This window comes from Chiloscyllium plagiosum, unplaced genomic scaffold (assembly GCF_037043375.1).
Source record: "Chiloscyllium plagiosum isolate Xiang-an unplaced genomic scaffold, Cpla_swu_hap1 HiC_scaffold_37, whole genome shotgun sequence".
Taxonomy (NCBI): Eukaryota; Metazoa; Chordata; class Chondrichthyes; order Orectolobiformes; family Hemiscylliidae; genus Chiloscyllium; species Chiloscyllium plagiosum.
Genome location: NW_028270175.1, coordinates 101708085 through 101852263, shown reverse-complemented (window position 1 = coordinate 101852263; position 144179 = coordinate 101708085).

The following is a 144179-nucleotide window of genomic DNA, read 5'->3' as shown; positions in this document are numbered from 1 at the left end:
CTTCAGGCACGTGGCAATAGAGCTAGTGATGGAGTTACAGAGTCGTTCAGCAGAGAACTAGCCCCTTCGGTGTAACCAGTCTAAGATTACTATAAGCTGAAAAATGTGTTACTGGAAAAACGCAGCAGGTCAGGCAGCATTCAAGGAGCAGGAGAACCGACGTTTCGGGCATAAGCCCTTCTTCAGGAATGAGGAGGCTATGTCAAGCAGGCAAAGATAAAAGGTAGGAGGTGGAACTTGGGTGAGGAGCGTTGGGAATGCGATAGGTGGAAGGAGGTTAAGGTGAGGGTGATAGGCCGGAGAAGGGGTGGGGGTGGAGAGGTCTTGAAGAAGATTGCAGGTCAAGAAGGCGATGCTGAGTCCGAGGGTAGGGACTGAGATAAGGTGGGGGGAGGGGAAATGAGAAAGCTGGAGAAATCTGCATTCATCCCTTGTGGTTGGAGAGTTCCGAGGCGGAAGATAAGGTGCTCTTCCTCCAAGTGTCGTGATGCCATGGTCTGGGGATGGACGAGGCCAAGGACCTGCATTCCCTTGGCGGAGTGGGAGGGGGAGTTAAAGTGTTCAGCCAAGGGGCAGTTGGGTTGGTTGGTGCGGGTGTCCCAGAGGTGTTCTCTGACACGTTCCGCAAGTAGGTAACCTGTCTCCCCAATGTAGAGGAGGCCACATCGGATGCAGCGGATGCAGTAAATGATGTGTGTGGAGGTGCAGGTAAATTTGTGACGGATATGGAAGGATCCCTTGGGGACTTGGAGGGAAGTGAGGGGGAGGTGTGGGCGCAAGTTTTGCATTTCTCGGGAAGATTACATTTTCTTCCTCTCTGAGTTCAAACACACAATAATGTCATCGGCTCCCAAACTGGACCATGTGACATCTCCTTGTACACTGTCCGAAATATGACTCCGTCACATTCCTTAGCTTAAAATGGCCGCACTCGATTTGAAGATGTGTTTATTTGTGCCTGCGTGAATTAAAAATAAGATGTTTAGTATATTCAGAATACCGGAATTAAAATGACGCATTTCTTTTAGCAAAAACGGAAATTGCTGGAAAAGGTCAACAACTCTGACAGTATCCAGATGTCTTTTAAATGCAGTAATTTTACCAGCCTCCATCATTTCCGCTGATAGCTCATTCCATTCACACACCACCCTCTGAATGAAAAAGTTGCCCCGTGAAGCCTCTGCCATATCTTTTTGGTCTTACTTTCAACCAATGCCCTCTTGCTTTGGACGTCCCTATCCTAGGAAAGAAAAACTATGACTTACCCTTTCCATGAACTTTCTAAATTTATGAACTTCCACTGCTGCGAAATGTGACTCCAATCAATACGAATGACTTTGCTTTCAGTCACGCTGGGCCTCAAATCTGAAATTCAATACTGACAACATTTACTTTTCCATCAGTTTTTTTATGACATAGCAAACAACATCGGTGGAATGTGAAATGAGTACTTTGTGCCCGAAGATAGGGACACTGCCACTACTCGGCAATAGCCCCTAAAGATGCAATATTATTCTCTTGTGTGTTTATTCATCAGCCTGTTCTGACATGCTGTGACACACCTCTACAACAGGCAGCACCAGACCGTCTGGCCTGGAGCTAGTCAGAATACCACACATTTTCAGTAATTCATACTAAATCCAGAGTTCTGGCTCAGAGGCAAGGACACCTACCCACTATTCAAGATTTTATCCATGCAGAGAAATTGATCACCATTTACGTGCCAACTTTCAGCTCGGTGTGGATTTATTAAACTCTGTTTAACATTACTGAACTAACCGATTTTTTTTTTAATTGTTAAAGAAAGGTAAGGTATTTCTCTCAAAGACCGGATTTTGAGTGCATGTGCTGTGCCACCGAGATAAACCACGATCATCTTTAATTTCTTGGCTATGATTTCCATCGTAAATCGCTATTATCTGTAATTTAAATATTAAAGGAAAATCCTGCAGACACTCTCTGCACAATCAAGGGTCTTGACTCGATATTTTTACTGATCACCAGGCACGAAGAAAGACAATAATCTCTGACACCAAATCACGGATTCACTATTTCCAGCCACTGGCATGTGACTTCACTCTTCCCAAAACCATGAACTCTTACAAGGCAGCTGATTACTGTCCAGCTTCTCATCCTGACTGACTGTGCCTGCAATCTGACCCTCCTCACCCAACCACGCAAGGCAAACCAGGCTGAGAGTCTTTGTGAAAATCAAGGCTGAAGTGAGCAGGCCTCCTGAAGAGGGTGGGTATTTTTTAATATTGAAGGGGGAGAGTGAGGAGGCGGCAGATGGAATTTCTTTTGGATTAATGCAAGGTATTGGATTTATCAAATCAAACAAGAACATGACTTGTACAATTGAAATTAGTGCATTTGGTAGTGTTGTACAGCAGAGACTTCGGCCGTCAGGTATAAGGCTTTAAACTTTGCACCACATATAGATAGCGTAGTTAAGAAGGCGTTTAGTACACTTCTCTTAATTGGTCAGCATTACAGTATCGGAATTGGGATGTCATGTTTAGGTTGTACAGGACATTGGTGAGGTTCTCTTCTGGAATACTGTCAAGTTCCGGTCGCCCTGCCAGCACATTCCACATACAAACCACCCTCTGGTGCAAAATTTCCCCGTTATTTCACATCGTAATTTTTGTCTTCTCGCCTTAAACTTATGCCCTCTAGTTTTGGACTTCCCTACTCTTAGAAAAGACCTTGACCATTCAAGTCTATATTAATGAAGAGAATTCAGAAGAGATTAACCTGGATGTTACTGGGAATGGAGGTATTGAGCTATAAGGATAGGCTGGATAGGCTAAAACATGTTTTCCCTGGAGAGGATGAGATTCAGGGATGAAATTACAGAGCCTGGTAAAATCATAAGGATACAGGAGAGTTGAAGAGCAGTAGTCTTTTCTCTTGAGTGGTAGATTAAAGCCGGGGTATACGTTAAGATGATAGGGGAAAGCTTTAGAAAGGTCCTGAGAGGCAATTATTTTCAACTGAGGATTGCTTGTGGAATGAACTTCCAAAGGGAGTGTAGGAAGTAGGTACAGTTCCAACGATTAAAAGTAGTTTAGATCAGTGCATGGATAGGAAATAAGTCTGGATGGTGCTGTGAGCATCTGGTCTCACCATCTCCCTCTGGAAATGAATTCGTGTTTTTTTGTAACCTCTGCGAATGCCTGCCCAGTGGCGTGGGAAGTCCAGCAGTGAGTGTCATTGCATTAGATAAAACACTGCAGAGACTGTCAGACCTGCTCCACACAGAGACACACATTTTCACACAAAGGAACTGTTAGGACACGGCGTTCAGCCCTTCTGTCAATGGAACATAAATGCAGAGAAAAGCTCAAGTCGCTTCATAATCTAGTAAAATATGAGCACAGATTATTGAAGTCGTCAAGACAAGTGCAGAGAACAGTGAATATCACAGATTAGTTTCAGTATCTGAGCTGTTTCCAAGAGGAGGTGTAGAATGGTGTGTCCATGCTCCCTTCTGCAGAGGTGGCAGAAACAATGTATTTTGAGCCCACCCTCCTGCCCACCCTCGTAGGATTCACTTTCTCCCAGCTCGATGCAGAAGGGAGATTATATCAGGGCAACGGTTTCTATGTTTTACTGTGGAGAAACAGCACTGACAGAGTGTTTAAAGTGAGAATTGTGCTTCACTGAACATTGATCCTTATTCGGTTGGTGGGAAGTGAATGTTTCAGAATCTCCACACGAGACATACTGATCCTCTTTGGCTCGTACCAGGGTCCTCCCGACATTTGTGGGCGGCACGGTGGCACAGTGGTTAGCACTGCTGCCTCACAGCGACAGAGACCCGGGTTCAATTCCCGCCTCAGGCGACTGACTGTGTGGAGTTTGCACGTTCTCCCCGTGTCTGCGTGGGTTTCCTCCGGGTGCTCCGGTTTCCTCCCAAAGTCCAAAGATGTGCAGGTCAGGTGAATTGGCCATGCTAAATTGCCCATAGTGTTAGGTAAGGGGTAAATGTAGGGGTATGGGTGGGTTACGCTCCGGCGGGTCGGTGTGGACTTGTTGGGCCGAAGAGCGTGTTTCCACACTGTAATGTATCAAATTACAGCGGGAGGTCCTGATTCGGAGAACGGGCAGTCCACCATCTGGCTTCACCCTGCCTGTCCTTTTCCAGGAATTTTCTCCTGAAATGGGAGAAAGAGAGGGAGGGAGTGAGGGTGGAAGTGGGTGGCCATGCTGTTCGTGCTGGTGGGGGAGATACGGTGACGGGCCAGGCGGGTGTCAGTCCATAATGTTGTATCCGTGCAGTGTTATCGGTGTGGGGTATAGTATGGGGAGGGGGAGAGAGAGAGAGAATAAGGTGTTGCGTGCAGCAGTGAGAGTGGTGCAGCATGATCCTTGTTCGGGGATCGGTGCTGTAACAGATATACAGGGAGTGTGAGGAAGCAGAGAGCATACGGTGACTCTTATCCTGGCAGAGCTGGGAAAGTTTGAATGCTTGTCCTGTATTGCTGGACATTTCTTCAAGCCACAGTACTACACTGAGCTGAATGGTGAATTCAGAACACGCTTGGTGAGTCTGGTGTTGTGGACTCTTCCACGAAAAGAATGGTTCCCCTCTGAACGAGCCCATGCACCAGAATCTACGTGCCTCTGATCACAAATCCGTGCTGTAATTGCCCATTATGTGCCATGGTCGGGGTAAACTTTGCAGCGCAGCTCCGCACTGAAAAAGCTCAACCATATGCCATCGGCCATTTAAAGATGGCGCCAGTGCCAGTGATCTGAGAATATACAGGGGCATCCAGGCGATGGTGATTACCTCCAGCCACAATTGTTTGGAGATTCTAAACAGGCCTTGTGGGCCGGGAGGGAGAGAGATGAATGAGAGGGGGCTGGAGCTGGAGCACTTGGTATAATGTGGGGGGAAGGAAATTGAGAAAACTTGTGAAATCCACATTGACAACTTGTAGTTGCAACGTTCCATGGTGGAAGATGATGCGGTATTCCTCCACGCGGCGGATGATTCGGGTTTGGTGATGGTGTAGTCCCAGGACATGCATGTCGTTGGCGGCGTGTGGGGGTGAGGTAAATTGTACAACCACTTGGCGGTGGGATTGTTTCGTGCGGGTATCTCAGACATCTTCACTGAAACGATCCGCAACTTGATTTCCGGTGTCTCTGAAGTAGAGATCACATCGAGTGCAACAGATAGACTGGGTGATGTGTGTGGAGGTACCGGTAAATTTCTATCGGGTGTGGAAGGTCCCTTTGGGTCCTTGGACGGAGGTGAGGCGAAAGGAGTGGTCACAGGTTTTAGAATTCCTGCGGTGGCAAGGGACGGTGCAGGTAGTGTAGGGGATGCTGATGGGATGGCGTGGCGGAAGTCATGGAGGGAACGGTCTCTCTGGAACACTGATAGGGGAGGGGAGTGAAATCCCTTTTCGTGGATTCTAATTGTTGGTGATGGAAGTGGCAGACGAAGGTGCAACAGGTTGGTGGGGAGCAAGGTGTGGACCAGGGGTGGGGATCGAGGGCAAAGGTGCGGGAAGTGCAGGAGACGTGCTCGAGGCCCTCGCGGGCCAAGTGGGAAAAAGCATTACAGTGTTAGAAGAAGGAGGACATCTGGGACTTTCTGAGGTGGAATTGGTCATCCTGGGAACAGATGCAGCAGAGGTGTGGGAAGTGGGTATAAAGGACGGCGCTTCTGTAGGAAGCAAGGTAGGAAGAAGTAGCTGTGGGAGTCGGTGTGTTTGGAATGGTTTCCGTGTTCAGTTGGTCGCCGGAAATGGAGACGGGGAAGAACAGGAACGGGAAGGATGTTTCCGAAATGGTTAAAGGAGAGGAAGGTATCAGGGATGCTCCAGGAAGAGGAGGGAGATGTCAGGCATGTTCCTGGAAGGGAAGGGAGGCGTCACAGATAGTCCAGGAAGGCGAGGATGGTGACTGAGATTGTCCAGGAAGAGAATGCAGGAGTACAAAATGATCCTGAAAGGGAAGGGAGGTGTCTGAGATTGTCCGGGAAAGTGCAGAAGGTGTGCGAGATGGTCTGGGAAGCCGGGGGGCGGGGGGTAATATAACTAATATGGACCTGGACGGGGAGGGGTGTATTGAAGATGCTTTAGGAAGGTGAAGGAGGTGTCTGGATTGGTCGGGAAAGGGTATGGAGGAGTCTAACATTATCCAGGAAGGGGAGGCTAGGTGTCTGCGATAATACTGGAGGTGAACGAGGTGTCCCAGATGGACTAGGAAGGGGATGTAGGCATCTGAAATGTTCCAGAAAGGGGTATATGTTTCTGAGGTAGCCTGGGAAGTGGAGGGATGTGCCTAACGTGGTCCTGGAAGTGAAGGGAGGTGTCAGAGATGCCCCAGGAATGGGTCGGAGGTGTCTGAGTTTGTCCAGGAAATGGAGGAAGCTGTCCGATGTGCACCAGGAAGAGAACGGAGCTGTCAGAGATGGTCAGAGAAGGGGAGGGAGGAGTCTGAGATTGTATGATAGGGGAGGAGAGGTGTAATCAATGGTCCAGGAAGTGAAGGAGATGCCTGAGATAGTTTGTGAATGGGAGGAAGGCAACTGCAATTGTTCAGAAAGCGGGGGGAAGTTCCTGAGATGGCCTGGGAAGGGGAAGGAAGTATCCAATATGGTCCAGTAAGGGGAGAGATGTGTCCGAGATGGTCCAGGGGACGGTGTGAGCTGTTGGAGATGACCCAGGAAGGGGAGGGAGGTGTTCGAGATAGTCTGGGAAGGGGAGGCAAGTGTCTGAGATGGTCCGAGAAGGTGAGGGAGGTTTCCACGATGGTCCAAGAAGAGGAGGGAGCTTCTGAGATGATCCGGAAAGGCGAGGGATGGGACTAAGATTATCCGGGAAGGGGTTGGAGATGTCAGCAATGGTCCCGAAAGTGGGGGAAATGTCCAAGATTGCCCAGGAAGGGGAGAGAGGTGCCCAAGATGGTTTAGGATGGGAAGGTAAATGGCTGAGATGTTCTGGGTAGGGAAGGTAGTTGGTTGAGATGGTATGAGAAGGCGAGGGGGTATCTGAGGTGGTCCAGGAAGGAAAGGGATGTGTCCAAGATGTTCCGGTATGGGAGGAGATTTCCAAGATAGTTCAGGCCGGGGAAGTAAGCATCTGAGATAATCTGGGAAAGGAGGGAGGTATCTGCCATGGTCTGAAAAGGGGAGGAGATGTCAGCGTCAGTCCCGGAAAGGGAGGGAGGTGTCCTATATTGGCCTGGAAGAGGAGAGTGTTATCTGAGATGGTCAAGCAAGGGGAGGGAAGTATATGAGATGGTCCAGGAAGTGGAGGGAAATGTCCGAGATGTTCCAAGCGAGCCTGAGGGCGGTGTGGAATGTGTTGGTGACGTTGATGATCTGTTCAACCGCCTCAAGTGAGCACAGCGTGGCGCCGATACAGACGTCGATGTGGTGGAGGAAAAGGTAATGAGTGGTGCCATTTGAACTGTAGAAGATTTCTCGGAATATTCTGCTCCCAACAGTCTGTAAGCGATATTCTCGGGAAGGTTTTGTACCTGACATTCTATAACTGACATTCCCTCGTACATTATGTTCCAATATTTTATAACAGATATTTCCTGGAACATTCTGCATATGACACCCCATAGCTGACATTCACTGGAATATTCTGCATCCAGCATTCTGCAACTGACATGCCTCGGTGATTTCTGTACCAGAGATTCGATAACTGACATTCCCTGGAATAGCCTATCCCTGAAATTATTTGCGAACGTGGGACGTCAGTGAATTGAATAAAAGATGAGAACCCGAGGGAAGTGATCTCGTTCCAGGGGCAAGGAGATACTGTTTCAAACTCCCATCAGGCAGTTAAACGTTTTTCCTGCGTTTCCAATTCTTCATGACACTGGATTAGCCACAATTTAGTCTAAAAGACAGTAATTTCCAACCTCGGGGTTGTCTTCAAGGAACTGGGAGAGAATTCTTTAGGACAGCAACATTTTCACCCTCCGTATTAGGAACTGGGAAGAAGTGACCAGTGTCTGCTTTTGAGCGATAAATTGTGTGGGAATGCTCTAGAATCCATCTGTTCTTATGGGTGTGTATCTGTGTGCTTGGGGAGGAAGAGTGTCTGGTGTTTTATGGCACATTTTTGTCAGTAACTCAGACCTTCCCATTTGCTATTCCATTTCCAATTATTTTAATAAATCTCTAAATGCAGTGACACATTTGAAAATCTCACTCTGTCCACAATCAAGCTGGTCATTTTCCCTCCAGGCTGATGTATAATATGTTTGTTTTACTTCCTCACAGTTAACGTAGCGACGATCTACGTCCTGATTTATAATGATTGTGGATTGTCTTTGTGTGCCAGACGTTACCTGTGGGTCATGGCTGTAGCAGATCTATTGGTAGTTATCCTCGATCTGACAGTCAGACAAATTCTAATTTTTTTTTGGAACAGTGTTATTTCCCGATGGACATCCCCATGTGTTATATCCATGCCATCCTGCTTTATGCAGCCACTGGCTATTCTGTCTGGCTCACTGTTGCTTTCACCTTTGATCGATTTATGGCCGTTTGTTGTCAGAAGCTGAAAAGCATATACTGCAGTGTGAAAATGGCGGCTGTTTTTTTCTGGAAGCAGTGACTGTGCTGAGCTGTTTAAACAACATTTTTTGGTATTTTTGCTCACAGCTTGGTATCGGCTGGGAAACGCCCCCTGGTTTTGTTATGGAACAGGAGGTCTTGATTTCTTCGGTGTCTGGGTCATAATCGAGATCCTCCAAAACATTCTAACCCCGGCTCTCCCATTTCTCCTGATTCTGCTGCTCAATGTTTCCACCGTCAGACACATTTTAGTGACCAGCAGAGCCCGCAGGAGTCTCCCGGCTCACAGCAATTGGGACGCTCAGTCTTACACAGAAATGAAAAAACCCAAAACAAGCCATCGTTTTACTGTTTGTGATCTCAGCCAATTATATCCTGTTATGTTCAACATCAATGGTGTATTCTATATCTTAATGGATGTGGTGGAGTTTGGACACCCCTATGCTTCTCCATAACTTTGTGCAGGAATTGGGCTTCATGCTGCAGCTCCTCAGTTGCTGCACAAACACTGCAATTTATGCCGTGACTCAGACTAGATTCAGACAGAAAATGAAGAATGTGCTGAAATAGCCCTTTGCCAAATTCATCAATCAATCAGTTAATACATCCAGTATTGACTTGTTTGAAATCAATGTTTCAGCGATGGAGCCAGCTGTCGATATGGTAACAGAACCGAGTGTAGCGCTTTTTTGTCCAACCTCAATTCGCAGCTGGTTACAGGACCACATTTCAATATTTATCTCAACTTAGGTTCCAGTGAGAAAAAGCAGGTTCACACTGACGGTAATCGTCACTTCAATTTGGAAACAACAAAGAGTTCATTAAAATGTGCAGCACAGCAGCTTGAATGGCATTGTTGTCTGTTTTTTGTAGAAGGCGTCGAGCTGGAGACAGACATACTCAGCCCCAACTCCTGGTACTCAGGGAAGGGGACGACACTGGGTCCTGAACTCAGAGTTGGGTTGACGTGCCTATGTCCTCGAGTGTGATGGTGGAGGAGTGTGCAGCAGAATGAGCATGACGGTGGTGGTGGGTGCGACGGAGTGTGCATGACGGTTGGTAAGTGCGCCCCGAGTAAGTGTAACGGTTGTGGATTGTGATGGAAATATATGTGATGCTGGCGGGGTGTGTTGGGGAGTAAGTGTGACGGAGGGGGATTGTAATGGGAATGTGTTTGATGGTGGTGGAGTGTGCCCGGAAGTAAGTGTGTTGATGGGGGACTGTGCGGGACGGTGAGAGTGACGGGGGAACAGTGTGGGACCGTGAATGAGACTGTGTGATGATGGGAGAGTGCACGGGGTAGTGTGCATTACGGTGGGGCATTGTGCAGGGGAGTAAGTGTGACGGTTGAGGAGTGGGTGGGATAGTGAGTGTGCTGGTGGGGGAGTGTGCTTTAGAGTCAGTGTGACGGTGGCAGATTGCGAGGGCTGTGAGTGTGACGGTGCGTGATGCTGGGGTAGTGAATGTGAAGGTGGGGCAGTGTGCGGGTCACTGAGCATGAGGGTAGGGGAGAATGCAGAGGAGCATATGTGACTGTGCGGGTGTGTGTAGGGAGGTGAGTATGACAATCGTGGAGCGTGTGGGGAAGTGAACGAGATGGTGGTGAGGTGTGTGGGAGATTGAGTGTAACACTGCACGCATGTGTGGGGCAATGAACATGATGGTGGAGGAGTGCTCAATGGGAGGAGTGTAAAAGTGGAGGATTGTGCAGGGCAGAGAGAATGACCATGGGGGAGAGTGCAGGGGAGTTTGCATGACAGTGGCCAAATGTGATGGGTAATGAGCGTAACGGAAGGGAGTGTGCAGAGGTGCGAGCATGACTCTGGGAAAATATGTGGCAGCATGTGCATGAGGGTGGGGAGTGTGGGGTATGAGTGTGATGGTTGTCAAGTGTGTGAGGGAGTGAGTGTTAGGGTGGGCAAATGTGCCGGGGAGTGAGAGTGATTATAGGGACACGTCGGTATATTGAGAGTGACAGCAGTGCATTGTGTAGAGGGATGACCATGCTATGGTGGAGGATATGGGTGAGCGAGAGTGATGGGGTGGAGAGTATGCAGGAGAGTTCGTGTTACAGTGGATGGGTGTGCGACAGAGTGAACTTTAAGGGGGGAAGAGTGTGGGGGAATGAGTGTAATGCTGGGGAAATGTCGGGGGCATTGGGAGTGACTGTAGTGGATTTTGCGTTGGAGCGAGAGTGACGTGCGCGTCTGTGCAGCGGAGTGAGAGTGACGGTTGGGGAGCTCTGTGGGAGAGTGAACACGACAGTGGGGGTGTGAGCGTAGAAGGGATGATGAAGTTGTGCGAGTGTCCAGGGTGTGGTGTTATGGCGGGCAAGTGTGTGGGAGAGCAAACATCATGGTAGAGGAGTGTACAGTGGTGTCAGCAAGGGGCTTTCTGCAGCACATTGAGTGTGACAATGGGAGAGTGTGTAAGGCTGCGAGTGTGGCAATTCTATGGTGCGTGGGGGAAGTAAGCATAGCGGTGTGAAAGTGTGCGGGAGAGTGAGCGTGACAATGGGAAATGTGTGGTGGAATGAGCATGATGGTGGAATGGCGTGTGGTGGTGTGAGCATGACAGTTGGTGTGTGTGCAGGACAGTGAGTGCAACACTGGGGTATTGTGCGTGGAGTGAGCGTGATGGTGGGAGTTGTACAAGAGTGTTTTTGTGACAGTGAGCGAGAGTGCAGGGAGTGAGTGTGGGAGTTAGGTGTGTGTGGGTAAGTTGGTGTGACAGTGAGGGAGTACGTGGGAGAGTGAGTGCAACAGGTGAGGAGTGCGTGGGTGACTGAGTGTGACAGTGGAGTCTTGTAGCGGAGTAGCATGATGCTCGGAGAGTATGTAGCAGAGTGCACATGATAGTGGGAAATCGTGCAGCACAGTGAGTGTTACGGTGGAAGTGCGTGTGGGGAAGTGAGTGTGATAGTGGTCGTGTGTGAGAGGGAGTGAGTAATAGGTTGGGTGAGTATGCGGGGAGTGAGAGTGATGGTGGGGACAAGTTGGGGGAATTAAGATTGACTGTATTGGATTGTGTGGAGGAATGACCGTGACGTGGGGGAGTCTATGGGGAGGAGTCGGGGAGTGTGGGGGAGTGTGCAGGCGAATGAGTGTGATGGTGGGGGAGTGTGTGAGGCAGTGTGTGTGATTGTGCAGTTCATGTGCAGTGGATTGAGCATGACTCTGGAAGATTGTGGGGGCAAAGTGAGTGTGAAAGTGGGTTGGAGTTCAGGGGAGTGAACATGGTGGTGGTTTTATTGTGCAGGTGGGGAAGTGTGCAGTGGTCTGATCGAATCTGTTGAATTTTGTGTAGGTGACTGAGTGTGACAGTGGGTAAGTATGTGGGGGAGAGTTCATTACGGTGAGTTGGTTTGCGGGGACTGAGCTAAACAGTGGGGGATTATGCACATAAGTGCGCATCAGAGTAGAGGAGAGTGTGGGGGAGTGAAAGTGACATTGTGCGAGAAAAAGAGCGTGACAGTGGGTGCGTGTGCAGTGGAATGCGTTCGATGGGGTGGGAGTGTGTGGGGGAGACTGCGTGATCGTTACAGAGTCTGTGCGAGCGTGAGTACGAGAGGGACTTTTGCAGGGGAGTGACTGTGCCAGTGGGGAAACCCGTGGGTGAGTGAGATTGAAGGTCCAGGATGTGCAGGTGAGTGAACACGACGGTGGGTGGGTGCAGTTTGGTAAACGTAGTAGGTTTTGAGTCTGCAGAGAGTAGGTGTCAAAGTGGGGAAGTGTGCGAGCAGTGAGCTGAATAGTGGGAGATTGTGCACGGTTGTGAGAGTGACGGTAGGGGAGATTGCGGGGGAGTCAGTGCGATGGTGGAGCTGTTTCTGGTGGAGTGAGTGTGACCGTGGGTGAGGGTGTGGAGTGATTGTGAGTTTGGGGAGTGTGAGGGGGAGTCAGTGTGACAGTGACAGTGGGGATGCGTGTGTGGAATTGAGCATGATGGTAGTGGAGTTTGTGGTGCAATGAAAATGATGGTGCGAGAGAATCTGTGCAAGTGAGTGTTGGAGTGGGGCAGTGTGCAGGGGAGTGAGTGTGACATTGAACGATTGTGCGGAGGATGACTTCAATGGTGGGGGTGTGTGAGGGGGAGTGAGCATTTCGGTGTTGTGTGTGTGAATGAGTGGGCATGACACTGGCGATGTCTGTGGGTGCGTGAGCATGAGAGTGGGAGAGTTTTGCAGGGGAGCAGGTGTGATGGTGGGGAAGTGTGTGCGGGAGGGGCAATGACGCTGGCGTGAGTGCAGGAGAGTGAGAACGACGGTGGGGGTGTGTGCATGGCAGTGTGCATGACGGTGGGTGAGAGTGTTGGGGAATGAGTGTGACAGTGGGAGTGTTTGTGGGGAGTGAGCTGGATGGTGAGGGAGTGCGTGGTGGAGTGAGACTAATGTCAGAGTGTGAGGGATGGAGTTAGCATGACCGTGGAAGAGTATGCAGAGGGGGAACCATGATGGTGAGGGAGTGAACAGGTAGTCAGTGCGACGGGGGAAGGTGTGTCCGGAGGAGTGAGTGTGATGGGGTGGTGTGTGCGAGGGAATGAATGTGAAAGTGGGCTGTTGGGTGGAGGAGTGGTCATGACAGTGGAGGAGTGTGCGGTGTAGTGAGTGTAGCGCTGGTAAGCGTGTGTGGGAGTAAGCATGATGGTGTGGAAATGTGTGCGGCAGTGGGTGAAACAGTTTAATAGGTGTAGCGAAGTGATTGTGATGGTGGGGTGAGTGTGGGAGAGTGACTGTGACGGTGCGGTAGTTTTGTCGGGATGTGAGAATGACGGTGGCGTGAGTGCAGGGAGTGTGACACTGGTGGAGTGTGATTGTACGATTGAGGCGTATGTTGTGCAGGGACCACGATGGTGGGGCAGTGGGTGGCGGAGTGTGTGGGGGTGGGGTTTGGGGGAGTGAGCATGATGATGATGCAGTGTTTAGGGCAGTGAGGGTGACGACGGAGGTGCGTGCGGGCGAGTCCGTGTGAGAGTAGGGTTGTATGTTGGTGAGTGAGCGTGACAATTAATCAGTGTTGCTGGAGAGGAAGCATCACGATGGGGGAGTGGGCACATCAAAGCAGTGACATTGGTGAGTCTTCAAAAGTGAGAGTGAGAGAGGGGAAGCATACAGGGTAGTGAACATGACAGTGGCCTAGTGTGATGGGCAGTGAGGATGAGAATAGGGAATGTAAGAGAGAGTGATCGTGGTGGTGAGGGATTGTGCAGGGGAGTGAGTGTGATGATGGGGCGTGTATTCATGATAGTAAGAGTGATAGTGGGCGAGTGTCTGGCGGAGTGAGCGTGATTGTAGGGCAGTGTGTGGGGCTGTGAGTGTATCTTTGGATAGTTGTGCAGGGGAGTGCGCGTGATGATGGGGGAGTGTGCGGGAAAGTGAGCGTGGTCATGGGGGAATGTGTGATGAGTGAGCGTGAGGGAACGTTAGTGTGCGGGAAATTGAGCACGATGGTGGACGAGTGTCTGGGAGAGTGATCCTGACAGTAGGGCAGTGTGCAGGGGTGTGATCATGACAGCGGAGGAGTGTGCAGGAGCATGTGTGTAATGTTAGTCTTGTGTGTGGGCGTGTGTGTGACAGTGGGGGAGTGTGCGGCAGAGTGAGCATAGTGGTGGGGGACTGTGCAGAGAACTGAGCGTGATGATGTCAGAGAAGTTAGTGTGTATTCGGAGGGAGTGTCACTTTGGGGGAGTGTGCAGCAGAATGGGCATGACAGCGGGGGAGTGAGTGGCTGCATGCGCATAAAGGTATGGGAGCGTGCAGCGGAGTGAGCAAGGTGGTGCGGTAGTGTGTGGCGGGGTGAGTGATGGTGTGTGAGTGTGCGGGAGAGTGAGAGCGATTATGTGGGAGTGTGCGGGAGAGTGATAATGACGGTTTGGGAGTGGTGGGAGAGTGAGAGTGACAGTGCGGGATTGTGTGGGGAAGTGAGAGTGATGGCGGAGGTGTTTGTGGTCAAGTGATCGTGAGGGTGGGGGAGTGTGCAGGGAAATGCGCATGACGGTGGTGGTTATTCGGTGAAGTGAGCAGGAATTTGAAGTCTGTGCAGAAAAGTGAGTATGACATCAGTGTGATGTGCGGGGTAGTGAGCACGATGGGGGCAGAGTGCATGGGAGTGAGTATGAAAGTGGGTAGTGTGCGGGGAATGAGTGTGAAAGTAGGAAATTGTGTGGGGGAGTGGATGTGACGGTGGGGGAGTGTTTGTAGTAGTGAGTGTGAGATTGGGTGACAGGGAGTGTGTGGGGATGTGAGCTTTATGGTCAGGAGTGCGTGGGGTAGTGGGCATGATGGTGGGCACGTCTGTAACTGTGACACTGGGGTAGTGTGCAGGTGAGTGCGAGTGACGGTGGTGTGGTCTGCAGGGGAGTGAGTGTGATGATTGGAGTGTGGGCGGTGAAGTTAGTGTGATGATGGGAGAGTCTGGTTGAGTGAGCCTTAGGGTGTGTTAGTGTGCAGGAGATTGAGCATCATGGTGGAGGAGTGATTAGGTGACTGAGAGTGAAAGTGGTGTAGTGTCTGAAGGAGCGAGCGTGATTGTGTGGATTTGACCGTGAGAGTGAGTGTGATGGTAGGGGATTGAGTGAGATAGTGAGGAAGATGGTGTGGTAGTGTACGAAGGAGTCAGAGTTTGGTGGGGGACTTTGTGGGCAGTGTGCAGTGTTGTGAGTTTGATGGTATGTGTGTGTGTGTGTGTGTGTGAGGAATTGAAAATGACAGTTAGGGAAGAGTGAGCTTTATGATCAAGGTGTGTGCGGTTGAGTGAATCTTACGGTGATGAAATGAGCATGAAAGTGGGCGAGTTGCGGCGGAGTGAGTGTGATGGTGTAGGAGTGAACTTGCAGCGTGGGTTGGTACCTGGGATTTCGATGTTGTGGCTATTACGGAGACATGGGTAGAACAGGGACAGGATTGGCTGTTCCAGAGTTCCAGAGATTGAATGTTTTACTAGGGTCAGAGGTGGGGATAAAAGAGGGGGAGGTGTGGCATTGCTTGTCAAAGATAGTATTTCAGCGGTGGAAAGGACGATCCGAGGTAGTTTGGGCTGAGGTTAGGAAGAGGAAAGATGAGGTCACCCTGTTAGGAGTTTTCTACAGGCCTCCGAATAGTCCTAGAGACGTAGAAGAAAGGATTACGAGGATGATTCAGGAAAAGTGTGAAAGTCATAGGATGGGGACTGTTCTGGGGGACTTTAACTTTCCTGATATTGACTGGGAAAGCTATAACTCGAGTTCGTTAGATGGGTCGGTGTTTGTCCAGTGTGTGCAGGAGGGTTACCTGACACAATATGTAGACAGGCCAACAAGAGGTGAGGCCTTACTGGATTTGTTTCTGGGTAACGAACCAGGCCAGGTGTTAGAATTGGAGGTAGGTGACCACTTTGGGGACAGTGACCACGATTCGGTGACTTTTACTCTAGTGATGGAGAGGGATAAGTGTGCACTGCAGGGCAAGAGTTATAGCTGGGGACAGGGAAATTATGATGCGATGAGGCACGACTTAGGATGCGTGGCTTCGTAAAGTAGGCTTCAAGGCCATGACGCAATTGATACGTGGAGTTTGTTCAAGGAGCAACTAGTGAGTGTCCTTGATAAGTACGTACCTGTCAGGCAGGGAGGAAAGGGTTGTGTGAGGGAGCCGTGGTTTAGTAATTAATTAGAATCCCTTGGTAAAGGGAAGAGGGCGGCCTATGTAAAGATGAGGCGTGAATTGGGGCGATTGAGAGTTATAAGGTAGCCAGGAAGGATCTGAAGAGAGAGCTAAGTGGAGCAAGGAGGGGACATGAAAAGTCCTCAGTTGGTAGGATTAGGGAAAACCCAAAGGCTTTCTACAGGTATGTAAGGAATAAAAGAATGACTAGGGTAGGAATAGGTCCAGTCAAGGATAGTAGTGGGAAGGTGCGTGTGGAGGCTGAAGAGATTGGGGAGAAACTGAATGAATACTTTTCGTCAGTATTCATTCAGAAACAGGACATTGTTGCCGATGTGAATACTGAGTCACAATTAATTAGAATGGACGGCTTTGAGGTATGTAGGGAAGAGGTCTTGGAAATTCTGGAAAGGGTGAAAATAGATAAGTCCCCTGGGCCTGATGGCATTTATCCGAGGAATCTCTGGGAAGCAAGGGAGGAGATTGCAGAGCCATTGGCCTTGATTTTTATGTCCTCGTTGTCTACAGGAATAGTGCCAGAAGACTGGAGGATAGCAAATGTGGTTCTCTTGTTCAAGAAGGGGAGTAGGGGTAACCCTAGTAACAATAGGCCGGTGAGTCTCGATTCTGTTGTGGGCAAAGTCTTAGAGAGAATAGTAAGGGATAGGATTTATGAACATCTGGATAGGAATAATGTGATCAAGGATAGTCAGCATGGTTTTGTGAAGGGCAGGTCGTGCCTCACAAACCTTATTGAATTCTTTGAGAAGGTGACTAAGGAGCTGGACGAGGGGAAAGCGGTAGTTGTGGTGGAAATGTATTTTAGTAAGGCGGTTGATAAGGTTCCCCATGGTAGGTTACTGCAAAAAATACGGAGGTATGGGATTGAGGGTGAGTTGGAGGTTTGGATTAGGAGTTGATTTCCTGGAAGATGACAGAGAGTAGTAGTTGATGGAGTGCAGTTACTAGCGGTGTTCCGCAAGGATCTGTTTTGGGACCATTGCTGTTTGTCATTTTTATAAATGACCTGGAGGAGGGGCTGGAAGGTTGTGTTAGCAAGTTTGCGGATGATCCGAAAGTCGGTAGAGTTGTTGACAGTGAAGAAGGATGTGTAAGGTTACAGCGGAATATAGATAAGCTGCAGAGCTGGGCAGAAAGGTGGCAAATGGAGCTCAATGTGGGCAAATGTGAGGTGATTCACTTTGGTAAGAGTAACAAAAAGATGGGGTACTGGGCGAATGGTCGGATATTTGGTAGTGTGGATGAGCAGAGAGATCTTGGTGTCCATGTACACAGATCTCTGAAAGTTGCCACCCAGGTAAATAGTGCGGTGAAGAAAGCATATGGTGTACTGGCTTTTATTGGTAGAGAAATTGAGTTCCGGAGTCCTGAGGTCATGTTGCAGTTGTATAAGTCTCTGGTGCGGCCACATCTGGAGTAATGTGTGCAGTTTTGGTCGCCATACTATAGGAAGGATGTGGAGGCACTGGAATAGGTGCAGAGGCGGTTTACCAGGATGTTGCCTGGTATGGTAGGAAGATCGTTTGAGGAAAGTCTGGGGCACTTGGGGCTGTTTTCATTGGAGAAAAGAAAGTTTAGGGGTGACTTGATAGAGGTGTACAAGATGATTAGAGGTTTAGATAGGGTTGACCATGAGAACCTTTTGCCACGTATGGAGTCAGCTATTACGAGGGGGCATAGCTTTAAATTAAGGGGTGGTAGGTGTAGGACAGATGTTAGGGGTAGATTCTTTACTCAATGAGTCGTGAGTTCATGGAATGCCCTGCCAGTAGCAGTGGTGGACTCTCCCTCTTTATGGGCATTTAAACGGGCATTGGATAGGCATATGGAGGATCGTAAGCTAGTGTAGGTTAGGTGGGCTTGGATCGGTGCAACATCGAGGGCCAAAGGGCCAGTACTGCGCTGTATTCTTTCTATATTCTATGTTCTCTGAGTGTGCGGCAGAGTTCATTATGGTAGAATTGTTGGTGGCGTGGGAGTTTGATGATCAGCAAGGGTGTGAGCGAGTGTGCAAGGTGTGAGAGTAATGCGAGTGTGCAAGGCGTGAGTGTAATGCGGGGGAATATCAGAGAAATTGAGAGTGACTGTATTGGAATGTTTCGTGGTGCGAGCATGACATGGATGAGTGAGTGGGGAGTGAGTCTGACGGTGGGGGACTGTATAGAGGAGGGGAAGTTAGGTGGAAGACATTGTGGGGAAGTGAGCAAGACATTGCAGGTTGTGCGGAGGAGTGACCATGACGGTGGGAGTGGACAAGGAGAAAGCTTGATGATGAGGTGTGCACGGGGGAGGCAGCGTAATGGTGGAGGAGTGGGCAACGTAGTGAGTGTGACAGTGGGGGTGATTACGAGGGAGAAAGCAGGGCAGTGGGCGTGTGTACCGGGGAGCGAGCGTAATGGTGGGTGAGAGTGCGGGGAGTGAGGGTGAAGGTGGAGTGAGCGTGAAGGTGGAGTGGGGTTGGTGGACAGAGCGTGATGGTGCCAAAGTGTGTGTGGCAGGTATCGTGATGGTGGGGGAGTGAGTGTGGGAGTAAGGGTGACGGTGGGGAATGGTTTGAGGGGAGCGTGACAGTGTAGGTGTGTGCGGGTGGTGAGCATGAAGGTGGGAGACTGTGTGCGTGTGTGAATTTGACGGTGGGCAATTGTGCAGGGGAGTGAGTATATTGGCAGGGAAACCTTTGGAAAGTAAGTGAAACAGTGGCGAAATAAGTAGGGCAAGTTCACGGTGGGGTAATATGCAGAGGAGTGAACTTGACTGTGGGGGAGTGAGCATGATGGTGGGAACGTTTGCGCAGCAGTGAGTGTGAGAGTGGCGGTGTTTGTGGGGCTGTTAATATGATGATGGGGAGTGTGCGTGAATTTGAGAATGACGGTGGGTCATTGTGCAGAGGCGTGAGACTGAGGTTGGGGTTAGCATGTTGGGCGAGAGAGGGTGACAGTGGAGGAGAGTGTGTTGGTGTGAGTGATGAAGGTGTTGTTGTGTGCGGGAGTGAAGGTGATCTTGGAGGAATGTGCTGTGATTGAGAGTGATGGTGTGGGAATGTGCGGGAAAAGTGAGTGTGTTGCAGGGTGCAGTAAGGGTGAGTGAGTGCGATCGTGGTGGATTATGTGGGGAGGAAGAGAAGTGGTGGGGGAGTTTGTGGGGAAGTGAGCGTGATGCTGGAGTAGTGTGTGGAGGTGTGAGCATGCCATGGGGGAGTGTGAGGGGGACTGAGTGTCCTGGTGGGTGAGTGGGCCAGGAGGGGACGTTGGTGGAGGAGTGTGCGGGGGAGTGAACTTGATGTTGTGGTGTATGCGAAGGAGTGAGTATGATGCTGGGAGAAAGTGCGAGGAGTGAGAGTGATAGTGGTTGCGTGTGGGGGAGAAGTGATTGCATGGCGGGGAGCGTGTGAGGGAGTGATCATAATGATGGGGGAGTGTGGGTGACTCACGGTGATGGTGAAGTAATTACTTCCGGCAGTGAGATCGACGGTCGGGGAGTTTGCGGGCTGGTGAGCATGATGTTGGGAGAGTGTGTGGGGGTCTGAGTACGCCACTGGTAGAATCTAGGGGAAGTGAGCCGTGATGCTGGGGGAGAGAGAAGAGTATTGAGAGTTGGTGTGGTTTGCGTGGCCGAATGAGCATGACATTGGAGAAGTGTGCATGAGATTAAGAGTTGGAGGGACAGTGTGCAGGGGAGTGAGCTTGATGGTGTAGTTGTGCGAAGGCGTGAGTTTGATGGTGGGCGACAGTGCAAGGAGTGAGTGTGACGGTGAGTTTGGTGACTTGTTAGTAAATGTCACGGTTGGAAAGTGTCTGGGGAGTGAAATTGATGATAGGGTCGGTGTGTGGTGAATGAGTGAGATAGTGGTGGGGTGTGTACGGAGTGAGAGTGACAGTGGTTCAGTGTGTGGGGCAAGAGATTGTGACGGTTGGAGAGTGTGTGGGGGAGTGAGAGTTGGTGGGGGTGTGCATGTGGGAGTGAGCTTGATGGTGTGGTGTAAGTGATGGAGTGTATGTTATGTTGGGGAGTGTTTGTGGAGTGAGCATACTGGTGGGGTTGGCGAGTGTGGGAGTGAACGCGACGGTATGTAAGAGACTGGGGGAGTAAAAATGTCATAAGTGTTATTGTGTAGGGAGTGAGTCTGAAGTTGCTGAGTTTGCAGGGAATGAGAATGACATTGGTTGAGTGTGCATGGCAAGTAATCGTGTCGCAGGAAGTGTGTGGAGGAGTGAGCATTACAGTATGCGAGATTGTGGGGACTGAGGGTGAGGGTCATGGAGTGTGTGGAGGGAGTGAGAGTGACGTTGGGATAGTGTGCGGGGGAGTGAGCATGATGGTGGGGGAGTGTGTGGATGAGTGACCACGATGGTGGGTGAGTGTATGGGGGAGTGAGAGTGACATTGGAGAAGTTTGTGAGGGAGTTAGCATGAGAGTGGGGGAATGTGTGGGGAAGTGAGAGTTGTTGTTGGTGTGCGCAGGGAAGTTACCTTGATGGTGTGGTGTGTGCGAGGGAGTGAGTGTGGTGATGGGGAGTGTGCAAAGAATGAGCATGACGGTGTGGTTGGTGAGTAGGGGAGTGAATATGATGTTTGGGGAGTGTATGCAGGAGTAAAAGTAATGATAGTGTTGCTGCGTAGGGAAGTGAGTGTGTTGGTGGGACAGTGTGCTGTGAATTGGAGTGACAGTGGTTGAGTGAGCAGGGCTAGTGACTGTGTCACGGGGGAACGTCTGTCCGAGCGAGCGTGTCTGTCGGCGGCAGATTGGGTGACTGAGGCTGATGGTGTGGAGTGTGCGGGGAAGTGATCTGGACAGTGCAGGAGTATGTTGAAGAGTGAGCGTGGCGCTGGTCAGTGCGTGGGGGAGTGAGAATGGTGGTGGGGAGTTGCAGTGAAGGGAGCGTGGTGATGGGGCAGTGTGCGGCTGAGTTATTGTGATGTTGGGTTAGTGTGCACGGGGTGTGAGAGTGATGGTGGTTGTGTGTGCAGGGCAAGTGGTTGTGGCGCGTGGGAGTGTTTGCCGAGTGGGCGTGATGGTGGAAAAGTGTGTACGAGAGTGAGCGTGACAGTGGGTGAGCATGTGGGAGAGTGGGCAGGATGGTGTGTGAGTGTGCGGGGAAGAGAGAGTGTGAAGGTGGGAGAGTTTGGGAGGGAATGAGTGTGACACTGGGGAATGTGTGGGGAGTGAATGTTAGTGGGGGAGTAATCGGGGAATTGATGTGATGTGTGGTGTGTGTGAGGGAGTGAGTGCGATAGTGGGGGTGTATTAGGGGAGTGAGAGTGACGGTGGTTAAGTGTGAAGGGCGTGTGATTGTGTGGCAGGAGGAGTGTGTGGCTGAGTGAGCATGACGGTGGGGACAGTGTCGGTGACTGATAGTGACGGTGGGGGTTGACGTGGGAATGTGGGAGTGACGGTGGAGGAGTTTGCTCGGGACTGAGTTTGCAACTGGGAGACTGTGTATGGATGTTCAAGCATGTCAGTGGGGGAGGCTGTAGGAGCGTGAGCATGGCATTGGGGAGTGGGCAGGGGAGTGAAATCTGGTAGGGGAGTGTGTGGGACATTGAGCAAAAGGGTGTGGGAGTGTGCAGGTGAGTGAGAGTGATGGTGGGCGTGTGCTGCATTCAGTGACCATGATGTTGGCAGAGTGTGTGCGCGAGTGTGCGTGACAGTGGTGGAGTGTGCGAAGGAGTGACGTTGACAGTGGTGGCCTTTGTGGGGGCGTGAGGAAGATGTAAGCCGAGTGTTAGAAAGAATGATGGCTGAATAGGAATAGTTTATTCATTATGACATTGTCTGCGCTTTTTATATCGAAACTTGTCTCCTCAGTCTCTGAACATTTTCACTACATTTCTCTGAATAGTTTCAGCAAAGATGGTTGCATGCAGCCCACCATCTTTGGACCAGCTCGGTTTGAGCTGTATCCTCATTGTTACTCTGCTGTAACTCACAGTAACCCAACATATTTTATTATCTGTGTCTGTTTTTATTTCTGAATATCCCGTTCAGATATAAACAATCTTAACAACCTGTATAACCTGTGATTCAACAGTCTGTATATATGATATAATTCTGCACATCAGATTTAAAATTGTCTGTTCTATTCACGTTGTTGTTCAGCATTCCATGTAACAAAGGTAATCTGTGATCTTGCTCTGTGTTGCATTTCATTCCGTTTGTCAGAAAGAATGATGGCTGAATACTCGTGACTGGGAGATATTAATATACTCCCCTTAGGTCTCCTCAGTCACTGGCCGCAGCCCTTTCTGTCCCATAGCCATTATCACCTTCATTCTGTCACTGACTCATTAATTCATGACTGTTAATTATCAAGGTTATTGTACGTTGTTATGGAACGTGCCCGACCCCTCAAAACATTCTTAACCACGTTTCCATGACCCATAATGTTGCCATTTGTTGACGTTAAATGTATAGTGCATATTCCCAGAGTGAGTTCGCTGGTCCGACTGCCGACTTTTAAATAAACGGAATATATTTACAAAAATAAGGAATGAAACAGAACGAGCTGAAAATACTATACCTGAATGATTTATCCTATCCAAAACTGACAGGCAATCTCCAATTAATAATGTTGATCCAAATTACTTACACCAATCCCAATAAACAACCCCCTGAGCACAAAGAGTAAAACTTACACAAAAAAGCTTACAGGTTACGAAGTCAGAGGACTGAAGGAGGGAGAGTGCGTCACGTTTCAACAGTGAACCTGACTCAACTAACACTCGAACTGAACTGACCTGTGCAGCTGGAGAGCTGGCCACATCTCCTTGATTACACCAACTTTTTTTAAAGGCTTGAAAGCCTTCTTTCCGAAGCGTTATCCTTTAGGTAAAAAAGGACCCCAATGAAGCATTCAAAACTGAACACATGTTGGAACATTGGATTGATTAGAGCCTATCTGGAAAAAAATCAAGGACAACATAACCTGGTAAAGAGACCACATGTGTGACAACTCCCCCAAAATAAAACTGAAGCTTCAATATCCAAAGATGGCTTCAGTTTTCAAATCCTCCAAAAATAGTAGTTCGTACTCTACAATGCGCATGGACATTCGTTTACTATAAACATGCAAACATGCACAACTACATCCAGATTCAGTGTGTGGTCCTTCCATCACTGAGTGCCTCCATTTGTCACTCAAGTCTCAACAAAGCATTGGCAATCATGTTTTCAAGACCTGCCACGTGCACAATTTTCAAATTGAATGGCTGGAACAAGAGGCTCCAGCTAAACCGTCTCGCATCTTTGTCCTAAAATTTCTCAAAAAGTCTTCATTGAGTTATGGTCGGTGTGAATGCTTGTCTCCATTACGTTGCTGGCAAAATAAACACTGAAATCTTGTCGTACCAACACAAAGCTCACAGTCTCTTTCTGAACTGCTGAATATTTCTACTAATGAACATTCAACTTCTTGGAGAAATACCCTGTCTTCCTGTCATCTTCCTTTCATCTTCCTGCAAGAGCCCAGCACCGATATCCACATCATTCGCATTTAAATACATTTTGAATGGTTTTGCATAATCAGTTGTGTGTCATCGTGGGTAGTGGTTAACACATATTTCAAATTCTGTCAAATGCCTTCTGACAGTCCTCTGTCCACTGACACTTCTTGCCTTCCTTTAACAATTCAGTGTGTGGAGCAGTCACACCGCGAAAATGAGGCACAAACACTCGATAAAATCCACTTAATCCCAGGAACTGCTCCCAAGGTAAATTCCCCAATTACCTTCACTTTTAAATCTCATGGTACCGTTTATCTACGTCCAATAGCATGGCCAAGAAAGGTGACTTTTGCTTTGGCAAATTAACTTTTCGCTAGGTGTACAACCAAGCCTGCCTTCTGAATTCGATCGAACACGTCTGATAGATGCTGTAGTGTTCCTTCCATGAGTCACTAAAAATCACAATGTCATCAATGTCCACCACAGGTTGGATAATCCAGCAACTTATTGGTTAGTCCCTGAAATGTGGCTGCACATTTTTCATAACAAATGTAAGTTGCTTGTCCCACATTTTCAACGCAGTCTTCCAATCATGGAACTGGGTATACACCAATGTTTTAACTGTATTGACGTTACAATAGTCCACACATAATCGTTGGGTACCATTTGGTTTTGGCACCATGACTATGGGTGAGTTCCAGTCACTGTAACGCACGTTGATTATGTCAGCTTAGAGCATGCATTCAATCTCATTCTGAACCTGTGCCAACTTGAGAGGATCATGCCTATAAGGATGTTGTTTAATCGTAACGACGTCTCCTATAGATACATCATGCACAATTAGTTGAGGTCCACAAACCTTGCTTTAAAAGGTTCACCTATAACTGGAAGTAACAGTAATACCTTATCCCCGATCGCAAAATTGTAATGTTTTGATTTCCTGTCCGCTTCCTGTTTTATTGCATGCTGCACTACTTTTAAATGCTGGCTGAACAACTCCCCAGCACTATTAATCGTTCCCTAAAAGTTGAGACCTAGTCCAAATGTGTGGCCTTTGAATTCTGATTTACTATTTTTTCCTTAATCAATATTAATGATCCTCTCAATAATGCCCCAAAAATAATTCAAATGGATTGAGTTTGCGCTGTTATTTTGGTGCATTCCTGATCACAAAAAGGGCAAATGGAATTCCCTTACCCTTATCATCTGGATAATCCTGATCATAAGCCCTCAACATGGTCTTTAATGTTCTAGCACTCCCTGCAGGTTTGGATGATACGCAGTCGATTTGAATTGCTTTATTCCGAAGACATCATAGTGAATAAATTAGATGTGAATTTTGAACTTTGACCTCACTCTATCTCTATTGGTAGTCCGTGTCTATTGTTTTTTAAAAAGAGCAATTCCTTTACAATTCTTTTAGTTGTGATACTGCATCTTGGGTGGCCTCTGGAAGTCTCGTCGAAGCATCCAGTATTGTTAACAAATACTGGTGCCCACCTTTTTGTTTGAGTTCGGGGACCGAGCCAATCAATTAAGACTCTTGTAAAAGGTTCTTCAAATGCAGGAATAGTTAAGAAAGGCGCAGGTGTTATTATCACTTGTGTTTTTCCCAAGTACCTGACATGTATGATTCGTGTTGCAAACTTCAACTAAATCATGTTGCAGTCCAGGCCAGTAAAAATGTCTCTGTGTTTCAGCCTGTGTTTTCCTCACTCCTAAATGACTTCTAGATAGTAGCTCATGCACATTCACATCACGTCTTTTCGGTATCCCATTGGTAATACGATGTGATGAGCGTCTGCACAATTATCATCTTCTTGAGTATGTCATAGTCTCCATTTCCTCATTTAGACATCATTTTTAGGGTAATAACACTCAGAGATACATTCAAAATTCCAAACGTATATGCTTTTTGATAAAACTGCTTTATTCTTTTTTCTTTCTGCTGTAACTCAATTAGTTTAAATGAGCTAAAATATTTGCATGATGCCATGTTTGGTAAATAGTTTTTTCACAACTATCTGATAGAACAAAATCTCTGTAAATGGCACTCCCACTTCCTTATCTTTACATTTTTGATATCTCCTGTTTTAAGTGGTGACATTGGGGCTTCGTTGCCCACACTCAGGAAACTTCCAGGATAACACTTCTGCATTGCGTCCCCACTGGCTCTTCAACCAGATTGGCAGCACTCGTACTGGTGATTCAGCTATATTCTTTCAAGGATAGATTGTATTCCTGGAGCTGAGAGTTTATCCAATACTCGTACCACAATTTCTCCACACCTTTCTGGATACTCTATCCTCACTTCACATCATTATGCGATTTTTGTCTCAAGGTGAATTCACTTTAGCAGTAGCATTTCTGGAAGTAGTCCTTCTGGAGTGTATATCTCCTGATCTTTCAGCATCACGGACTAAGGGGATCCTGTGTCCCTTAATATTGCATCCTCTTTACATGCCCTATGTCAATAAACTTTTCATTTGCAGGTATATTTTCTAAGCAGATCTGCCACTTCCTCCTTAACAAACCTCTGGTCAGCTTATACACTCCGAAGCAGCTTTCTAGCTTTCACTGTGCTTTCTGTCATCACTCCAGCAAAACTTCCAAGGTTATCCTGTTTTCCTGCATTTCTATTTTTTTCCCTGAACCCACAAACACAGTGCTTTCGTGTGACATAATTTATTGTAATGAAAGCACCGGAGCTTTTAAGCTTCATTGTTTCCTTCAAGTGTTTCCTTTTTAGCCTGTGCTAAGTTATCCTCATGATCTTCATTGAGATCTACCTTTCCCTCCTACATAAGGATTTCTCTTTGCCCCAGTTTCTATCCCTCATGGACTGAAATTGATTCTAGAAGCCAAACCATGTTTTATGGACCAATTCATAATCATCAGCCACTTCAGCTGCCAGTCTTGCCATTTTAACTCTCTGTTCTTCCAAATGTGTTTGTACTGTGTCAGGCAGTGAATCTTTGAACTCCTCCAAAGTAATTGTATCTCTCAGAGCATCGTAGGTTTACTGTATTTTTAAAGCTCTTTCCAGCTATCAAAATTACTATCTTTGATCCTTTCGAACTCAATATAGAGTTTGACCAGGATCCGTCCTTATATTCCAGAAACGTTGTCTGTCGGATTCTGGCACAAGCTCATATTCACTTTCTTTACCTCCTCATACACCACAGATCCCTCATCTGATAGTGTGGTGTTGTGAATACTTGCCAAACTCAACCTACAAGTTTTGTTTGGATCAACAAAACCCACATGGTCACTGGCCATTGCAATTGTTCAGCCACTTTTTCAAAAGAAATGGAAAAGATTTCCATATCCTACTGATCAAATTTAGGCAAGGACTGAATATAATTTAAAAAGTTTCTCACCAGGTTTTTGCTTACCATGGGTTTGCTCATCCTCACTCTGTTCCTCACTAAGCTCACCTTCAGTCTTCGTCTCCATCCTTTTAAGTTGACTTTCCATTCTAAGTGTCTATCTCTGAAGCACAAACCCTATCTATTTTTCTTTCTCTCCTGCTGAGGACATTCATTGTTTTTTCTTTCCTCTGCCAAACCTACTCATTCTCTTTCTTTCTCTACTGATTTTAGCTGTAACTCAAACTGCTTCATTTCCGCTTTTAACTCCAGCTGCGTTTTTGAAGTTTGCTGATCTCTATAGGTCTAGATGGAGCTTCCAGCAAATTAGAATGCTGAGTTACAGCTGCAATCATCTCATTTTTCCTCACGTTAGGAGGTAGCTTCACCGCGAGCTTGTCCGCTAATTCCCGCAGCATGGACTTAAGTGCATTCTGTAAAAAAAAACCCAAATTCACTTCTTCCACCTCCAAAACATCCTTGGTTCCTGCAAAAGTTATTGTTATCTAAAGCTCTGTGTCCCCACCAAATCAACACACGAATTAGGAGATACTAATACTTGCCACTCGCTGCCTAATTCCCTCAAATAGCCCCCATTCTGTTATGGAACAGGTCCGGCACCACAGAACATTTTAAGCAGCTAGCCCAGACCATAACGTTGTTATTTCTTAAATGGTAGAGTAGAGTGGATCTTCCCAGAGTGAATTAGCTGGTCAGACTGCTGACTTTTAAACAAATAGCATTTATTTACCAAATTACCGAATAAAACACGAGAAACTGAAAATAGAATACCTGAATAACTAATCCTATATAAACCCGACAGTGTATCCAGACTTAAGGATCCTGTTCCAAAATACTTGCAACAATCCCAAGAAGCAAACCCCTTAGCACATTGACACAAAGGCTTACAGGTTATAAGGTCAGAAGGACAGAAGGAGGAGGAGAGAGTCCAGTTCCAACAGTGACCCTGACTTAACTAACCCCATAACTGATCAGACCTGTCCAGCTAGAGAGTTGGCCAGGTCCTCTTGAATATCCAAGTTTCGTATTAAAAACAAGAAAGCCTTCTGGCTGAGGCATTACCTGTTAGTTATAAACAAAACGATCCCAATGAAACTTTCAAAGTTCAGACATATTGGAATCTTAGTTCATTTCGACTTTCTGTAAAAATATTATGGACAATATAACCTTGTAAAAGGACCGGTTTTGTCACAACATGCCACATATGGCTTTAGGCTGAATACAGTAAAGGTAAGTCTTACTGCTTTGAAGCCAATAAAGTGTATTCAACTGTTTGTGAGTTTACATGAATCAAAGCTGAATCGCATTGTGTGTTGAAGGGTTCAACATTGTTTTATTAGAGCAACGAGAGGAATATCCAGACAGCTCCACACTCCCTGTGTATGGTCAGGGAAAATAGGCCCACTGAGAATCTATTGGCATGCGTCTGGTGTAGTTGAGGAGAGATCAGCACTTTAAATACATATAGATCACGTATTTTGTGGGTGGCTGTGTTGGGGGCGAGGTGTGTTCAGATGTTTACAGCGTTGCAAACGTCTACACAGCAGAATCATCGAGCTTGTGATAAGGAAACATCCATCATTCTCCCTCACAACTAATTTCACAAGAGCAATTGGTGATCGGAGATGTGACCAATAGTCAGCGATGTCAACATTCAATCAAGTCCAGTTGTTATTTGTGATCTGAAGGTACCATACTGAATGGGGTAAACTAGATCTGTTTATTCAGTGACTTTGATTGACGTCAGTCTCCATGGATCCTGATGATGTCGCTGGATGGTTTCCCTCTTCTATTAGTAAGGGGCTTCTTGCAATGATTTATCCCATTGCAGCAGCAGATGCATCACCTGCAACACTAACAGGAATCAGCAGTTGCAGAGGCGGGGACAGGAGAGGTCAGAATCTGTGAGTAGACTGTAATAATGGATCAGAATCTGAGAACGGTAGACTGGAATGTTCCAACAATGGTTCAGAATCTGAGAACAGTAGACTCGAATGTTGCACCAATGGTTCAGAATCTGAGAACCCTAGGATGGAATGCTGCAACAATGGACAGGAGTTTATCCTGGGGTCTTTCCTATGTTTCGTGGTATTGGAACATATTACCACTTCGGATATACGGTGTACTGCTGATTATTCAGGCTGGTTACTATCCCATGCTTGCTATTGTTGGCGTTTCTGGTAAGTCTCCCCATCTCTATCTATTTATTAATCCCATAAACCATGGTGAAATTCAGTGCTATTTCTGTTAAATATTTTTCTCAAAGTTGGAAACTGCTGTCTTCAGTTTCCAATGCAAATCCATTCATTACCACAAATTTCAAACTGCCCACAACCCCGCTCTGACACATATATGAGAACAAGACTGTTTACAATCCGGAAGTGCTTATTTGCCCTGAGTTGATTTATGTCTTCACATTCTCTCCATAACCAAACAGACCCACTACCAGCTCCATGGTAACCCCATTCCACAGCTTGACGTTTGTGCAGTTGCTAAATACACCATTATACATGCCTTGGAAAATTTCAGACTTCATGGTTCCAGCTCTCTTCTAATCACTCTTTTCATTACAATGTTTCCATCATGACCTTGTTCTTGTCTCTAAAGTAAATGCATGTCAGGGACACTATGTCAGAATAGTAATGTCGCTGGCCACGTCATTCAGTTGTCCAGGTTACTACACTAAAGACACTGTTTCAAATCCTATCTCAGACGATGAGAGAACTTCAACTCAAATGACAGGAACTGGAAAGAAAAACGAATGCTACTAATACAACCCCACTAGCATTTTGTCAATACAGTTTGTGAGAAGATGTGTAGCTCGGGTGCTCGTTGTTGTGGTTCTGTTCGCCGAGCTGGGAATTTGTGCTGCAGACATTTCGTCCCCTGTCCAGGTAAAATTCTCAGTGCTTGCGAGCCTCCTGTGAAGCCCTTCTGAAGCCACACTAGCATACATCAAGAGCATTTCCGAACTGACAGCCAGACTACTGCGACCACTCGGACTCATAACAGCATACAAACCAACAGCCACTCTCAGATAACAACTCACCAGAACGAAGGACCCGATGCCCAGCATGAACAAAACCAACATTATGTACAAAATCCCATGCAAGGTCTGCACAAAACACTACATAGGACAAACAGGAAGAGAGCTAACGATCCGTATCCATGAACAACAACTAGCCACGAAAAGACACGACCAGATTTCCTTAGTAGCCACATACACAGATGACAAGCAACATGAGTTCGGCTGGGACAACACTACCATTATAGGACAAGCCAAACAGAGAACAGCCACGGAAGTCCTAGAGGCATGACAATCATCCACAGATTCAACAATAAGCACATCGACCTGGACCCAATATACTGACCACTGCAACGGACAGCTGGAACTGACAACCGGAAGCGGCAGAGGCAAACCACTATAAATGCCGGAGGAGACATCACAGAAGTGCTTCACAGGAGGCTCCCAAGACTGAGGATGTCACCTAGTCAGGGAACGAAACGTCTGTAACACAAATTCCCAGCTCGGTGAACAGAACCACAACATATTGTCAATAAGTTTATCTATTTCACTGATGTTCTTTGGTAAAGTCATCTCACATGATCACCTGGTCTGGATAAGGACGACGTCAGGTCCACAGCAAGGTGTTTTGCTCTATACTGCCTTAAGGAATGGCCTCACAGTAAAGGGCATTTAGTGAGGTCAACAAACGGTGCCCTTAACAGCGATGCAGACATCTTATCTAATAACAACACATAAAGTTTCGGAAAAAAAGGAATGATGCGAGATATCAGAAGAATGATGAAGTGTCAGAGTAGCTGAGCAGAATTGGCAGCCTCGGATCGGGATAAAAATAGAATTGGCATTTCGAATCCAATGACCATTTATCAGAATTGCACACAACTGGGAAATAGTGTGATTGATGTTGGTGACGGGGACGTCTGTTGTGATGGGGAGAAGGACGGAGTTGAACAGTTATGGAAAGAGAAAGAACGAGATAAAGAAGCAAGTTGATGGATTGCTGATGACCAGCTGGAATGGAAATAATAAACAAGATTAATCTTATTTATTTTTCTGCTGCTGCCATATTCACGAAAATCCTTTTCATGTAATGTATACATCTAAGTCACGGTTTGAAGTGAGTTATGTCCCTTTGTCTCCCTTTCCTAAGAGTAATCTTTTTTTAAATTAATTAATGGGACGTTGTAACAGCATATAATTCCCTTTTCATGTTGTCCTTGAGAAGCTGTTGGTGAGCTGCAGTCCTGACCACTGCAGTCAGTGGGCTGTAAGCACTCAATGCTTAGCTCCATCTGGTTTACTTTCAATGAGACTTCATCGTGAGTGATATAACTGAGTGGTTCGGCTTGGACATTTCAAACGGCAGCCGAGAGGTAACAACATTGCTATGGGTCTAGAGTCACATGTAAGCTTGATCAGGTGAAGATGATAGATCTCATTCCTTGAAGGGCATCAGTGTGTCAGGTAGGTGTTTCTGACAATCTTTTCATTCCTTCTTAATTCGTGATATTTTATTGAACTCAAATTCCAATATTTGCCGTTTTGGGATTCGAATCTGTGCTCTGGGTCATTACCTGGGTCGCTGCATTAATAATCCGAAGATAATAGAGCTATGCCATCACCTCCTCAGCATCTTCAAACATCTCCAATGGCAACAGTGGTGTTTCTGTTGGCGTGACTGTGCTGGAAGTAAAGCGCTTCGCAAGGCAAACAAATGATTTGGCAAAACATACCATCCTTCTCATTTTGTATTTATGAGAAGGTGACATGATGTGCAGTGCTCTTAGTGAAAAGGAGCTGAATGCTCTTGGTCATGAGTCACTGACTGAATTCATACAGCAAGTAATCAGCGCAGTATATTGCATACTGTCCTTCATTGAAGAATGATTCAAATATAGATGTGAAGACACCTCCCTGCAGTTGTAGAGAGATATTGAGACAGCACGTGGGGCACTGTGAACAGATTTTCTCTCCATTATTAGAATGATCTCCTTGCTACAGTGAGATAGTGTAAAGGAGTTTGACCAGACTAATCTCTGCAGTGATGGTACCATGAGGAGAGTGTGAAGGAAATGAGTGTTTAATCTGTAATGCTGCAAAAGATTAAAAAGTGATTGCAATAAAACTTGAGTGTTTTGAACCAGGACTCATTATGCCCAAAACAAAACAATAGCGTGAAATATGACATGCGTTTTCCTGCAGTACATGTTTTCAAATGTGTACAGATACATTGATAGGAAATGTTTAGCAGGACATGGGCCAAGTGCAGGGAAATGGGGTTAGCATGAACGGATATTTTGTCAGCATAGACCAATTTAGGCTAACGGCCCCGTCTCCCTGCTGTTAAACTCTATGACTCTCTGATAGTTTACACTCTCTGTGGAGACCCTATGTTGGTTGCGAGAGAGCTGTAGATTCTGAATGAGCTCTCCCCATCTCAACGTACAGTTGGAGGGAGACTCTGCACTGAGCAACATGTTGTTCACAAATGTGTCAGCAGCTACACTCTGATAGAGCTGGCCATTCCCAAAACTTTCTGATCTCCATGCAGAATACGAGCCTGTCTCCTCGGAGATGGCAGATGCCACCTTGCGACTTGGGACAAGCCATCCGCTGTGCTCCTCTCCATCAGCAAACCACAGAAATGTAACACATGTGTAGCATTAGCAATGGTGCCAGGAGGAACAACTTGGGGCAGTCTGTCTGTGCAGTCTCTGCTTCATTGGTTTGTCGTGTTGCAGCATCAATGACATGCTCCTATTTCAGTGCAACAGTTTGGAGGGGCTGAATGGTTCCTTCTTTTCGTGTGTCAGCGTCTTGAGGGGTTGCATGTCCTCCTACTTATCCCAGGGAAGAGGTTCACTATTGGGTGACTCGTGGTAGCTGCTAACCATCGTGTTGTGCTGACTAGACTCCTTATCGTCCTGTGTAATAAAAGACAAACAGGAGGCTGGAAGAACACCACAAGCCAGAGAGCAGCAGGAGGTGGAGAACGCAATATTTCCGGTACAACCATTCTTCAGGATTGGGGGTAGGGGTAGGGGGAGCTGCAGATAAAGAGGGAAGGAAATGGTCGGGTTGGGGGGAGAGCAGGGGAAGGGGAATTGAAATAAGTCGTGACTGGGAGCTCACATCTGGCCCTTTGGGCCCGGCTGTGATAAATGGTAAAATGTGCTCTTTGTTTATATTTGGTCTCCCCAATGTAGAAAAGACCACATCGGAAGCACCTGATGCAGTACACAGGTTGGAAGTGATGCAGGTGAATCTCTGTTTCACCTGGAAGGACTGTTTGGGGCGCTGGATGGAGGGAGATTGTGTGCCAGCAGGTGATTCATCTTTTACGTTTTCAGGGGCAGTTGTCAGTCGGGATTGGAGGGTTTGGTGGGGAGTGTGGCACGAACCAAAGATTAGCGAAGGGAATGGTCCTTGTGGAAGATGTGCCAGGTGTTGGGATCCAACCTAGTTTGCTGAATCTGGTGCTTCCGATGTGGTCTTCACTACATCATTGATCACAAATGTAAACTAAGGGGATGTTTTACTAAGCATCTCAGCTGAGCCCACAAGGGTTGAGCTGACCTCCCAGTCACTGCCGATTTTAATTACTCCTCCCACGCCCTTTCCAATGTGGCCATCTTCGACTTCCTCCATTGCCACAATGAAACAAACCGCAAATTGGAGGAACAACACTTCATCTTCTGCCTGGGAAGCCTACAGCCGGGGGACTCAACATTGAGTTCTCCAATTTCAAACAACCGCCTCTCCAATCCCCCAACAACATTCCCAGCTCCTCCTCCTCCCTTCCATTCCTCTGATCAGCCCTCCTTCCATCTCCCAACTGGGTTCATTCCTCCCATCGACCAACCCGGACATAATCACTACTTTGTTCACCTATCCTCACATCACCATCCTGTCTCCTCCTCCCCCCCCCCCCGGCCTCTTTAAATGTAGACATCCTTAACACCTCCGACACTACCAGTCCTGAAGAAGGCTTTTACTCAAGTCGTTGACTTCTCACCTCCTGATGAGGAGTCTCTTTTGTTGTGTTGTTCCGGCGTCCTGATTGTCTGCTTTGAATTCCAAAATTTGCAGTTTTTAAAAATAAATCTCTTCTTGTTTAATAAACAACAGAGAGTGAATGGGCTGTGTCTCTTCTTATCAAATAGTTTGGATCGGCTGAATCGCTTTCAATGAAGCCAGCTTGAGATGCTGAATGAGCTCATCTTTCTTTACTGTGGAAATGGCCAGGGTCCAGCAGTGCTGATACACGAATGTTACCTCCACGTTAACAGCATGAGCTTGAATATTGTCCAGGTTTTGAAGCTTTATGTGATCTTCACTGAAGATCTTCACTTCTGATCGAATGACGGAATGAAAAGCATTGATGAAGCAGCTGAAGATATTTGTGCTGAGGAAGCTACCCTGGGGATCACCCACAGAGATATCTAGGGAATGAGAGGATTGATGTCCACCAGCCACATTGTGTTTTGAATAGCCCAACCAGTGGGGAGCTTCCAACTGATTCATATTAAATTTAATCTCGTTCCGACCCTTTGAAGGATTGCTCATTCAAATATTGATGTAATGTCAGGGCCAGTCACTCTGACGCTGTGTTCATGAATTTTGTTCATGAGTGGGGTTCGTTCCTTCTCTCAGACGATAGAGATTGTTGGGTCCTCTCTATCCCAGACAGTTGCATTCCTGAAATGATTGGAAGGGGATTTTGAGAGAGTCGAGGGCTACAAAGATTTGGGCATGAAAGATAAATTGCTGCCAAGAGCAGAACAGCCCTGACCTTACTGAAGGGAAGGGCAGATTTGAGGTGCTAAATAGCCTCGTGTTATTCCAACATTCCCCAGAGTTCAGTCAGTTTGTGGACTCTTCCATTTCCTGTGTTACTGACCTGAATTAGCTGAATAGACTGATCCTGTCGCTGCATATCAGTAAACTGGTGCTGCACGATCTATTTTCGGTTCAATTGTATAGGTTCGATGGGCTGGTTGGCTTCCTCTTGTAACTGTATATCAGGCTCCCGGGGTTGAAAAGCCTTATCTTGTCCTGGTCTAACTGAAATCCATATTGACTAAATCTACCACCCTAGCAGAAACTGAGCACTGCAGATGCTGGAGATCAGAGTCCACAAGTGTGGAACTGGAAAATCATGGCAGGTCAGGCAACATCCGAGAAACAGGATAATCGATGTTTTGGACATTTTTGATGAAAGGCTTATGCCCGAAATATCGATTCTCTTTTTCCTGCTTGACATGCTGTGCTTTTTCCAGCGCCACACTTTTTGACGTCTACTGTCCCGACCTAGTCAAACTTCCTGGTCACGTTTTCAAATAACTGTAAGATCTTTTTCAAGCATGATCTCCCACACACAAAGCCATTCTCAATATTTCTAATCAAACCCTGTCATTCCAAATTAGTGTACATCTTATCCTTCAAAATTTTCTCAAGTAACGTACCTATCACACACACACACTCTCTCTCACACACACACACACACACACACACACACACTCACACACACACACTCTCTCACACACACACACACACTGGTAGGTACGTTAAGGCTTTGTTTTCAGTCATTCTTAAGTAAGGGCACAATATTTGATATCCTCCAGCCTTCCAGGATCTTTGGGCGGCACGGTGGCACAGTGGTTAGCACTGCTGCCTCACAGTGCTAGAGACCCGGGTTCATTTCCAGCCTCAGGCGACTGACTGTGTGGAGTTTGCACGTTCTCCCCGTGTCTGCGTGGGTTTCCTCTGGATGCTCCGGTTTCCTACCACAGTCCAAAGATGTGCAGGTCAGGTGAATTGGCCATGCTAAATTGCCCGTAGTGTTAGGTAAGGGGTAAACGTAGGGGTATGGGTGGGTTGCGCTTCGGCGGGGCAGTGTGGACTTGTTGGGCCGAAGGGCCTGTTTCCACGCTGTAAGTAATCTAATCTAATCAATTCTGGTTAATGATGATCAAAATCATCAGCCAAGTCCCCCGCAAATGCTTTTCTAGCCCCTTACAGTGTTCTTGGATACATCTGGTGAGGGACGTGAGATTTATCCAAACTCAAGCATTCTAGTACTTCCAGTACCTTCTATACGATGATATGGACTGTGCCTAAGAAATCACCATGAACTTCGCCAAGTTCATAAGTATTCATGTTTTTCTACATGTTAAACACAGAGGAGAAATATTCGTTGATGTTCTCGCCCATCTCTTATGGTTCCACACATACATGTCACTCTGGTGTTTGAGGGGTCCTATTTTCTTACTAGTTATTGTTTTTCCTTTAATATACTGAAAGTACCATTTTGGATTCATCTTAATCTTCTCAGCCAAGGCTTTTTCATGTCCCCTTTTCGCCCTACTGATTTCCTTCTTCAGTAAATTCCTATATCCATTATATACATCCAGGGATTCACTTGATCCCAGCTGCCTGTAACGTAGCTGCTTTTTTCTGGTCAAAGCCTAAATTTTTCTTTTTATCCAGAGTTCCCCATTCCAGCCAACCTTCCTTTCACCCCCATAGTAACAAATAGACAGTGAACTCCAGTATCTCACGATCGAAGCACTCCCGCCTGCTAGAGGTCCCTTTGCCGACACCAAACTATTCCAACAAACCCCTGCAAACTCCTATGTAATTCCATCTAAATTCGTCTTGCCCCAATTTAGAACTTGAAACTGTGGACCAGTTTTGTCTCTCTCCATCAATATGTGAAAATTAATAGAACTATGGCCATTGGTTCCAAAGTGCTCCCACACTGTCACCTCCGTCACTTGTTCTGTCTTATTTCCTAAGAGTATGTCGAATTTTGCCCCTTAACGAGTAGGCCCAACTACATACTGATTGAGGGAATTTTCCTGGCGCAATTAATGGATTCCACCCCACCAAATCCCTTAACGCGCTGGCAGTGCCAGTCAATGTTATAAAAATTAAAATCCCAAATATGACAATCCAATGTCTGCAAGTATATTAGTTACTCTAATTCCTGGTGACTATTTCGGGGCCTATAGTGCAACCCCTATAACATCAACATACCCCTTCCTATTTATTAGCTCCATCCACAAATCCTCGCTGTTCGATCCTTCAATTATTTCATCTCTGATTACTGCTGTGATACAGCCATTGATCAGAAATGCAACACCCCCTTACCTCTTTCCACCATTCACTGTTCTGTCTAAAGCTATACCCTGGCATATTAAGCTGCCAGTCCTGTCCCTCCCTCAGCTATGTTTCTGTAATGCCTGAAATATCCCACATAGCCTTACCTGGCAGTCCTCTTGCATTGAAATGAATGCAATTTAATAAAAACAGGCATTCTTGCTGCCTGTTCTTTTCAAGCCTGACCTGTCTTTTCACTTTACTGTTTCTGATTGCTGTATCTCCTTCCAGCCTCACACTTGCCTCCCTGCTCTTGATGATCTCATCTCCTGCCAATCTCATTTAAACCCTCCGTTGGAGCACGAGCAAACCTGCCCGCCAAGATATTGGATCCCCCCTACAGTGCATATGCCACCTGTCCCTCTTGAACAGGTCAGCTCTGTCACAGAAAAGACCCCAATCATCTAAAAATCTGAGTGTCTCCCCCCCGCACCAATTCTTCAGTTATGTATGGATCTGCCATATCCTTCTATTCTTACTTTCATGAGCTCATGAAACAGAAAGTAATCAGAAGATTATCACTTCGAGGTCTTGGTTTTTAACTTTTCTCCTAGCTCTCTGTAATCACTCTGGAGGACCTCATTCCTATATCTACGTGTATCATTTGTGATGCCAACGTGCACAATGACTTCGGGCTGCTCCCCCCCCCCCCCTCCTCGCAGCCGCTCGGGGGCTTCCTGCAACCTGGCACCTTGGACGTAGCACAAGTTGCTGGATTCTCGTTTGAGGCCCCAGAATCTCCAATGTGTCCCTCCAACAATCGACTCTCCTATATCTAAGACTCTGTTTAAATTTACCCTTTCCTGCTGTGCTCTAAAACCAGTGGTAGTGCCACAAACTTGGCTACTGCAGCTTTCCATTGAACGGTCATTCCCTCCAACAGTATCTGAAGTGGTATACTTGTTTTCGAGGGGAATGGCCACAGAGGCTGCACTCTCTGCTTACTCCCTTTGCTATTCCAAACCTACTCTCTGCCTGGAACACGATAGGGAGCAAGGACTGACTGTTGGATTAAATTGTGTTGATTGAAATGCAACAGGGCAGACAGGTAAGACTGATGAACACAGAGCATGGATGTTTATGTGGGACTGTGCCATTATAGTCATTACAGAAACATGGCCAGGGGTAGGTCTTGGGCGTGACCAACACACAAAAGCAGTTATATATGAAGTTTGCAGCATCTCCGATAATCCTGAGTGCATCCAGTTCCAGCTTCCAAACCTGCTGTCCCAGAAGCTGCAACTGGGTGCAAATTCAACACGTGTAGTTAACAGGGACGGTGGAAATCTCTCTGAGCTCCCACAGGAGGAACGTGCAGCTGGTCTAACTGCTATCTTGACTGCTGTAATAATAAATTAAAACGACTTTATTTGAGCTTGCCTGTACTTTTTTTTCTTAGCTGCTGCTGTCTGAAGCCTCTCATACCAATGACTTGCGACTTACTCTGCTACCAACAGCATTTTCTCGACTCCTCCACATTTACTTTTGTTTAGGGAAGAAGGGAGACACTACAGTAATGCAATGTTCGTGCCTTAAATATTCCTTGATACCAAGCCCGTGGCGACCTGCACTCCAGCGCACGTCATTACTTGTACTTGGAGGTGGTCTTGCTGAATCTTCTTCCTGCTGGTGGTGACTGAGCTGAGGCAAATATTCACCCCAACAGTCAATCCGCGTTGTCGCAGTCCACTGGTCCTTCCTGTCTATTAATACTGCATTTATGAAATCCTTGAATCAGTCGATTGCATTCCAAACTGTGTCTCACTCCAAAGGGAGAGAAGTTTTGTTCCAGTGAATACAGGGATGTAGGAAGAAGAATTGCATTAGACATTGGAGCAACATTCTGGCTATCTGCGCACTGAGTCTGCTTTTCTGTTCAATTCCGTTATATTTATGCTGATAATGCCACATTCTACTTTACTGCATTTTCCCTATAACCAACCCTAGTTTAAAAATCAGCCTGTCTCAGCCTTCAAGATGTTTAATGACCTAGCCTCAAAAGCCCTCAGAATTTTCTACAATTGTATCCCTCTTACTGTTGGGAGACTTGATGGTCTTTAATCTCATGCCTTATTTCTAGCACTCTATGAGCCAACATTAGATGTTATCGTATCCCATCATACCTTCGCTTTGGCCAGAGGCAATAGAAAAATAAAAACGTCAGAGCCTGTGCTCTTCTCCCTCATCTTCCACATCAGCCAGTTCACCCGGATATGGGGATTTGCCCATTCTTTAACCTGCATCAATTTCAAATTCTTCCTTTGCTTCTGTATCAAATCGTTCAAGGGGCACACTGTCACTCTCTCTGAATCCAGGAACTGCTTCTCCCAACTGAAGACCAATATGAAGCCAATGTTTAACATATCATGTGGCTCCCCTTTGTCTCCAATACTCCCCCTTCTTTCTGCTGTTACCTTCTTCCTCTTAATGAACTGATACAATGTCTTTGGATTCTTGTTAATCTTAGCCACTAATATTTTATCACGATCCCCCTTCTGCTCTTCTACTGACTTTTCAAGATTAGCCCGACAGTTTCTATATTCATTTAATGCATCCATTGACCTGCTCATTTTGTACCTGTTTTAAGCTACTCTTGTTTTTAATTCTGTTCTGATTTTTTGTTGACACCCGAGGTTCTCTGGGCTTGTTTTCCAAATTTTCATCTTTCGTGTAACACATTGGGCGGATACTCTCATTAATTCCATTTTGATCAAGTGATTCCCAACCCCCCGCCACGCGGTGTTCTGCTACAGATTCACCCAGAAGCTACTGCACTCTGACCAGATTCCGTCATGTTTATTTCATAAAATCGGTCTCCCCAATCCAAAAAACTTTTATTTACCAGATAGTGCGTTTTTTAAAATCTTTTCCTTACCAAACATAAAATGTGTGATATAATGGTCACTGGCCGTTTACTGCTCTCCCAATCCTATCCTGACTTCATTCCCCTCAATGAGGCACATCACTGCCCCACCGATTGTTGTATCTGCTCCATGATGATACAACAAGCTTTCTGGAATAAATTTCAAGGCATCTGTCCCCTCTTAAAATATTATCACTGCCCTAATTAATGCCACGAAATGAAATGCCTGTGTATAATAAACCTATTATTGTTTTTACACACCTCAGTAAATTAGTTTTATATCTGCTCCTATACTTTCTTTTATCTGGGGGTCTATAATACGTCCCCAGCAGTGCCTCTGCCATGGTTTTGATCCTGAGCTCGAACAATCAAGCCTCATTAGAAGATCTTTCCAAGATATCGCTCCTCCTTACTGTAGTAACTGGCTCCATGACTAATAATGCAACACACCTCCTCTTTTACCCCTCTCCTGTCCTGCCTATAGTTCTTGTACCACAGGATATTGACTTGTCAGCACTGACCTCCCTCAAATGCATCTCTGAAATGACAACAATGCCACATTTCCACATGTCACCTTGTTCCCTTATCACGTCTGTCCGTCCGATAATATTCCCAGCATTAAGGTAAAAAACATTCTGGAATATAACACCTGGAATACTCTGTACCTCGGAGTTCTTCCGTCATTCCCTGTTCCTTATCAACCTGCCCAATTCATGAACCAAAACTAACTCTGGGACTGAATTAGTATTTGTTGAAATGCAATTTCGTTTTTAATGAATGTGTTAACCAAATGCAATTTTCCAGAACTGAACAGTCTGCTGCACATACAATGAGTTTCTGCTGATTAATTCCCTGCTCAGTGTGCAGACGGGAGAGCCGTCAGTTATAGAGAAAATGAGGACGGCAGATGCTGGAGATCAGAGTGGAAACGTGCGGCACTGAAAACGAACAGGCAGTCAGGCAACATCTGAGGAGTAAGAGAGTCAAAGATTTGGGCATCACCCTTTCATCAGCAGCGCATTCATGTCTTCCTATATTTTTCATTCATGGTTCACAGGATATTTGGAACCATACATGCTAAGTGAAGCAGCACGGTATATAGCCCTGAAATAGAAAGTAGTCAATCAGTTGGTTGGACAGGGAGTGGACAATTTCAGGTGAAGTACAGACTAATTGAAGTACAAACATAAGAATAGAAAAAAGTCCTGGGGCAGAGGGGAAACACCCTAGGTTGCTACAAGAAGAGAGGGAAGAGATTTCTGTGCCTTTGGCGATGATTTTTACGTGCGTCTTTACTGTCCATTGGAGTAGTGCCAGATGATTGAGGTTGGCAAATGTTATTCCCTTGTTCGGGAAAGGGAATTAGGACAATCCTGAGAATTACAATCCAGTCAGTCTTACATTAGTATTGGGCAAAGTAGTGGAGCCGATTCTGAGAGACAGACTTTATGATTACTTGAAAAATCATAGCAAGATTATAAATAGTTAGCATGGCTTTGTGAGGGGCAAGTCATGCCTCCCAAACTTTATGGAACTCTTTGAGGATGGGATCAAACACACTGAAGAAGGTAGAGCTGTGGATGCGTAGTGCATGGATTTTGACAAGGCTTTTGACCACGTTCCCCATGGTAGATTCATTCAGAAAGTAAGGAGGCTTGGGATACAGAGAAACTTGTCTGTCTGGATACAAAATTGACTGGCCCATGGAGACACAAAGTGGTAGTAAATGGTAAGTATTCAGCCTGCAGCTCGGTGAAAAGTGGTGTTCTGTCGGATTCGGTTCTGGGAACTCTGCTGTTTGTGGTTGTTGTAAATGATTTGTATGAGGAAGTGGTCGATGGAACAAAGGTCGGTAGAATTGTGGATAGTGTGGAGGGCTGTTGGGGTTTGCACTGGGACATGGGCAGGATGAAGAACTGGGCTGATAAGTGGCAGGTGGATTTCAACCTGGAAAAGTGTGAAGCGACTCATTCTGGACAATCAAATGAGAATGCAGAATACAGGATAAGATAAGTACTGCTCATCAGGTGCCCAACAATTCACCCTCCTGTCTAGGCACTTTCCCCTGCCACCATAGGAATAGTAGAGATGTGCCCACCCACCCCCCGGCCCTAAATATCCTTCCATATCCATCAAGGTTTCAATTGCAGTTCCACACATGTCAGCTACTGTATCCGTTGCTCCCAATATGGTATTCTATACGTTAGTGAGATAGGACCTCTACTCGCAGAGCACTTCAGAGAACATCTCTGGGACACCCGCACCAACCAACCACTCTGCCCCGTGGCCGAACGCTTCAACACCCCCTCCCACTCTGCTGAGGTCATGCAGGTCCAGGGCATCATCCATCGCCACTCCCTTACCACCTCATCTTCGACCTCGGGACACTCCAACCCCATGGCATCAATGTGGATTTCACCAGTTTCCACATTTCCCCTCCTCGCACCTTATCACAGTTCCAAACTTCCAGCTTAACACCGACCTCATGACCTGTCCCATCTTTTTAGATTTCCTAGGAGTGTTAGGAGGCTCTTTGGCCCAACAAGTCCATACCAAACCGCCGAAGAGTAACCCATTTCACTTTGACTAAGGCATCTATTACTATGGGCAACGTAACATGGCCAATTCACCTGTGGGAGAAAACCGGAACACCCGGAGGAAAGTCATGGAGACACACGGGAGAATGTGCACACTCCACACGGAGAGTCGCCTGAGGCCGGAATCGAAACTGGTCCCTGGCACTGTGAGGCAGCAGTACTAACCACTGAGCAATCATGCTCATATGTCCATCTTCCTTCCCACCTATCCGCTCCACCCTCTCCTCCGATATATCACCATTACCCACACTTCCACCCAACTATCGCACTCTCAGTTACCTTTCCCCACCCCCAACCCCTCCCATTTATCACTCCACCCTCATGGATCCCATTCTTATTGCTGACTAAGGGCTTTTGCACGAAACGTTGATTTTCCTGCTCCTTGGATGTTACCTGAGCTGCCGTGCTTTTCAAGCTGCAGCCTCATGACTCGAACTTCCAGCATCTGCTGTCTTCGCTTTCGCCTTGTTGACATCTCCACTCAGTGTCTGTCCGGGTTACAGATGTATGGAGTCTGGGAGGTAGGCCAGATGTCATCACTGTAAGTAATTTGTGTGGTGTGCTTCTGACACTCCATGTCCTCACATCTGCTCTCTGGGACAGGGTCTGACTGAAAATGAATTTGTAAAGCATGGTTACTAGCCAGTCAATGATGTCTAATTTGGACAGCATTTGTACTTACATGGAGACCAATGGTAGCCTGGTGGCTAGTTTCCCACCGGCCCAAGTTAGATTCCAAATGTTTTGTTGTGAAATAATGCTTGAATGACTTCCCTGAATCATATGGTCGTGCTCTGGATACATTTAGGTGCAGGCCAGTATCTCACTAAGTGCCACAGGCAGCTATGAGGTTCAGTAACACTCTGCCTGAATTCAGATCCTATTTTCAAAGAAGCTTATGATTGCAAGGAGATCAGTTTAGTGATCCGAAAAGTAATCAGATATTTGCTATGTTTCATGAATTGTGCAAAAATAAGATGCGAAGTATGATTATTCAACCAAACAATAATTGCATCATCTCTGAAAACAATTATGTTGATGGTATATTTATGGAACAAAAATACAAACTCCTGTCAACATTTAATTATTCAAAAATAAAGAATGTAAATTTTGTTTTATTTCGAACAAAGAATATGGTATCTGACTATAGACGTGATTACAATTACATACTCACTGTCGGTATTCAAATAAAAGCATTGTCACACTAACATTTGGAAAGTGCTTGGCATCTGACCGATTATATATTAAGATTGAGAAAATAATTGAACAATCATATGGAAAAAGCGTTCTTATACATTTAAATAATAATCGGTTTAATTTCTCACTTAAATGTACGAGCTTCAGCTATTTACCAACAATTGAGAAATTACAATAATTCAACATTCACTGTGAATGTTAACTTAAATAAATGATTTGTGATATTACAATGCAGTGAACAATAATTTGAAATCTTGCATTTTTTTAAAAGAATGAATGGCATTTAATGCAAAATTTGGTTAGTGTTAAAAAACGATGAACATATTTCCGTATGAGAGAAAAGTCAAACTTTTACAAAGTGTTTTGTGGGAAAGCAAAGAAATACTTGTTTTAGTAATTGGGATTCAAGATTTAAAATATTTATGTGCTGACTAATAATTAGACTTCATCATCAAGCTAACATTGCAATACTTGCATTTTAAATGGTTATGCTGCAGCAGCTATGATCAAATATTTGTCAGCATTTAAAAACAGGAAATAATCAGATACTGACGTTGACTTGCATCTGTACATGATAGAGTACAGAACTTTAATGGACAGAAGGACGTTATTGGGTCACTGTGTATGCATCAGCTCCGGAAAGTCTCCCAAACTCCTCCCATTTGCCACCCGGTCTCTGTCGCCCTTTACATTCGTAACTTACAAATATATATCCAGTTCCCTTTTGAATCTTCATTCACAACGCTCCCAGGCAGAGCATTCTAAATTCTAATAAATCTCTCAATAAAGAAATTTTTCCTTATCTCACTTCTAGCTCTTGTGCTGCCAATCTTGAAACTTGGACTCAGAGATGCTGTAATGCCAACGAAAATAATTTTGAGCACTGCAATAAGTTCACAGCTTTGTCCATTCTGCTTAATGAAGAGTAACCCTAATTGTTCGCATCCTACCTTTAACTAATTCGTTAATTCCAGTTGTCATTCTGATTATTTATAAGGTTACTGGTATTCTTCTACAAAGTCATGTGGTGTGTGTTTGTCTGTGTACCTCTGTGTGTGTGTGTGCTCATGTGTGTCTGTGTGTGCTTTTGTGTGTATAAGTCTGCCTGTGTGTGCACGTGTGCATGAGCATGTGTGTGTATGAGAGAGAGAGACACAGAGAGAGAGATCAATCCGCTGGAATGTCTGAATTACTCCAGTCGACACGTGGAAAAGAGGTAATGATAAGGAAGATGGCATATTTTAAAATGTGATTAAAAAACTAGCACAGAGGTGAGGGTTTCAATTTTTGGATCATTAGGTTCTCTTCGAGGGCAAGTGAGAGCTTTCAAAAATGGGCAGGTTGCATCTTAACTGGAGGAGAACCAACATCTTTATGGGGAGGTTTGCTCGAAGAAATTTGGTGGATTTAAACTAATAAGCCAGGAGGCTGAGAACCAAAGCAGCAGGTCAGAAACTGAGCAGAAGGTAGAGGTGAATAGGACAGCAGGCATTGACCAGTCTCATGACCATGATGAAGGATGTCAATTCAAAATGTGAGTTGGAGATTGGAATAAATGATAGGAATGAGGAGCATAATTATAAGGGATAAACAAATAAGTTTGTACAGTGTGGGGGATGTGAGGAAGTGAAGTCAGAAAGCTAGTGTACAAAAAGTATTAGAAGGGAGAGACAAACCAATAAAACCTATTTAAAGTCTTTGTACCTAAAAGCACAAAATATTTTGAACAATATTGAGGAGCTGACAATAGGTACAGAGACAAATGTGTATGACCTGGTGCGGATTGCTGAAACATGGTTACACGGAGATCAGGACTGGGCAATGACATGTCCAAGGGCACTCACAATTCCGGAAGGTGAGAAAAGGAGGAGCAAGATGTGGAATTGACGTATTGGTTAAGTATGATATCAAGGCTGTATTAGGAAATGATATTGGCACGAGGGAAAGACATGTAAATCAGTCCAGATATAAACACTGTTCACCCAAAGCCTTTCTGAGTTTGGAAATAATGACGGTTGGTGACAAGGGCACAACAGTGGGACGAACATGCATATTGACTCAATTAATCAACATGGCAAAGGTAGCCTCGAAGAACAATTCGTAGACTGTACGAAGGAATGTTTTTGAGAGCAACATGTCATGGATTCAACAAGAGAACGTGTTACTTCAGATTTGATATTATGTGACAAGGAAGGATTGATAAATGATTTGCAGTTAAGGATCCTCCTGGAACCAGTGACCGCAACATGCTAGAGTTTCAAACTCAGATTGAATGCAAAAGAACAGAGTCACATATGACGGTTTTAGAGTTGAGCAATGATGATTATATTGGGCTAACGAAGGAGTTGGCTTGGGTGGACTGGCCAGGAATAAAACAAAACTATCAAGGGCAGGACAGATAAAAAAAGGTAAAGACACAAGGAGGTACGAAGTAACTTCTCAATTAAAGTATATTGTTGAGATGAAGAGGAATTGCGTAATGGAAGAAGTTCCATGATTTGACACGGGAATCAATAATAGCTTGATGAAAAGTCTCGGTCAAATCATATTACACAAGTTCGTCACACTCTGGAGGACTGGGCAAGGCAGTTGTTTGGTGGTGTCATCGCTGAACTGTTAAGCGAGAGATCCAGCTAATGTTCTGATGATCTGGATTTGAAATCTGCGATGGGAGATGGTGGAGCTTGAATTCAAATGTGGAATTAAGAGACTGATGGTGATCATGAATCGATTGTAAGGGAAATCTTGTCTGGTTCACTAATGTCCTTTAAGGAAGGAAACTTCCATCCTTACCATAGATTCATCCCCCTTTGGTTGAAGACGTTTCTCCTTATCTCCGATATAAAAGGTCTTCCCTTAACAATGATATTATGCCTTTGCCTCCAAACAATTGAAACATCTTTCTGACATATACTCTGGCCAGGCATTTAGTATTTTGTATGATTCAATTCTATCCCCTCATTCTTCTCAACGTCCACGAGTTTAATTCCAGGGACCTCATATGTTAGGCTTTTCATTCCTGAGGTCATTCCTGTGAACTGCCTCTGAACATGTCCAAGGGCAGTATATCTTTCCTGAGATATCGGGCCCAAACCATCACACAATAATCCAAATGTTGTCTGATTAGAGCCTTAATAGAATCTCAGAAGTACATCCATGCTTTTATATTCAAGTCCTCTCAAAATAAATGTCATCATTGTATTTGCCTTTGAGACCAGTCTTGCCACCTGAAATAATGAATTTATGATGGACAATAACAAATTACCATGGAGTTACAAAAAATAACAATGATTAAGGCATCATGGGAAATTGATCCCGGCATTGAGTAAACTGTCTGTGCTAATCCACATGCTGCAGAATCCAGACAGGCTGCAGCTACCCACAGATGGTTTGTAAACAGACTTGACAGCTACAGACCCTGCAATACAAACGTGGAGTTGAATTTGAATGTGACAACGGAATGCCACCCTTGTTCCATCAATGTGCCAACCCTTGGTTGGGTCTGAATGATCAGAGTTATCCAACATGGTCATTCTGTTGACAGATCCTCCATATCGTCCTAAATTTAGGTGAAGATCCTGAAGAATGAGAATCACCGCCAAACCCCACTTAGCGCAGCACATTGAGAATAACCACCAAAGCAGAAGATACCTCCAAGTCCATCGTAAGAAGGAGAAATCAGTACGTGGAGCCAGGCAACGTTCTGTTGGGGTGGTATACAATCATACAAAGTTAAGTTAAAGCATAAGGTAGTTTGTAGTGTGTTTCGTTACATTATAGTACAATTTATTGTTCTAATATTAATTGTGTTCAATAACAGATGTTGTTGTTTATGAGTCGACCCACAGTTCTTTTGGTGAATATAAGATTTTAAAATACACTGTGTCGTGATATAAAAGTTTCCTAATAATTGGTTCGCCTGCAAGTTTATCTTGAGACAATCTTGGTCGAGAATTCCCAAGTCTCTTTGCACTTCAGACTGAAGAATTTTCCCGCATTTAGAAAATAGTCCATGCCTGTGTTCTTCTTACCAAAGTGCATGACCTCACACTTACTCCCATTGTACTCCATCGGACCTCTTTGCCCACCCTCCTAACGTGCAGCCTCTCCACTTCCGCAATGCTACCTGTCTCTCCACCTATCTTTATATCATCAGAAATGTTAACCAGAATGCCCTTAGAACATTTATCTAGATCATTAATTTACAAAGTAAAAAGTCGTGGTCCCAACACTGAGCCTTGTGGAATATCACATGTCACTGGCTACCATACTGACTTGATCATTTTTATCCTCACTCGCTGTTTTCTGCCTTTTTAATCTGTGCTGTTTCTCAATTCCACCCACACAGATTCTACACCATCTGTCCATATTTCAGTGATGAGAACCGAGTGATGGGACTGCAAAACACTTTAGCATTGTCGCTAATAAATAGCTTGGACATGGACTAAAATATTACATTGTCGATTCCACTGAATTGTGGTGACAACCTATGCCTTTGACGAAATATTCTGTTTGCATTATGGAAGAATATAAACATGTGAACCTGCTTGAGAGGACACACAGAATTTCAAATGTTTGTATTCTTCCATAATACAGACAGAATATTTGGTCAAAGACATCGGCTGTCGCCACATTCCAATGGAATTGACAATGCAATATTTTTACTTTTTTTGTTTTTATTTGTATGTGAAGAAGACACTAGTTAATAAAGAAATATTCTTTGGTCAAATGAACAACAAATATTGGTGTATGGAGCATAGAATGGAAAATGTGTCTGTGTTCAGATATGTTGGAAGTTTAATGGAAACGCACGAATTATTTAAATGGAGAGATTGGATTGAGGCACAGAGGAATCAGGCACCTGGATCACACAAAAAATGTCGTGTACATCAAGATTTTAGAGAGGTCAGACAAATGTTGAAACTTTTTTGAAACAGAATTCATTCAGAAGTAGGTCAAATTTTCTACAGTTTTACAGGGTACTGGTGAGAACACATCGAAAGAGATATGGCCATAATGACATGCAAAGCAGTGCAGAGAAGATTCACTCAACTGTCTCCTGTGAAGAATTCTGTTTCAGGAGGAAATATTGACCAGACTGACCCTGGATCTCCAGGAGTTTAGCTGGACAACATGTGATCTTGTTTAACCTCAGAATATCCCGAATAGTGTTTTTAGTATTAATTCTGAAATGATATTTCAGTTTGTATGAGAGATTACAAGAAGTGGATGGAAAGGAAAACTGAAGAATATCTCATTTCATAAGATGTGGGTCGTTTAAACCCGCTCAAAGTGTTGTGTATTTGGAAAACTCTCTTCCCAGAGAGCGATGAATGCTAGGACATTGAATATTTCTAAGGCAGAGGCAGGCGGATTCTTGACTAAGCATGACACACTAATGTTGTAAGGGCAAAGAAGGAACACTCACGCTTGATGCTAGTTTCTACTTTTTTGTTGTCTTCAGCTACCGAAAAAATAGGAGACCATTCTCATGAACATGAAGATTTTCCTTTCAGATTGATGGGCACAACTTTCCAAATGTGTTTTTTAAACAAGTGAAAAACTCCTTTGAATCTGCTTTAGAATTGACAAAATGTCGAATAAATGTCTTAATAGTGCAGCTTCCTTTCAGTTGTTGTGAGGTGAGTTTCGTTAGCACAGCCACCGAACTGTTGCCGACGTCCAATTTCCACTCATAGTGTGTCAGTGAATCCCAGTGGTCCTCGTGGTGCAGGAACACTAACATTTTTATTTCAGAGACCGTTACAGGATTCTGAACATGTGACAGTGAAGGGACAATGTTGGGATGCAATGTGACCTTGCAGATTATAATCTTCACCAATCGATGCTCACAAGCTATGGAAATGGTGAGACTATTTTCTGTTTTCAAGAATTAAAGTGATAGAGTCTTATGGAACACAAACAGGACATTCAGCGCAACATGTCTACACCAGCTAGAAAACACCAAACTACATTAATGAATGTTACCTAAAGGAGCATGGCCGATTCTGCTCTGGCATATTGTGCTCATTCAGCTGCTGATTAAATGCTGCATTAACATGTGTTATTCGTGACCTGGGCTGTCAGTTGGCATTTTATTTCAATGTATTCACGAAATGATTTCTGCAAATGCATCACACTACTTCAAAGTCCGTAACAAGTTCATCAGATCAATAAACATGGTTACATTGTTCAATTATTATTTGGAAATTGAATTATTCAAAAATTCATTTGGTATTTTAATTGAGCTAGTCCAACATTAATTGCCGTTGAGAAGGTCCAGGCCAGTTGGTGTTGGCCCATCAAGTGGCTGTTGGGAGGGAGTGCCAGCTGTGCATCTCATGTGCCAGTTTAGCTGGGAGTAAGTATTACTGGTGGTGGACGTAGAGTTAAACAAGCCACTGTATTGTGATGAACAGCTGGCAGAAAAACACAGGAAAACTGACTCTTTGTCAAAGCGAATATGTGGCAAGGAATTTATTATTCTGCAGAGAAATAACAACCTTACAATTAGAAGTCCATATAACAATGAGGGAAAGTTTGTTTCTATGTTATTGGTGTCCTTAAAATAATGGTGTCATACAGCTGGAATAATATTGGTGGGCTTAGTGAACGAAACTTACATTGAGCATGAGAATTATCTTGAATATTTTCAGAGATGGCTGGGCTTTCATTGAATTAGTAAGTGCTGATGCTTCATGGGATGATGCTGATTTGTAATCTCCCCACTTACTGAGCACAGTTCGATGGAACAAACCAACAATTACCATTGCTTCACAATATATCATGGAATCGTATAATAAAGAAAATGCCTATCAAATGTGTCACCATCAAGTGCTGATACAAGTGCTTTGCCAAGTTTGTACGGTTTTCTTCATCAACCATCCTCACAGGCAATACATTCCAGAAGCATATCACCCTCTGGGTTCAAACAGATTCCACAAATCCTCACTCAATCTCTTGTTTTTCCCTTTAAACGTGTACACCCTTGTATTTAACCGTTTGACTGTGGGCTACAGTTGCTGTCTGTTCCCTCTGTCTATACCTCTTGTGCTGTTACACACCTCTGTCAGATTCACCCCATAACCTTCTGTGCTCCAAAGTAAAGAAAAAACAAATCTAGCTTATCTTCTTGGTTTGAGTACTCTCTTGTTATGCTACTTTTTCAAAGTGCAGCATCTCACATATATTGCAGTGTTAAGTTTTTCAGTCATTGATCTGGCCATTTGAACAACCCCGTTGTACCCTCCTGTAACCTTACACTTTCGTCCTCACTGTGAACCACGGAAACAATCATTGTGTCATCCACAACATTGTTTATCGTGCTCGAACCCCCACACCCCATCTCCCACATTCGTATCATCAACATTGATGAATATCAGAACCAAAACTTGATTTTCAACCTGTTCTAAATACGTTGTTGCAGAGGAAGAATTGATAATCCCAGTCTCTAGTTTTTCCTCTTTTGGTGAATTTGCAGCATGATGCAGGGGAGGGTTTTTCTTAGGGAGCCACAAAGGCTATTTTGGACACAGAACTGAATTCTATTTTTATACTCCTGCCCTCTGCATGTATTATTCATAAGGCTTGGACATCATTCATCTTGGACTAGATTTTGGCACTGTGCACTGCAACATTTCCATTTTATGTGGTCCTGCAGCACATTCTTTATAAAATTCGAGGGATCTTTTTTAATCTGTAGGATGGCGGCAGGCTCATTCATTAAGTTTGTTTGAAAGAACTAGGCTGATGAGGAAAAACATTAAATTAAATTCTGCATTACAAGCAAACAGTAGAAGATCAAATCACATTCTCATTTCTACCTTGAATTGGAAGCAATATCATAGAATAACACCCACCGTTCTTAATATTGTTTCTTGACATAAAGTGACATAATGGTGAGATAGTGAATTTGGGAGAACCGAAAATGTCTGCGTTTGATGGAGAAACAGACATGCAGAGTGGATGTACAAGACTCCTGTGCATAAAGAAGTACGCCAAACCTTTTCCTAATTTTTAAAGGATACCAGATCCCAATTTCCTTTAACAGTGATTTGATTTCCATCAATCTCAGCTTTCCAACTGCATGCTTTTCCCTGCCACTGATGCTCATTGTGACACACCTCCTCCACTCCCTTCCTACTCTTTCCTTACCCACCTACTTCCCTTGCATTGCCCCTTCTGCTGCGACATACCCTTCCACTGACCATCTCCCTTCACACTTCTCGCACTGTGTATCACACCACTTTCCTGTCATTCCCACTTTCCCTGACTCTCCCTTTAGCTTTTTGTTCTCACACTAAATGCTGGAAATTGCTGACTTCTGTGCTACTACATGTCATCAGTGAATGGTGAGTTTGGAATGATCACTGTCCAACAGCAACAGAAAACAGTATGTTTGCCATTGTCTGATGCACCGTGAACAAAATAGCTTTGTTTACTATTGGTACAGAGTGGAGTTTCTTCCTTTCCCTCTATCACAAAACTTAACCAAACAGCCTCATCGCCAACAGGACACACATCTTGGGACCGAATTGGAAGTCCATGTATCAATTATCTTTTGCATATTGTGAGGATGTTGTTCAAACAAATAGTATATTTGTCTTTTGCTCCTTATTCCTTCAACTGATGTTCCTATACAATTTGAATTGAGATCAGAAAGACTTTCCCTTCAATCGAAGCAGGACTTGACTGAGGGTGGAATCAAGGACCCTGAGCAAAACTGTGATTAATGGGTATTAGAGAACATTCTGCACTGGTAATGGGAAAAATGGGAAAACAATCTCTACAAGTTATCTTCCAAGTTACATGTCATCCTGGCTAGGGACTAATTTGCTGTTCCTTCCTTACCAGTTGTTAAAACATCTTGGAATGTGCCTACAAACAGCTCTGTGTGCATGTGCATCACTTGGACAGAAGAGATTCAAGTAGACTGCTCTCTGTCGCCTTCTCCGGAGTGATTGTGTTTGACAAGTAAAATCTGCCCATGCTAGTTCCTTCCAAAACCCGTGGATGACTCCGTCCTGTACCAATGTACCCTATGTTTCTACATTTCATCTAAAATTTCATAAATGTAACACCTTGCTGAATGGGTATGACCCCAGTGAAACCAGGAACATGATATGACATTGAGGTAATGACTGGGATCCTTAATTCAATTGGTTACTTATAGAGGATTGATCATGGGATTCATGGCCACTGAGTTCAGCATTTTCATGGAGATTTATGACATGGAAAATGTGATTGATATTTATGGCACTGTCGAACAAAAAGATTTTAATTTTCATTCAATGACTATAAGAGTCGACTGAAATGGCAGCTCCACTGTTCCCTTTGTGATCAGATAAATATCCACACTCCAAACGAAAAAGGAAGTTGTAAGTGCTGGAAAACTGCAACAAGTCAGTAGCATCTGAGCAGAAAGGGAATTGAGGTTTTGAGTCCAATATGACATTTTCAGAACAGAGTCATGTTCGTCTCAATATGTTAACTGTTCCAATCTCTAGATTATGACTCATCGGCTGTGTTTCACCAATAGTTTCCATTTGTATTTGAGATTTCCATGTTCGCTCGTATACGCTAGCATAGTGACATATTTGGGAGAGATGCACGGTGGCTCAGCGGTTAGCACGGCTGTCTCGAAGCACCTAAGAACCTGTGCAAAATTCCACCCTTGGGCCACTGTCGGCAGGTGTTTCGTCCAGGTGTTTTTGATTCCTCCCAATTGACCATGAAAAATTTCTCATCTGAAACTACTTGCTTTAACTCTGGGAGATAGAGGGATCGTGTCGGAGGTGGGTCTGGGTGCAATGTTCTTCAGCGGATCAATGTCAGCTCGATGGGCTGAATAGTTTATTTTAACACTTTAGAATCCTATATCATTATTATAACAATGGCGGTGGTTACTGGGGCCAACCTCTCTGCATCAGCTCGTAATGAGCTATGTTTTTACTGGTGTTCCGTATTCTTCCCATGCCCCTGCACATTATGTTATCCATGTCGCTGTTTTTAATTCAGAGTAGTCTGTGCATCGAAGAGCCAGGAGGGGACATGAGAAGTCGTTGGTGGATTGGGTCAGGGAAAATCCGAAGGCTTTCGATAGTTATATCAGGAATAAAATAATACCTACAGTAAGATTAGTGCCGATCAAATATAGTCGTGAGAAGTTGTGCTTCGAGTCAGAGGAGATAGGGAAAGCGCTAATTGAATACTTTTCATCAGTATTCACACTAGAAAAAATCCAATGTTGTTGAGGAGAATCCTGAGATACAGGTCAGTAGATTAGATAGGATAAAGATTCACAAGAAAGAGGTTTTAATAATGCTGGAAAGTGCAAAAATAGATAACTCCCCTGTGCTATTGGGATCTATCCTAGGATTCTCTGGAAGGCTAGAGAGGAGATTGCAGAGCCTTTGATTTTGATTTTTATGTTGTTATTGTCGACAGGAATAGTAACAGAAGGCTGGAGGATAGCAAGTGTTGTTACCTTTTTCAAGAAGGGATGTAGAGTCTAATTATAGACCAGTGAGCGTTACTTTGGTTGTGGATAAAGTATTGAAATCATTAAAGAGATAGGGTTTGTACTCATCTAGAAAGGAATAATTTGATTAGGGATAGTCAACACGGTTTGTTGAAGGGTAGGTCGTGCCTCACAAACAATATAGATTTTTTTGAGAAGGTGGCTAATCAGGTGGATGCGGGTAAAGCGTTTGGTAAAGTTCCCCACAGTAGGCTATTGCAAAAAAAAAAAAAATAGAGGCATTGATTTGAGGGTAATTTATCGGTTTGGATCAGGAATTGGCTAGCTGAAAGAAAACAGAGGGTGGTAGCTGATGGAATATGTTCATCCTGGAGTTCAGTTACTGGTGGTGTAATGCAAGGATCTGTTTTGGGCCCACTGTTGTTTGTCATTTTTATAAACGATCTGGATGATGGCGTAGAAGGCTGGGTTCGTAAGTTTGCAGTTGACACTAAGGTCATTGGAGTTGTGGATACTGCCAAAGGATGTTGTGGGTTACAGCAGGACACAGATAATTTGCAGGCTGGGCTGTGAGATGGCAAATGGAATGCAATGCAGAAAAATATCAGGTGATTTACTTTGAATGGAGCAACAGGAATGTAGAGTATTGGGCTCTTGGTAAGATTCTTGGTAATGTCGATGAGTAGAGATTCCTCAGTGGCCATGTACATAGATCCCTGAAAGTTGTTATCCAGATTGATAGTGTTGTTCAGAAGGCATATGGTGTGTCTGCTTTTATTAGTAGAGGGGAAAGTGAGGACTGCAGATGCTGGAGATCAGAGCTGAAAATGTGTTGCTGGAAAAGCGCAGCAGGTTAGGCAGCATCCAAGGAACAGGAGAATCGACGTTTCGGGCATAAGCCCTTCTTCAGGAATCCCTTTATTAGTAGAGGGATTGTGTTTCGGAGCCCTCAGGTCATGCTGCAGCTGTACAAAACCCTGGTGCAGCCGCATTTGGACTATTGAATACAGTTCTGGTCACCTCATTCATAGAAGCATGTCGAATCATTGGAAAGGGTTTAGAGGAGCTTTACTGGGTTGTTGCCTGGTATGGAGATAAGGTCTTACCAGGAAAGGCTAAGGGACTTGAAGCTGTTTTCGTTTGAGAGAATGTTGAGAGGTGACTTAATTCAGGCATGGCCGGATTGCGAGAGCCTTTTTACTTGGATTGTAATGGCTAGCACGAGGATACGTAGCTTTAAATTGAGGTTTAATGGATATAAGACAGAGGTCGGAGGTCGTTTCTTTACTCAGAGAGTAGCAGGGGTGTGGAAAGCACTGCCTGCAACAAGAGTAGACTCGCCAACGTTAAGGCCATTTAAGGGATGGAGTAGTGTAGGTTAGATGGGCTTCAGATTGCTTTCATAGGTCGGCACAACATCTAGGGCAGAAGGGTCTGTACTGCACTGTAATGTTCTATGTTCTATATGTGCACAACCCTCTCACACAGTGTATCCAGTGATTAAAATACTTATGTAGCATACTATTATTTCCATTTGAAGTTGCCCTGTTTATATCCATCGAATGTATGTAGTGTGGAAACAGGTTCTTAGAAGAGTAAACTGACCAAACCCATTCGTCTACCCCCGATGTTGACCCCTCACTATTGTGCCTAACCTACACATCGGTGAACACAATGAGAAGATTAGCTTGGCCATTTCACCTAATCTGAATATCTTTGAACTATGAGATGAAATACATGCAGATCTGGGGAAAATATGCAAACTCCACACAGAGATTCGCCTGAGGTTGGAATCGAACCAGGCCCTAGCACTGTAAAAGCGCAGCGCTAATCACTGACCCACAGAGCCACATCAGCAAAGAGCGCTTTTTCCACCCAAATGTAATTAGTTTCGTTGCTCTGCGTTGCATTTCATTCTGTCTGCCAGAAAGTGTGATGATGACTGGCATATTATCCCCTCAAATCTCCACAACCACTCCACAAATCTCCCATTCCTTTCTGTCTCCTAACTAATGTTATTTTCATTCTGTCCCTGACTCATTAATCCAGGGATATTAATGAATAAGGACTTTGTACATTCCATTTTTTTTTCTTTGGACTGAAGTCAAAAAAATGTAAATCTCACTGTTTTAAAACAAATAAAACAGCAATAAGATGCTTGTCGATTTAAATAAAAAAAACCTTAAGCGGATTGTGCGTTGACATTACAGCGTTGCCTTCAGACAGCAGTCAGTGTCATGTCCAGACGAATCCAAGCTTCTTCTGTAAGTCAACAGCGACTATGCCCAGTGACAATCTTTTGGTTTGCAGTTGTTCTAGCGGAGGAGAGAACAGAACAATAACAACAACTTGATTGTGTGATTTTTGGGGCTGCAAACCATTAAACGTTGTACATGAACAGCACAGCAGAATAATCTAACCTGCGAAAAGAAAACATCCATCACTCCCACTCCTCCCTCACCTCGCCAATGACTTTATTAGTGCAATTTGTGTTTGGAGATGTGGTCAATAGCTAGAGATGTCGACATCCAAACCAGTCCAGTTGTTAATGTGAGCTGAAAGTGCTGTCGTGAAAGTGTTAACTGGAACTGTTTGTTCAGTAACTGTGATTGATGTCAGTCTCCATCAATTCAACTGTGCCAATAGAGGCTTTCACTCTCCTATCAGTAAGGGACTTCTTTCGGTGCCTTTTCCCATGTGAGCAGTAGATACACCATCTCCGACACTAACGGAGTCAGCAGCTACAGAGACAGGGAGAGGAGAGATTTGAATCTGCGAACAACAGACTGGAAATTTCCAGTAATGGATCATAACCTGAGAATATTAGACTGGAATGTTACAACAATGGATCAGAATCTATGAACGGTAGACTGGGATGCTCCAATAAACGACAAGAATCTGAGAACAATAGACTGGAATATTCCAACAATGTACAGGGGTTTATCCAATGGGCTTTTCTGGTTTTCTTGGTCTGGGTCAACATTATCATTGCAAATATTGGGTGTACTGATGATTATTCAAGCAGGTTATTATCCCATCTTCGCTATTGTTGGTGTTCCTGGGAAGTTTTTCCATCTCTATCTATTTATTAATTGCATAAACCATGTTGAACTTCATTGTTTTTTTGTTATCTATATCTGGTAAAGACAGAAACTACTGTATTTAGTTTCATGATAAATTCCACTCATTATCCAAAAATGTCAGGCATCTCCCTCACAGATACCTGAAACAAAACTGTGAGGACCCTTTTTGCGTTGAACTGATGTATGTCTTGATATTGTCTCCATCACCAAACCTGCCCACTACTAGCTTCATAATACCCAGAGTCTCCACCACTGTGTCAGTGCTGTTGCTGAATAAACCATTATCTATGCCTTGGTAAAGGTCAGACTTTACAGTTGCAGTTCTCTTCTAGCCACTGCTCCAGTTACAAATAGATCGATCACAAACTTGTAATGTCTCTAAAGTAAGTTCATGATTGGGACACTGTCAGAGTAGTAATGTCGCTGGATGGGTAATTTAGAGGCACAGGGCAGAATACTAAAGATACTGTTTCGAATCCTACCACAGCTGACCGCAGAACTTAAATTCAAATTATAAGAATCTAAGTAAAAAGCAAATGCACAAAATGGAACCAGAAAGCGAGGAGCATTTTGTCTAACAATCTACCTGTTTGATTGATATCCTTTGCTAAAGAAATCTAACATCGCTACCAGGTCTGGACTGAGAGTGATTTCAGACCCACAACAATGTGTTTGGGTCTGCACTGCCTTGCGCAGTGGTAACAATTAAGGGCAATTAGTGATAGTTATCAAACGCTGCCCTTGGCAGTGATGCTGACATCCCATGAAATACGAAAATAAACATTAAATCAAACAAAGAAGGCTACTGAAGATCTGAATCAAAAAGACACAAAGTGCTGGGGAAACGGAACAGGTTTGGCAGATTCTGTTGAGAGAAAAACAGAGTTAACATTTTGAGTCCACTCACCATGCATCAGATCTGAAAGCAGCTGGGAAATAGTGTAATATGTGTTGGTGGAATGAGGTGAATATATGGAGAAAGAGAGAGATAGAGAAAAAGAATCAAACAAAGGAATTGTTGATAATCAGCTGGAATGGAAATAAGATGCGATATTAATCTCGTCGATTTTTATTATCTTTTCCCATATTCCGGAGTATCATGCCTATGTAGATATATATCCAAGTCCCTGCTTAAAACGAGGTATGTCCGCTCTGTCTCTCTTCCATGAGTGTGGTCATCTTCTTTTATTCAATAATGGGACATGGGTGTCACTGGCTGGACCAGTATATATTTCACTTTCCGGGTTGCTCATGAGAAGGTGTTAGTGAGCTGCCTGCTTGAACCAATGCAGTCCACATACTGTAGGCAGGCTCACTGCCTTTATTCCTGATGATGGGCTTTTGTCCGAAACGTCGATTTCGAAGCTCCTTGGATGCTGCCTGAACTGCTGTGCTCTTCCAGCACCACTAATCCAGAAAGTGCTTAGATCTGTCTGCTTTCATTTCTTTGAGATCTTGTCGTGATATAACTGAATGGCTGGCTCGACCATTTTATAGGGCAATTGAGAGTCAATCACATTGCTTTGGATCTGGTGTCACATGTAGGCCTGACCACCTGAAGATAACAGATTTCCTTCCACGAAGGAGACAAGTGGGCCAGGTGTTTGTTTTTATTTGACAATTGACAATCTTTTATTAGGTTGTTAACCCAAATATTCCATTGAATTCGAATTCCACCATGTGATGTGGCGGGATTCAAGTCTAGGTCTGAATCATTAGCTGGGTCCCTGGATTAATAGTCTGGAGATAATAGCACTGGACCATCGGATCCCCAGCATCTACACTGGTAATGGTAGTGTTGCTGTTATTGTGACTGAGGTACAGAAACCTTTTCAGTTACTTTGTCAACTCCTTCCATGGAGAACAGAACCGGTAATATTTCAGTTCACAGCGACTGTGCAGAGCTGCAATGGTTGTTCAGACAGGATTAGAAATTGAGGAGAGAAATCCATTTCTTAACTCTGAGTGGGTGTGGCATGTATACAGAGAATTGACTTATACCCGTCACTGGAAAGTGAGAGGAGCTTCTCTGCATTGTTTTCTTGGGTTTGTGTTATCAGCTACTACAATGATTTAGGGAAACCTGAGTGGCTGGTGTTCCCACGCTGGACAAGGTTTGGGCATTGCATTTCGGAGAGAGTCTGGGTCTGCAGAGACTGCATAGGAAGAAGCAGGACACTACACTATCCTTTCTGAGATTTCCACAATATTTCCAAATGTTAAACCTTTTCCATGTGCAAAGTGTGAAGCCAGTTAATTTCAACAATGAGGTCACAGAGCTGTGAAACCTGTTCCAGCATAACCTGTAATCTCACACTAGGAAGAAGACAGTACTCAAAATGCCCATCAACTGTTTTGATTCTGGAACTTTCCAGGCAGGAGTGGGTGAAGCATCCATTTTGCCAGAGTGCGATCCTCTTATGTGCTCACAAGGTGACAGAGGCCATCTCCATCCGGTTCTGTTTCCACAGAGGTAGGAATGGAAAATCTTCCCGAAATGTTAGGGAACATGGTGACTGGCGAAAATGTGGAAATGCAAGAAGTTAGAATTATTAAAGAGGAAGTACTGGGAAAAAAGAAAGCTCATTTTATTGAATGTTGGTAAGTTGCTGGGCAAAATGAGTTATGAATTGAGACGGCTACAGAGTCAGTGCTGCAGAGTTGTCCTTGCTGGGTAGCTCTTTCGGGGGCAGGTACAGAATGGTCTGATTCTGTACAGTCAATTCCTGAAATCTTTGAAGGAGGGCAAAGTTTGTCAAAGCATTCTATGTTATGGAAACGATACTGCAGACTTGGAAGTAGCTCCTGCGACCACCAATATTTAAAACAGGAGAGAGAGGGAAAGCAGAATACCAACTGATGAATAAATCGATCTCAGATGTGAGGGCAAATATTAGAATTTTTTTAGTAATTCATTATAACTAGATCTTTGGAGGAGAATGATATGATTTGCAGAGTTAGCCTAGATTTTAGAAAGGGAAATCGTTTTTGATAAACTACTTTGAGTTTGTGGAGGATGTTGATTGTGACATCGACGAATGAGAACCAATGGAACAGTGTGTTTGAATTTTCAGGAAGCTTTTAACAGGTAAGTGACGAACGTTAGAGTCCTTGTGTAAAGAGTGACTATACTACATGGATTGAGAATTGGATAATGGGGAGAATACAGCGTGTAAGATTCTGCTCTGGACTAAAGGTCATTGCCGATCAGGTATCCCATGTATCAGTGCTTGGAACACAGCTGCTCACAAGGCAAAAAAAAAAATCATTTGAACGTGAGTAAAAATACAGTCCTTTTCATTTTGAATTTATTAAAAGATGAGAGATTTGGAACTGCAGATATCACATACATAATTCACATGAGCCAGCAAGTAATCAGGACAGTAAATGGTATGTTGTCCTTCATTATAAAATAATTCAAGTATTGAAGTAAATTCATCTTCCTGCAATTGTAGAGTGTTGCTTGGACAGTATTTAGGCCAGTCAGTTCAGATTCTTCCTCCTTTATACGGAATAATTTTTTGCGACTGAGAGAGTGCAAAATAGTTTCACCAGACTTATTCCTGCGATGATGGTAACGTGAGGTAAGTGTGAGGAAAATGAGGATTGAATACGTGGCGCTGAGAGCGAATAACAGGCCTTTATATTTAATCTTGAAGATTAGGCACTAACACTCATATTGTCAAGAAAAAGACAGTGATCATGTGAAACATTACATTTCTCCATGATGTTTGATTCCCAATAGTTCACATACCTGCCCGGAGTCCCATGTTGGTTGAGAGGCAGCTTCAGGCTCTGAATGAACTCTCACTGCTTAAATATGCAGTTGGTGTTCGAACCTGCACTGTTCACGAATCTGCCAGCAGCCATAAAACCTTACTCGTGAAAGAGTTAGCCATTCCGACCAGTTTCTAATCTCCATCGAATCACCAGTCTGTCTTCTCGGAGACAGAAGCTATTTCGTTGAGACTTGGCACGAACCATGCACTTTCCCTTCTCACCTTCTGTAATCCAAGTTAAAGAAACGCATGTACCACGAGCAATGGATCCAGGTGGAACAACATAGAGCAGTTTATCTGTGCATTCTCTGCTTCACTGTTTGTCATGTTGGGGCATCAATGACATCTTACTATTTATGTATAATTGACAGGCTGAGTGACTTCTTCCTGTTCACATAGAAGAGACTCAAAGACCTGACTTGGCAACTCTTGACTCCTGTTTAACACCTCGATGTGTTGTCTACACTCCTTCCCTCCTTGCGTAATAGGCAGGAGCTACTGAATCTCTGTTCTTGTCCAACACTTTCAGTGGGTTGAATACATTGCGTTGCAACCAGCTTGAGGTGCTGAATGAGCTCCTCTTATTTAACTGTGGAACACTAGAAAGAGACATTTATAGTATTTATGTTACCTTCATTTTAACAACAAAGTTGGGATGCTATTCCAGGTCTTGCTGCACATGGACACGGGCTGCTTCAGCAGTGGACAGGTGACAAATTATTCTTAACATTGTGTGATCTTCAGTGAATATTTCCCACTTCTGACTGTGTGATGTGGGAAAGACGTTGAAGCAACTGAACAAAGCTACCTTGAGGATGCGCCCTGAGATGTCCTGTGACAGAGATGATTGATCCTCATCAACCACAAATATCTTCCCTTGTCCTCTGAATGCATCTATCCAGTGGGGAGTTTACAATTCATTCCTATTGCATTCAATTCTGTTCGGGATCCTTGATACCATCCACAGTTAAATCCTGCCTTGATAACAGGGCCAGTCACTCTTACCGCGTAGTCATATCTTTTATTCATGTGAATAGGTCACGTTGGGTTTGTGAGGAGCGTTTCCTTCTCACACAGTGTAGTGACTGTCGGGACTTATGTATTCCAGAGAGGTACGGGCGTTAGATCACTAAGATGTTTGGAAGGGGGCAGAATGAATATATGAGGCATCAAAATATTGAGGGCTGCAGGAATTGAGCATAAAAGAATAGTTGAGGCTTTTGCAGATTAGCTGTGATCATAGTGAAGGGAAAGACCGGCCAGAAGGGGTGAATGACGTATTCGTGTATCTGACGTTCTCTCATTCTGTTATTGGGAAGTTAATTTCCTGGAAATTATGTTATTGGATGTTGCAGTCAGGGAGACCAGAGGATTTTGTGGGCATTCGCTGGGTGAGGTATGCTGGCTGTATTTTAAATGAATCTGGATCGGCAACATGACCAACAAATGAAGTCAATTCTGTGAAGACAGAGGAGTAAGATGTTTCACACCGTCACCTGCCCTTTCTTTTCCTAAGAATATTTTGCAACGCCTTGTCAAAATGTGTGTGACAGTCTTCATCCACTGAATGGTTTCCATTGTTTCTGTGCACCAGGTTATTTAGGTAAATGGCCTCCGAATGTTCGTGCCAAGCAGGTTTGAGAGGTTTAATGGAACTTAGGAACATGGGACTGAAGAGAAGGGTTGGTCATTAGACACTTTGAGCCTTCTCCACCAGGTACTAAGATTGTGGCTCATCAGATTGTGGCTTCAGCCTCACTTGCTTGTCTGTAGTTCATTGTCCTTTACCATCCAATATCTTAGTAGCATGGCTTTGAATAAATGCAAACACGCAAGCACCACAAACTTCTGGGGAAGACCACTGTGAATTTCTCCTCAGCCCTGTTCAGACTGGGGCTGGAGAGGTCTCTGTTTCATTTTCTAGTCCCTCTCCTCCTTTGGTCATGACACATTTGAAATGTAACGAGGTTGGTGATATGACCAATAATGTAGTTCTCACACTAGGTCAGGTTCTTTATTAGGGAAAGTCAGGTAGATAGCTTAAATTTGGAAAAGTAATTTACCAAAGTAAACTTACTTAACCTATGATGGAATATGTACATTAATATTTATCTTTCATATGTACAATATGTACATTAATATTTATCTTTCAATGTGTACTTAGACGCAGTTTGTATACACAGAAACATACATATACACTGGCACATAGACTGAGACACTCACAGTGTCACATACACAGGTGCACACAGACACACACATACCCATGCACGAAGACAAACAGAAAGAAACTCTGCTGAATACCAGCTTGAAAGAGCTTTTCGTAGCAAAAGTTAAATTCAAAACAAAAGGAAATATTAAATTGTATTCTGCTTCTGAGATCATTCTGTACACACAAGCTGCTGTCAATCGGATTCGTTCCTGAAACATTTGGATTTGGCTGAATTCCCTTTGATTCAGGCAGTGTGGGGATTCCAGTGAATCCTGAACAGGATTCCTTCACGAGTGCTTAAGATGCCTGACGAGTTTTCACCTCTCATACTTTGCTGTGAGAAGGAACAAGGAAATAGAGGAAGCAATGAGCCGTGACTTCTCTAGCAGGTTGCATCTTCTCCAACTTTTAAATGAAACATATAATAATGTTGTCTGACCACCTAATTGGAGCAAGTGAAGCCTCCTTGAACATGCTTGGGATTGTATGACTCCGTCCCTGTTCCCTGATCCATGTAGGAGCAATTTATAAGCTATAATTTGAAGATGCGTTTGTATGTGTCCTCACAATTTTGTCCAATAAATTCATGTCTTTCTACTACCTGTGTTAAAATGAATACATTGTTCTCTTAAATTTGAATCCTTTGTTCTACTTTCCCATACCAGAGTAAATGTCCATCAGCCAAGCACCTGATACGCTCTCCTCAAGATCTTATATGGTTCAGCATGAAAATTTCTCATTATCAAATTTGAAGTACGCTGGCCTTTCAGAGGTTTGAAAAATCATGAAGAGCATGGAAATGGTGAATAACCAAGGACATTTTCTGAGGTTGAGGGAGTCCAAATCTAGACCACATCGTTTGAAGTTGAGGGGGAAATATTTAAAAGAGATAAAACTGGTAACCTTTTCTCGGAGTGTATGGAATGAACTGCCAAAGGAAGTGTTGGAGGCTGGGGAAATTACAGCACTTAAATGCCATTTAGATGGGTACTTGAATGAGAAGGGTTATGGGCCAAGTGCTGGCAAATGAGACGAGATTAATTGAGGACATCAAGTTGTCATGGACAAGGTGAACCGAAAGGTGTGTTTCTGTGCTGTATGACTGAACAAGGCCTTCTTTCCAGGAACAAGTACATTGAAACATCTTTACAATGCTTCAGAATCAATTGTGTATATTTATTTTTCAGTTTAGGGAATCATCACTGCACGCAAGACATCAGATGTGGCCTCAGAAAGCCCCTGTACAGATGCAGTAAAATATCCATATGACCTTTGCATGGAGTAGAATCATTCCATATACGTTTCTAACCACTTACCGCATCTGCATCATAACTTTGTGTGATGCATGTACCAGGATGCACAAATCCCTTTGTCCTTCTGAGTTTCGTGATCTCTCTCCTTTTAAGTATTTTACTATTATTTTACCCTTTTGTCACAGCATAAATTTCATTCGCGCAGGTTATACTTTTTTCTGCTGCAGATTTACACACTAACCTCCCCTGTCTCTACCCCATTACAGACTCTCTACCTCCTCTCGACATCTTATTCAATGAACATCTTGGTGGCTGAGCTAATTGAGATCCAATCCAATCAGTCCCCACATCCAAAGCATTGACAGGTTCGAAATCGTTGTTAATCTTGCACTGATCTCTAAGGCAGCCCACATTTTAAAGGTTTCCAAACTGAAAACAAACATCAATCCCTACTGTCTATTTCCTGATAGTTACGCAGGCATCCCTGTTCCTGTGAAGCAGCCTAGAAAGGTTGGATGGCATCCTCATGTGCTGTGTAATGTACTCAAATGTCTGAATGACTTTATCATCTTCCTTAGTAAATCCTTAGAGGGCTAAAAGGTCTCCTCGTGACTTACTGCTGACGAGCTGAATTGTACCTTCCTCTCCCTCTGAAACAGAATCGAGGGTTTGAGTGAGAGAACAAGACATGGGTTAGGTGCAGCAAGTGGTCATTCAGCCCTTCGTACCTGCTGCTCCATTCAGAATGTGCATTGTTGATGTGATTGTAACTAAATATCCTTTTCCTGTCTGTTCGCAATAAACATGGATTCTTTTGTTCATCAACGATCTATGGAAACCAATTTTGAATGTTTTCAGTAACTCAGTCTTCACTGCTGCTTGGGCGTGGGAACACTACAGATCACACAGCCCTAAAGAGAAAGGAACATCCCTGTCTCAGTCAGAAATGAGAATGCCCTTTTTCTTAAAATGTGTCCCCCTCAAGCCAATCACCATTCTTTTGACACAGGGACACATCAATTAGAAAGAGATATAGGCCATTCAATCCTTCAAACCTGTCCCCATTTCCTTTAACAATCGACAATCAAATACTTACCAAATTTAGCCTCAACTGAGGTTTGCTTAATTCCAGATACCATAAGCTCACAAGAGTGTAGGAAATTGGAACATAGAATAGTGCAGCACAGCACAGCCCTGCAGCCTTCGATGTTGTGCCAATCTTTTATCCTCGTCTAAGGCTAAATTAAACTTCATACCCTTCATTTTATTATCATCCATGCGTCTGTCCAAAATTTGCTTGAATGTCCCGAATGTACCTGATTCTACTACCACCGCTGGGAGGGCATTCCACGCACTACCACTATCTGTAGAAAAAAAAACCTGCCTCTTACATCTCCCCTCAGCCTTCCACCAGTCACTTTAAAAAATCCCTGCGTGATAGCCATTTCCACCCTGGCAAAAAGTCTCCAATTGTCCACTCTATGTATGGCTCATCATCTTGCACACCTATATTACGTTTGCTCTCATCCTTCTTCACTCCAATGAGAAAAGTCTAGCTCCTTTATGAATTCTTCATAAGACATGCCCTCCAGCATAAACAACATCCTGGTAAATCCTGTCTGCACCCTCTGAAAAGCTTCCAATTTCTTTCCGTAATGGGGCGACCAGAACTCAGCACAATACTTCATGCGTGGTCTAACCAGGGCTTTATAGTGCTGTAGCATAATCTCGCGGTTCTTAAACTCAATCTCCCTGTTAAAGAAAACCAACTCACCATACTCCTCTTCACACTCCTATCAACTTGAATGGCAACCTGGAGGTACCTACGAACGTGGAGCCTAAGATCCGTCTGTTCCTCCACACGGCCAAGAATACTACCTTTGACCCTGTAATATGCATTTGAATTCGATCTTCCAAAATGAAACACTTCAGAAAATAGGAAATTTGAGCAGAACTAAGCCATTTAGCAAATCGGATCTGCTGTGCCGTTTGATCACGGGTGGAATGTTTCTCAGACGCATTCTTCTGCCTTCGCCAACTGATCAAATGATTCTCTTATTAATGAAAAACGTACTTATCTCTATCTTAAATCAACTACATTTTCTGTGTGTAGGAGTGTGCATGGGTTCGTGTGTAAGTGCTCAGATCTGGATCTATATGTGTTTGTGTTTAATGTGTCTATGTATGTTTGTTTGTATCTCTGTCTGCATCTCTGTTAAACGTGGTCTTTGTCGCTTTTGGGGTAAATCCACTGACATTGTCATCAACATCCTCCCCCTTCCTCCATCTCTACTGTCTGTCAATGTTAATTGTAGAGCCATACAATGCTACCCTCTGCTGGCCTCCCCTGCACAAATGTCAGATTACTTTTCTCTCTCAGAGAACATCAAATTCTGTGACTCTCTCAGATTGCACGGCTGCTTGGGTTTTCAAATAACGCCTTTTTAAGCACAGAGCCGTTTCGTCTGATACCTAGTGATATTGTTCCTGAGATATTGCCAACATTACTAGGTCAGTTTCAGGCTTTTCAATCATTTCTCACTTATAATTTGTAAGAGTGCATTACAAAAGATTTCAAAGGAAAGAAAGAAAATAAATGCATTTCATCACTTTACAAATGTATCAGTCGACCTTCGTTGGATGCAGTTGCAGTGGAAATACTCTTTCTTGTGCACACTCCGTGTCACTAATAATCTTCAGAGACAAATCACTTCCACGTCGTAGAAGGAGCGCAGACATTACTCTACATGAGCATTCTTCACTCCTAGGGTCCTCAGTACAATTATGATACTCCCTTTACCTGCCTATATGAGTGTGTGCGTGTGTGTGTGGTGATGGTGCTGTCAGTTTGGATGGTGCTGTGAGCTGGCTCCCTCCCAGACTGAAAATCTGATGTGAGAAAGTTAGGTCTGCAGATGCTGGAGATCAGAGTGCTGGAAAAGCACAGCAGGTCACGCAGCTTCCGAGGAGCAGGATAATTAACGTTTTGGGCCTGGAATGCCCTCGACGTAGTAGAGTGTGAAGGCCAACCGAGGGGGCATTGCTTCACTTTGAACACCACAGAGGCTGATATATCCGCTATGCAGATGGATGCACACAGATACACGCAGGTACACACAGAGACGAATACTGACACGCAAAGACACATATTATTGATTATAGATATATACACAAACACACACAGAATCTGACGCAGCAACGGAGATACTAATACAGACACACAGAGACACATACCAATACACTGATGCACTGGCACACACAGATACACAGTCATCAATACAGTCATACTATACACACACTGACACACTGATGTTTATACAGACATGGAGAATCTGCCAGTATTTACTTTTTCGCATGGTGACATTCTCAATATTTCACTTGCTCTGTGTGGTGTGTGTCAATATTTCGGTTGCACTGCAGGAAATCCTCTGCATCATCTCTGTAGCTTCCACATTTTTCTATGACAAGGCGACCAGAACTGAACACAATGTTCGACGATGAACCGTTCCGTTAATGAAACCAAACAGCGAGAAAAGCTCAACTCGCCACGTAAGCTGTTAAAGTACGAGTGCCAAATCTCAAAATTCACTCTTTAAGTATAAATAATATCAATTTATTCCTGAACTCTAAAAGTGAACATTGAACAACAACTATTCACAACTCTAAGCCCCTCTTTCTCTTAACTGATTGGTATTTGCCTCCAACTTTATAAGAACATAATGTTCCGATAAGAAAAGCCCATATTAAAATTGCATCAACTTAATTTCAAAACCACATAGCATCTGTCATCTCCAGTGTCCTCCTTCCTTCAGCTAAAGATCTGGGTTGTCTTCTAAATTTTAGTGCAAGGATATTTCATACAACACGGTATCTTTGTCAGAGAGAGTTTTGCATGGTAGTCTCTCCGTAGATGACAATTACTCTCAGCCTAACTCGCGAACTACCTGCCTCTTTTATGCCACTCAATATTTGATCATCTCATTGGTTAGATGTTGGCAACACAATAAATTGAAAATCGATTGACTTTTGTATCCTAGGGCATAATTTAAACTGAATTGTTAAATTCGAATTGTTGTCAAACAGCAACCAAAACTCAAGGTATCTGTTTCACAGCCAAACGTTGCATGCTTTATATTTTCCAGTATACTCTGGGATCTGCTAGCTATTGATACGACAGGTGCTTGCAAGCTCTCAGTGCAGAACTACATTCACTCTCTCTTTAAAAGGTACTATCCACACCTTCAACTTCATAACAGTGGTTTAATCCGGGCATTAAAGAGTTGTAGCATAATCTCACAACTCTGAAAGTCAGTTCCCTAGCTTGTGAAAGCCAACGCATTATATATTTTCTTAACAATCACATCAACCTGGGTGAAGATTAGGGTGGTGTTGGAGAAGCACAGCAGGTCAGGCAGCATCCGAGGAGCGGGAAAATTGATGTTTCGGGCAGGAGCCCTTCATCAGATGATGAAGAGCTCCTTTTTGAAACGTAGATTTTCCAGCACCACTCTAATCTTGTCTCTGATCTCCAGCATCTGCAGTCCTCGCTTTTGCCGATTTGCCATCAACCTGGGTGGCAACTGTGAGATTTCTCTGCACACGTACTCCAAGATCCCTCTGTTCCTCCGCAATGCCAAAAATACTGCCTTTAGCCAAATATTCTAAATTCAAATTCGACATTCAAAAGTGAATGACTTCACACTTTTCCAGGTTTAAGTTGATCTGCTTCCCAGCAGGTCAGTTCTGAATCCTGTCAATGTTTCATTGCAACCTACAACATATCTCAACATTATCCAGATCTCCACCAACCTTTGTTTTTTCGGCAAACGTACTAACCCACACTTCCAATTCCTCATGCAAGCCATTAATAAAATTCACAAAGTGCAGAGGTCCTAAAGCTAATCCTGTGGTACACCATTGATCACAGAGTTCCAGACTGAATGCTTTCCATCTACTATCACCCTCTGCCTTCTATGTGCCAGGACCTGTGTATCCACAAAGCCAGATTTCCCTGCATCCCATGCTTCCTTACTTACTGAATGAGTCTAGTGTGGGTGACTTTATCAAACGTCTTGCTAAAATCTATATACACCACATCCATTGATCTACCTTCATAAATGTATTTTGTCACATCCTCAAATGATTCAAAAAGATTCGTGAGGCATGACCTGACCCTCACAAAGGCATACTGACTATCTCTATCAAACGATGTTTTTTCCACGCAATCATAAATCATGTCTCTCAGAATCCTCTCCAATACTTATCCACCACTGTCGAAAGACTGATTGGTCGAAAATTCCCAAGATTATCCCTATTCCATTGCTTGAACAAGGGAATAACATTTGCCAATTTATTTTCATCTGGCCTGACTGCAGTGGACAGTGAGGATGCAAAGATCATTGCCAAACGCAAGAAATCTCTTCTGTTGTTTACTATAGCATACTGCTTATATTCTATTTGGCCAAGGAGAATTATCTATCTTTGTGCTTCTCAAACTTTCGTCACACTTTCCTGTTCTAGCATATCAGCCTGTTTCATGCTCTCCCCATAAACTTCAATGCCCCTCGCAGTAGTGAATACTGAAACAAAGCATTCATTAAGGACCTCTCCTACCTCTTCCAACTCATGAAGCAAATTCCCTCCACAATCTGTGATGAGCCCTACCTTCACTCTGGCCGTCCTCTTGTTCCTGACATATGTGTAGAACGTCTTCGCTTTTACCTTAATCCTACCCATCAAGAATTTTTCATGTCTTCTTCTTGCTCTCCTGAGTTCATTCTTCAGTTCCTTCCTGGCTAACGTATAAACCTCTAGAGGCCTGTCTGATCCTTGCCTCCTCAACCTTCAGTAAACTTCCTCCTTCCTTTTGACTAGATGTTTTACATCCCTTGGCACAATGGAGTTATGAAGCTGTAAATGGAGGGGAGCTGCATATCTAATCACTTCCAGCATGGGCTGTAAGTTTCCCCACACTGGGCAGTGATCTAACACAATGTTACTGAACAATGTACTACGGTGGTGAACACAGCTCTACATGCTGGGATGGTAACTGCTCCTGGTTTATAGATCAATGCACTGGGGTGGTGTACACAGTCCTACATGCTGGGAGGGTAACTGCTCCTGGTTTACAATTCAATGCACTGGGATGGTGTATACAGCTCTACATGCTGGGAGGGTAACTGCTCCAAGTTTACAAATCAATGCACAGGGGTGGTATACACAGTCCTACATTCTGGGAGGGTAACTGCTCCTGGGTTACAGATCAATGCCCGAGGGTGGTATACACAGTCCTACATGCTTGGAGGGTAACTGCTCCTGGGTTACAGATCAATGCACTGGGGTGGTGTACACAGCTCTACATGCTGGGAAGGTAACTGCTCCAGGTTTACAGATCAATGCACGAGGGTGGTGTACACAGTTCTATATGCTGGGAGGGTTACTGCTCCTGGTTTACTGATCAATACACTGGGATGGTGTACACAGTCCTACATGCTTGGAGGGTAACTGCTCCAGGTTTGCAGCTCAATGCACTGGGTTGGCGTACACAGCTCGACCTGCTGGGAGGATAACTGCTCCAGCTTTACAGAGCAATTCACTGTGAAACACAGCAGAGCTCCCCACGGACTGGTGTGGTCTGTAGTGTCTGTACAGAGTACTGGGTTGAATTGAACAGTACACTAGCCTGGTCTGAACTGTGCTCCATACTAAACAGATATCTCATCTGGATTATGGTGTCTGATTCTGTGTGGCGGTTTGAGCATCTGATATAACTGACCATGTGAGCTTATTTCTCAGCATATTAATTTTTTGTTGTTATTCTTGTTATTGGACCCTGCCTCCAACATCTGATATCTCCAGCCTGTCATATTTCTTTGAGAAGAGCCAATTTTATTCAATTTGTCAGTCAAGTAATCATCCAATTACAACATGTCCTTCTGTACCTTAACCAAGCAGTTGGTGTTCGTATCCCTGGATTCCCAGGGACATCATTATCAAGCTCAGAAACAATTTGCAAGATGTATGGCTTGAGCTCTCCTGTATGTTCCGGCTGTGGGCCCCAATTGGCTCTTTAGTTTATCAAGAGCTGGCATTGTGAATCCGTGTTTGTTCAGAATTCTTCCTCCCATGGGGCATCTGGGACACCAGACACAATGCTTATGGTTACACAAAGGCCCTGACCAAAATAGCCAATAAGTCCGCGCCTACATGGTTCAAAAAGGGCCGCCACGTCCGATCAAAAAGTTCTATTTTCTGGTGCATGTTAATTTTAAGGAGGTCCAGGGGGATGTGCTCCATAACCAACCTACACCACCCCTAGAATCCTGGGGGATATTCCGACACCCACCTCATCAGAATGTTCTTTCTCGCACAAAATGAAAGAATACTAAACAATCTCTTCCCAAAGATAGGTGATTTGGCAAACTCAAGAGGCGGGACATCAGATCTACTTTGACCTTGGGTCCCAAGACCCCTGCCAAAACACTCGCTATCGGGCCCCAATACCTACGAAGTTTGTGGCATGACCATAAGCAATGAGTAAGCATACCAACATCTGTTTTACATTTAGGCACATTGGGGACGCTTCTTTATTAAATTTGTAAAGCCACTCCGATGTCAAATAAACCCTGTGGAGTACCTTCACTTGCATAGCTTGCGTCCTAATGCAAATCGAAATCTTCCAGACATTCTTCCAAATATCTGCCCACTCCTCTGGTGAAGATACCCCCCCCCCCCCCAATTGCTGAACCAAAATTCCACACAGCTGCTCGATGTCCTTTGAGACAAACCTCCTATTAAATGCTAGAGAGTGCTGACCAAGATAGTGCACGTGGACTGAAGCACTCTCACCTCCATAGTCAACCTATGGAGGCTAACCATTAATGTGGTCCTTTTCTGTATAAAATCCCTAATCTCCTAGATAGTTCATATTTCTGGCTCAGCTGCACGAAAGACATTATGCCCTCCCCGTCAAATAAGTCTCCCAAACAGGAAACTCCTCTGGATTCCCAGAGCCAAAAGCCAGAATCCATCGGTCCTACAATGGGAGTAAAAGGGGAAGTTTTTTTTTGTAAATTGCCCTCACTTTGTTGCATCATTCTCCATGCTTTTACTGTTTAAATGACACATGGATTTCTGCAATGGTCCATAACAGTCCTCATCTTGTCCATGAACAACAGATTAATGAGGGGACATTTTGCCTGGGAGGCATCGATGTCCAACCACATTGGCCGCGGTCCTTGGCAAGCTCAATTGGCCACATAGGCTAGGGGGGGAACTCAATTGGTATTTCTTAAAGTATGTAAACTCCACATCCCTCAGCCCGCGCAGAAGCTGCAATTGGGTGAGCTCCATAAGAGGCCGCCCGTGATGCTAAATGAAAGATCCAAGCCAACTGTAAAGCTGCTTAGAGGCTGCCTGAGCAGCATCAAAAGGTGCATTTGCATGGGATATAATAAACGAGGAAGTACATTCACTTTGACCGGAGCTATTATACCCAACCATGGTATCGGAAAATCCTCCCAGCGCTGAAGGTCCTGCCTAAGTTCTCGAGCAACTGCAGGAAGTTAGCTTTATCTAATCGATTGAAGGTCGGTGCGATAAAAGTACCTAATTACAGGAAACCTCCCTCTGACCATCTGAAAGGAATCAGATTTCACCTCCAAGATCGGGTACCCTAATAAGACCCGAGACAGGCATGGCCTCTGATTTCATAAAATTGATTTTATACTCCGAGAAAGATTCAAATAAATTAATCACTTGTATTAAACACGGCTTAGATATCATTTAGCTAGTTAGAAAGAGAAGAACGTCACCTGTGTAAAGGGTGATCTTATGCCATTCTAATCCTGCCTCCAGGGCAGTTACATTGTGGTCCCTCCGGATGGCCTCTGCCAACGGCACAATCACCCATGTAAATAGTAATGGTTAAAGGAGACACACTTGTCGGCTGCCTCAGCCATTGCTAAAATTGTCAGTCCTTCAACAATGATTGAGATCCGCTGCTTTAGGGTCACTATATAACACTGCCACCCACCTGACAAAGGCCTCTCCAAAGCCAAACCATTCCACGACATAAAAGAGCTCTGGCCATTCCGCCCAGTCAAATGCTTTCTCTGCATCCATGAACAAGCTTGGAATCGACCCTTGCTGGCACATCTGAACCATATTAGCACTCTCCTAATATTATTAGACGACCTGTGACCCCTAATGAAACCTGTCTAATCCTATTTCGTAATGAAGGGCAAGACCTTCTCCAGCTTCAACGCCAACATTTTCACCAAAATATTAAAGTCCACGTTTAATAAGGATATAGGCCTAAATGAAGTGGCAGTCCTCTGGGGAATAAGATAAATATTTCTTTCTCTCAGAGAGGATGGACGTCAGTCTTGGCTGTACCAATAATTGTACATATCCAACATTGGCCCAGCCAGCATGTCAATGAACTCCTTTTAAATCTAACTCTAAAATCTATCTGGGCCCGGCGCTTTACCACTATGGAACTGCCTCACCGCCTTCTGTATCTCCTGGATTGTCAGAGGGGCATTCAAAAGAGATGCCTGCTCTGAAGTAACACCTGGGTGGTCCAGGGTCCAAACAAAAGGCACCATCATCGCCAATCTGTCCTCACAGCCCTCTGACTGGAACAACCCTGAAAAGAACTTCCTGAATGCTGCCTTAATCTTTCTGGGATCGCAGATGATAGTAACAGCACACTCGCTAATGCATGTGATAGACTGGGGGGCACTCTTGTTTCTGGCCAAGTGTGCCAGATATCTACCCGTATTATCACTATAATCAAATAACCTCTGTTTCGCAAATGAAATCGCCCTCTTTGCTGGCTGGATGAGGGCAGCGTTCACAGCAGCCCGGAGCATTGTAATCTGCTGCAAGTTAGTTACAGACGGTCTGTCAAAATACGCTCTTTCAGCTGCTGCTCTCACTTCGACCGCTTCTCAGTCGTCGAGTAAGAAATAATCAAATCCCTTACATAGGCCTTGGCAGTCTCCCAGAGCACCGTCGGATTTCTGGCCGTCCAAATTAATGAACATGTTTTAAAAATTCCATGAAAAATATTAATAAACTCGCTGTCCTTCAGGAGGAAAGTATCCATGCACCAGGGCTGCGAACCTGTCCCATCGCCACCATCCTTAACCTCCAATTACACTGCCACATGATCAGAAATGGCTATGTTCCCAATTCTACAAAACAGGACTGAATTCAAAAAGGCCAATGGGGCAAAAACATGTCAATCTTGGTTGGCACTTATGTGGGTTAGGAAAAAAGGTGAAGTACCTACCCTTATGGTGAATCATCCCCAAACATCCACCAAGCCCAGCTCCCTGTTTAGATCCACCAGCTGCCTGGATTGCAGGGAAATATCTGCACGAACCCGAAACATGCTATCCACCTTGGGATCCATATGTCGGTTAAAGTCTCCCCCTATAATTGTATGAGGTGATTTAGCGAATTCCAGGAGCAGCAATTACTCTTGTATATGCTGTTGCATTGTTTTGGAACTTTGGAAAAATAAAGTCAAAACAACAGCAGTTTTAAAAGGGAGAAGAGCAGACAAAGGACGCACATTGTGAGGACAGTGAGGGGAGAGAGAGAGAGAGAGGACCTGCAAAGTTACTGCCATTTTTGTTTTTGAATTCATGTATCGCTGGACATCGGAGTGTGTCGAGGAAAATTAACAAACTGTGAATTTCCCGACTAATCTTGGAGAAACCTGTTTGGGCGAAGTTCACAACATAGAATCAGATAAGTTAATCGTTGTTTTAAGTCTGTCCAGTAGAAAACCTGCAGTAGTAAGTAGTGGGCTCTTTCTTTATTATATGTTTCTGGAGATAAAAAAGTCTCTTGATTAAACTTAAAATATAAGCCATAACTATTAATGTAACCAGGTGCAGTGTTTTTTAGAGGAATAAGACGGTGTAATTTTCTGGGTCTACAGATTGTGAAGGAGCAAAAATGGCTTTTGCAATGATATGTACTTCTTGTCAGATGTGGGAGTGTAAAGAGAGTTTAAGGGTGAATACGGATTATATCTGCCATAAATGCTGTTCGATGCGAATCTTATCAGATCGAGTGGATCGGTTGGAGAGACCGATAGAAGAGATGAGGAATTTGCAACAGCAACAGTATGTGATGGATGGCAGTTATAGGAAGGGGGAAAGTCTCAGATACAGTCACATAGATGGGTTAACTCCAGAAAGTGTAAGATAGGTAGGCACCTAGTGCAGGAATCTTTTGTTGATATTCCCACTTCAAACAGGTATGCTGTTTTGGAAAATGTAGGGGGTAATGGATTCTCATGGGAACGTAGCACGAACAGTCAAGTTTCTGGTATTGAGACTGGCTCTAATGCAACGAGGGGTACGTCGGCTTCCAAGAGATCAATTATGTTAGAGGATTCTGTAGTTCGAGGTACAGACAGACATTTTTGTGGCCAGCAGAGAAAAAGCAGAATGGAGTGTTGTTTCCCTGGTGCCAGAATCAAGGATGTCTCAGAGATGGTGCAGAATGTTCTCAGGGGGGAGAGGAGCCAGCAAGAGGTCATTGTCCACATTGGAACCAACGATATAGGAAGCTAAAAGATTGAGATTCTGAAGGGAGATTACAGGGAGTTAGGCATAAATTTAAAAAGGACGTCCTCAAGGGAAGTAATATCTGGATTCGTCCCAGTGCTACGAACTAGTGAGGGTAGGAATAGGAGGATAGAGCAGATGAATGCATGGCTGAGGAGCTGGTGTATGGGAGAAGGATTCACGTTCTTGGATCATTGGAATCTCTTTTGGGATAGAAGTGACCTGTACAAGAAGGACGGAATGCACCTAAATTGGAAGGGGACTAATATACTGGCAGGGAAATTTGCTGGAACTGCTCGAGAGGATTTAAACTAGTAAAGTGGGGTGTCGGGGACCCAGTGAGATAGTGAGGAAAGGGATAAATCTGAGACAGGTACAGCTGAGAACAGAATTGAGTCAAATAGTCAGGACAGGCAGGGACAATGTAGGACTACTAAATTACACTGCATTTATTCAATGCAAGGGGCCTAACAGGGAACGCAGATGAACTCAGGGCATGGTTAGGAACATAGGACTTGGATGTCATAGCAATTGCAGAAACATGGCTCAGGGATGGGCAGGACTCGCAGCTTAATGTTCCAGGACACAAATGCTACAGAAAAGATAGAAATGGATGCAAGAGAGGAGGGGGAATGGCATTTTTGATAAGGGATAGCATTACAGCTGTGCTGAGGGAGGATATTCCTGGAAATACATCCAGGAAAGTTATTTGGGTGGAACTGAGAAATAAGAAACAGATGATCACCTTATTAGGATTGTATTATAGACCCCCAAATAGTCAGAGGGCAATTGAGAAACAAACCTGTAAGGAGAACACTGCTATCTATAAGAATAATAGGGTCGTTATAATTGGGGATTTTTAACTTTCCGAACATCGACTGGTACTGCCATAGTGTTAAAGGTTTTGATGGAGAGAAATTTCCTAAGTGCGTACAAGACAATTTTGAGATTCAATATGTGGATGTACCTACTAGCGAAGGTGCAAAACCTGACCTACTCTTGGGAAATAAGGCAGGGCAGGTGACTGAGGTATCAGTGGGGGAGCACTTTGGGGCCATCGACAATAATTATATTCGTTTTAAAGTAGTGAATGAAAAGGATCGACCAGATCTAAAAATTGAAGTTCTAAATTGGAGAAAGGCCAATTTTGACGGTATTAGGCAAGAACTTTCGAACGTTGAGAGGGCAGATGTTCGCAGGGAAAGGGATGGCTGAAAAATAAGAAGCCTTCAGAAATGAGATAACAAGAATCCAAATAAAGCATATTCCTGTCAGGGTGAAAGGAAATGCTGGGAGGTTTAGGGAATGCTGGATGACGAAAGAAATTGAGGGTTTGGTTAAGAAAAAGAAGGAAGCATATGTCAGGTATAGACAGGATAGATCGAGTGAATCCTTAGAAGAGTATAAAGGAAGTAGGAGTATAATAAAGAGGGAAATCAGGAGGGCAGAAAGGGGACATGAGATAGCTTTGGCAAATAGAATTAAGGAAAATGCAAAGGGCTTTCCAAATATGTCAAGGACAAAATAGTAACTAGGGAGAAACTAGGGCCCCTTAAAGTACAGCAAGGCGGCCTTTGTGTGGAGCCGCAGAAAATGGGGTGATAATAAATGAATATTTTGCATCAGTATTTACTATGGAAAAGGATATGGAAGATATGGGCGGCACGGTTGCACAGGGATTAGTACTGCTGGCTCACAGCACCAGGATCCCAGGTTCGATTCCAGCTTCGGGAAACTGTGTGGAGTTTGCACATTCTCCCGTGTCTGTGTGGGTTTCTCCGGGTACTCCGGTTTCCTCCCACAGTCCAAAGATGTGCAGGTCAGGTGAATTGGCCATGCTAAATTGCCTATAGTGTTAGGTGCATTAGTCAGAGTGAAATGGGTCTGGTTCGGTCACTCTTCGGAGGGTCGGTGTGGACTGGTTGGGCCGAATGGCCTGTTTCCACACTGTAGGGAATCTAAACTAATCATATAGACTGGAGTGAAATAGATGATGACATCTTGCAAAGTGTCCAGATTTCAGAGGAGGAAGTGTTCGATGTCTTGAAATGGGTAAAGGGAGATAAATTCCCAGGACCTGATCAGATGTACCCGAGATCTCTGTGAGAAGCTAGAGAAGTGATGACTGGGCCCCTTGCTGAGATATTTATATCATTGATACTCACAGTTGAGGTGCCAGAAGACTGGAGGTTGGCAAACGTGGTGCCACCGTTTAAGAAGGGCGTTAAAGTCAAACCAGGGAACTATAGACCGGTGAGCCTGACCTCGGTGGTGGGCAAGTTGTTGGAGGGGTCCTGAAGGACAGGACGTACATGTATTTGGAAAGAAGAAGGGCTCATGCCCGATAGGTCGATTCTCCTGATCCTTGATGCGGCCTGACCTGCTGCGCTTTTCCAGCAACACATTTTCAGCTCTGAACTCCAGCATCTGCAGTCCTCACTCTCTCCTATGTATATGGAAAGGCAAGAACTGATTAGGGATAGCCAACATGGCTTTATGCGTGGGAAATCATGTCTCACAAATTTGATTGAGGTTTTTGAAGAAGTAACAAAAAGGATTGATGAGGGCAGAGCAGTGGATGTGATCTATGTGGACTTCAGTAAGGCGTTCGACAAGGTTCCCCATGGCAGATTGATTAGCAAAATTAGATCTCATAGAATACAGGGGGAACGAGCCATTTCGATACAGAACTGGCTCAAAGGTAGAAGATAGAGGGTGGTGGTGGAGGGTTGCTTTTCAGACAAGAGGCCTGTGACCAGTGGAGCGCCACAAGGATTGGTGCTGTGTCCCCTACTTTTTGTCATTTGCATAAATGATTTTGATGCGAGCATAAGAAGTACAGTTAGTAAGTTTGCAGATGACACCAAAATTGGAGGTGTTGTGGACAGCGAAGAGGGTTAGCTCAGATTACAACAGGATCTTGACCAAAACGGCCAATGGGCTGAGAAGTGGCAGATGGAGTTTAATTCAGATAAATGCGAAGAGCTGCATTTTGGGAAAGCAAATCTTAGCAGAACTTATACGCTTAATGACAATGTCCTCAGGAGTGTTGCTGAACAAAGAGACCTTGGAGTACAGGTTCATAGCTCCTTGAAAGTGGAGTCGCAGGTTCATAGGATAGTGAAGAAGTCTTTTGGCATGCTTTCCTTTATTGTTCAGAGTATTGAGTACAGGAGTAGGGAGGTCATGTTGCAGCTGTACTGGACATTGGTTAGGCCACTGTTGGAATATTGCGTGCAATTCTGGTCACCTTCCTATCGGAAAGATGTTGTGAAACTTGAAAGGGTTCAGAAAGTGCAAGGACCTGAGCTATAGGGAGAGGCTGAACAGGCTGGGGCTGTTTTCCTGGAGTGTCAGAGGCTGAGGGGAGACCTTATAGATGTTTACAAAATTATGAGGGGCATGGAAAGGGTAAATGGGCAAAGTCTTTTTCCTGGGGTCGGGGAGTCCAGAATTAGAGGGCATAGGTTTCGGGTGAGAGGGGAAAGATATAAAAGAGAACTGTGGGGCAACTTTTTCACGCAGAGGGTGGCACGTATATGGAATTACCTGCTCGAGGAAGTGGTGGAGGGTGGTACAATTGCAACATTTAAGAGGCATTTGGATGGGGATATGAATAGGAAGGGTTTGGAGGGATGTGGACCGGCTGCTGGCAGTGGGATATCTGGCCGGCATGGACGTGTTAGACCGAAGTGTCGGTTTCCATACTGTACATCTCTGTGATTCTTTGACTCTCTCCCATGTTCCTCTCTATGTATTAAAGCTTTAAGGATCAGAAACAGCTGATGATCGTCCTTAATTTATTCAAACAACTGATATAGAAGGTTCTTCTGAATGAGAAAAGCTACTCCTCCACATCTTGAATTAAAGGATGAAAATAACACCCAGCCAAACACTCTCTTCTGTAACTTTAAAGGTTCCTTATCGATTAGATGTTTTTTTTCTGGCACCAAGGCTACATCGACACTTTCCTTTCTAAGGCCTGAAAGCATAAATTGGTGAATGACTCCCCTTAACATTCCAGGTGCACCATTTAAACGATTGGTTAGCCATAGCCATTTGAAACAGTCCGTGGCCCCCTGTGAGGAAGGACCCCTTTTATTGCACACCGAGCGAAAGCCGTAAACAGTTCGTATAAACTTGAAAATGTAACTGCAAAAATTACCAACTCAAAACTCCTAACGACTCCTTGTACAATGAACCAACATATAACACAAATAAGAGGAGATTTTCCCCCCTTCCCCATAGGGAGAGCTCATACTACCCACTAATCCCTCTTGGTTCCTGTTAGCTGAAGCTGCTCCCCAAACCCAGACAAAACAAACTTTAAAAAGTTTACATGTGACTTACAACAAGAAAATTAAACGTGAGCACTCAAACCGTCCAATCCGTATCCAAGGCAGTCCTGGTGAAAACAAATGTAACCCCGCCCCCTCCACCCCCAACGAACACTGCTCCAATTCCGTCCTAAGAGAGTGAAACGAAAAGGAAATGATAGATTAAAAACCAAAGGATAATGGGAGGGGAGGAACAAAGGAGAAAAGATAGAAAGAGAAATTAATGGGACCCCTACATATTATTAAAAAAAACAAAACCAGGTAAACGAGGCAAACCACAGAGCAATCAAAGAGAACATGATTGTCCACATTATTTGAGCCAGCCAATCTATCTTAAGGTGCCCATGAAGTCCTTTGCATTTTCTAGTTAGGCAAAATTAAACACGGACTCTCCTTGGTTGAAACGTAATATTGTCGGTTGACTGACAGTATACTGAATATTTTAGCCCCTCAGCCTCTTTTTTACCCTATCAAAAGCCTGCCTCGTGTGGGACATGGCCATAGAAATCACCTGGAAAAACAGAATTCGTTATCCTTTGGATATCAGAGCCTGTGGATCCTTCCCAGTGCTGTAGAACCATTTGTTTCTCTCCATAGTGCTGGAGTTGTACAAGGACTGGGCGGGGGTGCTGGTCTGACCCGGGATTGCGCAGTGCGACCTGGTGGGCCTGCTCGACCAGCACCCAGCCCGCCTCGAATTCCAGCTTCAAAAACTACCGAAGCCATTGCTCCAAAAACTGTCGGGCTGGCCTTCTTCTTCCTGTTCCGCCAGCACGATCAGGCAGATATTCTTAAGATGGCCTCGATTTTCGAAGTCGACCAGCTCCTCCACGCCCGGTACCCGCTATCCCAAGGCCTGGACCCGACCTGCTGAGAATTCCACTGCAGTTTCAGAGGACACATTCCGCTGCTCCACCTCCATGACGTGTGTCTGAGACGCTACATCTCCTACTCATGCTTCTGCAGCATGGCCGAGATCTGTTCCAACCTGGTATGGGTTTTCTCCATCTCTGAATCAACCTTCTCTCGGAGTTTTACATACTTCATGACCAAACTCTGCTCTAATGTTAAGTCCCCTGGTGGTTCGCAGAGGCTGACGTCACGGCCGCGGGGGTATCCGTTGCTGCAGGGCAGTGCCTGCTAGTTGTGATCCATGTGGTCCTTTCCCTGAGTTATGTTCCTTACTCACTTCAACGGATATACAGCAATACGGGGAATCAGTATTTTTTACCACAATGGTTAAGAAAGACAAGGTGAATGCACCACTTTGCCTGGTTTCTGGTGTGGAGCTGAGCAGGACAAACCTACTGGGTCGCCAATACCTTGGATCTCCCTCAAAAAGAAATGACCTTTAATGACATTTTAAAAAATGGTTTGAAGCTGTTTCATGTATACAGAGGCAATGGAAAACCAATAGATGTGATATAGTTAGATATTCAGGTTTAAGAGCTCAGACAGTGAGTAGTAAATAATATTAAACCAAAGCGGTTCAGGAGGGACATTTGGAAATGGAAAGGTGAAATTGAAGTTGGCCTTAATTCAAAGGGAACGGGAACATAGAAGTCCAGACGTTCTGCACAGGATGCAAGGAGTGCGGATGAGATTTTACCTGTGTTCTGTACTGTTTCGAAGAATGAGAGGTGATCTCAGGGAAAGTTAGAAAATTCACATACAGGAGACTTACTAATACAGGTCCTTAAAGATGTGCAGAAAGCAAGGTTAGAGAGAATCCCAAGATACTCTACAAAAAACATCAAGTAGAACAGAATAACCAGGGAACATTTTGAGCCAATTAGAAACCAAGGGAGCAATCAGTATTTGAAGCTGTATAACGGAGGATGTAGGTACAGAATAAGAGAAGATGCATTGTGAGCTCTCAACTAAGATGCAAGTTGGAATGATGTAAAGTCCACATGAGTTGTAACACAGGATAATGTTTCAGACAAGAGAGGAAATGATCTGACCAAATGTTTCAGTCAAATCTGATCACCAGGGAGGTTCCAGAGGACTGGAGAGCAGCTAATGTGGTCCCACATTACAGACAATATGGTGGAGATAGGCCAGTATCTTTTGGTGTACCACAGAGTGCAGTGCAGTGTATTTATTTATTTGTGTTATTCATAAATGATGTAGATGTGAATGTGGAAGGGTAGTGTGAGGGGAGAATTGGGGCATGTGATAGGTAAGTTTGTGTTTGACACAAAGATTAGCCAGGTAGTGTTCAGTTAAGAGGAAGGCCTTATTTAACAGGAAGATACAGATGAAATGGCCAGATGGGCAGGTCAATGGCAGATGGAATGTAACACTGATAAATATGAAGTGATGCACTTTGGAAGAAGGAGCCAGACAGGGGAATACTCAATGAACGGCAGCACACTAGGAATCTCAGAGGATACTTCTCCACACATCTCTGAATCTGATTTGACAGGGTAATAAGCTAGTAAAGAAAGCATATGGGACTGTAGGCATTTTGTTTACTCATCGAGGCGTACTCAATATGATCTAAACACGCCATTGGTTCGGCCATAGATAGAATGCTGCGTGCAGTTCTGGGAGCTACATTACAGTAAGAACGTGATTGCACTGGAGGGGGTACAGTGGAGATTCACCAGGATGTTCCCTGGAATGGAGCTTATCAGGGATGAAGAGAGATTGGATAAGCTCCGGTTGTTTATTTTGGAGCAGATAGGGCTGAAAGGGAAGTGATTCAGAAGGATAAGATTACAAGGGACATGGACAAGGTGATCAGACAGTCGCTGTTCCTTTTATTCAAAAGTCCGAGAACAAGGGATAAGACATTTAATGTGTAGGCTTTGAGGTTTAGAGAGAATTTGACAATTGTTTTTCACCCAGAGAGTGTTGTGGTCTGAATGCACTCCCTGAGGTGGGTGTTGTCGTGGGTCACCTCACAACAGTTAAGAAGTACATGGACCAGTATCAGACTCTCATAACATTCCCGGCGACAAGCTGCATGTAGGAATGTGGGAATAATGTATATCGTGCTGTACTTCTGATGGTGCAGAATATCTCCTTCCCTGATTGGATGATTTGGAAGGGTAGTCATTGAGCAGCGTATGGCAGAAATTGTTGGGTTCTGAAAACACGTATTAATAAAGGTTATACAACTCAACTACAATAGCTTCTAAAAGTATGTTATTGTGAAAGTAAACGAAAAATAGCAGCTTATTACAATCTGAAACCAGAGAATGGAGAATGGAAAACAGGGAAATGGCAGAACTGTGAAGCAAGTACTTCAATTCTGCCTTCGCAGATAAAAATATCAACAAAACAAAAAACAAACTTCCCAGCTCGACTAGGAAACCCAAGTCAGGTGAAAAAAAAGAATGAAATTAGTCAATACATGGTTTTGTAGAAAATATTGGGACTGAAAGTAATGAACAGAGACAACGTCAGCATACATTTATGAAATGGGAATCATATTTGAGATATTGGCTGGTAAGTTAATTATGGTGAAGCAATGGACGTAATGTTTTTGAGTTTTTGGAAAGTTTTTCGGTGAAGTCCCAAAACTAGCGTGCAGCATCACACCTGATGGAACTGGGGCTAACGTTTCGACATGACCTTAGCACGGCATAGCTGGCAGGAAACAATGAGTGTAATATTTTGATATCGATTTTGAGTTTACTCTCAGGTGTATTTTACAGGGTAAATGCAAGATATTTCTGCATCAAACTGGCATTGTTTTAAATAATTTGAATACTGAATATTGAAAAAAAAGGTATAGCTGGAAGAACGTCCATGGGTCCTGAGTCAGCTCGTCACTATCGGTGACGACTGCATCCACCATCACTGGACACCAGTTTCATCACCATCTACACCAAAGGCCACCAACATCGAAGTTGCTGATCCTCAGGTGCCATCTTTGCCGCTGGGCCAATACTTTTCCATCACTGTCTCTTCGCCCCCAGTGCTAGACCCTCCAATGTCAGAGACATGTCTCTTACTGTTGTGCCCACCTCATCGATGTTGCCATGATGTCATTCCAACATCTACTTCATCAGCACCAACGCAACGACCAATCAACAACGAAGGCCCCGATCCTCTGGCATCACCTATTGCTACTGGGCCTACCTCACACACGTTGCCACTGCTGATGTAGTGGTCCACAATTCCAGGTCCTGTGCTTGTTCCGGAAAAGTAAGCAGGGACACACTCTCCTCTGTACTGGGCCCAGCTCAAGGTCCATACACCGTGCTCCACTTGAGACCTCCCGAGGGCCATGTCCTGAGTCCATTCAAAGTCTGCATTTTTGGGATCTCGTTGCTGCTGATGCTGTCCAAGCTACAAGGTCAGTAAGTTACAGAGAGAAAATAGAGTGGGGGGAGGGGGGGGGGGGCGGCAATAAGGGAAAAAAGCAAGTCAGAGTGTACAAGCTCCAGCAAAGGAGACCTTGAACCAGAGACACTGGAATAAATGGACCCTTTTATTGGAGACGAAGGCTCATGATGTATCACATGGATTGGGGATTGGGCCCCAGTTATTCCTAACACACATCCAACATTTGGTTGAGGGAACCAAATGCAGTATTTCCCAGCCTGCTGACAGCAAAAAACCATGTTTGATTGTCAATGGGTGAGGAGGATGTCGAAAAGCTCTAAATTGATTGAGATAAGTGGAGTGAATGTTTGGCAGATGCAGAGCAGTATGGATAGATGTGACATTGTGCACTTCGTTGGATAAATAGAACAGCAGCCGACCATTTGAAAAGGGATTGGTTCAAAACTTTTGATCTATAAAGGTACTTATGCTCCTTTATTTGTTTCCGTCTGCGCAACCCTCTGAGGTCCATGCAGGGCAGTGAGTTCTGGATTCAGAAGTCAATACTAGGAATGGCATTGGCACGCTGATCAGTGTATATAGATCCAGCAAGTCGGGAGCTGTAACATTGAAAATGATCTGGATCTCCCTGTACACCAGTCAACTGAAAGCAAACAGTAAGCAGTAAGATAAATAATGTGTTGACCTTCATTTTAGGGGGATTTGAGTCCAGGAGTAAGGTTGTCTTACTGCAGCTGCACAGGGCCTTGTTGAGACCCCATCTCGAACATTGTATAGTATCGTGTGCAGTTTTGGTCTCCTTCTCTAATAAAGGACAAAGCTGACATTGAGGGAGAGCAGTGAAGGATGACCAGACTGATCTCTGGGATGACAGGCTTGTTGTGGGTGCAGAGCTTGACGTGACCGGGCCTGTATTCCTTGGTGTTTAGGAAAGTGCGCGGAGATCTCAGTGAAATATATAAGACTCTGACAAGGTGACACAGATTGGAAGCACGGATGATAATTCCCCTGGCTGAGATGTCTAAAACCACAGGCCACAGTATCAGGTGCAGACTGGCCACACTGCATTGAGATGAGAATAAATGTCGCCACTCAGAGATTGGTGAACCTAGGGAATTCTCTCCCAGATCAGGCTGTGGAAACCAAGCCACTGATTATACACAAGGATTTCTGGACAGTGAAAGAGTGGCGATAACAGGCTTATGGTTTGCCGATAAAGGATCAGCTGTCATTGTATTGAATGGGGCAGAAGACTGTACTATTGTAGTTCCTATTTTATATTTTTCCGATGTTTAATCACGTTGCGGGATATGAATATTGTTTGGGAAAATTTGTTGAGGAGATTTCCTCCATGAGCTGGAATGGGGGAAGGCTCAGTGTGTTGATTAACCTACTCATTTTCCGATGTTTCTGTGCAGTCTGTGGAAAAGCTCTGTCAATGTTGTCAGAAGCTCTCAGATGTTAAGAAAGAGGTCTCTGCAGGGACAAGAGGACAAGAGGACTGTGTTTCCCATTCCCTTTTCTGATACTGATGCTGGTGCCGAGTGTTCTGTCCGGGTTTATCCTTTAAGACCTCAGAGCAGTTTGATGCTATTGAGTGTTTTCCTTGGCCAGTTTAGAGACCATTGAAGAGCGTATCACATGTCTGTGTGTTCGTAGTCAGTTTTAGGCCAGACAAGGAAAGCACGCGAGATTCACTTCCTCAAAGTACATTGGGGAAGGAAATTGGTGTTTACAAACTGGCTTCAAGGTCACTATCACTGACCAGAATTTACAACTCGATGTGTTATTAATTGTTTTTAACTTCCACCAGCTGCCAGAGCGTTGGCCTGGTCTGGATTAGTAATCCAGTGACATTTCCACAACTCCATCATCTTCACATGGGGACCTATCAGAAACCACACTGAGCAGGTTATTTCTGTGCTGCTTGACAAATCTGTCGGAAATGACTCCCTTTGGTTTGAATATCGTGATGGGACAGAAGGGGTAGTAATTGGACAGATTGGAATTATTCCCCTCTTAGGGGACTGGACATAGCTGACTGATTTTCCACATTGCCAGGGAGATGTCAGAGTTGGATCTGGAATGAAACAGCTTCACCTGGGACACGGCTTGTTGTGCAGCACAAGTCTTCAGTCCTATTGCAGGAATGGTGTCAGGGCCCACTGCCTTTGTTTTATCTGTTGTCTTCAGCTGTTTCTTCATGTCATGTGCAGCGAATCGAATCGGTTAAAGACGGGCATTTGTGATTCTGTGGGAATCATGGCGAGGATGAGATGGATCATCAGCACCACGCTTCTGGCGGCTGAGGATGGTGTCGATACCACATCCTTGTCTTTTACACAGATGTACACGGCTGTTCCGTTATTTTGGATGGGAAGATTTCAGGAGTCCTCTCTGCCAGGACGTTGTTTAATGTTCCATTGACATTTATCCCTGTTATGGCAGTACTGCAGAGCTTAGATCTGATCTGATTGAATTGAGATCAATTCTCCCTCTCCATCAGATGTTAGTTCCGCTGTTTGGAATGTAAACAATCCAGTGCGATAGCTTTAACGAGTTATCATCAAGTTTAGGTACACATGGCTCTGACTCTGGCATGTTCACACGCACTCGTCACTTAGCTATGGATTGGCTTGATGGTAATAGAAGACTGAGGGATTATCCTGGGGAAAATGTTACAGACTATGATTGAAAAAAAATTCTGCTTCTGCTGCTGTGTTTTTTCAGCATCACATGTTAATCCATTTTTATCTGTAATATTTGCGATTTAATTCTTCCAGTGACTCTTCTACAAAGCTCCCAGTCTGTTAAGAAATGTTTGCATTTTCATGTCCAGTATCCATAATTATTTGCTGAGTTGAACATTTGTGCTGTTCCTATTCATTTCTGGAGAAATCCCGCAGGTCTGGCAGCATCTGCAGAGACAGAGAAAAATAGTTAGCGTTTCACGTCCAGTGTGGTGTTCCTTCAGAACTGAAAATGATTGGAAAATGAGCTATTGATTCCTTGCCAGAGGTGGGGGATGGATGACAGGGAAAAGAGTGTGCGGCAACAGATAAACTGACCTTTAGCAGTAGTGAACGCGAAGTGATGTAAAATGGGTGTAAATTAAGATATGAATGGGGAAAGGGGTTCCTTCTCTTGAGTGCAAGATAAAGAAGACATAACCAGTCAAGGTCAGAGGGAGGCCAAGAGGGTGAATGTTAACTATGTGGTATTATGTACATCTGGCCAGAAGTAAGTTTTCACTGTAGAGATCATCACCCCCTTTAGAAAAAGGAATTCAGTTGCTTGACTGCTTATTGGTACTAGTAAACGTTTCATACTGCCTTAGCATTGTAACATGGAGAAAAGCAAATCACAATATGAAATTTGGACTGTGTGTTGTTTACCAGCCACTTTTAGTATTGTTTCAAATTTGTGATGTTTATTTTTAAATACTTGATCTTGAAGTTAGTATCAGATGGCGTGTAGGAGATTGATGTGTGACATTATAGAAATTAAAAAATCATGGGAGGCATGGACAGAGTGAATAGCCAAGGTCTTTTCCACAGAATGGGGGAGTTCAAACATAGAAGGCATAGCGTTAAGGTGAAACGGGTAATATTTAAAAGGGACGAAGGAACAACGTTTTTACACAAAGGGTGGTGAGGACATGGAATGAGCTGCCAGAGGAAGAGTGGCAGCTGCATTTACAGCCGTAACATTGAAAAGACATTTGGACAAACATATGAATGAGAAACATTTAGAGGCATGTGGGCCAAATGCAAGAAGATGAAACTAATTTATTTTGGAAAACTTGGCCAGCATGGACATTTAGAAAAGCTTCACGCAGAGTCAGTGTGGTTTTGTGAACGGGAAATTATATTTTGCCCTTTAAGTTAATGCAAAGTGTTTCTGGAGATCCCTGAGAACGCAACAAGCGGAATTGATAAAGGGGATTTGGTAGACACGAGACTTTCCAGAGATTTTCCACAAGCTATCACAAAATAAAGCTTGTTACACACGACAGAAGCTCATAGTCTAACGGATAATGTATTCGCATGGGATGACGATTGGTTAACACATAGAAATCGGAGAGTCAGGATTAATAGATCATTATGACAAAAGTGTATCTGCTGGAGTACCGCAGATTTGAGTACGATGGCATCAGTTATTTACAATCTATACTAATAGCCTGAAGGAGGACATCACAGAGAGCACAATACTATTTCATTGCGGGACCCGTTATTTTAAACTTTGTTAACCCAACATCAAATCACCACCTCTTTTCAGATAAAAAGATACAGTAGTTAAGAATAGACAGATGCCAATCCGCACTCCAAACCTGTCCCACATTCCCATTGTCTCTTTCTGATTAAGTACTTATCAAACCCAGCCTCTGCTGCCGTCTCAGGAAGAGAATACCTGAATGCAAAACACCACACTAGAATCAGAAAAAGGCGCAGAATTAGGCCATTCGACCCATCGAGTCTGATATGCCGTTCAATAATTTCTTATATGTTCGTCAACCTCATTCTTCTCCCTTTTGCCTAGAATCCTTGACCCCCTTATGAATCAAAAACAGATCTATTTGTGTCTTAATGAGACGAGTGTCTCTATGTGTGTATGCGTGCGTGTGTGTGTCCATCTGCTTGTTATATGAGTATTTGTTTGACTATGTCTGTCTGTGTATCAGCCTGTGTATTTCTAATTGTGTTTGTTTCTATTGAGTGCGACTGCATATGTCTTTGTGTGCTTCTATGTGTGTGTATGCTTGTCTCCTTGTACATATTGTACATGTTAGTATATTGGGGTATTTCCGAATATCTCTATGTAATTCTATGCATGCATCTCTGTGCAGTGAGTTATCTTTGTTTTTGAGAGTGAGAGAGCTGACGCTGGAACTGCTAGTGGGTTTAAAGTGAGAATTCCCCTTCGCTGATCATTGCTCCTTACTTGATTGGTGGGACGTGGATGTTTCAGAATCTCCACACAAGTCGTCCCGGTCCTCTTTGGCTTGTACCAAGGTCCTCCCCACACGGCGTGGGGAGGGGGGAGGGAACAGATATCAGGCACCCCACCACCTTTGTTGGCCTTTTTATGTCCTATTCCAGGCTGTTTCTCCTGGAATGGGAGAAAGGGAGGGAGAGTGTGAGCGTGGGAGTGGGTGGCCCTGCTATTAGTGCTGATCTAGGTGGGGTGACATGGTGAGGTGTCCTGAGTGAGTCAGTGCACAGTGATGTATTCATTCATGTTATTAGTGTGGAGGCTATTGCATAAGTGACAGAGAAAGTGAAGGGAGGAAGTTGCTGAATTCAATAGTGAGAGTGTTAATGCCTGAGCCTTATTTGGAGATAGAGCGTGAGCCTTGTTCGGGAGTAGGTGCTATAACAGGTATACAGTGAGTGTGAGGGAGCAGACAGAATACAGTGACACTTATCCTGGCAGAGCGGGGAAGATTGTTGATGCTTGTCCTGTATTGTTGGACATTTATTCATATCATCCCAACGTCGAGGTGAACCTCTCCGAATGTCTTGTCCATGTCTATCAATAATAACGACACAGACCATGTCCCTCAGCTTCCACAGAATCAGTTTAGGTAGAGATTATAAATAGCAAGGAGAAGCAAACATTAGTGTTTTATATATCTAAACCAAAATGGTAGCAGTAAATCTGAACATCATGTGCTTTGGAAATTACACATGCAAGTATTGTGAATACTGCAGTCTTATTGGATGGTCTCAAGTTGTATCTAAACTGCGTTAACTAAGTGACTGCTTATGCTGTGAAAAATAAATTCCATGAGGTGGGTTGAAGTGTATGTTATGAACCAAGCTAGAGAGCAGGTTAATTCGGAGATGGTGTTGCGTGGTAAGAAAGCCTAATTATGAACATTACTCTGAAGCAGCTTTTGAGGAATAGTGACATTAATAAGGTGCATTTACATGCGTCCGCATGCAATATCAAATGTGTGAACATTCTAATCAAACATCATGGAAGCCTGGAGGGTAGATGGTCAAGTTCGCTCCAGTAAATTGGGAAAGAACAATGCAACATTCAGTGGGAGAAAAACAATGCTTGTTCGAGTCATAGCGTCCTAGAGCACAGACACAGGTCCTTCAGCTCAAAGTGGCCCATTCTGAACAAAATGTCCATTTCCACCAACCCATTTCCCTGCCATTGCCCTGTATCCTTCTAATTTTATCCTATCCATGTAATAGACCAAATGCCTTTTAAATGTTGTTAATGTATCCACTTCAACCAAATCCCCTGGCAGCTCATGCCATATGCATAACAAGATGTGTGTAAAGTCCATTGCTCGTCAGTTTCCCTTTTATTCTTATCCCCTGACCTTAAACTGATGTCCTCTAGTCCGTGATTGCTGTCCAACCTTGAGAAGAAATGAGTGGGTGCATTCACTCTAACCATACCTCCTGTGATCTTTCAAGCGTCCATAAGCACCCTCTCGGTCTCATATACTCTAAAGTGAAACGCCCTAGCTTGTCCAACCTCTCCCTAAAACTCAGACCATTAAGACGTTGGCAACATCCTTGTAAATTTCTTCTGCACTCTTTCCGGTTTAATAACATCCTTCCTATAGCAAAGTGAACAAAGCTGACCATGACGCTTCAAATAATGCCTCACGAACTTCCTGTATAACTGAGATCGAACTCATCAACTTCGACAGTCAGTGCTCTGCCTTCTTTACTGCTCTGTCTACCTGTGAATCAACTTTCCGAGCCCCGTGCACCTGAACTCCAAGGTCCCTCTGCTCCACTACACTCCTTAAGGCCCAATCATTCACCATGTAACTCCAACCTTGACTCGACTTTCTAAAATGCAAGAACTTACACCGATCTTATAAAAATGCAATTTCCATTTCTCAGTCCACTTCTCCAGCTGATCATGGTATTGCTGAAATTTCTGAAATTCCTGATAACCTTCCTCACTCTCCATGATGCTGCCTATTTTAGTGTCGGCATCAAACTTATAATTCAAGCCTGTGCATTCTCATCTAGATCATAGATGTATGTAATAGGTAAATTATATATATATATATATATATATATATATATATATATATAGAAACAAACAATGTTCCCTGCATCGATCCCTGAGGTATTCCACTGTTCACAGGTCTCCAATCCGACAAGCATCCTTCCTATATTACCCTCTGCTTCCGACCACCAAGTCAATTGTGTGTCTAATTTACCAGCTCCCCCTGGAATCCAGGCGATCAAACATTCCAGAGTAGCTGATCATCTGTAACTTTATCAAAGGCCTTACTGAAATCCATATAGACTATATATACATTCTGCCCTCATCACTGTTCCTTGTCACTTCATCAAAGCACTGTAACAAGTTTGAGAGCAATGATCTCTCTTGCACAAAGCCATGCTAACAGCTGCTAATCAAACCCTGTCTTTCAAGTGCATGTACAGAGGAACCACGATTGGCCAAATATCATTTATCTGAAATTTGGATTATCCAAAGGGGATAATCAAGGTCCCGATAGAAACATTATGTCTTTCAACCCTGGTTGCGTCTTTTGTTTGTAGGTACAATGATAAAAAAATCTTGTCTTACAAAAATGGAGTAGATGGGGTTTGGATGATGGCTGGGGACGGTTGGGCGTGCGGGGTTAGGGGACCGATGTAGATGTTGCAGGGTTAGGAACGGGCAAGGGCAGACGGGTGTAGCGTTGGACGGGGTTGTGGGCTGGTGGGAGCGGGGTTGGGATGGGAGCGGACAGGGTTGGAGGTGGGCGTGGGCAGGCGGTGGTATGGGGTGGGAGCGCATGAGGAAGTAGGCAGGTGTTGGAGGGGGTGTGGGAGCAGGCGGGTTGGGTGTGCGTGGGGGCAGACAGGGACGTGGGGTGGGCGGGGGGCGGAGTGGGAGTGGACAGTGTTCGGGGTGGGCGGGGCATAGATGGGGCAGGGTGGGAGCAGACATGGCGTGGGGTCTCACACGCAGTGTGATTTTGCTTTGTCTCCTGAACGGGTAGCAGACTTCACAGAAAACTCCAAGCCCCAGAGTAGATCAATTAACCGAATTATCTATTATCTGAATGAAATAGTGCTCCGTCCATCTCAATCGGATAATCGAGGTTCCTCTGTATATCTTATCTCTCAGACTCTTTTCAAGTAGCTACTACAGATGTTAGTTTCCTGGTCTATAGCTCCCAGGTTTATCTTTGTAGCCCTCCTTGAATAAGGCCACAGCATTCACTATCCTCCAGTTCTCAGGGACCTCACCCGTTGGCCAGCGAAGTTGGAAAAGTACCAACCAGGGCTCCCGTAATTTCATCTCTATCCACCTGCAGAGTTCCTGAATTGATCTGGTCAGGATCAGGAGATTTATTGAAGTACTGCAAAGTCGGAAAAATTCGTCTCTTTCTTGAACTTAAAAACACCACAGAGTGAGCAAGTGGCTTAATGATGGGTAACGTGACAAATTAAATATTATATTAATCATAGGAAGAACTCCAGAAATTGTGGAAACCTGAGAATTCTCAGAAATTTATGGTCCAGAAAAGGAGGGACATGAAGCTGATCAGGAAGTCAAAACGCGAACATGCATGCTCACAAACAGGAACATAATGACTGCATCAATCTACTATCTATATTTCAAAAGAAACAAAATAAAAGCAATGTCAAATGTGGAAATTTGTTATTGGGAGAGGAGAGTTTATGGTGGAGAACAAGGAAATGGCCAAGAAAATAACCATTTACTTTGTATGTGCCTTCATGGTGGAAGATCCAGAAAATCACCCAGAAAACCAAGTGATCAGATGGAGCTTATGGAACTAAAGACATAAAGCCAATTTATATCAGTAACAGGGCAGTACTTGAAAATGTAACTAGATTGAGCATTGCAAAGTCTGAAAAAAAAAACAGATTTACTTCGTATCAAAATGTCAGAAATAAGGCACCAATGGAAGGATTAACTGCACAGTCAATGACTATATTTTATTTTCTGGACATTCTGCAGAGGCCGGAAGCCATTGTAGATTAATGGAAGGTAGTAAATGTGTTCCAAGCATTTCAGATGAATGGAAGGGATCGAAACAAATATTTGTGATTCTGAGGAGCTGGTGTTGGATTGAGGTCAACAACGTTAAAAATTACACAACAGTAGTTATAGTCCAACAGGTTTAATTGGAGGCATACGCTTTCAAAGTGTCCAACTACCTGATGAAGAAGCAGTACTTCGAAAGCTAGTACTAGTGAATAAACCTTTTGGACAGTAAGCTGGTTTTGTGTGATATTTAACCTTATCATTTATGGTTATCATAAATGATGGAGATGAGAATGTGGAGAGGAGAGTGGTTGATAGTGTGATAAATCGGTTTGAGTGGGATACAAAGATTGGCCGGGTAGTTGGCAGTAAGGAGGAAGGACTTATGTTGCAGGAAGATACTGACAGAATGGCCAGAAGTGCAGATCGATGGCAGATGGACTGTAATGCTGATAAATATGAGTTGATGCACTTTGGAAGAAGGAACCAGGCAGGGGAGGACTCAATGAATGGAAGCACACGAGGAAGCTCAGAGGGTGCTTTTACACACATCCCTGAATGTGACTGAACAGGTTAAAAGTCGATCTAAAAAGTCTTAGGAGTCGTAGACATAGATTATAAGAGTTATAACGGAGTTTGTTTAGGGCAAGATGGTATGCAGTGTGCAGTACTGGATAACTCATTACGAAAGGATGTCATTACACTGTGGGGGGTGGGGTTTGGTGGGCATTCATCAGGATGTTCCCTGGGATGGAGCGTATCAGCTATGGAGAGGCTGGATAAACGCGGGTTGTTGACTTTGGAGCAGAGGAGGCTGAGGGGATGTGATTCAGAAAGTTAAGATTACGAGGGGCATGGACAGAGTGGATAGACAGCAGCTGTTCGTTTTAGTCAAGAACAAGGGAACAAGTGAAGTGCGTGAGGTTTAAAGAGAATTTAAAGATATTTTATCACCCAGAGGATGTTGGGGTCCGGAGGAGAGAGAATGGTTGTTATGGGTAACTCCACAACAATTACCAAGTACTTTGACGAGTTTTTGCAGTGTAATAACATGCCTGGTTCTGGACCTCATGTCAAAAAGTGGGACTAATGTAGATCGTTCTGTTTTTCGGACGATACAGAGTCTGTGTTTCTGTGATTGTGTGATTGTTGAATGCTCTTCGTTAAACTGTTTAAGGCAGAAATGGATGCTTTTTCTGAAGAGTATATCAATGAGAGTTATACAAGTGAACTGTAATAGCTTCTAAAAATATGCCCATGTGAAAGGTAAGATAAAGCAATTGCAGCTTATGACAGTCTGAAACCAGAGAATAGAGAATGGAGAACAGGGAAATGGCAGAACTATGAAGCAACTAATTCATTCTGTCTTCATAGAAGATAACAAAGCAAAAAAAAAAAAGACTTCCCAGCAATACCATGAAACTTTAGTCTGGTAAGAAAAAGAGAATAGAATGAAATTAGCAACTAAACAGTTCGAGAAAAAGTATTGGAACAGAACATAATGGGCACAGACAATGTCAACATAGATTTATGAAATGGGAATCATATTTGAGAAAGCAAAATTATGGAGAAGCTATCAATGCAATACGATTGGATTTTCAAAACGATTTTTGCTAAAGCCACAAGCCTATCGTGCAAATTTGAATCCTATGGGACTCGGGCAAATATATGGCCATGGTTTTAGAATGGGAGAGCTGGCAGGAAACAGTGAGTAGGAATAAAACATTTTTTTAGAATGGAAGGCTTGGAGGATATAGCAAGGATCGGGGTTTCGGACCCAGCTATTCCCAATACACATCATATCTTTGGTTGAGCGGCTCAAATGAAATATTCCCAAGTCTGCTGATGGCATTAAACGATGTTGGATTGTGAGTGGGTGAGCAGGATGTAAAAAACCTCCAAGGTAATTCAGACAACAGGAGTGACTGGGCAACTCGTAGCAGATGGAGAGAAATGGGGCGAGATGTGACGTTGTACACTTTCTTGGGAATAATAGAATGTCAGGCTATCAATTGAAAATGGATTGATTGATAAAAGTTGATCTATATTGGAACTTCAGCTGCATTTTTATTTCCTTCTGCGCAGACCTGTGAAGGCCATACAGGATAGGGCGTTCTGAAACCAGAAGTCAATACTGGGAATCGCACTGACACACTGACCAGTGTGCATAGACCCACCAAGTAGGTAGCTGTAACATTGAAATGGAGTTGGATCTCCTTGTACACCAGTCACTGAAAGCAATATTGCAGGAACAGAAAGCAGTTAGGAAGATAAATGGTGTGTTGACCTTCATTTCAGGCGTACTTGTGTCCAGGAGTAAGGATGTCTTACCTCAGTATACAAGCCCTTGGTGAGACTCCATCTTGAGCATTGTGCAGTATTGTGTGCAGTTATGCTCACCTGACCTAATAAAGTACAAACCTGACATTGAGGGGGAACAGTGAAGGGTGACCAGACTGATCACTGGGATGACAGGCGTGTTGTGGGAACAGAGTTTGGGGCGACTGGACCTGTATTCCATGCGGTTTAGGAAATTGAGTGGTGATCTCAGTGAAATATCTAAAATTCTGACAGGGTGAGACATATTGGAAGCCGGGATGATAATTCCCCTGACTGGGACGTCAAAAAACAAGGGTCCACAACATTAGGTACAGACAGGCCACTCTGCATTGAGATGAGAATAAATATCTTCACTCAGATACTGGTGAACCTGGTGGATTCTCTAGCACATAAGGCTGAATATAAATGAGGATTTCTGGAAATTAAAGGGACAGACAGAGAGCAGGAGTATGGTGTGAAGATAGGGGATCAGATATCATTGCAGGCTTTTCTCCAATAACACAACAGTTGTATTCATGTGGAACACCGTGTTGTAGAAAATCATGCAATACTAATAATGTGGCCTATGGGAAAAAGTGGGGAAGGGGCAAACCACACCCCCCCAAAAAAAAATCAGTAAAAACCAAAACGTTAAGTTAATCTAACACACACGAGCATAGTATAAGAAAATCTTTAAATCATATATTGTAATGAAACAATTCTGTAAATGTAACACTTTCACACTAAAGTCACTGACTATAGCACTGTACCTTTCACCAAGCTCTTCATCAGAAAGCGCGTGAGCCGACTGACCACATGATGCTGACATGGAATTCCGGTTTGAAATAAAGGTCCTTCTAAATGTAGACTACAATTCCTGGTTTCAGTCTCAGTTTCAAGGCTTGCAGAGCAGGTTGCATTCCTGCTTTAGTGAACACACTGAGTGTGCACTTTGCAGATAAAGGATCCTGAGGCTGTTTTGCTGTATAGCTGGTGCTGGGGATGGAATTGCATTACAGTGAATGGGAGCTCGCTTTATAAAGGGGATGCTCAATTCACGAACTGTGTTGCAGACAAGTTGTGTTTAATAAACATGCGCTATCTGAACTGCCTGTATATTGAATGGAGGATCAAAATTGATGGACCAAAGCAACGACACAGTTCCCGTATTATATATCCCGATGCTTAAACATGTTGAGTGATATGAAAACTGTGCAGGGCAAAGGGCACTGAGAGATTTTCTCCACTATCTAGGATGGGAGATGCTCAATGTTTTGAATGACCTCCTCCTTTCCCGATGTTGCTGTGCAGTCTGTGGGATAGCTCTGCAAATGTTGTCACAAGCTCTCAGACGTTTGGAAGGAAGTCTCTGCAGGGACGTCAGGACTGTGTTTCCCATTCTCATATCCAATAACAAGGCTGGGACCGGGTGTTCTGTTCCGGTTTATCCTTTAAAAACGATGAGCAGTTTGATACAATTGAATGTCTTGCTTGAAAGTTTCAGAGACCATTGCAGAGTTTATCACATGTCTGTGTATCTGGAGTCACTTTTAGGCAGACCAGGAAAGTACTGGAGACTCACTTCCTTCAAGTACACTGGGGAAGGAAAATTGTATTTACAATCGTCACTGGCTTCAAGGTCACTATTCCTGACACCAGATTTTAGATCTCGATATTTTATTAATTGTTTTTAACTTCCACCAGCTGCCAGAGAGTTAGCCTGGTCTGTATTAGTAATTCATCGACATTTCCATAAAAGCACAAACACCACATGGGGACTATCAGAAACCACGCTGATCTGGTTATTCCTGTGCTGCTTGACAACTCTGTCAAACTCTACAGCCACTAATGTGACTATCGTGATCGGACTGAGGGGGTGGCAATTGGACAGATTGTAATTATTCCCTCTTAGGGGACTGGATATCGTTGAGTAATTTTCCACATTGCCAGGGAGATGCCAGAGTTGAAGCTGGAATGAAACACCTTTCCCAGGGACACGGCCTGTTGTGCAGCACAAGTCTTCAGTCCCATTGCAGGAATGGTGTCAGGTCCCATTGCCTTCGTCTTATCTACTATATCCAGCCTCTTCTTTATGTCACGTACAGTGAATCGAATTGATTAAAGACGGCCATCTGTGATTCTGAGGGTATCATGATGATGGTGAGGTGGAACATCCACTCAACACTCCTGGCTGAGGATGGTGCACACACTATATCCTTATATTTTACACTGATGTATAGGGCTCTTCCATAATTTAGGATGGAGGTATTTGTGGAGTCCTCTCCTCCAGTGAATTGTTTAGAAGTTCATTGATATTTATAATTGGATGTGGCAGGAATGCAAAGCTTAGATCTGATCTGTTGGTCTTGAGATAATTTTGTCCTCTCTATCCTGCTATTTGGAATGTAACCGGTCAAGCATCATGGCTTTAATGGTTTGTCATCTGGTTTAGGTACACTTGGTTCTGATTCTGGTATGTTCACCCACGCTCCTGACTGAACCATGGATCAGTTTGATGGCAATGGTAGATTGAGAGATTATCCCAGGGAAAAAGTTACAGATTGTGATTGAACACAATTCTGCTGCAGCTGCAGTGATCTACACCATGAAATGAATGCCCAGTTTGAGCTGCAATATCTGTCATTCAATTCTACTGACTGTCTCCGAATTCAAACTGAGACCCATTCACCCATCAACACTGTACTCCGTGATCAAACCTGGTTTCTGATGTGGTGGCATTTCATTTTCATATTCTCAGTCTGTTAGGATCTCTCCATGGTGTCACGCTTCCCATTTGTTATATTACGTAAATTTTTTAACATATTCATCTGAATGTTTTCCATTCCCGTAATGAGATCTTCTATGTTTAAAATGATGAAGAGCTCTGCAGTGCCCATGATGCAGCCTTATGCACCTTCAGAGCCAATGAATCTGTGCACCTGGAGTTATTGTTCACTTCCCTGGTACACAGCGCTTCGAATTCGACAGGGCTTTTGAGCATCTTTGACAGACATCTGTGGAACTCGTTCAAAAACGGACATAGCTGAAGAAACTTAGCAGGTCTGGCAGTATCTTGTGGAATGAAAGCAGAGTTCATCTTTCGGGTCCGGTTTCTCTAGAAATATTCGTGTTTTTATTTCCAGTATCCATAATTTTTTGTTTATTTGAACATTTGTGCTGTGCCTATTCAACCCTGGAGAAACTCAGCAGGTCTGGCAGAATCTGCAGAGACAGAGAAACCGAGTTAGCGTTTCAAGTCCAGTGTGACACTTCTTCAGAACGGAAAAGGATTGCAAAATTGGATTTTTCATCCCTTGACAGAGGTGGGGGAGTGGGTGATGCGTAAAAGAAAGCATGGCAAATCATAAATGGGCTTTTAACAGTGGTGAACGAGAAGATGATGTGAAAGATGCGAATGGGAGAAAGGGTTTCTCTCTGTTGAATGCAAGGTAAAGTAGATACAAATACACAAGGTCAGAGCGAGACTAGGAGAGAGAATGCATGAAAGTGGAGAACAGGCATAATGGGGACAGGCTGTGAAGTTATCGAATTGAATATTAACTCCTACAGGCTGTAACGTACCAAAGTGTAAAGTGAAGTGTTACTGGAACTTGGGTTGTGCTTCACTGGAACATTGCAGCAGCTCAGGACCGAAATGTTAGCATGAGAGCAAGGTAGGTTATTGAAATGGGAAGCAATTAGAGGGTCAGTGTTATTCCTACAGACAGAGTGAGACTGTTCCTCAAAGCAGTTTCTGTTTGGTCTCCCCAGTGTGAAGGATAGTGCATTGTGAGCTGCAATGACAGGACTTTTTAGATTAGATTAGATTCAGCCCAACAAGCCCATACCGACCCTCTGAAGAGTAACCCACCCAGACCCATTTCGCTCTCATGGGTCTAACACTATGGGCAATTTAGCATGTCCAATTCGCCTGTGAGCAGATCTTTGGACTGTGGGAGGAAATCGGAGCACCCGGAGGAAACCCACGCAGACACAGGGAGAACGTGCAAACTCCACACAAACAGTCTCCCGAGGCTGTAAATGAACTCGGGTCCCTGGTGCTGTGAGGCAGCAGTGCTAACCACTGAGCCACCGTTCCGGCCTCCAACTGTGTGGAGACTGTTTTGAAACAGTACAAGTGAATGAGGGTGCAGTGGGGGCGGCAACGTGGGAGATAGGTCAGTCACAGCATAAGACCCTGTCCACCGTAGTTAGGGGATTCCTGGTTTGAAGGAAAAGCGCTCGCGTCAGGGGGAGCTCACTGGAATGTGGCATCATCAAGCAGAATCGTCAGAACGGAGAAACTGGGAGAAAGGAGTCACCCTCGACTGATCATGTGTTCAACCGCATGCAGAAGTTCCCTCTGAATGATTGAAAAGAACCAGACATTAAATTGAGGTGTTCTGACTCACACCTGGTCTGAAGCGTGATGTGGATAGAAACCCAGAGGAAGGTCAGTGGGTATACATGGGCAGACATCCAAGCAGATATCTCATAATGCTCAACAATTATTTATTTCTGCTCAAAAAGAAGGACTTGATATGGAGATGAACCACGAATGGTTGACTAAAGCTCACAAGGATACTATTCAATCACAAAGTGATGAGAATTGATATCGGGCCAGATTTAGGATGTTTATTTCAGGGACTACTGGCAGATGCTAGGCATGAATTTCAGCTGGACTTCCTGAATTATACCAGAAACCCCTGCCATTGCTGCTCAATCCTCTTCCCTGGTCGTCTCCCCTTCCTAATTCCAGGTTCACCCTCTCCAATTACAGAGCATATTCTCTCACATTATGGTCCCTCCCCACATTACCTTAAGCTGTTTGATCCAGTCTAACTTCCCTGCATTAGCATCAAGCTGCGTTTTGTGCTGCCTCTTTGCCTCTGGTCTCAGTGTGGCTTGGCCTCTCCATTCATGCTGTTTTACACCTTCCACTCACATCTCATTCCGGAAAGTTTCCTTCTTGGAGTAAACCGTATTGAAAACACCTCTCCCTCTTTGCCCTGAATTCATACTGTGATCTAAATTTCAAAAAGTATACTCAACCCGCATGCTGGCCGTGTGGTACAAGAATTCCCTTCGTGACATAGATCTGGCCAGAGATGCGTTTTCACTGTAGCCATCATCACCCCATTTAGACAAAGGTGTTTGATGTATTTTTGGCACTAGTAAGAGTTTCCTGCTGCCCTGTTACTATAACATGGAGAAAGACAAATCACAGTGTGAGGTTTGGGCTGTGTTGTTTATCTGTCATTTTTAATATTGTTTCAAATTTTCAGTGGTTATCTTTAAATGTTTGTTCTTGAAGTTAGTATCAGATGGCGTGTAGGTGGTTGAGAGGTGACACTATAGAAGCTTATAAAATCATGACAGGCATGGATAAGGTGCATAGACAATGTCTTTTCTCACAGGATAGCGAAGTTCAAACATAGAGGACATAGATTTAAGGTGAAAGGGGAAAGATTTAAAATGGACAATGGGGCAGGATTTTCATGGAAAGAGTGGTGTGTGTATGGAATGAGCTGCCAGAGGAAGAGTGGCACATGCAAGTACAGTTGCAACATTTCAAAGATGTTTTAACAAACATATGAATGGGAAACATTTAGAGGCTAAGTGCAAGCAGATGTGACGAACTTAGTTTGAAAAGCCCGGCCCACATTAGCACGTTGGATCAAAGGGTCTAAATGTGCTCTCTATGATTGTATGAATTTAGAAAGCGAGGAACAAAGAAGAAAAGATATGATGCAAATAAATTCGCGACAAATATCAAACAAGCTTCACAAGCTTTTCCGTGTATATATAAAAAAAAAACTTTCAAGATGGGTGCGTGACCGAAGTTAGAAATTAAGTCAGGAGAGTATATTGAGGACATTTGGAGGGTGTGACTGAGGAACTGGCTACAGGGAACAAATAATTTACACCAGCATTTCACATCATTCCTCATAGGGATTGTAAGTATTTCAATGATATAGACAAAATGGTAATAGTAGGGAAGCTCTTGAACTGTCTCTAAAAAACGAACAAGGTTTTTAACAAATAGATAAGCGTTAGGGTAGACCAGTCAGGAATAATTCATACCTGGTTTTAAAAGAAGTGGTGACAGCGTGACTCGTGGTAATGTGTGAAATATTCCATAACTCTGTGAAGTTCAGGAGCGTTCCAGCGAAACTGGCGAACCTCCAATGTGGCGCCTGCCTTCAAGAAAGGAGTGAGATAGAAAACAAGAACCATTTAGCCGGACCATTATCGCTGGGAATCTGCGAGAGCCTGTAATTAAGGAAGGAATTGCAAGGCTTTTAGAAAAGCTTCACACAGAGTCAGCATGGTTTTGTGAAAGTGAATCTATATTTTGCCTTGTAAAATCATGTAATGTTTTTTTTTCTGGATATCCCTGCGAACGTAGCAAGGGGATGTGATTAAAGGGAACTGGTAGAAACGAGGCTTTCCAGAGACTTTCCACAAGGTATCACAAAACCAAGGTTCTTATACAAGACAGCGGCTCATAGTATGATGAAAATGTATTAGCATGGGATGGCGGTTGGTTAATACATAAAAATCGGAGAGTCAGGATTAATGGATGTTTATGACAAAACGTATCGGAGTAAAAATAACTGGAGTACACAAATATCAGTCCAATGGCCAGAGTAATTCACAATCTATACTGATAGTCTGACCGGGGGAGCTGAGTGCCATATACATACGAGTTTGTGGATGACACTGAGAACCAAAATGTTGTTATTTAATTAAGAGGACTCACAAAAAGAAGCAGTACAAAGGGATTGGAGTGTTTCCTGTGTATGAAACATAACGTCAGCATGCTGATGCAACAAATAACTAGGTTGGTACATTAGGCGGCTTCCTGGGATGAAAGGGTTGAATTATTGAGTATATCTAAAATGGTGAGGCGATTATTCATTATGAATGAGAGTGATATTACTGAAATGTACAAGATACAGAGGGGGCTTGACAAGGTAGATGTGCTTCTACACCTGGGTAGAGTCTCGAACTCTGGGACAGAGATACAGAATAGCCGGTATTGATTTCATTCTGAGATGCAAAAGAAAGTCTTCTTTCAGAAAGTAGTCAATGTCTGGAATTCCCTAACCCAGAGAGTTGTGGGTTCTGGGTCACTGACTGTATTTACAGACGCGGCGGATTGTTTTCCGACATAACAGCAAGTTGAGGGATACAAGGTGTTAGCAGGAAAGTAGAGGTGAGCCGTGGAATACATCAGCCATGTAACTATTGAATGACAGTGCAGGCTTGCGAGGCCGAATACCCTGCTCCTGTTCCTATTTTGCACGATCTCATGTCTGCTTTTGGAAAGTCACTGGTTATTTTACTGGAAGATGTGTTGTACAATGTTGCATTCAGGGAAAGCAGAGGATTTCTTTGAGTTAACCCTGGGTGAGGTATGTGGGCTGTATTCACAGTGAATCTGGGTCGGTAACATGACCCACATCTCGAGCAGAAGTTACAGAGAAGGGAAGCCTCAATGCAGGAATTGGTGGTGGGGGTCAACTCCTGACTCAGCCTGGATTTTCCAAGTACATTTCCCAAACTACATCTCACCAGCAGAGTGGCCTCAATCTGCCCTTGTGCAGCAGATCTGAAGGGCTGAATGGAACATAGAACATAGGGCTGAGGGACACGAGAGGGCCATTCGGCCCTTTGACACTACTCCACCAGTAAATAAGTTCGTGGCTCATCACACTATGATCTCAGCTGCACTTTTCTCTCCATGCACCATTATCCCTGATTCACCTGCCAGTGGAAAATCAAACGAACCACCTATAATATTAAGATTCAACCTTTCCAAACTTCTGGGAAAGAGAATTCCCACTTGAATGAAATCTCACATTGTGAATTTCTCTTCGTTCCTTTTCAAACTGAGATTGGAGGGTATCACTATTTCCTTTCCTCGTTCCATTCCTCCACTGGTCACAACAAATTTTAAATGTAACCAGGTTGGTGTTATGGCCAAGGATAAAAGTCTCAGACTGGGTCAGGTTCAGTGATAGGAACAAGTCAGGGAGATTTCTTTAGTCAGACACAAGTAACTAATAGAGCTAACGAAGGAGGATGGTGGATCTTTGGTTCGCACTGCTGCTTCACATCACCAAGGAGCTGGGTACAATTCAAAGCTCGAGCGACCAGCTACATGTCTGTGGAGGATTCCTCCCATTGCTCCAGTTTCCTCCCACAGTCCAAAGATGTGCAGCTTAGAGTGGATTGGTCATGCTAAGTCCCCCACATTGCCCAGGGATGGGTAGGGTAGGTCGGTTAGTCATGGGATGTGCAGGATTACATGGATTGGGTAGGGGACAGGTCTGGATGGGATGCTGTTCGGTGGGTCGGTGTGGACTCGATGGGCAGAATGTCCTGCTTCCACACTGTCGAGATTATCTGACAATGGCAACAAGATTGGACTATACAAACACCCAGTGGATATCGACCTGCTCCACTCTCCTCATAGTCTTGTATGTTTCAATAAGATCAACTCTCATTCCAAGAGTAACCTGTTAAAGCCTCCATATTATAACCCTTCATCCGTGGAATACGTGAAGTGAAACATCTCTGAATTGCTTCCAATGTAATTATATACTTTCTCCGGTCAGGCGACAAAAAAAATCTTACACATAGATGAGGCTAATTTTTGTTTTCTCAGTGTTGTACGTCTTTGGATCTCACTTCCCCGCAGAGCATTGGAGGCAGATATATTTAATATTTTTGAGGCACTGACAGAAGGTTATAAATAACAACTGAGTGAAGATTATCGGGGAATGGGCAGGAAAGTGCAATGTGGGGGAAATGCTGACAGTGGTACAAAATCACACTGCTCCAGAACATCCAGGAATATAATGCAAATCGAAATGATAACATAGGCAAATTTTAAAATGATAACAGTGACAGATTGGAGTTCCAAAGGATTATGGGGCTGCTCTGTCATTAGAGACAGACCACTTGTAGTGGTTTAAACTGAGGATCTGCACACCCCAGTGGCAGGTCTCCTTCATAGTAACCTCTGACAGTGTGGGGAATTGAACCTGCGCTGCTGGTCTCCCTCCGCATCACAAACCAGCCGTCCAGACAACTGAGTGGGAGACAGTGTAACTGTGACAGACAGAAACAGTCACAAACAAAGGGCAAGAGAAACTTTCATAACAAGGTTAAAAGTGCAAATCAAATAATGGTCAAGATAACGGCTGAGGATAAAAAGGTTCTCTGTTCGAAATTGTAATTTAAAACGAAACAAGTGTTGAGAAATTGTCTTTGGCTGAATACAATAAGGTGAGACAAGTGAAATAACTAGAATTACTAAATGTGTTTGAATGTCGATAACCATGAAATAAGTGCATATATTGATTGGTCTGTGTAAAATGTGCTTATCATTACGTAGAAGTATAAAGCGGATGGAATATATTGGAAGGAGACGCCATTCCCATGCGAAATGCCCTTGAACAGACACTTGAAGTAAACCGAGGTAAAAGTGCCTCATGAATCGTTTGCTCAGTGTCAGAAACCCTGGGAGTTGAATGACTGAATTTTCCTGTAACATGGAGCTGAGAAAGCCATCTGATCAGCCACGTTCTTTCTAAATGCTAAAGGAAGTTTGAAGGGACGAATGGCCTCATGATGGATTTGAACTGTATGTGATTCGAGAAGCGGGCATCTCTACTCCTTCCCTTGTGCATTACCTACTGGGGCATTGACATTTTCCTGAAAATACGAATTATTTGGAACATTAACTGGAGCATTTCAGATTCGCCCCCCCCCCCCTGCAGAATATTGTATCACCATGTGGCAGTATAGCAAAGGCGACAGAGAGAGAGAGAGAGAGAGGGGTGGAAATGTATTGCATGCAGTAGTGACAGAGGTGGAGCATAAGCCCAGTTCGAGCAGCTCCATAACTGTGAGGTTGGAGAGACAATATGGTGACCCTTATCCTGGCAGAGCGGGGAAGATTATTGATGCTTGCAGTGTATTGTTGGACATTTCCTCAGACCACAGATTCTGCACTGAGCTGGGTGGTGAGTTCAGACCATGCTCGGTGGGGCTGGTGGTGCAGCCTCCCATGGGAAGAGAATGGTCCCCATCTGTACCATCCCATTCACCAGTACCTCCATACACCTGTTGAATAATTGTGGTGTAATTGCCCCTTTTCTGCCCTCCTCGGGGTAGACTATGCAGGGCAACTCCAAACTGAGAAAACACAACTGTGTGTCCATTGGCCTTTTCACGATGACACCAGTACCAGGAATCACGAAATACCCAGGGGTATCCGGGCCTTGGTAAATACCTCTAGCCATGATGTGTGGGAGAATCCGGCTGGCATTGATTAGAGGGATAACATGGAGTGGGGTGAGTCGTTAATGAAATGAGTTTGATAAGATAGCACCAGGAAACTAATTCGGCCTCGTGCAGACAATCCCTTTGTCACACTCAGTGAAAATGGTACTGAGACAAATTATTGTTCGATTCAGCACAGTGAGTCGAAGACTCTGCTGATCACACTTCCAGTTACAAAGCTGCAGAACAAATTCTCAGCCAATACTTTCCATCATTTGAAAATACACCAGCATCATGTTCATCCATCATTCCTGAGAATACTGGCTAATGTTGCAGATTGCTGTCGAAATATCTTCATTTCAGCATTCGGAAACCTGTGATCTTACGATTCTTTTTTTTTTATCAATCTCCTTTCTCTTTTTCCCCAAAATCTTTTCGTTTGTTGGTACTTAAGCTGATTCGCCTGCCATCTCTCTCTGACAGGGACCAAGAAATAGGGAGATGGACTATGGAATAAGGACTCTGTGCCAGAGTGATAATGCAACTGGACGGGTAATTCAGAGGTACAGGCTATGACTTGAAAGGCAGTGTTTAATATCCTACACAGCCGAAAACAGAGCTTAAATTCGAATGACAAAAGTTGGAATGAAACCTATTTTCACTCATGGAAAAGAGAAACCATCAGGATTTAATATATTTTTCACTGAAAACTTTTGGAAAACAAAATTAACATTATTGCCCAATCTGGACTATGTGTGTCTTCAGATTCATAACAATGTAGTTGGCTCCATATTGTCTTGACAAATTACCCCACAGTCAAGGGCAATTAGTGATGGATAACAAATGCTGCCCTTGCCCTTGTTATGGTGGGACATCCCAGGAATTAACAGCATTAAGGTGAAATAAACCAAGGAACTGTGGATGCTGGAGATCTGAAATAAAATTCCCCAGCGTCTAAAAGTGTTGGAGAATCTCAACAGGTATGGCAGCCTCTGTGAGGAGAAACACAGAAAACGTTACGAGTCCAGTGAGCTTGCTTCACAACGGAAAGCAACTGGGAAAGAATATTATTTATCCTGGTATCCGGGATGGTTGAGTTGGAGGGATAGGTGGGGCAAGTTTTGAATTGAATGACTGAAGAAATGGACAGAAAGAGAGAGGAAAATGAAAAGCGAGCAAAGGTATTGTTGATGATGAACTGAAAAGAAAATAGAATGGAAAGTTATTCTAACGTTTCCCCTTTCCCGAAATTCCTGAATATCACGTCTATCTAGGATGTCTGTTTAAAGTGAGTTATGATCCCAATGACTCTCTTCTCTGAGTGTGGTGACCTACTCCTTTGGCAATACTGGTGCTGCCTTTATAGTTGCTGAGATACAGAGAAACGCAATGTTACATTTTCAACTGCTTTCGACAGATGAACTGTTATGGTGGGACTGTGCAGAGATGTAACGTCTTTCTCAGCCAGGAAGAGAAACTGAGGAGATGGAGGAGTTTTCAACGCTTAATGGGTGCACCATGTGTGTGGGGAATTGCCTTTCTCCTGTCCTTGGAAAGTCAGTGGAGGCTCTGTGGACGCTTTTCTCTGGTTTATGCTGTCAGCTGCTGGGGTCATTCAGGGAGACCCAACGGGTTGGTGATCCCACTCTGGACACTGCATTTACAGAGTGTCTGGGTCCAAGTAAAACAAATGGAGCTGAGACTACACAGAAGGGAAGCTTTGTTAACAGGGAGGAGCAAGGCACTGCACTATACTCCCTGGGATTTCCAGGAATATTTGTCTAAGGTGGACTCATTCCAAGTGTAAAGTGTGAAACTAGCTTGATTAAAATATGAGATAATCACTAAGTTGTGTCCCCTCCTTTAGTATAACCTATAGCCTCACACCAAGGACAGGACTGTACCGATACTCAGCATGAGGTGAACTGGATTGATTCTGGAACATTACAGGCAGCGGTGGGTGACATATCCACCATCTCCGGAATGCAATCCTCCGATGTATTACTAGCTGACAGAAGCCATCTGCCTGCTGACAGGAATACAGTAGTTCTCTCTCCACAGAGAAAGGTAACGAAACAAATTAGGAAACGGTGGTTGGTGTAAAAAAAAAGGAACTGCAGGAAATTAGAATTAATAAAAAGTATGTCTTTGAATGTCTCGTTGAACTGAAGTTTTGTAAGGTGATGGATTTGATGAGCTACTTCCAAGAGTATTGAGAAGGCAGCAACAGAGCTAGTAAAAGAATTATTGATTACTCTTCAAAGCTGCTTGGATTCTGGAAAGAATCCTACAGACTGGAAAGCAGCTATTGTGAAACTAACTATTTAAACAGGATGGAGAGAGAAAGCAGAAAAGTATTTACTGGATTGCTTGAAGTCAGCTGTGCGAAAAAAATGTAGCCTTTTAAAAGAATGTAACTACTTAACACTTGGAGAATAATGATATGATTTGGTAGAGTTTGTCTAGATTCAGGAAAGGGCATTGATTTTTTATAAACCTGCTGGGGTTTGTGGACATTGCCCGTTGTGACATCGACAATTGAGAACCAGTGGGAATGGAGTATTTGAATTTTCAGCAGACGTTTGACATAGTTGAATACGGGTGAGTAGGGAATGTTAGTGTTCATGCGTAATTATGGGTGGAATATACTTCGCATGGATTAAAATTTGGGTAATGGACATACGAGAAGAGTAGTGCTTTTCCCTGGACTGAAGGCTTGATGGGTGGCAGGAGGATCAGTGTTTGGGCAATAGGTACAAAAACGATTCAGATGTGAACAACAAATATCATCACGTACATTTATATTTATTCAATTGTGAGAGTTTGGGAAGGGTTGTTGTAGAAAACGACCTGGATGTCCTTGGTCATAATCACTAAAATAATTCTTACGGGGCAGGAAGTAAATGATATGTGGCTCTTCATGCAAAATGATTGTAGTACCAGAGTTAGTATATCTTTCCCAAAGGTAGTGTCTTGTTGAAAGAGTATTTGGTGCATTGTGTACAGATTTGCTCTGCTTTATAAATAATGATCTCTTTGTCAGCGAGACAGTGCAAAGGGGTTTTGAACAGACTAAACCCTGGCACAGTAACTATGCTTTTAATCTGTAGCACTGAGAGAGAATAAGAAGTTAGATCCTAGAACAATACAGCACAGAACAGGGCCTTCGGCCCACGATGTTGTGCCGAACATTTGTCCAAGCTTAAGCACCTATCCATGTACCTACCAAATTGCCGCTTAAAGGTCACCAATGATTCTGCCTCTGCCACTCCCACAGGCAGCGCATTCCATGCCCCCACCACTCTCTGGGTAAAGAACCTACCCCTGACATCCCCGCTATACCTTCCACCCTTCACCTTAAATTTATGTCCCCTTGTAACACTCTGTTGTACCGAGGAAAAAGTCTCTGATTGTCTACTCTACCTATTCCCCTGATCATCTTATAAACCTCTGGAGAGTCACCCGTCATCCTTCGCCGTTCCAATGAGAAAAGGCCTATCACTCTCAACCAATCCTCGTATGACCTATTCTCCATTCCAGGCAACATCCTGGTAAATCTCCTCTGCATCCTCTCCAAATCTTCCACATCTTTCCTAAAATGAGGCGACCAGAACTGCACACAGTACTCCAAATGTGGCCTTACCAAGGTCATGTACAGCTGCAATATCACCTCACGACTCTTGAATTCAATCCGTCTGCTAATGAACGCTAATACACCAAAGGCCTTCTTACAAGCTCTATCCACCTGAGTGGCAACTTTCAAAGATCTATGAACATAGACCCAAAGATTCCTCTGCTCCTACACCTTACTCAGAACGCTACCGTTTACCCTGCATTCCGCATGCTTATTTATCCTTCCAAAATGGACAACCTCACACTTGACAGGGTTGAACTCCATCTGCCACTCCTCAGCCCCGCTCAGCATTATATCTAAGTCCCTTTGCAGCTGACAACAGCCCTCCTCACTATCCACTCTCCACCAATCTTCGTATCGTCTGCAAATTTACTGACCCACCCTTCGACTCCCTCTTCCAAGTCATTAATAAACATTACAAACAGCTGAGGACCCAGAACTGATCCCTGCGGAACTCCACTTGTAACTGGGCTCCAGGCTGAATATTTACCATCGACCACCACTCTCTGACTTCGATCGGTTAGCCAGTTCTCTATCCAAAACTTGATGGTTTTAGTGGAAACTTGATGGTTATGGACGGAAACTCATTACGTCTCAATCAGCTGTATAGTGTGAAAATTCTATACTTTTCATTGGATGTTTGATTCAAGTCAACCCCCATCATTCGCCGTTCCAATGAGAAAAGGCCTATCACTCTCAACCTATCCTCGTAGACCTATTCTCCATTCCAGGCAACATCCTGGAAAATCTCCTCTGCAACCCTCTCCAAAACTTCCACATCTTTCCTAAAATGAGGCGACCAGAACTGCACACAGTACTCCAAATGTGGCCTTACCAAGGTCCTGTACAGCTGCAACATCACCTCACGACTCTTGAATTCAATCGCTCTGCATCTGCAGAGCCCCATGTCGATTGACAAAGAGGTACAGGCTCTGAATGAACACTGAACACTTTAATGCACAGTTACTGAGTGACACTGCATTGAATGCCACTTTGTACACAATCCTGTCAGCACCCACAATACCTTCATTTTGAAACAGTTAGTTATTCAAAACAAGATTCCGACCTCCATGCTGACCAAGGGTATGCTTTCTGGGAAATGGAAGACAACTTTGAGAATGGCTAAAAAAGTTGGCTTCATTCCGCCTGCCAGAAAACCATGTAAAAGTAACACGTATGTACGATGAGTAATTAGGCGAGAGCAGCAGCTAAGGTAAGACAGTTTGTTTTAAAATTACTTACCGGTAGCGGGCAGTGGTGTTTTTTTTCCTCTCTTTACTGAAAGAGCGGGAGCAGCAGGGGGAAGTGACGAAGACCGGAGGGGCAGCCGGGTAGGAAAGCAGTGAGTATAAATACTCACCCTTCGACGCCAACGGTCACTTTGAGTGCGAGCAGCAGCTAAGGTAAGACAGTTTGTTTTAATATTACTTACAGGTAGCGGGCAGCGGTGTTTTTTTTCTCTCTCTTTGCAGAAAGAGCGGGAGCAGCAGGGGAAGTGACGAAGACCGGAGGGGCAGCCGGGTAGGTTTTTTTTCCCTTTAAAAGCGCGCAGGAGAAGAACCCGAGGCACTACAGAGGTAGTGTCTCCCACCCGCCCTCCTCCTCTAACCTAAATAATAAGACCGGTTGTGGTAATTAGGTAAGTGCTGCATTTTGCTTGTTGTATTCTTTAGACCCAGTTTTTTTTATAAAAGGTTACTTTCAGAGGGATGGCAGTGAAGGCAGTGCAATGTTCCTCTTGCAACATGTTTGAGGTGAGGGATGCCATGGACGTCCCTGCTGAGAGCACTTGCAGGAAGTGCACCCATCTCCAGCTCCTCCAAGACCGTGTTAGGGAACTGGAGCTGGAGTTGGATTAACTTAGAATCATTCGGGAGGCAGAGGGGGTCATAGATCGGAGCTTTAGGGAAGTAGTAACGCCAAAGATGGCAGATAGATGGATGACAGTGAGGGGGACTGGGAAGAAGCAGCCAGTGCAGGGACCCCCTGCGACCGTTCCCCTCAAGAACAAGTATACCGTTTTGGATACTTGTGGGGGGGGGGGGGACGACTTACCAGGGGCAGGTGACGGCGCTCAGGCCTCTGGCACGGAGCCTGTCCCCGTTACTCAGAAGGGAAGGGTGGAGAAGAGCAGAGCAATAGTAATTGGGGACTCGATAATTCGGGGCACAGATAGGAGGTTTTGTGGGAACGAGACAGACTCACGTTTGGTATGTTGCCTCCCAGGTGCAAGGGTACGTGATGTCTCTGATCGTGTTTTCCGGGTCCTTAAGGGGGAGGGGGAGCATCCCGACGTCGTGGTCCACATTGGCACCAATGACATAGGTCGGAGGAGCGCTGAGGATGTTAGGCAGGCTTTCAGGGAGCTAGGTTGGAAGCTCAGTGTTAGAACGAACAGAGTTGTTGTCTCTGGTTTGTTACCCGTGCCACGTGATAGAGAGTCGAGGAATAGGGAGAGAGAACAGTTAAATTCGTGGCTATCGGGATGGTGCAGGAGGGAGGGATTCCGGTATTTGGATAACTGGGTTTCTTTCTGGGGAAGGTGGGACCTCTATAAACAGGATGGTCTACACCTGAACCTGAGGGGCACCAGTATCCTTGGTGGGAGGTTTGCTAGTGCTCTTGGGGGGCGGTTTAAACTAACTCTGCAGGGGCATGGGAACCCAGACTGTAGCTTTAGGGTGCAGGACCTGGAGTGTTGGGAGGTTAGGAACATGGCATCAATTTCAAAGGAGGGTGCCTGTAAACAGGAAAGTGGTTTGAAGTGTGTATACTTCAATGCAAGAAGTATACGAAATAAGGTAGGTGAACTTGCAGCTTGGGTTGGTACCTGGGACTTCGATGTTGTGGCTATTACAGAGACATGGGTAGAACAGGGACAGGATTGGCTGTTGCAGGTTCCAGGGTTTAAATGTTTTAGTAGGGTCAGAGGTGGGGGTAAAAGAGGGGGAGGTGTGGCATTGCTTGTCAAAGATATTATTACAGCTGTGGAAAGGACGATGGATGAAGACTCGCCATCTGAGGTAGTTTGGGCTGAGGTTAGGAATAGGAAAGGCGTGGTCACCTCCTAATGGTCCTAGAAACGTAGAAGAAAGGATTGCGAGGATGATTCATGAGAAGAGTGAAAGTAATAGGGTGGTTGTTATGGGGGACTTTAACTTTCCTGATATTGATTGGGAAAGCTGTAGCTCAAGTTCGTGAGATGGGTCAGTGTTTGTCGAATGTGTGCAGGAGGGTTTCCTGACACAATATGTAGATAGGCCAACAAGAGGTGAGGCCATACTGGATTTGGTTCTGGGTAATGAACCAGGTTGAAACTTTATTGCTGGAACAGCACAGCAGGTCAGGCAGCATCCAGGGAACAGGAGATTCGACGTTTCGGGCACAGGCCCTTCTTCAGGAATGAATCAGGCCAGGTGTTAGAATTAGGGGTAGGTGAGCACTTTGGGGACAGAGACCACAATTCGGTGACTTTTACTCTAGTGATGGAGAGGGATACGTGTGCACTACAGGGCAAGAGTTATAGATGGGGGCAGGGAAATTATGATGCTGTGAGGCATGACTTAGGATATGTGGCCTGGAAAAGTAAGCTTCAAGGCAAGGGTGTAATTGATATGTGGAGCTTGTTCATGGAGCAAGTGTCCTTGAGTGTCCTTGATAAGCATGTGCCCGTCAGGCAGGGAGGAAAGTGTCGTGTGAGGGAGCTGTGGTTTAATAAGGAATTGGAATCCCTTGATAAATGGTAGAGGGCGGCCTATGTAAAGATGAGGCGTGAAGGTTCAATTGGGCCGATTGAGAGTTATAAGGTAGCCAGGAAGGACCTGAAGAGAGGTAAGAGCAGCAAGGAGGGGACATGAAAGGTCCTTAGTTGGTAGGATTAGGGAAAACCCTAAGGCTTTCTACAGGTATGTCAGGAATAAAAGAATGACTAGGGTAGGAATAGGACCAGTCAAGGATAGTAGTGGGAAGTTGCGTGTGGAGTCTGAAGAGATTGGGGAGACACTGAATGAATACTTTTCGTCAGTATTCAATCAGGAACAGGACATTGTTGTCAATGTGAGTACTGAGTCACAATTAAGTAGAATGGATGGCTTTGAGGTATGTAGAGAAGAGGTGTTGGAAATTCTGGAAAGGGTGAAAATAGATAAGTCCCCTGGGCCTGATGGCATTTATCCTAGGATTCTCTGGGAAGCAAGGGAGGAGATTGCAGAGCCATTGGCCTTGATTTTTATGTCCTCGTTGTCTACAGGAGTAGTGCCAGAAGATTGGAGGCTGGCAAATGTGGTTCCTTTGTTCAAGAAGGGGAGTAGGGATAACCCTGGTAACTATAGGCCGGTGAGTCTCACTTCTGTTGTGGGCAAAATCTTAGAGAGAATTGTAAGGGATAGGATTTATGAACATCTGGATAGGAATAATGTGATCAAGGATAGTCAGCATGGTTTTGTGAAGGGCAGGTCGTGCCTCACAAACCTTGTTGAATTCTTTGAGAAGGTGACTAAGGAGGTGGACGAGGGGAAAGCAGTAGATGTGGTGTGTATGGATTTTAGTAAGGCGTTTGATAAGGTTCCCCATGGTAGACTACTGCAAAAAATACGGAGGTATGTCATTGAGGGTGAGTTGGAGGTTTGGAAGAGGAGTTGGCTGGCTGGAAGAAGACAGAGGGTAGTAGTTGACGGCAAAGGTTCATCTTGGAGTGCCGTGACTAGCGGTGTTCCGCAAGGATCTGTTTTGGGACCATTGCTGTTTGTCATTTTTATAAATGACCTGGAGGAGGGGTTAGAAGGTTGGGTGAGCAAGTTTGCGGATGATACGAAAGTCGGAGGAGTTGTAGACAGTGAGGAAGGATGTGGCAGGTTACAGCGGGATATAGATAAGCTGCAGAACTGGGCAGAAAGGTGGCAAATGGAGTTCAATGTAGCTAAGTGTGAGGTGATTCACTTTGGTAAGAGTAATAAAAAGATGGGGTACTGGGCTAACGGTCGGATACTTGGTAGTGTGGATGAGCAGAGGGATCATGGTGTCCATGTACACAAATCTTTGAAAGTTGCCTCCCAGGTAAATAGTGCGGTGAAGAAGGCATATGGCGTACTGGCTTTTATTGGTAGAGGAATTGAGTTCCGGAGTACTGAGGTCATGTTGCAGTTGTATAAGACTCTGGTGCGGCCGCATCTGGAGTATTGTGTGCAGTTTTGGTCGCCATACTATAGGAAAGATGTGGAGGCACTGGAACGGGTGCAGAGGAGGTTTACCAGTAAGTTGCCTGGTATGGCAGAAAGATCGTATGAGGAAAGGCTGAGGCACTTGGGGTTGTTTTCATTGGAGAAAAGAAGGTTTAGGGGTGACTTCATAGAGGTGTATAAGATGATTAGGGGTTTCGATAGGGTCGACAGTGAGAATCTTTTTCCACGTATGGAGTCAGCTATTACAAGAGGGCATAGCTTTAAATTAAGGGGGGGGTTGGTATAGGACAGATGTTAGGGGTATGTTCTTTACTCATCGAGTCTTGAGTTCATGGAATGCCCTGCCAGTAGCAGTGGTGGACTCTCCCTCATTATGAGCATTTAAGCGGGCATTGGATAGGCATATGGAGGATAGTGGGCTAGTGTAGGTTAGGTGGGCTTGGATCGGCGCAACATCGAGTGCCGAAGGGCCTGTACTGCGCTGTATTCTTCTATGTTCTATGTTCTGTGGTTCACTTTGGAGCAGTCTCTCTGGTAAATCCCTGCTTCATTTGTTTGTGATGTTGGAGCGTCTCTGACACCTTGCTGATCCCATGTTAGTGACTTGAAAAGCTGAGTCACAGCTTCCTGTTCTTTTTAAATGACTCCGGGTATGCAATGGTCTCTTTGTGATCCTGTGTAAGTGACGTGTGGGAGTGAGCAAGTTCCTTCTGTTCCTGCGTTACAGGCAGGAGGGGCTGAATGAGATAACGTACGTCCTGCCGAGTAGTTTTGATGGACAGAAAGACACCTCTATATTCCTGTGAACCTGGATTGAGTTGTTGAATGAGCTCCTCCTTTTAATGTGGAAATGTACAGTGCTGTCATATGAATGCTACCCAGACTTTAACAACACGGTATTGAATGTTGTCCAGGTCGTGTTGCACATGAACACAGATTGCTTCAGGAGCTGAGGGGGACAACTTATTCTGAAAATTATGGAAACTTCAGCGAATATCCCCATTTCTGCTTAGTATGGACTCACTCGGTTGAATGGCCTCCTTCCACACTATATGGATACTATGTTGATAAATTGGTGATGCCAGGCTCCCTCAGCCTGGGCTGAGGGAGCTACCCTGAGGATCTCCTGCAGTGATGTCCCAAGGCTGATATGTTTGATGTCTCTGATAATAGGTATCTTCCCTTGTGCTGTCAATGACTCCAAACACCGGAGAGATCACAATCGATTCTCATTCAGTGCGCTTTTGCTCAGGCTCCTTGATGTCTTCCTCCGTGTAGTACTGAAGTTGTGCATCTTGCATTATTGTTCACTTCCCGTCTATGGTGCTCCATGTTGGACAGGGAGTTTAAGCAGCTTTGACACACGTCTTTGAAACTTGTTCAAAAATAACACTTGCTGGAGAAAGTCAGCAGGTCTAGCTGCATCTGTGGAGACAGAGAAACAGAGATAATGTTTCAAGTCCAGCATGACTCCTGTTAAGAACTGAAAATGACTTCCTAATTCTTTGGCAAAAGTGGATGAGGGAAGATGGGAAACAGGGCATGTGGAGGTGCAATGGCAGAGAGGATTGGACTTTTAATTGGGGTGAAAGAGGAACCGATGTAAAATGGGTGTAAATTAAATTGTGAATGGGTGAAACTGGTTGTCTCTATTCAGTGCAAGAGAAAGAAGACACAGACAAAATCAAAGGGAGTCCACAAAGATAGGGAGACCAGGAAGCACTGTATGAAGAATGGAGGACAGCCATAATGGGGTCGGGCTATGAAGTTCTGAAATTGAAGATTAATTCCTATAGGTGGAAACGTACCAAAGTGTAAAGTGAGGTATTGCTCGAGCTTGGATTGTGCTTCACTGGAAGACTGCAGCAGCCCGGGACCGAAATGTTAGCATGAGAGCAAGGTAGGTTTTGAAATGGGAAGCAATGAGGAAGCCATGATTATTCCTACAGACAGAGTGGAAGTGTTCCTCAAAGCAGTGTCTGTTTGGTCTCCCCAATATAAAGGATACTGCATTGTGAGCAGTAATGAGAGGAGACTGGATTGAAAGAGTACAAGTGAAACGTTGCTTCACCTGGGAGGTGTGATTGAGGCCTTGGATTGTGAGAGAGGAAGAATTGAATGAACAAGTGTTGCAGCTTCTGCAATTGCATGGGACGTTGCTGATGGGCGAGTGGAGAAGTGTTTCGGAAGATGGAGGGTGTCACAGAGGGAATGGTCCCTGTGAAATGCTGACAGTGAACGGGAGGGGAACATGTGTTTGATGGTGCTGTCTTGCTGGAAGTGTTGGAAGTGGCGAAGGACGATTCTGCGACTGTGGACTCTAGTGCAGTGAGAAGTGAAGGCAAGGGAGATCTATCATTGTACTGGGAAAGAGGGGACTGGGTGAGCGCGATGCCACGGGAGATTGGACACTGAGAGTTGAAGGTCCTGTCAACATGAATTAGGGGATTTCTGGTTTGATGGAAAAGGAGGTCACGTCACTAGAATGTGGCATTATCAAACAGAAACAACAGAGATGGTGAAACTGGGAGAATGGAGTCAGCCCCCACTGATTATGTGTTTAGCCACATGCAGAAGTACCCCCTGAGTGATGTAAAAGAACCAGACATCTAAATTAAGGATTTCTGCCTCCCATTTTGTCTGAAGCGGAATGTGGTACAGACCAATAGGAAAGTCAGCGTGTATGCATGCGCAGATATTCAAGCAGATATCCCATAATGCTCAGAACGTATTGATTCTGTTCAAAAAAAAAGGACTCAATAAGGAGATGAATCACCCACAGTTGACAAAAGCTGTCAAGGAAATTATTCAATCACAATTCGATGGGTGTTAATGTAAGGCCTGATTTAGGATATTTATGTTAGGTTCCAGAAGCAGATGCTTGGTATGAATTTGAGCTGTGCTACCGAAATAATCCCCAGAAACGCCTGTCATTGCTGTTCCATCCTCTTCCTTGCTCGACTCCCCTTCCTGATTCTAGGTTCTCCCTCTCCAATTACAGAGCACATTCTCTCAAATTATGCTCCCTACCCAATTCACCTGAAGCTCTTTGATCCAGTCTCCGTTCCCTGCACTAGCATCAAGCTGCATTTTGTGCTGTCACTTTGCTTCTGGTCTCAGTGTGGCTCGGCCTCACCATTCTTGCTGTTTTAAACCTCCCACTCACATCTCACTCCTGAAAGTTTCCTTCTTGGAGTAAACCTTACTGAGAACATCTCTCCCCCTTTGCCCTGAATTCACACTGTGATTCAAAATCCAAAAAGTATACTCAGCCTTCATCTCACTCTGCAAAAGGTAACTGTACGCCGACCGTGTGTTTTAACAATTCCGTTTCTCACAAAGATTTGGCCAGAGATACGTTATCACACTTTAGACAAAGGAATTCAGGTGCTTGACTCCTTCTTGACACGAGTAAAAGTTTCCTACTGCCTTAGTAATGTAACATGGAGAAAAACAAATCACAGTATGAAGTTTGTTTACCTGTCATTTTTTATATGATTTCAAATTTGCTGTGCTTATGTTGGTTCTTGAAGTTAGTATCAGATGGAGTGTAGGAGGTTGAGGAGTGACATTATAGAAGTTTATGAAATCATGAGTGGCATGAATTGGGTGAATAACCAAGGTCTTTTCCACAGGATAGGGAAGTTCAACATAGAGAACACAGCATTAAGGTGAAAGGGGGAAGATTTAAAATGACAAAGGGGTAACGTTTTCACGCAGAGAATGGTATATGTCTGTAATGAGATGCCAAACGAAGTGTGGTAGATGCAAGTACACCGACAGCATTTCAAAGACATTTGGACAAGCATATGAAGAGGAAATGTTTAGAGGCATATTGGGACACGTGCAAGCAGATGGGACGAGGTTGTATTGCAAATCCTGGCCAGCATGGACAAGTTAGAACAAAAAGTCTGTTTGTGAACGATGTGACTGATGAATCTAGAAAACGAGCGAAAAGGAAGCAAAGCGGTGCCACGGTGGTTAGCACTGCAGCCTCAGAGTACGAGGGTCCCAGGTTCGATCCCAGTCTCGGTGATCGCCTGTGTGGAGTTTTGCACATTCTCCCCGTGTCTGCGTGGGCTTGCTCCGGATTCCTCCCAGCTACAAAGATGTGCAGGTTAGGTGAATTAGCCATGCTAAATTGCCCACAGTATTAGATCATTAGTCAAGGGGAAATGGGTGTGGGTAAGTTACTCTTCGGAGGGTCGGTGTGGACTGGTTGGGCTGAAGGGACTGTTTCCACACTGAAAGGGATCTAATCAATAAATCCCCAGTATAAGTAAATTGGCAAGAAATATAAAAGCAAGAATTTAGAGCTTTTCCGTGTATATGAAAACATAGACAAGGTGAGTGTGTGACCTTTAGATTAGATTACATTACAGTGTGGAAACAGGCCTTTCGGCCCAACAAGTCCACAACGACCAGCCACCCACCCAGACCCCGACATTTACCCCTTACCGAACACTACGGACAATTTACCTGACCTGCACATCTTTGGACGATGGGAGGAAACCGAAGCAAGTCCACGCAGACACGGGGAGAACGAGCAAACTCCATACAGTCATTAGCCTGAGGCGGGAATTGAACCCGGGTCTCAAGCACTGTGAGGCAGCAGTGCTGACCACTGTGCCACCGTTCCGCCCGTTTGGTACAAATAAAGTCAGGAAAGTACATTGAGCACATTTGGAAGGGGCTACTGGGAACAGGCAGATAATTCACATCAGTATTTCACATTCATTCTTGACAGGGGAAGGTACAGTAAACATTTCAATGATATAAACAAAATGGCAATAGGAGGGGACTTCTTCAACTGTCTCTAACCAAAAGGAACAAGGTTTTTTAACAAACAGATAAGACTAAAGGTAGACAGGTCAGCAGCAATTCACAACTGGTTTTAATAGAATTGTTTACAGACTGACTGGTGGCACCGTGTGAAATATTCCATAACTCTCTAGATTACAGGAGTTTTCCTGCGAAAGTGGAGACCGTCCAATGTAGCGCCTATCTTCAAGAAAGGAACGATACAGGAAGCAGGAACCATTTAGCCTCACCATTATTGCTGGGAATCTGAGAAAGCATGTTATTAAGGATGGAATTGCAGGGCATTTAGAAAGGCTTTACGCAGAGTCAGCATGGCTTTGTGAAAGGGGAACTATGTTTTGTCTGTAAAATCAAGCAAAGTTTTTCTGGCAGGACATGATGAAGGGAGACTGGTAGACATGGGTCTTTCCAGAGATTTTCCACTAGGTATCACAAAATTAAAGTTGTTGTACAAGACAGAAGCTCATAGTACGACGGATAATGTATTAGTATGGGATGACGGTTGGTAAACACATCGAAATCGGATAGTAAGGATTAATCAATCTTTCTGACAAAGGCGTATCTACTTGAGCACCACAAATAACAGTCCGATAGCTTCAGTTATTTACAATCTACACTGACAGTCTGATGGTGGGAGCTGAGTGCAAGACACGTCTTAGTTTGGGTATGACAATGAGAACCAAAATGCAAGTTTTTAGTAAATGAAGAGGACTCCCAAACTAAAGAGCCATGCAAAGGGATTGGCTTGTTTCTGTGAAAGAACCATAACGTCAGCATGGTGACGCAGCAGGTAACTAGTTTAGTACATTCTGCGGATTCCTGGGAGGAAAGAGTTCACTTATTGAGCACATCTAAAATGGTGGGGCGATTATTCATGAACTGCATGAGGGTGATATTATTGAAACGTACAAGAAACTGAGGGGGCTTGACAAGGTAGATGTTGAAAATGTGGTTCCATTCTGGGCAGAGTCTCGAACTCGGGGACATAGATCCAGAATTAGGGATATCGATTTCAACCTGAGGTGTAAAAAAAATTCTCCTCTCAGAAGGTAGTGTATTTCTGGAATTCCCTTAGCCAGAGAGTTGTGGGGGCTGGGTCACTGAATGTATTTACAGATAGGATGGATTGATGTTGACACATCAGCGAGTTGAGGGATACAAGGTGTTAGCAGCAAAGTTGGATTGAGCCCTGGAGTAGATTAGCCATGTTCTGATTGACTGAGAGTGTAGGCTTGAGAGGCCGAATGGCCTACTCCTGCTCCCATTTCTTACGTTCAAATGTTATGCTTTTGGAAAGTAACTGGTTATTTTCCCAGAAGTTTTATTGTAGAATGTTGCGTTCAGGGAAATCAGAGGGCTTTTTGAGTTAATCCTGGGGGACAGGGGGGTATGGGGGCTTTATTCCCACTGAATCTGGGTCTGTAACATGACCCACATCTCGAGCAGAAGTTACATAGTGGGGAAGCCTGGTTAGAGGAATGGGGGGCATGAGGGTCACTTCCTCACCTGGCCTGGATTTTCAAAGCACATTTCCGAAATTACCCCTACCCATTGGAATGGCCTCAATCTGCCGTACAGCAGGTCCGAAGGGCTGAATAGAAGATCAGAACACAGGACTGAGGGAGACGAGGGGGACATTCGGCCATTTGACGTTACCCTACAGTAAATAAGGTCGTGGCTCAACTCGTTGTGGTCCCAGCTGCACTTTTCTTTTCATGCGCCATTATCTCTGATTCACCTATTTGTGGAAAATTAGACGAAGCCAGCCTCGATCTAATATAAAGATCCAGCCATCCCAAACTTCTGGGAAAGAGAATTACCACTTGAATGAATTCTCACTTGATGAATTTCTCCAAGTTCCTGTTCTGACTGAGGTTGGAGGGTGTCACTATTTCCTTTTCTAGTCTCACTCCTCCACTGCTCACAACAAATTTTAAATGTAACCAGGTTGGTGAAATGGCTGATGATAAAGGTCTCAGACTGGGTCAGGTTCATTGATAGGAACAAGTCAGGCAGATGTCTTTAATCTGACAGAAGTAACGTATACATCTAACAGAGGAACATGGTGGATCTGTGGTTAGCACAGCTGAGTTCAGTTCCAAAGTCTAGATTAGAATGGTGCTGGAAAACTACAGTAGGTCAGGCAGCATCCGAGGTGCAGGAAAATCGCCATTTCGGGCAAAAGCCCTTCATCAGGAATGGAAGGGTTCAATTGCAATCTCGAGCGAACCTCTATGTGGAGTTTGAACATTCTCCACGTGGAGTTTGAACATTCTCCACGTGTCTGTATGGGTTTCCTCCCAGTGCCCAAGATTCCTCCCACAGACCAAAGATATGCAGCTTAGAGTGGATTAGCCATGTTACATTGCCCATAGTGCCCAGGGATGTGTAGGTTAGGTGGGGTAGTCATGAGAAATATAGGGTTACCTGGGGGCAGGTATGTGTGCGATGCTGCTTGGTTAATTGATGTGAATTTGATGGGCAGACTGTCCTGCTTCCACTCAGTAGAGATTCTATGACAATGACAACAAGTTTGGGCTATACAAACACCCAGTAGGTATTTACCTGATCCACGCTCCCCAAGGTTTTGTATGTGTCAATAAGATCAGCTTTCATTCAAACAGTAACCTGTTAAAGCCTTCATAGTACAAGCCCTTCATACCTGGAATATGTGAAGCGAAACATATCTGATCTACTTCCAATGTCATTATATCGTTACTCAGGTAAGGATAGAGAAATTAATCTCAGAAGATTTTTATGTTTGTTTCCTCAGTCTGTGAGTCTTTGTAACTCTCTTTCCCACAGAGAATTGGAGACAAAGATATTGATTTTTTTAGGCACAGATGGAAGGTTCATAAATAACAATGGAGTCAAGGATTATTAGGCAGGAATATGCAGTGTGGGGGAAATGCTGACAGTGGTACCAAATGACACAGATTCAAAACGTCCAGGAATATAACGCAAAACAAAAGTATAACATAGATAAAAAATTAAAATGCAACAGTGATAAAATACAGTTCGAAAGGACCATGGGACTTCTCTGCCATTATAGACAGACCACTCGAGGTGTTTTAACCTGAGGGTCGCCAGACTTCGGGTGATGGGCTGAGGTTGAGAGAGCGTCTTCTTCATGGTAACCTCTGACAGTGTGGGGAATTGCACCTGCGCTGTTGACCTCCCTCTGCGTCACAAACCAGCCATCGAAATAACTGAGTGGGAGATTGTGTAACTGTAACAGACAGAGTCAGTCACAGACAAAGGAAAAGTGAAACTTTCATTAACAAGGAAAAAGGTACAATGTAGATAACGGTCAAGGTAACAGCTGAGGATAAAACCGTTCTCTGCCATAAATAGTATTTTATAAGGAGAAAATTGTTTAAAAGCTGTCTTAGGCTGAATATAATAAGGTGAGACAAGTGAAATAATCAGAATTATTAATTGAAATTTGATATTGATCTCCACACATAAGTGTATATTTTTGATTGGTCTATGTAAAATGTGCTTACCATTGCAAAAATGTATAAAGTTGATTGAATATATTGTTTGGAGAGGCCATCTCCATGGGAAATGCCCTCGAACAGGCGCTTGAAGAAAACCAGGCTAAAAGTGCCTGAGTGTCTTCCGGTCAGTGACATGAACCCAGGGGGTTGAATAACTGAGAGTTCCTGTAACATGGAACTGAGAAAAGCATCAGATCAGCCGCGATCTTATTAAATACTAGAACAGATCTGAAGGGCTGAATGGTCTTATGATGGATTTGAATTATATGTGATTTTAAGAAGGTACATCTCTACTCCTTCCCCTTATGAGTTTCATACTGGTGCACTGACGTTTTCCTGAAAATTCGAAATATTTGGAACATTGTCTGGAACATTCCATAATCAGCATTCTCCAGAAAATTCTATCGCGTTGTTGTGGTATTGAAATGGCGATAGAGAAAGGGAGAGGGAGAGAGGGGAGCTGCTGCAATGCGGTAGTGAGCGTAGTGGACCATAAGCCTTGTTTGGGGGTCGGTGCTGTAACAGACGTACAGTGAGTGTGAGGGAGCAGAGAGAATACGGTGACCCTTATCCTGACAGAGCGGGGAAGGTTATTGATGCTTGTCCTGCATTGCTAGGTATTTCTTCAGACCGCAGAACTGAACTGGGTGATGAGCTCAGGCCATGCTCGGTGGGTCTGTTGGTGTGGCCCACTGTGGAAAGAGAATGATCCCCTGTGTACTAACCTATCCTTCAGGGCCCTGTGTCCTTGTCGACAAACTGTGGTGTAATTGCCCCTGATCTACCATGCTTGTGGTAAACTGTGTAGGGCAGTTCCGAAGTGAGAAAGCTCAACCATGTGCCCATTAGCCTTTTAAAGATGGCATCAGTGTCAGGAATGACGGAATATGCAGGAGTATCCGGGCAATGGTGAGTACGTCCAGCCATAATGGGTTGAAGAATCGGACTGGCATTGAATGAGAGTGACACCATGGGGTGGGGTAGGTAGTTAATGAGGCGTGTTCGATAAGATAGCACCAGGGAACTAGCTCGGATTCGTGCAGATAATCCCTCTGTCACACTCAATGAAAATGGCACTGATACAAATTATTGTTAGAATCAGCCCAGTGAGTCGCAGTCTCTTCTGACCCCACTCCCAGTTACAAAGCTGCAGAACATATCCTCATGCAAAACTCTCCGTCATCTGAACTCACACAGATATCCCGTTCACCTATCATTCCTACCAATACTGGCTCAAGTTGCAGGATGCTGCTGAAATATCTTCATTTCAGCCTTCTGAAACCTGTGATTTTCCACGACATTTTCTCTCAATTTCCCTTTCTTAATTTCCCAAAATCCTTTTGAGTTTTAGTATTTAAACTGATTTACCTACCATCTCTGTCTTGCAGCCATTTTCACATCCACATCACCGCTTTGTCAGGGCACAATGGAGATATGGAGCTGTAAATGGATGGGAGCTGCACATCCTGTCACTTCCAGCATGGGCTGCAATTTTCCCCACGTTGGGTAGGCATCTAACAGAGTGTTGCTGAACAAGGCACAGGGTTTGTATACACAGCTCTACATGCTGGGAGGGTAACGGCTCCAGGTTTACAGATCAATTCACTACTATTCACTGCACAGCTCCCCATACTGAACAGATAACTCGTCAACGTTTATAGAACAAGATACTGGTGCGGGCTGCATCTTTCCCCATGCTGGACAGACCGTTTCGTCCACGTTTCTGACTCACTGCACCGGTATGGTCTGTACTGCTCACCATGTTGGACAGATAGATAGTGGACTAGTGAGAGTTGCACAGTATTCCATCCTGGACAGATTGCTGAGTTGTACTGATCCTGGTCTGCACAATGCTCCGTGTTGAACAGATATCTCATCTGGTCTTATACGTGCCTGGGCTGGCTCTACAAGGTGAATTGTGTATCCGATATAATTCCTGATAGAGCTATCACTCCTCCAGCTCCGCGCATTCAGCTGCCAAACCGTGTGTTTCAGCAACATATCGTCCATTTAGTAATTCGACAATTACAACATGAATATCTGTCCTTCTTGTTATGGACCCGAACAGACGCCTCTCACAATATATGAGCGAACGTTTTCTTATATTAAATGTAATTGTAAGGTTCTGCGTTTCAGATGCAATTCGTTTGGTCAAAATGTTCGACATGAAGCAACACACAATTTAATCAAACACTGTGTACAAAATACAATAAAAACAAGAGGAACTTGGAATTACTTAATTTATCGGAAAACTTAAGAGAATAATGGATTATTCAACTACTACACAGTAACTGCTTCAATGTGGTAACATGCTTGAAACTCACACTTGCAACAAAACAAATTCAGGAAACAGATTGCCTGACATGCGGTTCGGCAATCCAAGAGGAATGAACATCAAAAGCCAATTCTGAGAGAAATCTCAGAGAGACAGTGCAGCAATCGGGATCCAATTCTTGTTCTGGGAGAGTTTGACCATCTCTACACAGAACCAGGTTGTGGCTGCAAGGACCACAAGGAATGGACTGTATCTACACAGTCTATGGCACTGTAGTAGTGTCTCAGAAATACTAACACCACCTAAGCCGTGCAATGTTGGTCAGATAAATGTCAAAGTTAAACATAAATAAATAAAGTCAAAGGATGCAGCAAGCCTGGTGATCAGACAGAGCCTCAGGAGCCCAGCAATTCCTACTCTGTGAAAACACAGGAGAATCATCGAGCTTGTGAAGAGAAAGCATCATCTCTCTCCCACACCTCTAACTTTACAAATGGAGATGTGTCATTAACCCAATCGTCAGCGATGTCAACATCTCACGAAGGCCAAGTATCATTGTCGTATGTCAGGATTGTTGTGAAAGGGGTTTATCTGGAGCTGTTTGTTCAGTGACTGTGATTGATGTCAGTCTCCATGGATCCTAACTGTGTCACTGGAGGGTGTCCTCCTCTTTTAATAAGGGTCTTTCTTCAACCTGTTATCTCATAGTATCAGCGGCAGCGTCATCCTCAAGTTGATTGGGATCAGCAGCTAGAGAGAGAGGAAGAGGAAGAGCATCTTAGAACGATACACTGGAATGTTCAAACAATTGATCAAAATCTGAGAACATTAGACTGGAATGTACCAACAATGGATCCGAATCTGAGAATATTAGACTGGAATGTGCCAACAATTGATCAGAATCTAAATGCATTAGACTGGAATGCTACAAAAAAGGACAGGAGCTTATCCCATGGTCTTTACTATCTTTAAGAATTAAGTCGGTACTCAATGACTGTAGCACTGTCAAACGATCAGTGTTGAAGGAGGGTATTGTGAAAAACTTCCATATACTGATGCCCCGCACTAATGTTCCTATTTATTCCTCAGCTGTCCCAGTTAGGTCTTCTGCATTGTTCTAAATCATGAGCCTATTGCAACAGTTAGAAACAGGTCTTGAACTTGCTGATACCAAGCACCAATTCCACTACAGCTTTGCTGGATGCGCTGCACCAACTCTTCCATTTAATGATTCCGCGATAATTCTTCCATTTATTCATACTTCATTTTGGCAGTCAATGTTTCTCTGTATTTAGTGGTGCCATGCCCCAATTCTGTAATTTAGTTCCACCATGTACCAATTCTCCCATTTATAGAGGTGATGCTCCAATTCTTCCATTATCTGATAACCGCTCCTAATTCTCCAATGTTGATATGCACTCGCTCAATTGCTCCATTAAATGCTTCCCTGCAACAATTCTCTAATTTTTAGATCTCAGCCCAGAATTTCCCACTTACTGACAACCTGTGTAAATTTTCGCATTTACTGATTCTCTGGCCCAAATCCTCCTTTCGAATTTCGATCAATCAATTGAAGGAGGACCGCATAATTAGAATGTCAGGAAAGTTAGGCTTTTAGAATTCTGGGAGGGCATTATTGTCAGAGTGTCTGTCATTAAGGAATGTATAATTGTCGGAATGCCCAATACTGAGGCAGTGCTTCATTGTGAAAAGTTCTAAAATGCGGGAGTGCTGCACGATGAGAGGCTCAATACTGTGGTATAACAGCACTGTCAGAGGGTCAGAGTGATGGAGTGCCCTCTGACAATAAGGTACTGCCTCTGAACTGACCAAATGACTGTTGTGCAATTTCTCAGGTCTGTCTGTCCAAATGAGTGGCTCTCGCTCAGTACTTACCCTGTGATAATGATGCTCTCAGTATTTAGCACGTGACAATGAGCGACTCTCTACAGGCCGACCCTCCAGCAATGAGGTGCTGTCTCAGAACTGAGCTGCTGACAATTAGGCCCTCACTTAGTATTGCCCCACCGATCATGAGGCTCTCCATTTGTACTGACACTCTGACAATAATGTACTCCCTCAGTGCTGACCCTCTTAAAAAGAGCACTTATTCAAATATGAATCTGATGCGTAGCATCCCCTCGATTTTTATACCTTGCAATGAGGAATTGGCTCAGTATTCTCCTTCTGGAAAATGAGCACTGCCTCAGAACTGAACCTCTGAAATTAATCTCTCCCTCAGGACTAACTTTTTGGAAATGTACTACTTGATCAGTCAGTAATACCTCCCCAGTTACAGAAACTCTGTTAGAACGAAGCACTGACTCGGTATTGGCTGCCTGAGAATGAGGCACTCTGTCTAACGCCCTCACATTGCTGGTTCACCTGATTGCTGATCTTTTAATCATGTGTAACCCCCTCAATTAGAACCCTTTTAAATTGAGTCACTGCCTGAGCATTGACTCTTTGACAATGATGCACTTCCACAGGTCTGATCATCTTTCAGTGCTGAAGGAACTCTACCTATCTTCTGATGGAGCTGTAATACTCTGTACTGATAGAATTATGACCCCATACCCACCCACTCCTCTCCATGAGGCACTCGATCAGTATTTATCCACACTTAAATATGAACTGTTTAAGAACTGAACCTCGGTCAATGAGGTATTTGCTCAGACCTGATCCACTGACTGATTGCTATTCCCTCAGTCTTGAACGTCTCACTTGGAAGCCATCCCTCAGCAATGACACTTTAACTATTAGGCGTTCCCTCAGTATTTTCTCTCTGAAAATGGGAGAGGCCCTCAATACTGTCACTCCAGCAATTTGCTAGGCCACAGAATCGTCCGGCTTGCAATCAGATACTTCCTCAACACTAACTCTGACAATGTGACCATCCTGAGTACTAACTATCTAACAGTCATACACTACATCAATACTGACCCAATAAATGTGTGGCACTCCCTCAAATCTAACAGAATGCGGCATTGGCTTGAGTCGATCCTCTGACCATGATGCACTTCATGAATATTGACCCTGTTCCTCAGGACAATGAGGCAGATTACCTGGACTGACATTCCAGCAATGATTACTTCCTCAGAAACAAAAATCTGAAAATGAGGCGCACTCTCAACTCTGACCACCACAAAGAGGCACTTCCTCACATTGACCCGCTGACAATGAGGCACTTTCACAATTCTAACACCTCAATAAGAGGCACTTCCTCAAACTGACCCTCTGACAATGATGCACTCCCTCAGTATTGATCCTCTGACAGTGTTGCAGTACCTCAGTATTGTCACTCTAATCGTCTGCCACTCCCTCAATTCTGACTCCCTTACTTTGATTCACGCCTCAGAATGGACACTGTGATCATCAGTCCCTTTCTCAGTACTGATTCTCTGATAATGAACGACACCCTCCAGAAACGAGGTGCTCCCTTAATTCTGAACCTCTTACATGGATTCTTTAAGATTCTGTTAACTCATTTTTTGATTCGTATCAGTCTAAACACGATGGCACAGCCAGCAGCACACAGAAATGTTGATAACTTTTACATTATCTGAGCGGACACCAATTGTTAAAGTTCAATTGAGAATGTAAATAATAAAAATTGTTGTAATTTACGTATGTGAGAAGAGAATCTAATATGTTAATTCTAACAGATGAGAGATTTAACAGACAATCAAGGTATTTTTCAATGCATGATTTCAATTACATCACACTGTAAACTTTTACTACAAATGCTGTGTCTTAAAATCGTGTACTCCACAACCATGTGATGAAGGAGCAGTGATCCGAAAGTAGTGCTTCCAATTTAACCTGTTGGACAATAAGCTGATGCTGTGTGATTTCCAACTTTGTACAACCCAGTCCAATACTGGCATTTCCAAATCATGACACTCTTACAGTTCTTATACCGCAGTTCAGACCCTCTAATCGTTCAGCTCTTCCTCAAACTTTCGCCATTACAATGATGCACAGCTGCCGAACAGACCTCTGACAATGAGGCACACTGTGAGGACTGAATCTCTGACAAAAAGGCACGCCCTTCGTATGTACCATCTTATAGAGCTGTAAATATCTCAGTATTGACCCAATAATTGTCTCACACCCTCTCAGTTCAGACAGCACTGCAATGAGGCATAATATCGATTGTTTTACTCATGCATTCAAAACTGGTAGAGATGGGTTGCCGCAGTTTTGCCCTTTCACAATTTGGTACACGCTGAAATCTGACCCTGTCAGATAAGGTAACTGTCTCAGTCTTGATCCTCTGACAATGATAATGTCCTTCAATACTGACAGAGTTGCACTGCCTCACAACTGACCTCTGACACTGTGGCATTGCCTCTGAAATGACTCACTGATAGCAGTGCTAAATCTCAGGACTTAAGTCAAAATTTCCGAGATCCGCTTGCTGAATGGAACTAGTACACACTGACACTAGCACGCTGCACGGTCTCGGCCGTAAAATTGCATCAGCTCTTTATATCCAGTGAGATGAATCAGTGACTTGTCAGATAGTCAGTGATATAGGATTGGCTTAAACTTGACGGGGTACCCTCGCCCAATTCTCCCATTTAGCCGTCCGCTGCTCCAAATCTCCCATTCAAGATTGTTTTTCCCCAATTCTCCCATTATCCAATGACCTGTTCTAAATCCGCCAATTTAGATAATCCATCGCCCAACTCCTCAATTTGGTAGATCTTTTCAATGATTCCCCACTTTTGTCGCCCGCTGCCAGAAGTCTTAAAATTAGGCATGGATAAGCTGGACTATTCGTGCTGTATATCTATGAACTATACGACTCCGCCGCCCTGTGCCAATTCTTGTACTTAGCCAATCTGCACAAATCCTGGAACAGCAACAACTCTCCAAATGAATGTTATCCTGCCCCAGCTCACCCACGCCAAATGCAGTGGCACCTGCATGAATTCTTTACTGAAAAATGTCCTGCATCAATTTTCCTATTTATTTATTCCCTGATACACATTTTCCACGTATGGGTGCGCTGCCCACCATTTATTTTCATATAAACCCAAATTGACGGATGCTTGCAACATTTCTTGTGTTTAGTCATTCCCTACAAGTGGACCACCACTTAGACACGCTCTTCGACAAGTCTTTAATTTACTGACACTTCCACACATTTTCCAACATAATGGCACTGTGCACCAAAACTCCCTTTTACTGATACTAACCAATCTTCCACTTATTCATAAAATATTCTAATTCCATTTACTTATACCCTAATTCTTACATTTACTGATGTCCCAGCCGAAGTCTACACTTAGGGGTGGTCTACTCAATTCTCACACATATTCTCACCATGTCCCAATTCCCTAATTTACTTCCACTGAGCACAGTTCTACCATTTACAGTGGCACAGGTTCTCAGTACTTTGTACTGCGAAGTCACAGTGCCAGGGAGCCAGGTTCGATTCCAACTGCGGGCGACTGGCTGTGTGAATTTTGCATATTCTCCCCGTGTGTACATGCATTTCTTCCAATTCTCTGGTTTCGTTCCACAATCTAACGATGTATAGATCACATGGCAACTTATTATAATATTAGGTGGAATTCAGAGAGTAATGGTTCTGGGTTGCTTCCGCTTTGGAGAATTTGTGTTGACGTTCTGGCTCAAATGGCTTACTTGACACTGGAGGGAATCTAATCCAGCATTTCCCTGCAACGGTTCACCGATTTAATTGTCCACTGCCAGAATTCTCGAGTTTTGGCGTGCCCTGCATCAAATCTCCAACTTACCAAAACTGCACAAATCATCTCTTTAGTGGAGAACTCCAAATCTCTCCCACTGAGTGTTGTCTTTACCCAATTCTCCCATTGACGCTAATACGGATTTTTCACATAATGGGCTTTGCTCAATTTTCTTACCATTTAGTTGTGCCCTGTGGTGAATTTCCACTTTACTACTCCATTGCACCATTTTTCCTACTTACTGATTCTCTGCCCGCATTATCCAACTTACATGTGCTCCTAATAGCACCCTGCAAAAATTCGCCATTTCAGTGTTGCTCTCCATCATTTCTCATATTTACTGCTGCCCTGGTCAAATTCTCCCAGTTGGGGGGTGCCATGCTCTAATTCTCTGATTTACTGGTCTCATATCCGAATTCACTAATATATTTTCACTCTGCAGTTCTTCCATTTTTGTAGGTCGTGCAATAATTCTCCGATTTAGGTCTCCACATCTCTGCATCAACTCTCCATTTATTAATCCAGCCCACATCCTCTTTTCGTTGGCAACTCTCTGACTGAGGATTATCCTGCTCCAGTTCTCTCACATTAGTGCACTACTTCTCCAATGTATTTGCGCTGGCACCAATGTTCCCCTTTACTTATACCCTGATAGATTTTAGACAATAGGTAATAGGTGCAGGAGTAGGCCATTCAGCCCCTCGAACCTGCACCGCCAGTCAACATGATCATGGCTGATCATTCCTAATCAGTATCCTGTTCCTGCCTTATCTCCATAACCCTTGATTCCACTATCTTTGAGAGCTCTATCCAACTCTTTCTTAAATGAATCCAGAGACTGGGCCTCCACTGCCCTCTGGGGCAGAGCATTCCACACAGCCACCACTCTCTGGGTGAAGAAGTTTCTCCTCATCTCTGTCTTAAATGGTCTACCCCGTATTTTTAAGCTGTGTCCTCTGGTTTGGCACTCACACAGCAGCAGAAACATGTTTCCTGCTACCAGAGTGTCCAATCCTTTCATAATCTTATACGTCTCAATCAGATCACCTCTCAGTCTTCTAATCTCAAGGGTATACAAGCTCAGTCGCTTCAGTCTTTCAGTGTAAGGTAATCCCGCCATTCCAGGAATTGACCTCGTGAAACTACGCTGCACTACCTCAATAGCCAGAATGTCTTTCCTCAAACTTGGAGACCAGAACTGCAGTAGTCCAGGTGTGGTCTCACCAGGGCCCTGTACAGCTGCAGAAGCAGTTTTTTGCTTCTATACTCAATTCCTCCTGTTATGAAGGCCAGCGTGCTATTAGCCTTCTTCACTACCTGCTGTAGCTGCATGCTTGCCTTCATTGACTGGTGTACAAGAACACCCAGATCTCTCTGTAAAGCCCCTTTACCTAAATTGATTCCATTGAGGTAGTAATCTGCCTTCCTGTTCTTGCCACCAAAGTGGATAACCATACATTTATCCACATTAAACTGCATCTGCCATGCATCTGCCCACTCACCTACTTTGTCCAGGTCACCCTGTAATCTCCTAACATCCTCATCACATTTCACCCTGCCACCCAGCTTTGTATCATCAGCAAATTTGCTAATATTATTGCTGATACCATCTTCTATGTCATTAACATATGTTGTAAAAAGCTGCGGTCCCAGCACTGATCCCTGCAGTACCCCACTGGTCACTGCCTGCCATTCCGAAATGGAGCCGTTTATCACTACCCTTTGTTTCCTATCAACCAACCAATTTTCAATCCAATCTAGTACTTTGCCCCCAATACCATGCGCCCTAATTTTACTCACTAACCTCCTGTGTGGGGCTTAATCAACAGCTTTCTGAAAGTCCAGGTACACTACATCTACTGGATCTCCCTCGTCCATCTTCAGAGTTACATCCTCAAAAAATTCAAGAAGATTAGTCAAGCATGATTTCCCTTCAAAAATCCATGCTGACTCTGTCGTATCCTGTTACGACTATCCAGATGTGCCGAAATTTCGTCCTTTATAATATACTCCAGCATCTTTCCCACCATTGAGGTCAGACTAACTGGTCTATAATTTCCTGCTTTCTCTCTCCCCCCTTTCTTAAAAAGTGGTATAACATTAGCCACCCTCCAATCCTCAGGAACCGACCCCGAATCTAGCGAACTCTGGAAAATAATCACCAACTCATCCACGATTTCCCGAGCCACCTCCTTCAGTACCCTGGGATGCAGACCATCAGGCCCCGGAGACTTATCAACCTTCAGACCTAACAGTCTCTCAACATCAAATTCTGGCAAATATAAATTCCCTTAAGTTCAGGTCCTTCAGACATTGTCACCTCAGGGAGATTGCTTGTGTCTTCCCCAGTGAACACAGATCTGAAGTACCCATTTAATTCCGCTGCCATTTCTTTATTCCCTGTAATATATTCCCCTGTTCCTGTCTTCCAGGGCCCAATTTTAGTCCTAACCGTTTTTATCATTGCACATACCTAAAAAAGCTTTTACTATCCTCCTTTATATTTTTGGCCAATTTACCTTCGTACCTCATTCTTCCTCTGAGTACTTCCTTCGTAGTAATCCTCTGTTGCTCTTTAAAAGCTTCCCAGTCCTCAGTTTTCCCACTTATCTTTGCTATGTTATACTTTTTCTCTTTTAACTTTATATGTTTCTTAACTTCCCTCGTCAGCCACAGCCACCCATTCCTCCTCCTGGGATCTTTCTTCCTTTTATGAATGAACTGATCCTGCAACTTCTGCATTATACACAGAAATATTCGCCATTGTTCCTCTACGGTCATCCCTGCTAAGTTATTGCACCATTGAACTTTGGCACGCTCCTTCCTCATAGCTCCATAGTTTACTTTATTCAACAGAAGTACTGTCAGTTTCGACTATACCCTCTCCCTCTCAAATTGCAGATTGAAGGTTAATGTATTATCGTCACTACTTCCCAATGGCTCCTTCACTTTGAGGTCTCTGACAAATTCTGCTTCGCTACACAATACCAGATCCAGAATTGCCTTCTCCCTGGTCGGCTCCAGCACCAGCTACTCTAAGAATCCATCTCTGAAGCACGCCACAAAGTCTCTTTCTTGAGGTCCAATACCATCCTGATTCTCCCAGTCTACCTGCATGTTAAAATCCCCCTAAACAACTGTAGTAACATCTTTATGACAGGCCAATTTCAGCTCGTGATTCAACTTACATCCGACATCCAGACTACTGATTGGGGGCCTGTAAATGACTCCCAAGAGCGTCTTTTTCCCCTTAGTATTTCGCAGCTCTATCCACACTGACTCTATATCTCCTGACTCTAGGTCCCCCCGCGAAAGATACTGAATTTCTCCCTTACCATCAAGGCCAACCCACCCCCTTTGCCCGTCGGTCTGTCCTTACGATAGCACGTGTAGCCTCGAATATTCATTCCCCAGGCCCTGTCCACTTGAAGCCACGCCTCTGTTATCCCCACAATATCGTATCTGCCAATTTCCAAAAGAGCCTCAAGCTTATCCATCTTATGTCTAATGATTCGTGCATTCATGTACAGCATTTTAAATGTGTTACTGCTCTAACCCTTCCCAGCAACCCCTATTTCACTCAGTTTTCTTTTCATTTAGCGTTAACCTGAACCGAATCTCCAATTTAAAAAGGTCTGAAACATTTCTCCTTTTTTATTGATTCCCTACCCAATTCTCCCACTTATATTTTCTCTGCTATAATTGTGTAAATTATCGGACCTCGCACCTTTTGTGTAATGTAATGGCACTGTCCGCAAAATACCCATTTCCGGATACTCACATATTTTCTCATTTTGTAATACTCCTATATTCATTCTTCCATTTCCTGATGCCTAGTCAAATTCTGCAATTTCGGTGTGCTCTACTCAAATTGGACTATTTATTGTTACTGTGCCCCATTCTCTAATTTAGTTCCACTGTGCACATGTTCTTCCATTTAGTATTTCCCTGCAACAACTATCCCATTTAGTCATCTGCTGCCAGAATTCTCGAATTTTGCCCTGCATCAAATTACCAAATTAACACTTCTGCACAAATCGCCCCATTAATGGGGAACTGCGCAAACTCTCCCACTGAGTATTGTCTTGCTCGAATTTCCCATTTACCTGAACACATATCTTCCACATAATGGTGCCCTGCACATTTTTTTCATAGAGTGGTGCCCTGCATTGAATCTCCACTTTACTGCTCCTTTGCAACATTTTTCCGATTGCAAGCGGGCATCAGAGCCGCCCTGCTTTTGCCACGGGACTATGCCTACATCAGGAAACTATAAGAATTCATTTTGTGTTTTAAACAGCAGTCGCAGCTTTAAACCCACAGAACTCAACAGCTGCCGGTCCGCCCACGTGACCGGGAGATAGGCGACAGAGGACAGATAAAATCCACACTACCCATGACTCATAGACCAAAACTCCGGAATTAATTAATATGGAAACCCATCTCCTAATCACATCAAGAGGCTGATATCAGACCAATACACACCAACACCCTAAGGGAACAAAGGGGGTTGCTCGCCCCTGACCTCACAGAGAGAGACAAGCAGATAATACCCGGACCCGTTATACATAAACCAATTAGCACCCTATTGTGCGTGCCCTGCAACTCTCCTGGGATGGCAGGAAACATTCTATTTGCACCTACTCCAGTGATGATGGGGAACATATCATCCCATTCATCCTCAAATTCCACACATCCTGACAACTAAAAGTATATAATAAGTAGCTGTGCACGGGAACAGCAGAGCAGCCGAGATTCGGACCACGGTTGGTCTCTGTCGGCGTTACTGTAGCAATAAACGTTCCCGATTGTTGAACCGCACTCTGGGCTCGGACTGATATCATTTCATCCGCGCTAACACTATTTACTGATTCAATTCTCCGTCTTCTTCAATTAACACATGCTCTTCTGAGCACCTTGCGTCAATTTTCCCATTTCGTGCAACACTGCACCGATTCTCCCATTCGTGTTACACCGCACCAATTATTCTATTTAGTGCTACACTGCATCAATTCTCACATTTAGTGCTCCACTCCACCAATTTTCCCACTTCGTGTGAAGCTGCACTAATTCTCCCACTGAGTTCTGGAATGTACTAATTCTAAGTTTAGTGCTACGCTGCCTCAAATATTCCATTTAAGGCTGCACTGAACTCAACCAGTTCACCCACTTAGTGTCACCGTGCCCAATTCTCCCACTTAGTTCTCCAATGCGCCAATTCCTCTACTTCATGCGATTCTGCACCAGTTGATCCATTTAGTGCGAGACTACACCGATTTTCCCTTTTTGTGCGAGACTGTCACAGTTCTCTCATTTACTGCCACACTGAACCTGTCGTACCATTCAGTGCTACACTGCAACAATTCTCCCGTTAATGTTGCACTGCATCTATTCTAACATTTAGTACTGCACTGCACCAATTCTCGTATTTAATGCTACACTGCAACAATTTTCCCATTTCGTGCAAGACTGCACCTGTCTCTCATTTACTGCTGCACAACAACAATTCTCCCATTTACTTTCACACAGCACCGAGTCTCCCATTTCGTACAATACTGCATCAGTTCTTAGGTTTAGTGCTACATCTTACCAATTCTCCATTTCTTTTTCTACACTGCCCAGTTCTTCCATTTCGTGCTATACTGCAGCAGTTCTACCACTAGTTGTACACAACATCAATTCTCCCATTTCGTGTTACACTGCACCAGTCCTCGAACTTAACGTCACATTGCCCCAATTCTCCCATTTAGTGCTATAGGGCTGTAATTGTCTCATGTACTGCTAGTCTGCACCAATTTCTGAGTCTAGTACCACTTTAGAAGAGGGTCAATATTGAGGCAGTGCCTTATTTTAAAGGACTCAGAACTCAGTGAGTACAAAGTAATTAGAGATTTGTCCGAAGGTCTTGCAGTTCGAGCAGATGATCAGAACCGAGGGAGTACCTCTTTTGCCAGGGGGTCAGAATTCCGGGTGTGCATTTCTGGCTGTGTGAAAATCCTGAGCCCGCACCTCATTTCTGGAGGGTCAGAGCTGAAGGACTGCCTGATTGACAAATGTTCGATACTGAGGCAGTGCCTCACGGGTCAGAACTGAGCGAGTGTTTGCATTCAGAGTGTGAGGACTGAGGTGCTGCAGCTCTTTCAAAGGATCATTATTGATTGACAACCGGAAGCGGCAGGGACAGACCACTATAAACACCGGAGGAAACATCAAAGAAGCGCTTCGCAGGAGGCTCCCAAGCACTGATGATGTCGCCTAGCCAGGGGACGAAACGTTTGCAACAAAAACTTCCAGCTCGGCGAACAGTACCACAACATACATAAACTGTCCAGTGTCTAATAGTAACAGATGAGATTATTTGCCTTCTTCTGGAACTGTTTCCCTGAGATCATGTTAATTTTTCGGATAGATGGACAAAAATGTAGCATTTCTCAATGGAGAATCCGGTTGGTGTGCCAATTCAAAATTGGTGAAATAACAGAGGGATGAATGTCAAAGTGTGCGTTCCAGGAATACAGTTTGCTCTTGCGATCAATTTGGCGGGGTCCAAGGTGGGAGTGACACCCCTTGTTTTAGAAATGCTAAAGGAAGACTAGGGAAATGATCAGTGAAAACAAAGTACCCTGGAACGTTTCCAGATTGTGTAGTAACAATTACCCAATTGCACGAAGCAAAAAGTGAAGAGAAAGATGAAGGAGTAGAGGTGCAGTTAGAGGAAACCCTGTTTGACATAATGGCGCAGGACAAACCTAAACAGTTAGCGGGTCTGTCCTGAAATCCTAATCGATTGTCGTAAAAAGAAGAGACAATAACAGATACATATATTGATGTAGACTTCGAAAAGGATTCTGAATGCATTCCCAATGGTTATTATCAGAGCGATAGACTCTAAAGATGAAAATGGAACGCACGACAGGTTAGGGCAGCGGGGAAATGGCTGGCTGTGCCCCAGTCTGTTTTGCTGGTAGCACATAAAGAGTAAGTATTACAACTGGCACATGAATTATAAATTGAATGTCATCTGGGTGCGAGGAAACTCAGACTAAGGAACAAAGGCAGTTCAATTGGCCTGGACTGCACAAGGATATGGTTAAGGTTTACTGTGCACTTCAAACTTGCCCAATAGTAGGTAAGCCACAGGCACTAAAAACAAAACAGCATCTTTGTTGACTATTCCCGCATTTGAAGTACCATTGATGTGGGTTATGATTGATTGTGTAAGTTCCCTCCTTAATACTAAAAGTGGGAAACAATATTTGTTAACCATAATAAATGTGCCTACCAGATATCTAGAGAAAGTTACATGAAGCCAGATTTGAAAAAAAAAACTACCGAGTAGATCATGCGAATATGTAGAAATCTTGTTATTGCCGAGACAGTGAAGTTGAGAAACAGTTGTAAGTTACTGTCCTGCAGAGTGAAGAACAAAATTCAGGTATCATGGATTTTGATGTTCTCAAAAATACTTTATAGAGTCACAGAGACACAGAGATGTACAGCACGGAAACAGATCCTTCACTCCAACTCGTCCATGCCGACCACATATCCCAACCCAACCTAGTCCCACTTGCCAGTAAACGCCCCATATACTTCCACATCCTTCCTGTTCATATGCCCATCCAGATGACTTTTATTTGTTGCAATTTTTCTAGCCTCCACCACTTCTTCTGGCATTTAATTACATACACACACCACCTTCTGCACGAAAAAGATGCCACTTAGATGTATTTTATGTATTTCCCCTCTCACTCTAAACCTGTGGAATTTCCATGATCATCGTCAATGAAGGAAGTGGTTTGATATTCGGGATTGAGTTGCTTCTTCTGGAAGTTTGTTCAATATTTCAGTAGCGTTGTTGCACCACTGTCGGATTTGCTAAAGTTGAACACTAATTTTCACTTCACAGAAAAATACCGGGGGAGTTTGTGAATGTAAAAGTAGTAACAACGACGGCATCAATTCAAGCTACACCATTTGTTTTGAAACCCTTCGAAGTTGCAGTTGATGTTAGCGATATAGGAGTTGGGGTTGTATTAATACAGAAGGATAATAATGAACTTAAACAGCCAATTCTCTACTTTCCAAAAAAACCGTCAGTATCCATGAGTGAAAATACTCTACCACGAAAAAATAATTATTGCAAGCAGTACTGGCACGAAACATTATAATGTTGGATGCTACGAACAACGTGCTGGAAAACATGTACATGGAAAACAGTCCTCTCATGTTTTGTGGAAAGATCTAAAGTCTTTATAATTGGATTCTTGTGTTATAGACTTCTAACTTACAAATTGGACATATTGCGCTTTGTAAAAATGTGGCAGTGAATTCGTCATTGCGAAATTAAAGGAAAAACGTGTAGATATATGTGACAGATTCCAATGTATATATATTTCAAAGTTAATATGAAAAATAACGCAGGTGAATGACATCTGTATTTCATAGTAAAAGAATTAAGAATTAGGGATAAAGTCTTTTAATTATGGTGACTCTTGTTTTCTTACGGGGGAGGTGTTACGGAGGTGAAAGAATGTTTGAATACTAAAAGATTGGAAGTGTTTCTTTTTCTGAATTGAAAGCATAGCCACAGGTGTCAGCGAAAGAGCTGTTCCAAAGGTAATAATTGGCTGTTAAATGCAAACCTTAGTTTTAGCTGTTGTTTTGACAACAATTGGAATATAACCAATTCGTTTAAGTTATGCTCAGGATATCAGAAGCCAATTGATTTTGTATTTTATTGTTTTGACACCTGGAAACCAAACAAAATTTGAAAAAAATTAACGTGTCATGGAATGTATATAAACCCTGCATTTTGTAAATTACGGGGAGAACAACTGCCATCGAACAACAGAGAAAGTGTTACAGAGCCGGAGCGATAACTTCCCATTTAACATCTTGCACTCAAATTAGAAAACGCTTTCTATCACCCATTCTTTTTCATGCAAAAATTATTTGCAGTCACATAAAAGAATGTCAAGCCAGAGAGATCACCAGCCGGACTGAAGACAGGAGAGAAGACAGAGACAGTTTGGTCTTGAGATTAATTTGGATGTAATGTTTTATACGTGGTTTAATGGAACAGCATATTTTTTACAATGTTGGAATCAGATAGGAAGTATTAAAGAGAAAAAGGTAACTTGGAAATAAAATTGCTGCTGTTTAGTGTTCATCATTAAATATCAGAAAATAAATTGTCATATTTCTTTAACTGGTTGACTTTAGGGTTTCTCTGTCGCTCACAATTTAACAGACTATGAGGTGAGGCGAGCATTGCTGGGCGTTTGGTGCAGTTAACAGAGAAGTTCGAAATCCGTGTTGGAGCAATACCTACTCTCTGTGTTCTCCAATCAGCCAATCCTCTATCCGTGCCAAGTATGTTTTCGTGAAAGCAAAATTCCATTTCACAACCCTATTGGATTTGCTTTATTTCAGGCTGTAGCCAATAGAATAGATAAAATGGGGTAAAATGTTTCAGTGGGGGTTCCAGAAAACTTTCGAAAAGGTGCCACTGAAGAGAATACTAAGCCAAATTGGCATTTCTAGGATTGGAGGGACTGTCCTGGAATGGATTGAGAATTCTTTAACATTCTGAAATCTAAGTATGAACAAATGGATTTGTTAGTCCCCAACTATTCACAAATTACTGATGAATTTCATGGATGGACAAAATCTAATGTTTCCATGTTTGTTGATGATGCAGAACGAAATAGGAATACAAGTGTTGTGGAGGAAACAAAGGGGACATGAACAGTCTGTCAGATTTTGCTTTTCTGATTTCATTGATGGGATGTGATCATAACTTGCAATGCCATAATTTCTGTCGAATCTGTAATTGCCTGGAGAAAGTGTCTGTGAGCTGCGTTCCTGACCCATTGCAATGCTTTGGGTGCAGGGGCAGAGACAGTACTGGGTGGATAGAGCGTGGCTTGGAGGGAACCAACAAAATGTTGATGTTCCCGAGTGCCTGGTACTCCTAACCTTTTAGGTTTTATTTCTTCCATGTTTCTGTGAACTGCTGTGGAAAGAGCATTCCTGGGTGACCTCCGTGATGCTTGTAGATCTCTTGTTTATTTATGCTTTAGTTATGAGATGTGAGTATTTCCGGGTGAGCCATCATTCTGTATTAATTTTAATTTGCCCCTGAGAAGGCGGTGGAGAGCTGCCTTCTTGAGCCTCTGCACCAGATTTTGGAATTATTGTTATCTGTGTCAACGTTAGCAGTTGCTACAACAGTCGTCATGTCTGTAACTGCACATAGATAATGCAACTCTCCCTTTATATGTGAGATCCTCCTCTACGTAATACACTTAAAGTTCCTCACAATATTGCAACTAGACCATTCCCTTCCATGCTATTGATCTCTCAAATCTCCTCAGTTCAGTTAAAAATTCTGATCGCTTCTAACCTCTGCTTTTTTCGCAATTTGTCCCTAATCCAATGCCCAGGAACACACGATATATCTTGATGTAATTGCAGCAAATACTCATCTTTCAATGTCTCTGTGAATTACAATGGCTAGATGTGTACAATGGTTTTGTCAAGTTCTTCAGGCACTTCTCACCCTCCTTATCGTATAACATCATCAAACCTCTAGAACGCCACTAATTCTATAATCTCATCAAACCCTGACAAGGCTCCCATTCTCTGTGCCTTCCTGCACTGAGTCTCCTTGAACCACATCACATATGGTGATGGGCGGCACGGTGGCACAGTAGTTAGCACTGCTGCCTCGCAGCGCCTGAGACCCGGGTTCAATTCCCGCCTCAGGCGACTGACTGTGTGGAGTTTGCACGTTCTCTCCATGTCTGCGTGGGTTTCCTCCGGGTGCTCCGGTTTCCTCCAACAGTCCAAAGATGTGCAGGTCAGGTGAATTGGCCATGCAAAATTGCCCGTAGTGTTAGGTAAGGCGTAAATGTAGGGGTATGGGTGGGTTGCGCTTCGGCGGGTCGGTGTGGACTTGTTGGGCCGAAGGGCCTGTTTCCACACTGTAATGTAATCTAATCTAATCTAATATGACAGTACTCCCGCAACCGTTACTGTGTCCATTCACTGCAAATCTCCTAACTCTGTAACATCTGTAACTCTTTGACATTCTTTGACATTTTCCTCTCTTGATAATACGGTTCATACCTACAACGTTCTCAGTCACTCGAACCCCGTCTGTCAACTCTAATGCTCCTCCTTCTTTCACTGCATTCCAATCACAACATTGATCCTGTGAGGAAGCAAGAAGCAATGGAATGTTGTAAGTCTCAGCAGAGGCTTGAGGCCTACCATTATCCGGGAATCCCAAAGGCAGATAAAAGAGACCCAGCAGCACAGAGCCGGAGAATATGAAACAGCGGTGAGGATCGAGTCATACTGGCACTTCAAGTTGGAAAGACAGCGCAGTGTTAAGCTGTATACTGTATTGGTAATGAGTCACAAGGGACCGACCATATGAGGGAACCACTTGGAGCAGGCGCTCGAGGTAATTCACATCAGGGAGTTACAGACACAGCAAAATTGGGAGGATAGAAACCCACAATGTGGATCAAGGCCGAGTTCTGGCTGGGACTAACAGAGTTGGTGATCCTGTGAGGGGAGAGAGTGGAGAGTGACCTCGAGAATTAGATTACCTGGGAGTCACAAAGACAGTGACTCTGTGAGTGAGCAGATAGGACTGGGAGCTAGAGGTTTACTTGTACCAGTGAGACTCGGAAATCTGCTTCTAGAACCCATTCTCCAGTTCAGAGTTTGAAGGAAAATCCAGAGACATCACAGAAAAGTTGAAGATTCCTTGACTGATAATCAACTGTTACTCGTGACATACTGTAATTTGATTTGAACGAGCAAAGTGATCTTTTTTATGTTCTGAAAGAATGGCGAAATCAGGAGTGTCAGGAATAATCGAAAATCTGAGCGAATGCAACATGGTAATCTCAAAGTTCTTGCAAGAAGGGCATTATAGGAAGGATGTGGAAGGTTTGCAAAGGGTTCAGAGGAGATTTACTTGGATGTTGCCTGGTATGGAGGGAATATCTTAAGAGGAAAGGTGAGACTCTTGAGACGTGACTTACTTGTGACCTCTCAGAAAATCAGAGGGTGAGATAGGGTGGACAGCGAAAGTCTTTTTTCCTTGGATAGCGATGGCTAGCACGAGAGAGCAGAAATTTAAATTTAGGGTGATAGACATAGGACAGATGTCAGAGGTAGTTTATTATTCAGAGAGTATAGAGGCTTGGAACTCACTGCCCACAGCAGTGATAGACTGGGTAACTTTAAGGTCATTAAAATGATCGCTGATTAGGCATATGCACGAGATTGGAATAGCGTAGGTTAGACGGGCCGCAGTTTATTTTCACAGGTAAGAGTAACGTCGAGGGTCGAAGTGCCTGTACTACGCTGTAATATTCTATATCCTACATTCTATGTGTTTGTGTGCTTGCTGTCTCGGTGGGCGTATTTCAAACTGCTTTCAGCACCTTTACAAGGTTCAATCAGCGTACGGGTCTCATCCTGCACAACCACAATGC